Source organism: Myodes glareolus, chromosome 18, assembly GCF_982192425.1.
Source record: "Myodes glareolus chromosome 18, mMyoGla1.1, whole genome shotgun sequence".
Taxonomy (NCBI): domain Eukaryota; kingdom Metazoa; phylum Chordata; class Mammalia; order Rodentia; family Cricetidae; genus Myodes; species Myodes glareolus.
The window spans coordinates 9715142-9856717 of NC_142043.1; the positions used below are offsets into that span (position 1 = coordinate 9715142).

The 141576-nt window shown below is 46.0% G+C and overlaps 6 protein-coding genes across 7 annotated transcripts; all 6 read left to right on the top strand.

The window, feature by feature from the left end:
• The first annotated feature begins 8368 nt into the window (after window positions 1–8368).
• Window positions 8369–17161, top strand: LOC125407682 (trem-like transcript 4 protein). Its single transcript, XM_087897827.1, has 4 exons — window positions 8369–8687; window positions 8930–9256; window positions 14431–14530; window positions 16212–17161. The coding sequence occupies exons 1-4, from the start codon at window positions 8630–8632 to the stop codon at window positions 16336–16338; spliced, it is 612 nt and encodes a 203-aa protein (XP_087753953.1). The 5' UTR covers window positions 8369–8629; the 3' UTR covers window positions 16339–17161.
• Window positions 17162–22127: 4966 nt separating this feature from the next.
• LOC125407681 (trem-like transcript 4 protein) lies at window positions 22128–23426 on the top strand. The gene is made up of 3 exons (XM_087897879.1): window positions 22128–22428; window positions 22660–22989; window positions 23341–23426. Exons 1-3 carry the CDS (start codon window positions 22371–22373, stop codon window positions 23424–23426), a joined length of 474 nt encoding a protein of 157 aa, XP_087754005.1. The 5' UTR covers window positions 22128–22370.
• Window positions 23427–47293: 23867 nt separating this feature from the next.
• On the top strand, window positions 47294–64378 carry LOC125407683 (trem-like transcript 4 protein). Its single transcript, XM_087897914.1, has 4 exons — window positions 47294–47692; window positions 47938–48264; window positions 57674–57774; window positions 59441–64378. The coding sequence occupies exons 1-3, from the start codon at window positions 47635–47637 to the stop codon at window positions 57739–57741; spliced, it is 453 nt and encodes a 150-aa protein (XP_087754040.1). The 5' UTR covers window positions 47294–47634; the 3' UTR covers window positions 57742–57774; window positions 59441–64378.
• Window positions 64379–72700: 8322 nt separating this feature from the next.
• On the top strand, window positions 72701–80885 carry LOC148119072 (triggering receptor expressed on myeloid cells 1-like). The gene is made up of 4 exons (XM_087897828.1): window positions 72701–73010; window positions 73257–73583; window positions 76946–77045; window positions 78683–80885. Exons 1-4 carry the CDS (start codon window positions 72953–72955, stop codon window positions 78807–78809), a joined length of 612 nt encoding a protein of 203 aa, XP_087753954.1. The 5' UTR covers window positions 72701–72952; the 3' UTR covers window positions 78810–80885.
• Window positions 80886–80934: 49 nt separating this feature from the next.
• LOC125407679 (triggering receptor expressed on myeloid cells 1-like) lies at window positions 80935–97669 on the top strand. Of its 2 annotated transcripts, none has more exons than XM_087897915.1 (5): window positions 80935–84849; window positions 84954–85146; window positions 85389–85718; window positions 94754–95135; window positions 97277–97669. In XM_087897915.1, the coding sequence occupies exons 2-5, from the start codon at window positions 85089–85091 to the stop codon at window positions 97410–97412; spliced, it is 906 nt and encodes a 301-aa protein (XP_087754041.1). In that variant the 5' UTR covers window positions 80935–84849; window positions 84954–85088; the 3' UTR covers window positions 97413–97669. The 2 variants fall into 2 exon arrangements, with proteins under 2 accessions (XP_087754041.1, XP_087754042.1); XM_087897916.1 differs by having other exon boundaries at window positions 85073–85146.
• A 16094-nt stretch (window positions 97670–113763) lies between these two features.
• LOC125407578 (natural cytotoxicity triggering receptor 2-like) lies at window positions 113764–123746 on the top strand. The gene is made up of 4 exons (XM_085679241.2): window positions 113764–113996; window positions 119945–120074; window positions 120172–120365; window positions 121307–123746. The coding sequence occupies exons 1-4, from the start codon at window positions 113942–113944 to the stop codon at window positions 121312–121314; spliced, it is 387 nt and encodes a 128-aa protein (XP_085535367.2). The 5' UTR covers window positions 113764–113941; the 3' UTR covers window positions 121315–123746.
• The last annotated feature ends 17830 nt before the right edge of the window (window positions 123747–141576 follow it).

A 141576-nucleotide genomic window follows, 5' to 3' on the forward strand; every position in this document is an offset into this window, starting at 1 on the left:
GAGACAGAGCCCTCACTGGCCATCTCACCTCACCCAACGAAGCTTCCAGTACCAGGAATGGGTTACATCTAACTGTGTTGTTAGTCAAAGAGGCCCCATGGGAATACACAAACAACCCAGGCTGTTGCCAAGACTGTAGGTTGCTCTCCACAAACTGACAGCAAGGCCCTATTGCTGAAGACAACACCTACACAACTCATTGAACATGGAATTGTTTAGCTGGTGCCTACATAGAGCCTTCACCCCTATGTTTCAGCATCTTTAGTACAGGAAGACACTCTGCATACTATCAAACAGAAATGTAAACATGAAACCAGTCACAAACCCTTTATCTGCAACCGTGTACTGCAAGATAGGGCAATGGTGGCACAGAGATTGTGGGAATAACCGACCAATGGCTGGTTTGATTTAAAGCTCATTCTAGGAAGTGAAACCTGTACCAGACACCGCATAGGTGACCAAAAGCCTGAAACTAGGTAGGCCAAGGACCTGTGGTAAAGCCAAATGGTACTGGTAGAAAAAAAGAGAGAAATGTAGTGATAAAATGACTCCTGGTGGCATTCTGTTATACTCATTGATCAGTGCCTTATTCAGCCATCGTCAGAGAAGCTGCCTCCTGCAGCAATGGGAGCAAATGCAGAGAGCCACAGCCAGCGTTATGTGAAGAGTGAGACCTTGGAACACATAGCTCTAAGTGGGATGCCCATCAGAGCCCTCATCTCGGGGCTCAGGGTAGCCCATGGCAGAGGTGGCAGAAACAGGGCAAGATCCAGAGGGGATGGAAGATTCCAAGAAAACAGGACTCTCTAAATCAGCATGAGCAAAGCGCATATGAACTCACAGAGACTAAAGCAGCGTGCACAGGGCCTGCAGGGGTCTGCACAGATCCTCTGCAAATATATTATGGCTTCCAGTTTAATATTTATATGGGACTCCTGAGTGTTCAGACAAGTGGGTCTCTGAATCTTGTGCCTTCTCTGGGGCTCTTTTCCTTCTATTGGTGTGTCTTGTCCAACTTCGTTGTGATAGCTTTTGTTTTATATTTTATTTTGTCATATTTTTAAAAACAAATGATTTGCTTAATGAATTAATTAGTCAATGAGAACCTAGCCATTAGAGTAAAGGTTAACAACTGAACTGTCATTTACACCTGCTGGATGAGGGTCAATGAGCTTTGTCCAATGGAGTGACACTGGGTACAGCAACCACCCAAGGCAGGCCTCATGTTCACGAGTAGTTGACCAACATATCATGGACTACACAGTTTTGTGTGTGTGTGTGTTTGACTAGTTATAATTTGATGGGGTTTTTTTGTTTGTTTGATTGGTTGATGGGTTGGATGTTTTTTGCTTTGTTTTGTTTTGTGTGGGAAAAGGAAGCTCTTTCCACAGTCCTGTTCAGACACCAAAGAAGCAGGATATGATCCGCCCCACGGAAAAAGGTACTGAGCAATGTGACTAACTTATACTAGAATAATGTTAATATAAGTTATATGAGCTAAGACAAAGCCTGAGCTAATGGGCCAATCAGTTTTATAACTTATGTAGACTTCTGTGTGATTCTTTGGGACCTACGGGCTATGGGAACTGGGCAGGACAGAAACCCCAACAAGGAACCCACTCCTGATGTTACAGAATGGTGCCCATGTGGATACCTGCATCCACAGAGAGCCTGAGAAAGTTTGGGAAAGAATAGACTAAAGCATGTTTTCTTGGTAGCCAGAATTTCTCAGGTCTGTTCTGCTTGCTAGAGGCAAGCAAGCGCTCTCATCTAAGAGAGGCTTCCTGACTCAGCTTTAGCTGAAAAACTCTGCAGCTCTTTTAAGAGGTCCTGCCATGAACACTTAAATAGTGTTGATGAAAAGCTGACCACACACTTTTCGGTTTCCAGTCATAGCATGAAAACATGCTGGCTTACTGGGCCGTCCTGCCAGGGAAAACTCTGAATCTTTCAGGAAGGCAGTCTGACTATAGAGTATTTGAGTGTGGTTTGTGAGCAGACTGATGCAGCTTGCTTGCTGGCAGGAAACACCATAGAGTTGTGGTAATAAACATGTCTACAGCCGGTACCTCCGCCATCAATCTGAAATCTCAGAAAGCTAAGAAATGGGCTGTATCAGCTGTCAAAGCCATGGCTTTAATCCTATCCCTATTGCTTAGTAAATTAAAGACTCATGTGGTCAGAAAATGAGAGATATATAGTAAAGAGAGACTCAAAGACAAAGAAAACCTCTAAATGGTTTACATTGTGTTAAAATATATGCAGGCTTGAAAAAAAGGTTAGAGACCTTAAAATAAATGAGAGTAGCTGTGTGTGGTGGTACACACCTTTAATCCCAATGCTTGGGAAGCAGAGACAGACAGATCTCTGTGAGTTCAAGGTGTGTAGCACACACCTTTAATCCCAGCACTGGGGAGGCAGAGGCAAGTGGTGGATCTCTGTGAATTCAAGGACAGCCTGGTCTACAGAGGGAGTTCCAGGACAAAGAAACACAGAGAACCTGTCTCAAAAAACCAAAAGTTAAAAGTAAAAATAAAAGAAATAGAGTTTAAAATAAAGCCACATAAAGATGAAAAATACACAGAGAATCTTGATACTGTATGTTATTATGTTTTCTTTGAATTGTTTGAATGCTGAGGAAGGAGAAACAGCTGCTAAAAGATATTTGCTTATAAATACTGCGGAATTAATCCAAGATAGGTATTTTGAAAATACCTTGGCTCCAAAATTGAAGTCAAAAGGTATGTTACTTTGGAGAAGAGATTTTGCTTTTATTTACACAAAAAAATGAGAGGCTGTGGATTCATTCTGAGTTAAGAAAAATCAAGGAAGACCACCTGAGAAATCTCCGGTAGGAACAGATATCTGAGTTCTACATCCAAAACAGAGTCAAGACTTCTGTCTGAGAAGATCAAGACTCACAGGATACTCCAGTAAGGACTTGATCATAATTCTAAATTTTCTTAGGTCCCCAGAAGATTATCAGCACTCCCAATCAGCAGGAAGTAGCCTGGAAAACTACACTCACATTCCCAAAAAATAGACTGTGGATGTTCTTGCTTTCTTTAAATGGCAGGGGGGGGGGGGAATGGTGTGGGACAGTTCTATATTCTGTCAATTATATTTTAAATAAACACTGATTGGCTGGTAGCCAGATAGGAAGTAGAGGTGGGGCAATGAGAACAGGAATATTCTGGGAAGAAGGAAGCTATGTCCCCAATCCTGTCAAGACCACAGAATAAGCAGGATGTGACCTGCCCCACTGAAAGAGGTATTGAGCCATGTGGCTAACATATACTAGAATAATGGGCTAATATAAGTTATAAGAGCTAATACAAAGCCTGAGATAATGGGCCAATCAGTTTATAACCTAATGTAGACTCTCTGTGTGATTTTCTTTGGGAGCTTACTGGCTGTGGGAAGTGGGCAGGACATAAACCCCAACAAGCCACCCCTCCTGCTACATAAGGAATGCTGGGAAGAAGAAGGTCAGAGTCAAGATGCCATAGTTCTCCTGCCTGAGACGGATGCTGGTTAAACTCATGCCAGTAAGCCATAGTCAAATGGCAATAGACGTTAATGGAAATGGGTTAAATCAAGATGTGAGAGTTAGTCATTAAGAGTCTAGAACTAATGGCCAAGCAGTGTTTTATTTAATATAATTTCTGTGTGATTATTTCAGGGATTAAGCTAGCTTGGCAGGTTGGAACAAAGGGGCCCCGCACTCATACTACAGAGTGGCACCCAACGTGGTAAACTGAGTCCACATAAAAGCTGAGAGGGCTTGAAAAGGAATTCTAGACACAAATATAGAGTTTAACACAGTTTTTTGCTGTTTGCTGGCGGTGTGCCACAGAGAGATTTTCCTGACTCAGAAGGGGAAAAAAAGTTGTGCCATTTTAAAACAAGGCTTCCTGGGCCCTACCGCTGGTGCAAACTCTGGCTATGGAGCATTTGTGGGCCCGGATGTTTGTGTACCCACTTGGGGTCCGTAACAAAGTACCTGAGACCATGCCTGTGGCTTGGTGCTCCCTGCCTGGGCAGGCAGCCAAATCAGGTCTACTAGGCTTGGGCAGGTGGAAGAGCATGGTGGATTCCCACCACCATACAGAGAGATGTTTTCAGGCTGCACAGTGCTCTGTGTGGCAGATTTGGTTGTAACTCAGAAGCGTCTATGTGCTGCACACTCATTCTCGGGGTTTGACTGCTGAGTGTGGCTCCTGCCAGGCGGCCCTAGAGCTAGCAGAAATGGTATGTCCACCATTTTGAAATTGGAGAGAAGTGGAGCCAACATCCAGAGCATCTGCAACCAAGCTGCTTAGCTTTTAAAATCTCTTCAAGACAGAAGAGAATTAAAGACAATGCAATAGGACAGATTCAGACATAAAAGACCTCTAAATGGGTCATAGTGTTAGATAAAAATGGAGGCTTGGGAGAGAGAAGAAAAGGAGTATAGAAAGTCATAAAATAAAGTTAGTGCTTAAAAAGGGGTAAAGTCTTTAAAGAGACAGAGTGCAGATAGTCATAGATTTAAAAGATAAAGAAAAATAAGCCATGTAAAAATGAAAAATTCATAGAGAGTCTGGATTATGCATATTATTGCTTTTTCTTTGAATTTTTTGACTGTGAAGGAGCTAAGTACAGAAAAGCATTTCATTAAATGGGCTGCTAAGCTAAACCAATATGTATATTATAAAGATATCTTGACTTCACAATTTTGGCCTAAGAATATGATGCTTTGGAAAAGAGGTTCTTGTTTTGTTTTCACAGAGGATGAGACCCTGTGGATTGCTTCTAGACCAATATGGTATGATAGACCACGCCCTCCTGAAAGGTTCCCGTAAACACCCTCAAAAACTTACTTTGCTCAACTGCCAACTGAGATAAATCTAGCATACAGGATACACCATAAAAGACCTGATTAGCAGTGCCCCCATACAGCACAAAGCAGTTTGGAGAGAGAAAACTACATCCATATTCCCAAATATTGTTTACAAATGTTCTTTTACATTTAAAGGGGGATATGATATAGATATGAATAATTTGCATTGGTATGGATTTTGCTTTATTGATATAAATTTAAGGTCAATTTTGTTATATGTATATGTATTTTGGATCTAGATTAAGGTATTGTGATTGTGTAGTTCATTTAAAAAGTGTAATGTATAATTAAGAAATATAGATTAATAGATCATTTCTATAATAGTCAAGTTTGTAGTCATGTTAATTAGATTTTCTAGATGTGCATAGATATATTTCAGATAGGCATTCTTCACATCTTTCAAAGACTACAGAATATGGCATTTAAATTATTTTAATAATTTAGAGCTTTTCATGACAGTGAGACACGTCTGCTCCTGGCAGCACCAATCTACTTCAAGAGGAAGATGGGCATTGAAGAGGCTCCTTATGGAGTTTGATAGCCATTTGGGCAAGAAACTGCTCTTGCTTGGACTGTTGCATAAACTGGACACAGAGAACCTGCAGAGAGAGGACTGCTGAACTTGCCTAAAGGTGAGATGATCCTTTGGGGTTCCTGATTCCTGAAAGAGTCTGCAAGACATTCTACAGGACACAGAAAAAGGTGACTGAACTGTCTTTAAAATTTCCTGCTTCATGGAAATGTTTGCTGGATACTATGGTCCTGTAGGCTGAAGAAATGGTACAGAAAAATTTTGAGTGACTGTCCAGGAAGCGAGATGTCTCTATCATTTCTAGAGTTTTGGAAGTTGCTTATAATGCACTTCCTGTTTACTTAGGTAATATTATCTCCTTCTGGAGTTTTTGACAGAGTTGAAGAATTTATAGATATAGTTTTCCTCAGTTATGATAAAAAGATAAAGTAGACATAAATATTGTAACTGTAATTCTTGCTTGATAACTATTTTGCTATATGTAATTTACTATGTTAAAGTGAAAGCCTTTCTTTTTTGTTTAAACAGAAAAAGGGGAAAGGGTGTAGGAGGTCCTTCTGTTTATGTGTTGCTTTCATTGGATAATTAATAAAGAAACTCCTTGGCTTGATGGGGCAGAACATAGGTAGGCGGGGTAATCAGAACAGGAGTATTCTGGGAAAAAGGAAGCTCTTTCCACAGTCCTGTTCAGACACCAAAGAAGCAGGATTTGACCTGCCCCACTGAAAAAGGTACTGAGCTATGTGCTAATGGGCCTGAACTAATGGGCCAATCAGTTTTATAACTTATGTAGACTTCTCTATGATTCTTTGACTCTTCTTTGACTCTATGATTCTTCTCTATGACTTCTCTATGATCCCACTGGCTGTGGGAACTGGGCAGGACAGAAACCCCAACAAGCAGCCCACTCCTCATGTTACAAAGCCAGGGCACAGTCTAAGGCAAGAGATGTGTGATGCTGCCTGCAGGAGGCAGGAGATGGGTGACAGGGCTGTGGGTGCAGAGACAGCACAGGCTGATGCACCTTGGAACTTTGGGAAGGCTGCTCCATAAGGAGCTACACAGACAGAGGAGGACAGGTACAGGACCCAGCTAGTGGGTGTATAGAGGTTTTCAGTGAGAAAGAGGTTAAACAGGAGAGTGAGGGAGTGACTCTCCACACATGTGATCAGGCCAGGGGTTCTATAAGCCAGCAACCCATGAAAGCTGGTCCTCTAATGCCTGCTCACCTGGAAACTCACAGTAGGAGCACTGGGAACTGAGGAGTGGCTGTAGACACCCGTCTCCTCGGCTCCCATGGCCTGCATGGCTTCTGAGGCTCTTCTCTCAGAACCCCAGGCCAGTCTCTTCCTCCTTCCTCTTCCTGCCTTTCTTTCTGGTGCTCCAGAGGACCCAGAACCAAAGTAGGTGAGATGGCTGGGAGTGGTATACAGCAGAGGGGTCAGACAGGCCAGGGATGCACCTGCCTTGCAGAGCTAACTGTTGCTGAGCTAAGGGCCATAGAGACTGGAATCCCCTGCTCAAAGCTCACTGTTTTGGCCAGAAGAAAAAGGTAAATTAACTATGTGGCCATAGTTGTGCGTGCTCCAAATTGTTCGCAGCATAGCTGCAGATGCATGTCTGCTCTGCTTACAGTGATGCATGCTACCAGGTCTGCACTCAGCACCCTTGGACTTCTTACTCCATGCTGGGAGGGGTGAGGAGGAGATGTCACCTCAGCGAGCAGTTCAGCTGCTGAAAGCCACCTTTCCACGGCCCATGTTCCTCCTAGACACCTGCCTCGCCACTGACTGACACTGCTCTCTAAAGTCTTAGCACCCTGTGCCAGCTTGGTCAAAGGCTTCCCCTGCCTCTCAGACCTCCTCACACGGGGCCTGGGCTTCCTCACTGCATGTAGAGCCGCACACATCTGTTACTTTCCTCCCCAGAGTCCTTCTCAAGTCCTGTGCCATCTGGGTCACCCCTGGTCCCCTGCATCCAAGCTGCTACACAACATTGTCATTTAAAGGGGCTTCCCTGTTTCTATAGTATTTTAATTTGGTTTTTGTTGTTGTTGTTTATTTTGAGACAGGGTCTCATGTAGTCCAGACTGAACTTGCTGTGTAGCCATGGATGAACTTGCTGTGTAGCCATGGATGAACTTGACCTCACGCCCTCCAGCCTCCACCCTCCACCTTCTAAGGTCTAGGATTAGAGTCACACACCAGCATGTCTGTCTGGTTCTCTGCCTGCTTATCTGCTAACTATGAAAAGCTAGTGACTTTTTGTAGGTTGTGTAATAACAATTTTATTTATTTAAAGTTTTCGCGTATGTATAAGTCAGAGGAGAACTTTTGGGAGTTGGTTCTCTCCTTCTATCAAGTGGGTCACGGAGCTCAAACCTAGGTTATCGGTCTTGGTAGCAAGTGTCTCTGCCTGCTGAGCCATCTTGCTGTCCTGTGACAGTTATTTTTGAAATACATTTGAGGAGTACAGTCTTTCTAGTGACATTAGCAGTGACTGTGACATGTTGGGAAGCTGGGTATAAGGGGGTGACACAGGGCTGGGGCTCCCCTTTCTCTTCCCTCCTGAGCTCTCTCCGTTCATACCCAACTTTGCAGTCCCCAGTACTAGTCAGGACCCCCCTGATCTTCCATTCCTGAGAATGCATGTCCACCCCTTTCTCCCCATCCCCTCTAGTCCACATGGGACTTCCTGGTCCCCAGGTGAGCTAATCAGCAAAGTTCTGACCCCTGAGAGCAAGGCGGGCTTAGAGTTCTAGCCAGGTCTCCAAAGGGCCTCTGGTTCTGTCACCTGCCTTCAGTGGGAGGCAAACTTAGGTAGGAAACAGACGCTTGAGACTAAACAGGAAGAGAGGAACTTATGGGTGGTGCTGAATAGAAATGAACACGACTCTTACTTCCCTGTGGTTTCTTCCTGGACTTTCTCAGCTTTCCTCACCCCAGTCTTCTGAGGCAGGAGACTACACTATCTCTGTGAGCCTTTATCTAGTTCAGTTTAGAAGCCTCAACACCAAGCCTATGACTGGAGGATTCACAGGGCCACACAGGCCTTGCTCAGTTTCCCTCTTGTCCTCGGAGGTCCCTGCTTCCTCTGCAGTTCACCCTTCACTGGTTGTGGAGGCTGCTTGGACCCTGCCCTGACCTGGTCTCTTCTCCTCAGAGCATCCCTATCTCCTTCCCTGATTGCTCCCCTCCAGCTGGAGAAGAGGACCTATGACCTGGGAGGCCACATACCTGCTATCCCCCATCCTGCTGATGCTCCTGGCATCAGGTTAGTACAGGGGACAAGAATAGAAGGAACAAACCAGGGACAGGAGAGGGAAGGGGTTGCAAAATGGGGCTCTATTGGAAAGGTGGAACACATGGTGTGTTGTGGCCAGCGACTGGCTCTAAGATGCACCCTGAGCATAGACATAAAGAGGGTCCCTCCCTGAGAAGGGAGCCCCTCTCCTAGCCCTGCCGTGGAGTCCTGGGGTGGGAGCTCACTGACCTGGAGGGTGTGTGTTTTCTCAGGCTCCTGGACAGAGGGCACAGAGTTACTTCAAATGGTGGAGGACAAGATGGTTTTTGTGAAATGCCAATATGATCCCAGCCAACATGTCAATGTGAAAGTCTGGTGTCAGGAAATATCAGCAGGAACTTGCAAATTGATAGTGTCCAGTGTGAGCACAAACGTTCAGCGGCCAAATTTCTCCATCCAGGACCCTCCTGGATCTGACTTCTTCACTGTCACCATGACTGCACTCACGGTGAGAGACTCGGGTCGCTATTTCTGTGGGATCATTGAAAATGACAGAACAGTGGCTGTTCTCAGAAGGTTCCTCCTGGTGGTATCAAGAGGTGAGCTTCCCCCTACTATGTGGCTCTCAGCTTTCCTAATACCAGGCTCCAGAGTTGGAGAGAATTCTAGAAACTGTGTCTTCTAATAGCTGGGAGCTGGAACACAGAGAAGAGCCTCCCAAGGGCCACCCGCTAGTTCAGGACAGAGCCAACCCTAGAACACAGGTTTGCTGGACTCTGGGCAGGATTTATCAGTTACTCTTAACATTTCTGCTGTTGCTGCTGCTAGCAGAACTCTGTTTATTGAAGGATCTTATAATTCTATCCAGCTGTCAAAGCCACTCATTCCTGAACATCCCTTCCTGCAGTCCTACCAGCAACCTCTCCAGGGGTTCTCGCTCCATCATATGAGATAGATTTCAGAGCAAAAGGAGACAGAGAGGAGACAGCTAAACAGAGAGGCACAGGAGGTTTAGTGGGGAAGGCTGGGAGATGCGGTCCTTGTCCAGGATCTGCTCTTGATGACTGAGAACCTCTGAGCTCTGGGAAGTTGGCCCACAGGCTGCTGCTAGTGGCCTGAGTCTCCTGTGTATCTCGTGCAGAAGACTGCAGTGACGGAAGACTCTGAATCAGTCTTTCATGTTCATAGGCTCACAGTGTGAACAGCCCCTCCCAGGACTTTCCCTGCTGTAGAGCATGTCCAGCCCTTTGGTTATAGGGGGCATGGAGGTTATTTCAGGAAAGCTTTGAACCAGGCACACCCCATAGAGGGGTGGCATTAGGTGTGACCTTTACTTATTCAGACATAGTGGACACAGGCCTGGGGAGAAGGCACAGCACATAAAGTGCTTGCCCTGTGTGGTTCAATGTGGCAAAACCTAGAATCCTCAAGGAGAGAAGCCTCTGGCTACCCCTGTGAGGAATTATTTTATCTTAAGGTGGGAAGAACCATTCTAAAAGTGAGCGGCACCATTTTCTAAGCTTGGCATCCCAGAGTATAAAAGGGGAAGTGAGCTGAGCACATTCATTACTCGCTACTGTGTGAATGTGGATGCCCTGCAACCAGATACTTCCGGTTCCTGTTATCTTGAGTTTTTCCTGTGATGGACTGTACCCTGAACTGTCCTGCAGTCTTGCCTTCCTTGTTGTGACAGACTGTATGTGAACTGTCCTGCTGTCTGGAGTTCCTTGCTGTGATGGACTGTACCCTGAACTGTGTGCTGCAACAGACTCTGGATTAGGAAAGCAGCTAAACTTAATGAGACAGACTTAGGAACACAGAAGACAGTGGTGCTGGGGCGGGTGATTTTTACTTTGTGAGCCTGGCTCAAGAGACTTCAGAGGAGAAGAATGTCAATATGTGTCCTAGAGATCATTTTTGTCATGTTTTGGCGAAGAATGTGGTTGCTTTCTGCCCTTGTTGGAAAAATCTGCCTGAGGCTAAAATGAAGGGTTGTGGATTAATAGCTTTGGCAGAGGAGATCCCAGACAGCCTAGTGCTGGCAGTGCTGTTTGGGTGCCAGGGTCCACTCTTACACAGACCTACAATGAAAAGGACCAAGCTGAGCAAGGAAAACTACAAAATGTACAGTTTGAGGAGAAAGGTGACACCAGGAAAGGGAAACAGATTAAAGAAAAGCACTAAGTAGAATAAAGGGAATGGTGACCTCAGAGAGAGACTTCACCCAGTTAAGCTTCAAACTGGTGGAAAGGGATTAAGGAAAAGTGGGAAAGGACCAGGTGAAGTGGCCCATGCCTTTAATACCAGCACTCAAGAGACAGAGACAGGCAGACCTCTGAGTTCAAGGCCAGCCGGGTCCACAGAGTGAGTTCCAGGACAGCCAAGCTTAGGCAGTGAAGGAAAACATAAACTGATACAATATATAAATATTTGAACGGGGAGCCAGGTTCTAGCCCCAGCAAAGAACAGAACATGGCAGCTTTGGCCACGTGGTACTGGCTTTAGAGTCAAGGGTACAAGAAAGGGGTTATGGAATCTCCCTCTGCGAATAAGGAAAGCAATGGAGGCCAGATGTGTGTCAGGGGTGTCCTTGTATGGAAGCCTACAGAGGCCATTACATAAAGCTGTGCAAGTAAAGCCAGGTTTTTGTTGAAGAACCCAAGATATTGGAGACACCAGAGCCAGGGGAGAGGTAAACAAGGAGAGCCGCTAACAGGGAATGGAACCAGCCCAAGAAGGAAGTGTGTTACATCAACAAAGCTGAAAGGAGTTGGAGATCTGAAGAGAGTCATGACATCAGAGGTGCAGAATTTGGAGTTTGCCCAGAGAGTTTTTGGTCTAACTTTGTTTCAGTATTTCCTCACTCTGCTCCCTATCCTCCCCATTGGAATGGTAATGTATATTCTACGCCACTGTATGGTGGAAGCGTATGGTATACTTTTTATTTTTATCTTACAGGTTACAAGTTAAGATATTATCATGAGTCTCTGGAGAGATTTTGGATTTTTAAATGGATGAAAGATCAGTTGAACCTGTAGAAAATGAGATTTTTGAAGTTGAACTAAATGTGTTCCTCCATTGTGATACGGGTAGAAGCCTCTGGGGGACAGGGAGTGTGGTGGTCTGAAAGAAAATGTCCCCATAAGTTCACAGGGAGCGACACTCTTAGGAAGCATAGTCTTGCTTGACTAGATGTGGCCTTGTATAGAACTGCATTAGAGTGGACCCTGGCACCAAACAGCACTGCCAGCACTAGGCTGTCAGGGTCTCCTCTGCCAAAGCTGCTAATCCATAGCTCTTCACTTTAGCCTCAGGCAGACTTTTCAGACAAGGGCTGAAAGTAACTGCATTCTTCACCAAACATGACAAAAATGATCTCTAGGACACATACAGATATTCTTCTCCTCTGAAACCTCTTGATCCAGGCTCGCACAGTACAAATCGACCCCAACACCACTCTCTTCTGTGTTCCTAATAGTCTGGCTCATTAAGTTAATCTTAAAGTATTCAGCTGCTTTCCTAATCCAGAGTTTGGTGCAGCACACAGTTCAGAGTACAGTCCTTCACAGCAAGGAACTCAAGACAACACAAGACAGTTATGCAGGAGTGTATCACTGAAGGTGGGAGTTGAGGTCTTAAATGCTTAAACAAGCCTGTGTTGATCCCTCCCCCCTGTCTTCCTCTCCCCCCTCCGTCTCTCTCTTTCTTCCTACAGTTACAGATGTAGAACTCTCAGCTACCTCTCCAGCACCATGTCTGCCTACATACCTGTCATACCTCTCTAGGACCATATATACCTGCATTTCCCCATGATTTCCCCCATAGCAATAGTGGACAGAACCTCTGGACTATAAAATAGCCCCACTTAAATGTTCTCCTTTATAAGAGTGGTCATGGTGTCTCTTCAGAAAAATGGAAATCCTAAAGACAGATGATGTCAGAGTGTGGGACATGTTTGTGTGGGGAGTCCATGTAGTTCATGTCCTGCAGTACATGTAGGCCTGGGCAGATGGCTCAGCGGGGAAAGTGCTTGCCATGCGTGCATGAATCCTGTCCTGAGTTCTGTTCTCAGTACTCACCGCAAAAAGTCTACCGTGGTGGCCTGCATTAGTAATGGAGGTGAAGGCAGGTGGATCCCTGGGCCCTTGGCCAGCCAGTCTATACGAAGCAGTGAATTTCAAGGAAAAAATGAGAAACTCTGCCTCAAAAAAGTCAGGTATCCTGAAGAATGACACCTGAGGTTGACCCCTAGCCTCCACATGCATGTACACCCTTGCACACATGTGTATCCATATTCAAATGACAATGTATACACACAACACGGGGATTATTTACAAAATTTGACTTCCATGAACCTCATGTCACGTGACTCTTGCAGTTGAAAAACTAAACAAAACACAACACATCTGAGTTTTAGGAAGACCAGTTCTTACAGAGTGTAGGGCCCACAGGTCTACTCCTCTTCCCAGGGTTCACATTGAGGATATCTTGCAATTTTTGGAAAAACATCTTGTTCATTCCTAGGCTCACTCTGCTCACCCTGGTTGGTAACTACAGGGGAGTTGTTTGCTCCCTCTTGAGCCTGGTAATCCCCAACTACCTGGGGGATTTCCACTGTGCAGCAGTTAGGTATATAAGGCTTTCTGTAAGCTTGAATAAATGGCATTCTGCCTTCTCTCTTCACGAATGACTCCTGTCTCTCCTGTTCTTTAATCTCTAGCCCCTTGTCTGACTTGAGAACTGTGCCATAGCTCAGTGACTACAACACAGGTATGCTGACCTTTCAGGCTGCAGAGCACAAGCTGGGAGAGGGGAGAGGGAGCTGGGTCAGGTGAGGATGAGTTAGAGCCCAGGGTTTCTAGAAGCCTGGCTTTCTCCCAGAATCTTCATCTGAGGTCCAGTGCAGGAAAATGCTAAGTGGGGTCCTATCCATGAATTCCCCATGGGTAGCAGGGTTCAATAAAGGGTGATCAGTAGACATGGAACATAATTGGGTTCCATTTCCCAAATCTCTACTTAGAAATTGTCTCCTTAGAAAGCTCCTGATCTACTCTCCTCCTCCCAAGATGCCCTTGCCCCCCGCCATGGGCTTCTACACTGTATATCTCAGACCTTGCTGTGGGCATTAACCACCTGAACTCCTTATTTCATGCAGACCCCGGCTCAGCAAACCTGAAGTGACACTTGCTTATGAAGAACAAGTGTCCAGGCTCACTTCAGTAGGGAACAATGCACCTATACACCCCATATGGATTTCTGAATTCACCTAGGAAGAGCTGGTGCCTTGCTGGGCTCTACACCCCCAGTAGTAATAGAGGATGATCAAGGATGGCAGAGAAAAGAGAAGCAGGCCTCCCTTCCTAGAGCAGGGAGTCTGTGCCAAGACCAGGCTGAGGCTCACATGCAGTACAGCAGTAAGGACACCTTAGAGAGACGTGACTTACAGAGGCAGAGAGAGCTGTCAGGGGGAGAAGGGGGAGGTGCAGAGCTGGACAGCAGCAGAGGAGAAGGTTTCCACAGCTCAGACAGCCCGAGGAGTCTTTCCTTCACGCCTCTCCAGCCTCCTCCTTTGCTCCTTCCTCTCATCTGTCTCTGTCTCTGATTCAGGCTGGCTTCTTTGAGTTTTACTAAAAAAATCTTTGCCTCCTGAATAGCCATGTTCTTTTCCCTCCCCAACTCCACTCCTCTCTCCCTATTTAACTATCCATTTATTACCCATCCATCTATCATCGATCCATCCACTTATCCATACATTCTTGGTGTCTTCCTGCAGGTCATCCAATTACTACTGCCTCCTCCATGATTCCAACTTGGACAAGAACTGAAGCTCCGCCCTTTAATACCACAAAGGACCTGAGCACTGTCTTTGACAGGTGTGTGTGTGTGTGTGTGTGTGTGTGTGTGTGTGTGTATGTAACCATAACCCAGGTCAGCTGCTGTTGTTCCCTCTTCAGATCCTGAAGTCACATTCATCAATATTAAAAATTTTACCATTATGTTTTCAGGCTACTGGACTCCATGTTTAAATGTTTTTATCCCCAGCCCATGTGCTGAGAGGATATGGGGATAAAGATGGGCTTTGGTGGAGCAGGGGCAGACTCAAGTCCCCTCAGTCTGTGAAGAATTTCCCTGAGAGGTTAGAAGTGATGACTGACTGAGAAGAGGCACCCGTGCTCCCCAGCTGATCCCATCCTCCACAGCACAACCCGTCCTCCCTAGCTCATCCCATCCTCCCCAACTCACCTTCTACTTTCTTTCACACCTGGGTATCAAGAAGAGGGAAATGATGTCTTTAGTGGCTAATAGTCCCGCAAACCCATGAGTGGGATAGTGCAGTGAAATACTCTCAGTGAGCCTGGTTCTCGTGGCAGGCACATTGTGTGATTCCATGCAAGTTGGGAACCTCTGTAGTGTAGGGATACTGGACAGTCAGAGCTGGAAAGTGATCAAGACACAGGTTTCGTTTGGTTTGATAAGATCTCACTGTGTAGCCTTAGCTGACCTGGAAGTCTATGTTGATCAGGCTGACTGAAAACTCAACAGAGATCCATCCACCTGCCTCTGCTTCCCAAGAGTGGGATTAAAGGCATGCACCCTCATGCCTGACTAGCCCCACAACTCTTACAGTTTAAGTGAGGATTCCAATTTTTGCCTTTGCTCCATTTTGTTTTGTTTTACTTCCTTAATTTGTTTCTTTTTTGCTTGGGTTCAACATCGGTGTGAGAACCCAACTCTACGCTGATGGGGTGTCGATTTCTGCCATGATTCTCCACAGTTCTGCTGTTGTTTTTTGCAATGCTAAGAAGCGAGATGGGGGCCTTACCTGTGCTGTGTTGATGTTTTAACTCCAAGCTACATCTCCAGCTTCTGGTCTCAGGATCCTAGAGTAAGATTTTCAGGTTTCTAACCGGCATTTGTGTGAGTCAGCGTCCATCTCTATATTCCTTTTGTCCCTGTGTCCTACCATGTAGAGCACCGTGTCCGCACCTATCTGCCAGGTCAGGTGGAATCTCTCTCTCTCTCTCTCTCTCTTTGACTCTCTCTCTCTCTCTCTCTTTCTCTCTCTCTCTCTCTCTCTCTCTCTCGCTCGCCTGGGTGGGTCTCTTTCCTATGTCTACTGCTGTCTATCTGGAACTTGGAGAAGCATTTTGCCAAAATTATGACAACTCCGCAATGGGGTTTTCAGTAAGGTTGGATTCTTCTTGGTTTCTGGAAGGGGGAAAATGAAGACTAAGGTAGGACAACTGTCCCCAGAAGCAGGTGAGAATCGGGACAACAGGGAGATATGGACCTGACACCATTCCACACAGAAGGTCAAGATGCCCAGATGAACTCCTCTTCATGCATCTACTGGACCTGAACCCTAGACTCTCCTGCAAACACATTTTTAGCTGTTTATTTTAGGAAGAGATCATCTAAACTGCATCTAAACTTTTTCACAGGCTGAAGGAAAGTCAGGGAGAAGCTAAGTTAGAAAGATTGGATGGGGAAGAGTTTTCTAGATTGGGCAGTGTGGGTGGTCATTGATCAACCTTCAATCTCCTCTCTCCATAGGGTCTCCATATCCAACATGGTTGTTCTCATAGTCTTTGGACTCCTCAGTAAGACTCTTATCTTCACTGTCTTGTTTGCTGTCACATGGAGGTCATTTGGAGGACAGACAATGACGACACAGCGGTGACTTATGACTTTCAGCCATATCTATCTCACAGGAGGAGCTGGGGGTGGGTGGGGCTAAGGAGAGAATGTGACAGAATTGAACCTATAATCATGGCTGACATCTAAGGCCCAGAATGTCCCCTGCTGGCCCTGCCCTATCTCCACAGTCCATCCATCATCTTGGGTAAGCACTCTGTACCCTCAGAAGACAGGAACCAATGCCCAGCACCTCTGGCCATTCTGCCTGAATAGATGAGTTGGACTCAAATAAAGACAACACTATACTCCTTCCTGTCGGCTTTCACGTAAGTCGTGAGATTTAGGGGTGACCACTACTATTCCTGTCCCTGGTCCTTGCCTTAGGCAATGCATATCTAGCCACCTGGGCAGGCCCTTGCTTATGAAGCAGCCTGGTCTCCCAGCCTCTAGGGCCTTCCTCTCTGGGAATCAACCAACACTCAGATTTGTCTTCCTCTATGGTCCTCTGAACACTCCTAATCAAGGACCAAGAAGACAAGATCTCTTCTTGAGGATTATGCAACAGGGAAAGAGAAATCAAGTTAAGCTGGATGATGTTGTCTGGGAAACTCTTGGAGGCAGAGATGGCATCTGTAGGACGGGATCAGGACATGCACCAACATACTGTGTGCATTTTATCATCGAATCTTCAGTGCAACATATAACAGCCAAAGTGTGTGTGACCACAGGAGGCCACAGGAATCTCAGGGCACCACCTTCTGGTGGGAATGAAGTCTAGAGAGTTCCCTTGCTGAAGGGCTCGTCAGTTGAGATTCCCTACTTCCAGATATGCCCAGATTTATGTCAAGTCAATAAAAAACAATCAACACAGGGACCATGTTTTAGGTTTGTGTGCTCTCATCCTCTCTTTTTAAAATGTTTGTAGATTTATTTACTTTATTATGTGTAAGGTGCATTTATATACACTGTGTGCTTGTTTGGTGTCCCAGAAGATGGTGCCAGAGAGTGATGTGGGTTATTTGTACAGTGTATGAACATGTATTGCTTTGCTATGATTCATGCAATAAAAAGCTCAATAGCCAATAGCTAGGCAGGAGATATAAACAGAACTTCCAGGCAAATAGAAAAAGGAAGTGTGGTTGTTTGGGGTTTTGTTTTAACACTTTTGCTACTTGGGAATGTGCCACCTAGCTCCCAAATAATCACACAGAAGCTATTCTTACTTACAAATGCCAGATCTCAGCTTGGCATGTTCCGTTTCAGGTTTTCTTAAATCATGCCATATGTATCTTGCCTCTTGGCTTATACCATTTTCTATGTCTGTATATCGTTTCTTTCTCTCTTATTCTTTGTCTTACTGTGGTGCTGGGTGAGTGACCCCTTGCTTTGTCCTCTCCTCTTTTTCTCATTCTATTTATTTTCTCTGCCTGGCATTCCATCTATACCTTTCCTGACTATCTATTAAGATCTTTATTAGACCAAACTAGTGTTTTAGGCAGCTTCACAGAGTTAAACAAATGCAACATGAAAGAATGCAACACATCTTTGCATCATTTAAACAAACATTTCACAGCAAAAACACATCTTCAACTAATATTCCCCAAGAGAGGAGAGTTAGGCGCATGGTAGATGCTAAGGAAACACAGAGAGGAAACACAAGGTACAAGATGGAAGAGAAGTAATGCCACATTATAAAACAGAGTTTAATATCAATGAGTTAATTTAAGCTATAGAGCTAGTTGAGACAAGTGTAAGCTAAAAGCCAAGCTTTCATAATTTATAAGAAGTTCCCATGTCATTATTTGGGAGCTGACTGATAGAATAGAAAAAAACGTTCATCACAAGACAGGGTTTCAAATCCCCTGGCACTGGACTTGCAAAGGGTTGTAAGTCCCCTTGTGGATACTGGGAAGCAAAATCAGGTCCTCAGCCAGAGCAACTGTGCTCTAACCATTGAGACAACTCTCCAGCCCAGCAAAAGGAACCCTTTTCTCCTTTATGTTGAGGGTATCAAACCAACTCAGCTGTTGTCCGTGATAAGTAACTATTCTGCCACTGAGGGGACCCCAGCCCTTGCTTTATTTTTTTAATTTTATTTTCAATTATGTGCATCCAGAAGGCAGAGGTATCTATACCTGTGAGTGTGCAGGAGCCTGAGGAATCCAGAAGAGGGCGTTAGATCCTAGTGCTGGGGTGACAGACACAGGTTTTTTAAGATGAACTTGGATCCTCTGTAAGATCAGTAATCTTTCTTAACCATGGAACCATCTGTCCAGAACCCAGTACCTGAGTTTTGTGAATGTGTGGAGGAGTGTTTTGTTTGTTTTTGTTTTTGTTTCTTTGGTTTGGTTTGATTTGGTCTGAAGTTTTTTTCGGTTTCTTTGAAACAGAATCTCACTAAGTGACCCAAGCTGGCCTTAAATCCACAATACTCCTGCCTCAGCATATCTGGTAAGAGGATTACACCATCACAGCTTGTGGCCCCCATCTTAACTATGAGATTTTATTTTTAAATTGATGAGGCCCCCTTTAAGAACAAATAATCACTAAAGATGTCATACCTCCCTTCCTAGATCTGTTTGGAGAAAAGAGATAAACATTTTCAGTAAAAACCTAGAATTCTCAGGTAGCCAAGGATGACTTTGAACTTCAGATCCTCCCACCACTGCCTGAGTGTTACAATTGCAGGTGTGTGCCACCGTGCCAAGTTTATGTGGCCCTGGAGTTTGAACCCAGACACTTCCTGCATGCTAGGCAAGTCGTCTACCGATTGATCTATGTCTCCACTATGATTTTACATTGAATATTAATATCTCATATTTATTTAGCACTAAGCTTCTCCATACAGTATCTCAGGAATCCTCACAAGGACTTCACAAGGTAGGTGCGGTCTCTACCTGCAGTTTTGTGAATGACAGAGAGAAACTCGGAAGGCCTGAATGCTCACTGGTGTGTTCACGGGTGTGCTCCTCATGACTTTCACTACAGTGGTCTGTGTGAACTGGCTCAAAATGTTCACAGTAGTGTGGTTTCTTGGATTTGACATTCAGTTTGGTTTTGTTTGCTTCCTTGTTGCTATGGTAAAAGATGTAAATAAAAGGAATAATTGAAGAGACACAGGTTTTATTTTGGCTCATAGTTCCACAAGGGTGCAATCATCTCAGCAGGGAAGACACACTGGCAGGTGCAGGAGGCTGACTGATCACACTGCCTCTGCACCCAGGAAGTAGATAAGGAACACAAAGCGGGACCAAACTATACAACCTCCAAGCCTGACTCCAGTGACCCAGTTTCTCTGAAGAAACTCCAACCCGCAAAGGTTCCACAAGGATCCCAAATGTGGGCCGCCTGCCCCCATCACTGGCAGTCTTAGGATTCAGAGGAGCCGGGGAGCAGGGTCGCAGTGTGAGTGCAAAGGGTGTGAAGGGCCCTGGAGACTGTTTCTTAGGACAGGTCTATTAAAATGGCAGGGCCAGCTTATCGATCTGTGGGCACAGGGGAGAAGGGAAATGAAGTCAAGGGAGGAAGTCCTGCAGTGAAGGACTGGGCCCTCTGAGCATTCCAGGCAGATTAGCAGACAGGGCTGCTGGTCACATGATCCCTGAAAAGCCAGTTCTTTAGAGGAGGGAGGGGAGGATGGACAGGACACAGAAATGAGACTGACTTTATCACGATGTAGCTTTTGTCTCTATGGAGTTCGGTTAGGCCCAGTCTTGAATTGGGTAGGTAGAGACCACACTCCTGCCGTGCTCTCTGAGAGATGTCCAGGGTATGGGCAATTCTCCACTGTCCCTCATCTGGCTTGGGAACCCACACCCAAGCAGCACCACCAGCTGGGGACCAAGTGTGCAAACACGCTGGAGAGGGAATGTCTTACATCAAAACTACAATACCTGCTTATCCTGGGGTCCTCACGATGATGACTGGAGGTCATAGAACAACACTAGCAGGGTGTCGTATTTGAAACCTAAGACCCCGCTGAGAACAGAAAGGCTGGCTCAGACTGATGACCGGACCTCAGTGTCCTGGCAAAGCCCAGCTGTGCTTCCTGTTCCCCTACAGGAGCCTGACTGTTGACTTGTCTGTGGCCCCAGTGACCCCCTCACAGCCCCCTTTCCAGGTTCCCCACAAGGTGGGCACCCACAGCTCTTGTCTCAGCCTCCTGTCCTGGACCAGTGTGTTCCAGTCTCTCCTGCAGTCATGGCTCCTGTGCGGTTGCTCTCATGGCTTCTCTGCTTTCTCCCTCACCGTCTTTCAGAGAAGCCTCTCCCTTCTTCAGAGCACAGGAGGCCACACTCTCCATCCTGCCCTGAGGCTTCCACACCCACACGTCCTCCAGGTCTTGGAGCTACTGGCCACTTTGTGAGCTGCATGGAAAGGTAACCACTTCCTGAGGTAAGGGCCATTAGAGACTGGAATCCCCTGCACAAAGCTCACCCTTTTGGCCAGAAAGAGCAGGTGAAGTAACCCTGGGCCACAGTTGTGCACACTCAAGAACAGTTCACAGCATGGCTGCAGATGCATGCCTGCTCTGCTTACAGTGATGCAAGCTGCCAGGTCTGCACTCTGCATCCATGGACTTCTTACTCCATGCTGGGAGGGGTGAGGAGGAGATGTCACCTCAGCGAGCAGTTCAGCTGCTGAAGGCCACCTTCCCATGACCCACGTTCCTTCTAGAAATCCCGCCTCGCCACTGACTGACACTGCTCTCTAAAGTCTTAGCACCCTGTGCCAGCTTGGTCAAAGGCTTCCCCTGCCTCTCAGACCTCCTCACACGGGGCCTGGGCTTCCTCACTGCATGTCGAGCCACACACATCTGTCCCTTTCCTCCCCAGAGTCCTTCTCAAGTCCTGTGCCATCTGGGTCACCCCGTTTCCCATGCCATCCCAGCTGCTACACAACATTGTCATTTAAAGGGGCTTCCCTGCTTCTATAGTATTTTCATTCTTGGGTTTATTATTTTGAAACAGGGTCTCATGTAAGCTGGACTGAATTTGCTGTTTAGCCAAGGATGAACATGACCTCACACCCTCCAGCCTCCACCTCCCAAGGTCTTGGGTTAGAGTTACACACCAGCATGCCTGGTTCTCTGTTTGCTTATCTGATACTATGAACAGCCTGTAGCTAGTGACTTCTTGTAGATCATGTAATAACATTTTATTTATTTACTTTAAGTTTTCACATATGTAGAAGATAGAGTAGAACTTTTGGGAGTTGATTCTCTCCTTCTACCATGTGGGCCATGGAGCTCAAACCCAGGTTATCAGCCTTGGTAGCAAGTGTCCCTGCCTGCTGAGCCATCTCTAAACCTAGTCCTGTGACAGTTACTTTTGAAATGTGTTTGATGAGTACATTAGCAGTGACTGTGACATGTTGGGAAGCTGGGTTTATGGGGGTGACACGAGGCTGGTGTCCCCTTTTCCTTCCCTACTTCCGAGCTCTCTTCCTTCATACCCAGCTTTGCAGTCTCCACACTACGCAGGACCCCCTTGCTCTTCCATTCCTGAGGATGCATGTCCACCCCCTTCTTCTCATCCCCTCTAGGCCACATGGAACTTGCTGGCTCCCAGGTGGGCCTGTGGGCAAAATTCTGACCCCTGACAGCAAGGTGCCTTAGAGTTGTAGCCAGGTCTCTAAAGGGCCTCTGGTTCTGTCATCTGCCTTCAGTGGGAGCCATATGTGGGAAGAAAACACAAGCTGGAGAAGAAAGAGGAAGTGGGGGGTTGTGAGTGGTGCTGAGGAGAACTGAGCATATTCTTACTTCACTATGGTTCCTTCCTGGACTTTCTCAAAGTTTCTCACTCCGGTCTTTAAGGTAGGATATTGCAGCATCTCTGTGAGCCTTAATCTAGTTCAGTTCAGAAGCCTAGAACTAGAGCCTGTGAAGGAGGAGCCACAGGGCCGCACAGGCATTGTTCAGCTTCCCTCTTGTCCTCCAAGTTCCCGGCTTCCTCAGCAGTTCACCCTGCACTGGCTGTGGGGGCTGCCTGGACCCTGCCCTGACCTGGTCTCTTCTCCTCAGAGCATCCCTACCTCCTTCCCTGTTTGCTCCCCTACAGCTCGAGAAGAGGACCTATGGCCTGGGAGGCCACATACCTGCTATCCCCCATCCTGCTGGTGCTCCTGGCCTCAGGTTAGTACAGGGGACAAGGATAGAGGGAAGGAACCAGGGACAGGAGAGGGAAGGGGTTGGGAGGTGTGCAAAATGGGGCTCTATTGGAAAGGTGGAAAACATGGTGTGTTGTGGCCAGCGAATGGCTCTAAGCTGCATCCTGAGCATAGACACAAAGAGGGAGCCCCTCTCCTAGCCCTGCTGTGGAGACTGGGCGATTCTCTGATGAGAAGGGTGTGTGTGTTTTCCCAGGTTGTTGCGCAGAAGATGCAGAGTTATATCAAAAAGTGGAGGGCCAGACATTTTCTGTGAAATGCCAGTATGATCACAGCCAATACGTCAACATGATGAAGGTGTGGTGTCAGCAAACATCAGCAGAAAGTTGTAAAGTGTTAGTGTCCAGTCTCAGCACAAATTCTCGGTGGTCAAAATTCACCATCCGGGACCATCCTGCCTCTCGCTTCTTCACTGTCACCATGGTTGCACTCACAGTGGGAGACTCGGGTCTCTACTATTGTGGGATCCGTGACAATGGCGGAGCAATCGGTGTTCTCAGAACCATCCGCCTGGTGGTGTCAAGAGGTGAGCTTCCGCCTTCTATGTGTCTCTCAGCTTTCCTGATCAACAGGATCCAGAGTTGGAGAGGACTCTCATCACTTCTAATAGCTGAGAACTGGGGTACAGGGAAGACCCCCTCCTGGTAAGGCTCCCTGCTGGGTCAGGGTAGAGCCAACCCTAGAACCCAGGTTTGCTGACCTCTGGGCAGTATTTACCAGTTATTCTAAACACTTATTCTTCTTTTTCTTTTTCTTCTTCTCCTTCTCCTTCTCCTTCTCCTTCTTCTTCTTCTTTTCCTTCTCCTCCTCCTCCTCTTCCTCCTCCGCTGCTGCTAACACAACTCTGTTCATTGAAGGATCTTGTTCTTCCCTCCAGCTGTCACAGCTGCCCACGCCCAAACATTCCTTTCTGCAATCCCATCAGAAACCTTCTCTCCAGGGGTGGCAGGCTCCATCACATGAGAGAGACTTCAGAGCAAATGGAGAAGGCACTGAGAGATGTGGACCAAGAGGAGACAGCTACACAGAGAGGCATATGAGGCTTAGTGGGGAAGGCTGGGAGATGCGATCCTCAAGAAACTGCTCTTGATGACTGAGAACCTCTGAGCTCTGGGAAGGCGGCCCAGAGGCTGCTGTAGTGGCCTGAGTCTCCTGTGTATCTCGTGCAGAAGACTGCAGTGGCAGAAGGCTCTGAATCAGTCTTTCATGTTCTTAGGCTCACAGTGTGAACAGCTCCTCCCAGGGTTTTCCCTGCTGCAGAGCATGTCCAACCTTTTGGTTCAATGGGTGTCTGGAGGTTATTTCAGGAAAGCTTTGGCGCAGGCACACCCTATGGAGGCAGAGCATTAGGTGTGACCTTTATATGTTCAAACACAGTGGACACAGGCCTGGGGAGATGGGTCAGTCAGTAAAGTGCTTGCCCTGTGCGGTTCTAGTCGTTAATATGGCAGAACCTAGAATCACCAGGGAGACAGGCATCTGGCCTCAGATGTGAGGGACTATCAAAGCTTTAGCTGGGAAGACCCATTCTAAAAGTGAGAGGCACCATTCCCTAAGCTTGGGTCCTAGACTCAATATAAAAGGGGAAGTGCACCTGGAACATTCACTGGTTTCTACTGCCTGACTGTGGATGCCCTGCCATCAGCTGCTTTCAGCTCCTGTTGTCTTGAGTTCCCTGCTGTGATGACTGCACCCTGAACTGCTCTTGTTGTCTTTGTTGTTGTTGTTTTTATTGAGCAATACATTTTTCTCTGCTCCCCATTCTTCCTCTCTTATGCTCTTCATGCTCCCAATTTACTCAGGAGATCTTGTCTTTTTCTACTTCCCATGTAGATTATTAGATCTATCTATGTTTCTCTTAGCACCCTCATTGTTGTCTAGGTTCTGAGGGATTGTGAATTGTAGGTTGGATTTCTTTGTATGTCTAAAAGCAACTTATGAGTACGGAATATGATATTTATCCTTCTGGGTCTGGGTTACCTCACTCAAAATCATGTTTTCTAGATCCATCCTTTTGCCAGCAAATTTCAAGATGTCATCATTTTTTTTCTGCTGTGTAGTACTTCACTGTGTAAATGTACCACATTTTACTTATCCATTCTTCGGGCAAGGTACATCTAGGTAGTTTCCATGTTCTGGCTATGACAAACAATGCTTTTGTGAACATAGTTGAGCACATGTCCTTGTGGCACGATTGAGCATCCTTTGGATATATACCCAAAAGTGGTATTACTGGGTCTTGAGGAAGGTTGTTTCCTAATTTTTGAGAAATCGCCACACTGACATCCAGAGGGGTTGTACAGTTTGCATTGCCACCAGCACTGCAGGAGTGTTCCCTTTAACCCACATCCTCTCCAGCATAAGTTGTCATCGGTGTTTTTGATCTTGGCCTTTCTTACAGTTGTGAGATGGAATCTCAGAGTCGTTTTGATTTGCATTTCTCTGACGGCTAAGGATGTAGAGCATTTTCTTCAGTTTCTTTCAGCCATTTTAGATTCCTCTGTTGAGAGTTCTCTGTTTAGGTCTGTACCCCAATTTTTTATTGAACTATTTGTTCTTTTGATGACAAATTTCTTCAGTTCTTTGTATATTTTGGAGATCATCCCTCTGTCTTATGTGGGGTTGGTGAAGATATTTTCCCAGTCTGTAGGCTGCTGTTTTGTCTTGTGGACTCTGTCTTTTGCTTTACAGAAGCTTTTCAGTTTCAGGAGGTCTCATTTATTAATTGCTTCTCTCAGTGTCTGTGCTGCTGCGGTTATATTTAGGAAGTGATCTCCTGGACTATACTGTCCATACTACTACATGTACTACGGTACTACACTTGTTGTGCGGAGCCTGCCCTACAGGACCATTTGTGGGCCGATCAAGGGCCTGAAGATATAAACACCAAAGACACACATACAGAGACACAGGTCATCCTTGAAACAAGAATGCTCACTTTATTGTGTACCAGAACTGCTTATATAGGGATCCTTAACTGATAGCCATGCCCCAGCCAAACACACAAGAAACCACTCCCCTGCAAGAAACCGCTCCCCTGCCATCAGGAACTCCTGAGGGTCTCCTGCTCAGAGTAGCTACAAACACAGGAAAAACAAGTTGTTTTGCTCAGAGCAGCTGCAAGCATAACAAGTTGTTTACAGGAAATTCAGGGTCTGGGTTCACAACACCCAACACTGAGTCAATTCTTTCAAATGTACAGCCCACTTTTTCTTCTGGGAGGTTCAGTGTGGTTGGTTTTATGTTGAGGGCTTTGATCCATTTGGAATTGAGTTTTGAGCATGCTCAGAGATATGAATCTATTTTCATTCTTCTGTGTGTTGAAATCTCGTTATTCCAGCATCATTTGTTGAATATTCTTTATTTTTTTCAATTTAAATTTTTTGCCTCTTTGTCAAAAATCAGGTGTTTGGAGGTATCAGAATTGATATCCAGGTCTTTGATTCGGTTCCATTGTTCCTCCTGTCTGTTCTTATGTCAATATCAGGCTGTTTTCAGTACTGTAGCTCTGCAGTAGAGTTTGAAGTCAGAAATTGTGATGCCTCCAGAAGTTCCTTTATTGTACAGGATTGTGTTGGCTCTCCTGGGGTTTTTGCTTTTCCATATGAAGTTGAGTACTGTTCTTTAGAGATCTGTGAAAATTTTTGCTGGGATTTTGGTGGGCATTGCATTGAATCTGTAGATTGCTTTTGACAAGATTGCCATTTTTACTATGTTAATTCTACATACCCAAAAACATGGGAGATCTTTTCATTTTCTGGTGTCTTCTTTGATTTTTTTTATTCAAACACTTGAACTCTTTTCATACATGTTTCACTTGTTTGGTTAGAGTTATTCCAAGGTATTTTATGTTATTTGTTTCTATTGTGAAGGATAATGTTTCTCTAATTTCTTTCTCAGTCTATTTATCATCTGTGTACTGATGAGAGTTACTGATTTTTAGTTAATCTTTTATCCTGCTACATTACTGAAAGTATTTATGAGTTGTAAAAGTTCCTTAGTAGATTTTTTGGACGTCACTTATGTCAACTATCATTTCATCAGCAAATAGTGCCTTCATCTTTTCTGATTTGTATCCCCTTGATCTCCTTTTGTTGTCTTATTGCTCTAACTTGGACCTCACATACTATATTTAATAGATAAGGAGAGAGTGGACAACCTTCTCTTGTTCCCAATTTCAGTGGGATCACTTTGAGTTTCTCTCCATTTATTTTGATGTTGTCTGTTGACTTGTTGTATATTGTCTTTATTATGTTTAGGTATGTTCCTTTTATTCCTGCTCTCTCCTGTTAGTAGAGGGCTGCTTGTTAGTTTCTGACTGTTTAGCCCTGAAAATAACCACACAGAAACTGTATTATTTAAAATACTCTTGGCCAGTCAGCTTTAGCTTCTTATTGGCTAATTGTTACATATTAATTTAATCCATTTCTATTAATCTGTGTATTGCCACGTGGCAGTAGCTTACCTGCAAAGTTCTGGCATCTGTCTCCAGCAGGGCAATGTGGCTTCTCTCTAACTCTACCTTTCTTTCTTCTAACATTCAGTTTAGTTTTTCCTGCATACCTAAGTTCTGCCCTGCTATAGGTTCAAAGCAGTTTCTTTATTCATTAATGGTAATCACAGCATACAGAGGGAAATCCCACATCACCTCCCCTTTTCTGTTTAAATAAAAAGAAGGCTTCAACTTTAGCATAGTAAAATTACATATAACAAAACAGCTATCAAGCAAGAATTACAGTTACAATATTTATATCTATTTTATCTTTTATCATAGCTAAGGAAAACTATAACTATAAATTCTTCAACTCCATCAAAGACTCCAGAAGGATATACTATTACCTAAGTAAACAGTAAGTTCATTGTAAGCAACTTTCAAAACTCTAGAATTGACAGAGACATCTCACTACCTGGACAGTCACCCAAACTTCTTCTGTACCATTGGGGCATCCATCTTCAGTCTATGGGCCCATAGTATCTGCCAGACATTTTCATGAAGCAGGAAATTTCAAAGACAGGTCTGCCTACATTGACAGTTTGTCAATCACTTTCTTCTGTATCCTGCAGAATATCTGACAGACTTTTCCATGAAGCAGGAACCCTGAAGGATGACCTCACTTTAGGCAAGTTCAGCAGTCATTTCTCTGTGGATTTTGTATGTCCAGTTCACCAAGCAATCCAGGCAAGAGTAGTTTCTTGCTCAAATGGCTAGCCAACTATATAAGAAGCCTCTGATGCTCCAGTGACACAATCGGTAAGCACATGGTACTTATACAGCAGAAGCCTCTGGTGCTGATCTTTGTTGTCTGCACTTTTCTGTGAATCCCCACACCCAAAACAGGCGCGCACTTTCCCGAATCAGGTCCACGAGAACGAATAAATATCCTAAGGGTTGAACACACAGAGAGACAGGCTCATTTACCAAAGAGTAAATGGCCACTTTATTAAGCACAAGTCGGGTATATATACTAGGGGGCAAAAAGGGCAACAGCCCCCTCCCATCCGGAACAGGGGAAGAAGAAGTCAGGCCGGCTACACCCAGGGTCAGAGAGCAGCTGATCAGGGAACCTGCCTGCACAGGGAACCTTGCTTGCAGATGGTATTACCATAACAGAAGAGGGCGAGTTCTCTCTAAGCTACACCCTCAGGCTGGTGCAATGAGCAGAGAAACCAGGAAGTAGATGAAAAAACGACCCTGCATAGCACCTCCAGCAAAGGGGAAAAACCTGGGTACCAACAGATCTTCCTCTTGAAGTGATTGCTATCTCCTGTTAATTGAGTTTTCTTTGTCAGCGATGTTATTGTGTGTGTATGTGTGTGTGTTTCCCCTTCTTTGGGATTTGCTGCTGTGAAATCATAAATTGCCTGTGTTTTTGTCGATGTAGCCAACTTCCTTAGGTTGGAGTTTTCCTTCTAGTGCGTTGTGAAGGGCTGGGTTTGTGGCTAGGTATTAGTTAAATCTGGTTCTGTCATGGAATATCTTGTTTTGTCCTTCTATAGTGATTGAAAGTTTTGCTTGGTATAGTAGTCTAGGCTGGCATCCATGGTCTCTTAATGTCTGCATAACACTTGAGCAAGACCCTCTGGCTTTTATTTTTTTCTTTGAGAAGTCTGGTATAATTCTGATAGGTCTGTTTTATGTGTTACTTGACGCTTTTCCTTTGCAGCTCTTATATTCTTTCTTTATTCTGTATGTTTAGTGTTTAGATTTTTATGTGGCAAGGGACTTTTTTTGATTCTGTCTATTTGGTATTCTGTAAGCTTCTTGTATCTTCATAATGCATATCTTCCTTTAGGTTGGAAAGGTTTTCTTCTGTGATTTTGTTGAATACATTTTGTGTACTTTTGAGTTGGACTTCTCCTTCTTCTATAGCTATTATTCTTAGGTTTGGTGTTTTCATGGTGTTCCATATTTTCTGGATATTTTTTGTTAAGTTTTTGTTAGATTTAATGTTTTCTTTGACTGGTGAGTCTATTTCCTCTATTGTGTATCTTCAGAGCTTGAGAGTCTCTCTTCCATCTCTTGTATCCTGCTATTTGTGCTTTCATTTGTAGGTCCTGACCATTTCCTCATAATCTCCATTTCTATAATCCCTTCAATTTGTGCTTTCTTTTTGTCTCTATTTAAGTTTTCAAGTCTTGAATAGTTTCTTTCATCTGTTTTATTGCTTTTTTTCTTTTCTAAAGAGATTTTATTTTATTTCTTCCAATATTTTATTTGTCTTTCCCTCCATTCTTTGAGGGAATTTTTCATTTCCTCTTTAAGGGCTTCAAACATTCTCCTAAAGTTATTTTTTAGGTCACTTTCTTCTGCTTCATCTATATTTGGTGTTTTAAGTCTTGCTGTTGTAGGGCCACTAATTTTTATTGGTGTCGTGTTGTTCTTTGTGATGTTGCATGTGTTCTTACCTTGTCTACCCATCTTTTCCTCTGATTGGTGTAGCTAGTGCTGTCTGTGACCCTGGTGATCAATCTTCCAGGTGCCAGTAGATTCAATGCTTACAAGGTTGCTCCTTGTGGTGCAGTCAGGGTCATGGTTCCAGTCACCCCGTTAGTCACCCCGTGTTCCTGGAATCCATTCGGAGCTACAAGGTTTGCTCTACAATGTCAAGGGTCATTCAGGCCGGTTCCCTCAAAGATTCCTTGCTTGGTGTTCTTTCTTTTGAGCCTTTGAGCTGCTCTGGCCTCTGCCTACTTCTCTGGTTCCTGCCTACTCCCTCAGAGGTCCCAAACACACATCCAGACCCACAGAGGTCCTGGCTCAGGCCTACTTCCTCAGAGGTCCCTGACTCATGCCCAGCGCTGCAGAGGTCTCTGGTTCAGGCCTACTCTCTTAGCGATTGCTCTCTTGTACCTACTCTTGTGGAGGTCTCTGTCTCCGGCCTTTTCCGGTCTAGGTCGCTGGCTCAGTCCTGTTTCTGCAAATGTCCATGGTCTGGGTCCACTACTGGCCTGACCTTGGTGCTGCAAAGGTTTCTACAGTTTTTTTTTTTTTTTACTTTCCTTTTCTTTCTTTCTTTCTTTCTTTTTTTCTTTCTTTTTTTTTTTTTTTTTTTTTTTTGAAAAGTATTTCTTTCAGAGCTCAGCTGACATTTCAGGCTGCAGAGCACACGCTGTGAGAGGGGAGAGGGAACTGGATCAGGTGAGGATGCATTGGAGCCCAGGGTTTCTACAAGCCTGGCTTTCTCCCTGAATCTTAATCTGAGGTCCAGTGCAGGACAATGGCAAGTGGAGTTCTATCCATGATTTCCCTTGGGGAGAAGGGTTCAGTAAAGGGCAAGCAGTTGACATAGAACATAATTGGGTTCCATTTCCCAAATCTCTACTTAGAAGTTGTGTCCTTATGAAGCTCATAAATCTACTCTCTTCCACCCAAAATGATCGTGTTGGCTCCTTGGGCTTCTAAACTGTGTGTCTCAGACCTTGTTGTGGGCATGAACCACCTGAACTCCTTATTTCATGCAGACCCTGGCTCAGCAGATCTGACGTGATACCTAATTATGAGGAACAAGTGTCTAGGCTCACTTCAGTAGGGACCAATGTACTTACAAGTGCCCCTATGAATTTCTGAATTCACCAAGGAAGTGCTAGTGCCTTGCTGGGCTCTACACCCCCAGTAGGAATAGTGGATGATCAAGGATGGCAGAGAAAAGAGAAGCAGGGCCTCCCTTCCTAGAGCAGGGAGTCTGTGCCAAGCCCAGGCTGAGGCTCACATGCAGTACAGCAGTAAGGACACCTTAGAAAGACGTGACTTACAGAGGCAGAGAGAGCTGTCAGGGGGAGAAGGGGGAGGTGCAGAGCTGGCCAGCAGCAGAGGAGAAGGTTTCCACAGCTCAGACAGCCCGAGGAGTCTTTCCTTCACGCCTCTCCAGCCTCCTCCTTTTCTCCTTTCTCTCGTCTGTCTCTGTCTCTGCTTCAGGTTGGCTTCTTTGGATTTAGTAAAAGAAAACATTGCTTCATGAATAACCATGTTCTTTTCCCTTCTCAGACAAACTCCTCTGTACCTATTTAACTATCCATTTATTACCCATCCTTCTATCATCGATCTATCCACTTATCCATACATTCTCGGTGTCTTCCTGCAGATCATTCAAATACTACAGCCTCTGCCATGATTCCGACTTGGACAAGAACTGAAGCTCTGCCCTTTAATACCACAAAAGACCTGAGCACTGTCTTTGCCAGGTGTGTGTGTGTGTGTGTGTGTGTGTGTGTGTGTGTAACCATAAGCCAGGTCACCTGCTGTTGTTCCCTCTTCAGATCCTAAAGTCACATTCATCAATATGGAAAATGTTACCATTACATTTTCAGGCTATTGGGCTCCTTTCTCAAATGCTTTTGTCCCCAGCCCATGTGCTGAGAGGATATGGGGATGAAGATGAGGTTAAGTGGAGCAGGGGCAGACTCAAGTCCCCTCAGTCTGTGAAGAATTTCCCTGAGAGGTTAGAAGTGATGACTGACTGAGAAGAGACTCCGTGCTCCAAAGCTCATCCCGTCCTTCCCATATCATCCCGTCCTCCCCATCTCATCCTCCCCAGCTCATCCCGTGCTCCCCAGCTCATCCCGTGCTCTCCAGCTCACCCCATCCTCCCCAACTCACCTTCTACTTTCTTTCACTCCTGGGTACGAAGAGAAGGGAAATATGTCTTTAGTGGCTAATAGTCCCACCAACCCAGGAGTGGGATAGTGTAGTGAAATACTCTTAGTGACCCTGGGTTCTCATGGCAGGCAATTTGTGTGATTTCATGCAAGTCGGGAACCTCTGTAGTGTAGGGATACTGGACAATCAGAGCTGGAAAGTGTTCAAGCCACGGGTTTGCTTTGGTTTGCTTTGATAAGATCTCACAGTGTAGCCTTGGCTGACCTGGAACTCTATGTTGATCAGGCTGACTGCAAACTCAACAGAGATCCATCCACCTGCCTCTGCTTCACAAGTGCTGGGAATAAAGGCATGCACCCTCATGCCTGACCAGCCCCACAACTCCTGCAATTTTGGAGATGGCTCCAGTTTTTGCCTTTGCTTTTCTTTTGTTTTTGCTTTGCTTTATTTCCTTAATTTGTTTCTTTTTTCCTTGGGTTCAACACTGGTGAGAGAACCCAACTCTACACTGATGGGGTGTCAATTTCTGCCATAATTCTCAGCAGTTCTGGTGTTGTTTTTAGCAATGCTGAGGATAGAAATGGGGGCCTTACCCATGCTGTGTAGATATTTTAACTCCAAGCTATATCTCCACCCACTGGTCTCAGGATCCTAGAGTAAGATTTTCAGGTTTCTAACAGGCATTTGTGTGAGTCAACTTCTACCTCTATATTCCTTTTGTCCCTGTGTCCTACCATGTAGAGCACCGTGCCCCCACCTATCTGCCCAGGTCAGGTGAGCGCTCTCTCTCTCTCTCTCTCTCTCTCTCTCTCTCTCTCTCTCTCTCTCTCTCCTGGGTGGGCCCCTTTCCTATGTCTACTGCTGTCCACGTGGAGAACTGTTTTGCTAAAATCATGACAACACTGCAATGGGGTTTTTAGTAAGGTTGGATTCTTCTTGGTTTCTGGATAGGAAAATGAAGGCTAAGGTAGGACAACTGTCCCCAGAAGCAGGTGAGAATGGGGACAATAGGGAGCAGGTTCCCTAGATATGAGCCTGATGCCATTCCACACAGAAGGGCAAGATGCCCGGGTGAACTCCTCGTTATGCATCTCTTGGACCTGACCCCTAGACTCTTCTGCAACCATATTTTTAATTGTTATTTAAGGAAGAGATCATCTAAACTGCCTCTAAACTTTCCCACAGGCTGAAAGAAAGTCAGGGAGGAGCTAAGTTAGAAAGATTGGATGGGGAAGAGTTTTCTAGACTCAGCAGTGTGGGTGGTCATTGGCCAACCTTCAATCTCATCTCTCCACAGGGTCTCCATTTCCAACATGGTTGTTCTCATGGTCTGTGGACTCCTCAGTAAGACCCTTATCTTCACTGTCTTGTTTGCTGTCACATGGAGGTCATTTGGAGGACAGACAATGACAACACAACTGTGACATGAATTTCAGCTGTGTCTATCTCACAGGAGGAGCTGGAGGTGGGTGGAGCTAAGGAGGAACTGTGACAGAATTGAGTCTGTAATCATGGGTGACATCTAAGTCTCAGAATGTCCCCCGCTGGCCCTGCCCTTTCTCCACAGTCCATCCATCATCTTGGGTATGCACTCTGTAACCTCAGAAGACAGGAACCAATGCCCAGCACCTCTGGCCATTCTGCCTGAATTGATGAGTTGGACTCAAAAAAAAAAAAATTACCGCTGTGCTCCTCCCTGTCACCTTTCATGGGAGTCATGAGATTACGAGTGACCGCTGCTATTCCAGCCCCTTGTCCTTGCCTTAGGCAGCACAAATCTAGCCACCTAAGCAGGCCCTTACTTATGAAGCAGCCTGCTCTCCCAGCAACTAGGGTCTTCCTCTCTGGAAATCAGGCACTCAGATTGGTCTTCCTCTGTGGTCCTCTGAGCACTCCCAACCATGGACCTAGAAGACAAGATCCCTTCTTGAGGATTATGCAACTGGGAAAGAGAAATCAAGTTAAGCTGGATGCTGTTGTCTGGGAAACTCTCGGAGGCAGAGATGGCATTCGTAAGATGAGATCAGTAAATGCATCAACATACATCAACATACTGTGTTTATTTTATCATTGAATGTTCAGTGCCACCCATGACAGCCAGGGTGTGTGACCAGAGGAGGCCACAGGAATCACAGGGCACCACCTTCTGGTGGCATGAAATCTAGAGAGTCCCCCTACTGAAGGGCTCCTCAGTTGAGATCTCTACTCCCAGATATGCCCAGGTTTATGTCAAGTTGATAAAAACCAACCAACAGAGGGTTGGTGTGCTTTCATCTTATCGTTTTAAAAATTTTGTAGATTTATTTACTTTATTATGTGTAAGGTTTATGTATATATACTATGTGCATGTTTGGTACCCCTGAAGATGGTGCCAGAGAGTGATGTGAGTTATTTGTACACTCTGTGAAAGTGTATTGCTTTGCTATGATTCATGTAATAAAAAGATCAATAGCCAATAGCTAGGCAGGAGGTATAGACAGAACTTCCAGGCATATAGAAAAAGGAAGTGTGGTTGTTTGGGGTTTTGTGTTTGGGTTTTTTTGTTTTTTACACTTTTGCTCTTTGCGAACGTGTCACCTAGCTCCCAAATAATCACACAGAAGTTTATTCTTACTTATGAATGCCAGACCTCAGCTTGGCACGTTCCTTTCTAGGTTTTCTTAAATCATGTTCTTGGCTTTTACCATTTTCTATGTCTGTATATCGTTTCTTTCTCTCTTATTCTTTGTCTTGCTGTGGTGCTGGGTGAGTGACCCCTTGCTTTGCCCTCTCCTCTTTTTCCCATTCCTTCTTTTTCTCTTTTTCTCCTTATATTTATTCTCTCTGCCTGGCATTCCCGCCTATACCTTTCCTGACTAGCTATTAAGATCTTTATTAGACCAAACTAGTGTTTTAGGCAGCTTCACAGAGTTAAACAAATGCAACATAAAAGAATGCAGCACATGTTCGCATCATTTAAACAAATGTTTCACAGCATAAACAAATGCAACACATCTTCAACTAATATTCCACAAGAGAGGAGAGTTGAGGCACATGAAAGATGCTAAGGAGACACAGAGAGAAAACACAAGGTACAAGATGGAAGAGAAGTAATGCCACATTATAAAACAGAGATTAATACTAATGAATTAATTTAAGGTGACCAAGTTCCACCATCTTTAATGAGATATTCCCTGCCTTGTTCCCCAGTGTTAACGCTGTTACGTGGGTGACTTTGCCACCATCTTAACTGAGGTCAGGTGTCTTCACTGTCATTTTAACTGAGAGCCAGGTCAGGTGACCAAGTCCCACCATCTTTACTGAAGTATACCCTGCCTGGTCCCCTGGTTTACTGATGTTTTTGTCTCTAATTTCTCTCATCGACTCTGTTGCATGTGTGTTTTATGCAGTGGCATGTCTTTGGTAGGGTTCACCAAGAGCATCTACTTCATCCAATTCCTGTTCACCCTGTGTATGTGTGTGTGTTCAAGCATGTAACTTAAATGCACCTGTGTTTACTGTTAAATGTAATTGTTAGTTCATTGCATCTCATTTCAGGTTACAAAAACAATAAGTCTCATGTTTTAAACTGGTATGTATTTTTAAATCTCTTACAAAAATACTTTATATTTAATCCAACCCTGCTCTACCTGATAAGTTGAGAGCCAGTACAGTCAAGCTTGGATCCAGCTCTCCAGGCAGATTCTGTACTGTAGTTATAACTCATCTATAAACAGCCCTCAACGGCTCGGAGATCTTGAGAATATGGCATTTAAACATTTAATTATTAAAAACCTTTCATTAAACAAGGAGACAGTTTGGCTTCTAACAGCCCTCTACTTCCTCCAAAGAAGACAGAAGACAAATGGGCACAGAACAACGTCCATCCGCAATTCGTTGCAACTGCCAAGTGTGAGCACTTGGAAAACCTGCCTTTCTTCTAAACTAAAGACCACTAGACAGTGGACAGAATTGCTGTAATCGACAGCCTAGCTTCTCAGGTCAAGGTAGGCTTGTCTTCCTACAGATATCTTAACCTACAGGATCGTCTGGAGCCTGACAGGCCCTGCGGTAAACAGCAAAAAGCAAATATAACCTTCAGTAACCATGGATGACCCTGAGGGCTCTAGGTGCCAACCAAGTAAGTTCTCTGTTGCTTTTATCAGTAACTCAAGCATAATTGCTTCCTTCCTAAAGATTTCTAATTTAGTTTGACAGCTGAGAGGTTTTGTCAGTTTAAAAGAATAGCCTCACCAAACAAATTTCAGTAAATTACAAATACAAGACCTGCAAGTTATAAAGATGTGACAAATACAAGTTATCAAATTTCTCTCTCATGCTGCCTTCCATAGTCTTAAAAACACTTTTCATTGTGCAAAAAATATCTGTCACAGTCATTCTGACATAAATATGCCACTGTTTATACAATGTATATGTCTAAAATTTCTGTTTTCACAAACCCAAAAATTTCTTGTGAGTTCCAGGGAGTCGAATTGAAGGATTCACCTTAAACAGGTCAGATACACCTCCCCTCAACTGCCTGGTCTTAAAAAAATTTTTTTAAACTTAACTTTGTCCTCTGTTCTGCCAATACCTTAAACAGGTGTAAGAGACACCTTTTTCTCTTACCACAAGAGACATTTCCATACCACAAACACTGAATAAGAGCAGAGAGACTAGCTATGCCAGGATGTGACCATTTCCCAGCCTTCTCAGGTTCCCCCCAAAGATAACACAGGAAGCAGAAAGCAGTCGTGAGAATCTGCCACTCCAATTCCTTTAACCTGTGATGCCTAACCTTCTGCCTTTTTAATATAAAAAAAAGAGATGGGAATGCAAGGATCTGTCCTGCCCCTTTAAGAAACAATTCCCACCTACTCCCTCCTCCATCTGCTGATATAGACAGATCTTCCTTCCTGCTTGCAGCCTGAGTCTCTTCCTTTTTCTGACACTCCCCCGAAGAGGCAGCTTCTGCCTCTTTCCATTCTCCCCACTTCTCCCCTTCCTCCCTCTTTGTCTCTCTCTGTGTGTCTCTCTCTGTGTTCCTTTCTGTTCTTCTCCCTTTACCCTCCTCATGAGCCCCATTTTTACCAATTGCTTGAAGAGGTGAGTGTCTAAACTCCTGGCTGGACACCCTTGCTCTTCTAGGTCCTAGCCCCCAGGGCACATCTCGTGCCTCTCCCCCACACACCACAGCCCTAACTACTGGAAAGCAACATCCTCCACCCCCATTTGCCCCCGCAACTGTCCCATACCACATTAGTAACCACCAGAGCCACAAGCCCCACCTGACTGGCTGGAGAAAGAGATGGGTAGATGACAGTGTAAGAACACATTCAACAACATAAAGAGCATTATGGCACCACCAGAGCCTAGTGGTCCTACAACAGCACGACTTGAACATCCATGACACAGAAGATAACAACCTTAAAAATAACTTTATGAAGATGACAAAGGTCCTTAAAAAAGAAATAAAAAATTCCCTTAAAGAAATAGAGGAAAAGAAAAAATGGAAGAAATCAATAAGCTCCTTAAAGAAAGTCAAGAAAAGAAATCATCAAGCAGGTGAAGGAAACAGTTCTAAACTTGAGCATTAAAATAGAGGCAAGAAAGAAAATACAAACCAAGGGAAGTGAAAAATCTGGGTAAGTGAACAGGAAGTACAGATGCAAGTGTAACCAACAGAATACAAGATATGGGAGAGAGAATATCAGGCATTGAAGATACAATACAGGAAACAGATTCATCAGTCAAAGAAAATGTCAAAACCAGTAAATTCTTAACACAAAACATCCAGGAAATCTGGGACACTATGAAAAGGCCAAACCTAAAAATAATAGAAATTGAAGAAGAAGAACTCCTGTTAAAGACACAGAAAATATATTCAACAAAATCATAGAAGAAAACTTTCTCAACCAAAAGAAGGATATCCTCCCTATGAAGGTACAAAAAGCTTCCAGAGCACTGAATAGAATCAGCAACAACATTAAAAAACGTCCCTGTGTCACATAATAATCAAAACACTAAACTGTTGGACTGGTTTGCCAGACAGAAACTTAACAGAGAAATAAGGGAACAAACAAATGTTAAGAGTCAAATAAGATCTTCACCAACCCCTCATCAGACAAAGGTCTGATCTCCAGAATATACAAAGAACTCAAGAAACTAGACACTAAAACTCTAATTAACCCAATTAAAAAATGGGGTACTGATCTGAACAGAGAATTCACAACAGATGAACTTCGAATGGCCAGAAGACACTTAAGGTCATGCTCAACCTCCTTAGCGATCAGGGAAATGCAAATCAAAACCACTTTGAGATACCATCTTACACCTGTCAGAATAGCTAAAGTCAAAAACACCAATGATAGCCTATGCTGGAGAGGATGTGGAATGAGGGGAACACTCATCCGCTGTTGGTGGGAATGCAAACTTGTGCAGCCACTGTGGAAATCAGTGTGGCGGTTTCTCAGGAAACTGGGAGTCAATCTCCCTCAGGACCCAGCAATTCCTCTCCTGGGAATATACCCTAGAGATTCCCGAACATACTACAAAAGCGTTTGTTCAACTATGTTCATAGCAGCACTATTTGTAATAGCCAGAACCTGGAAACAGCCTAGGTGCCCCTCAATAGAAGAATGGTTAAAGAAGGTGTGGAACATATACACATTAGAGTTTTACTCAGCGGTAAAAAATAATGACATCTTGAATTTTGCATGCAAATGGATGGACATAGAAAACGCTTTACTGAGTGAGGTAAGCCAGACCCAAAAAGAGGAACACGGTATGTATTCACTCATAAGTGGATTCTAACCATAATTAAAGGTCTTTGAGCCTATTATTCGTGATCCTAGAGAAGCTAAATAAGAAGACGAACCTGATGAAGATTATTTAGCTATCCGCCAGGAGGTAGGAAATAGTCAAGAGTCCCAGGTAACCTTGGGTGCATGGTGGGGGGGTGGGAGGGTTGTTGGAAGGGGAGAGGGTTAGAGAGAAGGGAGTAGGGGAGGAATGGAGAAAGCTTGGTTGACCGGGATGGGGGGAAGGGAGGAAGGATGAATATGGGATCAGGGAAGAATATATTTCAACTAAGGGAGTCATTTTAGGGTTTACAGGAAACTTGATTATATATGGGATCCCAGGTCCAAGGAGAGATCCCCAGATTGTTCTCCGGACAGAGGAGAGGGTGCCTGAACCGGCCTTGGCCCATAACCATACTGATGAATATTTTGCTTATCACCATAGATCCTTCATCTGGCGTTGGATGGCGATACAGACGGAGACCCACATTGGAGCACCGGACTGAGCCCCCCAAGATCCAAATGAGGAGCAGAAGGACAAAGAAAATGACGAAGGACTGCGAGGGATGCTATCACCCACCGATACAAGGGGTCGGATCTAATGAGAGTTTACCAAGGCCAGTTGGACTGCGACTGAACGAGCACGTGATCCAACCAGATTCTCTGAATGTGGCCGGATTCTCTGAATGTGGCTGGCCTGGAGTCTTTCTGAGAAGCCATTGACAATGACACTGGGACTAGTTTCCTCTGCATATACTGGATTTTTGGGATCCAGTCTGTTTGGATACTCACCTTCCTGGACCTGGAGGGAGGGGGGAGGAACTTGAACTTCCCACAGGGCAGGAAATCCTGACTGCCCTTAGGGACAAAGAGGGAGGAGGAGAGGGAGGGGGGAGTGGGAGGGTGTTGGGAAGAGGGGCGTAAATGGGAACTTTTATAATTTAATAAAATTACTTTCAAAAAAAAGAGTCAAATAGACTTAACAGACATCCATACAACATTTTACACAAACACGAAAGCATATACCTTTTTCTCAGCACCTCATAGAAACTTCTCAAAACTTGACCACATGCTTTGTAACAAAGCAAACTCAACAGATACAAAAAATAGCAACAAAGTCCTGTATCTTATCAGATCACCATGGCTTAAAGCTAGAATTCAACAACACAAACTGCAGAAAGTCAACAAACTCATGGAAACTGGACAATGCTCAACTGAATCACCACTGAATCACAGAAGAAATAAGGAAAGAAATTAAAAACTTTGTAGAAATCAATGAAAAGGAATGCATAACATACCCAAACTTATGGGATGCTATGAAAGCAGTGCTAAGAGAAATGTTCATAACACTAGGTACCTACATAAAAAAAAAGTGGAGGAATCTCACACTGGCAACTTAACAACACACATGTAAGCTCTAGAACAAAAAGAAGCAAATTCACCCAGGAGGAGCAGATGAGAGGAAAGAATAAAATTGAGGGCTAAAATCAATAAAATAGGAAAAAAGAGTATTACAAAGAAACAAAGAGTTGACTCTTCGAGAAAATCAACAAGTTTGACAAACCTTTATCCAAACTAACCAAAAGGCAATATCTAAATTTATCAAATCAGAAATGAAGAAGGGGACATGACAACAGACACTGAGGAAATCAGAGAATTATTTTAGGTCATACTTTGAAAACCTGTAGTGCCCAAAATGTAAAAGAAATATACAATTTTCTGGATAGGTACCACATACCAACATTAAATCGAGACCACATAGACAATTTAAATAGACATGTAACCCCTAAGGAAATAGAAGCAGTCATCAAAAGTTTCCAACCCAAAAAGCCCAGAGCCAGGTGATTTCAGTGAAGGATTATATGAGAACTTAAAAGAAAACCTAATGTTTCTTCCACACAGTAGAAACAGAAGGGACATCGCCAAATTCTTTAACAAGACAACAGTTTCCCTGATACCCAAACCACAAAAAGAAGCAACTAACAAAGAGAATTACACAATAGCCTCCCTCATGAACATTGATGCAAAAATACTCAGTAAAATCAAATATTCAGCAAATCGAATACAAGAACCAAAAATAAATAAATAAATAAACGTAGGCTTCATCCCAGAGATGCAGGAATGGTTCTACATACAAAAATCTGTCAATATACTCCAACATATAAACAAACTGAAAAAACGTATATAATCATCTATTAGATGCTGAAAAAGTCTTGGACAAAATTCGACACCTCTTTATGAAAACGTTCTTGGCGAGGTCAGGAACATATGTAGCGTACAAAAACATAATAAAGGCAATTCACAACAAATCAACAGACAACATCAAACTCAGTGGAGATAAACTCAAAGCAATTTCACTAAAATCAGAACAAGACAAGAGTCCACTCTCTCCATACCTATTCAACATAGTACTCAAAGTTCTAGCTAGAGTAATAAAACAGCAAAGGGGATTAAGGGGACACAAATTGGAAAAGAACAAGTCAGACTTTTACTATTAGCACATAATATAATAGTATACATAAGTGATCCCAAAAATCCTTTCAGGGAACTTCTACAGCTGACAAACAACTTCAGTAATATGGCAGGATACAAGATTAACTAAAAAGAATCAGTAGCTCTCCTGTATAACAAATGATACATGAACTGAGAAAGAAATCAGAAAAACATCAACCTTTACAATAGCTGTAGATAACATAAAATACAACCAAACAAGTGAAAGAATTTTAAGTCTTTGAAGAAAGAAATTGAAAAAGATACCAGAAAATGGAAAGATTGCCCATGCTTTCAATAGGTAGGATCAACATAGTAAAAGTAGCAATCTTACCAAAGCAATCTACAAAATCAATGCAACCACCATCAATATCTCAACACCATTATTTACAGAACTCAAAAGCACAATACTCAACTTCATACGAAAAAAAAAAAAGACAGGATAGCCAAAACAATCCTGTACAACAAAGGAACATCTGGAGGCACCACCATCCCTGATTTCAAGCTTTAGTACAGAGCTATATAATAAAAACAACTTGATATTGGCATAAAAACAGACACATTGATCAAAGGAATCAAACTGAAGACACACACCTATGAACACCGGATTTTTGACAAAATTCTATAATGGAAAAAAGAAAGCATCTTCAACAAATGCTGCTGGCATAACTGAATGTTGGCATGTAGAGAATGCACATAGATCCGTATCTATTGCCATGTACAAAACTCAATTGCAAATGCATCAAAGACCTCAACACGAATCAGTTACATCGAAGCCGATAGAAGAGAAAGTGGGAAGTAGCCTTGAACACATTGGCATAGAAGACCACTTCCTAAATATAACACCAGTAGCACAGACCCTGAGAGCAACAATTAATAAATGGGACCTCCTGAAACTGGGAAACTTTTGTAAAGCAAAGGACAAGGTCAATAAGACAAAACGGTAACCCACAAAATGGGGAAAGGTCTTCACCAACCCCATATCTGACAGAAGACTGATCTCCAAAATATATAAAGAACTCAAAAAAACTAGACATCAAACTACCAAATTTCCATTTTTTTAAAAAAAAAGGGTACAAATTTAAACAGAGAATTCTCAACAAAAAAATCTCAAATGAGAGTAGAGTGAGTGCATGGAACCTCCTGCTCCTGCTGCAGGGCCTCTTTGTTCCACAGGACCTTGCCTCCCCAAAGCCTGCCCTATTGTCTGTGAGGTCCTTGGCCCAGGAACAGTTCCTGCATCTGCACTGAGGCTTTCCACCCAGAGGGTGAGTGTCTGCCACCAGGCTGAAGGTCCCCCAGAAGAACGTGCATGGCAACTCCTGCTCCTTCTGCAGGGGCTTCCTTGTTCCACATGACCCTGCTCTGTTCCCAAGTTCGCCCTTTTGTCTGCGGGGTCCTTGGACTACCAGGAGTTCCTGTGCTGAGGAGATCAATCCAGATGGGTGAGTGTGTGCCATCCTGGACACAGTCCGAGAAGGGAGCACAGGGCCCCTCCAGCTCCTGTTGCAGGGGCTTCTTTGTTCCACATGACTCTGCCTCACCCGAGCCTGCCCTATTGACTGAGAGATCCTTGGCCCAGGAACAGTTCCTGTGCCCATGTTGGGCATCATTTGTAAGAGGAAGGAGCAGGCTGCGTTCTGCCTGGATCCCAGCTAGCTTTACCCCCGAAATAATTACACAGAAACTTTATTCATTTAAACACTGCCTGGCCCATTAGTTTCAGCCTCTAATTGACTAATTCTCACATCCTGCTTTAACCCATATTTAGTAATCTGTGTAACACCATGAGGTGGTGGCTTACAAGGAAAGATCCTAACCTGCATCTGACTCGGAGAGGAGAGTCATGGCGACTGCCTCACTGCCTTCTTCCTCCCAGCATTCTGTTCTGTTTACTCCGACTACCCAATTTTCTGTCCTATCAAAGGGCCAAAGCAGTTTCTTTATTAACCAATGAGAGTACACATAGACAGATGATCCTCCTAGATCAATGGAAGAATGCAGTCTGCTGCCTTGTCTGCTCACAGGCCTGTGCTTAGTTAGCTTTCTTACACAGTGCAGTACCCCATGCCCAGGGAATGGTGTCTCCCACAGTGGACGGGCGCTTCTATATCAGCTAACAACAAGACAATTCCCCAGAGACATATCCGCAGGCCCCTCTGATCAGGGTGATTCTTCAACTGAGGCACTTTCTCTGGAGACTCCAGGCTGTGTCAAGTTGACATTTGAAGCTATCTGTCAAATTTCTTGCTCTTACCTTGTCTCCTCCCCTTCTAGGCTCACACATGGACGGTGCAGCTCTATGCTGGTGGCTGCATCAGTTCCTTTTCAGTTGCTGTGATAAACACCATTGTTGGGGACTGCCTGGTCCTAGGCTTTCCCTTGGGCCCTGAAGTATGGAAAAGGAATTGGTTTCTAGTCTAACACCAGGAACATGGAGAGCAATGCCAGTAATAGCCTGGGACCAGGGACTTGGAGAAGCTGTGGTTTCAGACCCTGAGAACCCAACTCTTCCCCTCAAGGAGCTGTGGTTATCAGTCTCAAGGTCCATGTGCTCTGTCTGTGATGCACCTCCGATTTCTGTGTTCCTTTTTCTGCAACAACACCTGATTAGCCTCCTGCTGACTCCATCCCAGGGCATGGGAGCTCTGTGCTGACCGCTCCCATTTCCCCTCTGCAAACCATGTACAAAATGTTGTACTTCTTAATAATTCACAGGGCATAAGTTATCAGCTTAAGCAAGATCTCCTGGTCCCAGCTTTCCTATCTTCTTTGTTTTTATCAATCCTTGTCCACCTACCCTGGATTCTACATTGCAATCTGCTGGTCCAGGTCACACCATGACCAGGGCAACTTACAAAAGAAGGGTTTATTTGGACTTAGGGTTCTAGAGGGTTGAGTCCACTGACAAAGAAGCATGGCAGCCTGCAGCAGGCAACAACAGGATGCTCCAAGCTCACATTTTGGTTCATAAGCAGGGACCAGAAAGAGTGAACTCATAGTCAAGTAAGGCTTTAGACCCTCAAAACCCACTCCCTGTGACAAACTTCCTCCAACAAGGCCACACCTCCTAAAATCAGCACTCCCAGCTGGGTACCTAGTGTTCAAATGCCTGAGGCTATGGGGTACATATTATTCAAACCACACCAGTGGCTTTGAGACCTGCTTGTGAATAGTTAAGGTACATGGTAAGACAGTGATACTGAAATTAAGGCCTGAGTTCAAATCCCCAGTGTGGCCCTTCATCTCCATGTGACCACAGTGAGTCACTGTCCCTCTCTGATGCTGTGTCCTCTTCTGGACAGGAGGATGGTAAAGGCTGAAGCCCCTGTATTCCACCTCCTATGGCAAAGGCATGTGCGTGTTGATTCATGAGCTCAACAGTTAGAGAAGCAGGGCAACGGAAAAATGAAGCCAGACAGGTCTGACCTCACTTTGACAGTGACTGAGGGAAGCAAAGGCGTTGTGTAGTTGTACACACATTAGACACACGCAGGGGCAAACACTATGGTGCAGGAGGTGAGAGAGGCTTGCATCTTTCAGGAAGCAGGACTTGTGTATCCTGCAAGCTCAGGATGCTGTAGTTGTGGTTTTTTACTCTTCACTCTTTTTACTCTCTCCGGGGGTTGGGGGGGGGCACCACCTGTCTCCCAGATGACCGCATGGAGTCTTATTCTTTCTTCTTCTTTCCCAGCCTTAGTTTGGCTTCATTTTGGCCAGTTTTTTGGGGGTTTTGTTGTTGTTGTTGTTGTTTGTTTTTTTTTGGATTCTGCAGAACTACAGTTTTTTTTAAATTTACTTATTTATAAGAATTTCCACTTCCTCCCCTCCTCCCAATACCCTCCCATTCCCCCCACTCCCTCTCGTCCCCCCTCTCCAGTCCTAAGAGCAGTCAGGGTTTCCTGTCCTGTGGGAAGTTCAAGTTCCTCCCCCCTCCCTCCAGGTCTAGGAAGGTGAGCATCCAAACAGACTATGATCCCAAAAAGCCAGTATATGCAGACGAAAGAAGACCCAGTGCTATTGTCAATGGCTTCTCAGTCAGCCCCCATGTCAGTCACATTCAGAGAATCCGGTTTGATCACATGCTCGTTCGGTCCCAGTCCAGCTGGCCTTGGTGAGCTCTCATTAGATCAGTCCCCTTGTATCAGTGGGTGAACGCACCCCTCGCGATCCTGACTTCCTTTTTCATGTTCTCCCTCCTTCTACTCCTCATTTGGACCTTGGGGGCTCAGGCCAGTGCTCCATTGTGGGTCTCCGTCTCTATCTCCATCCATCGTCAGATGAAAGTTCCCTCTGATCCTGCCTTCCTTGCTCACGTTCTCCCTCCTTCTGCTTCTCATTTGGACCTAGGGAGTTAAGTCCAGTGTTCCAATGTGTGTCTCTGTCTCTATCTCCATTCATCGCCAGATGACGGTTCTATGGTGATATGAAAAATATTCATCAGTATGGTTATGGGCCAAGGCCAGTTCAGGAACCCTCTCTCTGCTGCCCAGGGAAAAATCTGGGGACCTCTCCTTGGGCCTGGGAACCCCTCCAGAATCAAGTCTCCTGCAAACCCTAAAATGGCTCCCTTAGTTGAGATATATACTTCCCTGCTCCCATATCCATCCATCTTCCCTCCCCCCATCCCATTCCCCCAAGCCATCCCCAATCCTCCCCCCTCCCTTCTCTTTAACCATCTCCCCTTACTTCCACCCTCCCTACCCCCCATGCACCCAAGTTTGCCTGGTAATCTTGTCTACTTCCAATATCCAGGAGGATAACTATATGATTTTCTTCATGTTCACCTTCTTATTTAGCTTCTCTAGGATCACGAATTATAGGCTCAAAGACCTTTAATTATGGCTAGAATCCACTTATGAGTGAGTACATACCATATTCCTCTTCTTGGGTCTGGGTTACTTCACTAAGTAAAGCGTTTTCTATTTCCATCCATTTGCATGCAAAATTCAAGATGTCATTGTTTTTATTTACCGCTGAGTAAAACTCTAATGCGTATATGTTCCACACCTTCTTTAACCATTCTTCTATTGAGGGGCACCTAGGTTGTTTACAGGTTCTGGCTATTACAAATAGTGCAGCTATGAACATAGTTGAACAAATACTTTTGTACTATGATAGGGTATCTCTTGGGACAAGGCTGTTCACTCTCTCCATACCTCTTCAATACAGTGCTTGAAGTTCTAGCAATAGCAATAAGACAACATAAGGGGATCAAGGGGATTTGAATTGGAAAGGATGAAGTTAAACTTTCTTTATTTGCAGATGATATGATAGTGTACATAAGCGACCCCAAAAACTCTACCAAAGAACTCCTACAGCTGATAAACACCTTTAGTAATGTGGCAGGATACAAGATCAACTCCAAAAAATCAGTTGCCCTCCTATACATAAAGGATAAAGAAGCAGAGAGGGAAATCAGAGAAACATCACCTTTCAGGATAGCCACAAATAGCATAAAATATCCTGGGGTAATTCTAACCAAGGAAGTGAAAGATCTATTTGACAAGAACTTTAAGTCTTTGAAGAAGGAAATTGAGGAGAATACCAGAAAATGGAAAGATCTCCCTTGCTCTTGGATCGGGAGGATCAACATAGTAAAAATGGCAATTCTACCAAAAGCAATCTATAGATTCAATGCAATCCCCCTCAAAATCCCATCAAACTTCTTCACAGACCTTGGCCAGCTTTTCTTAACTTAAATTATCCCATCTACCATTCGCCTCAGGGATTTTACCTTCCTCTATTTCTGTATATCTTTTCTTTACTTCTTACTCCAAGGCTGGCTGTGTAGCTGGGTGGCTGGCCCCTGATGTCCTCCTTTTCTTTTCTCGTGCTTTGATCTTCTCTTTCTCTCAGAAGGATGCCCCAGAAAGAGCTTCACAGACAGAAGGGGCCAGGGACAGGACACAGCTAGCGGGTGAGTGGAATTATCACTGAAAGAGAGGTTAAACAGGAGAGTGAGGGAGTGACTCCCCACTCATGGGATGAGGCCGGGGTTTCTGTAAGCCAGCAACACATGACAGCTGGTCCTCTAATGCCTGCTCACTTGGAAACTCACGGTAGGAGCACTGGGAACTGAGGAGTGGCTGGAGACACCCGTCTCCTCAGCTCCCATGGCCTGCATGGCTTCTGAGGCTGGGGCTCCCCTTTCCCTTCTCTCTTTCTAAGCTCTCTCTCTTCACACCCAGTTTTGCAGACCCCAGTACTAAACAGGACCCCCCCCCTGCTTCTCCATTGCTGAAAATGCATATCCACCCAATTCTCCTCATCCCCTCTAGTCCACATGGAACTTCCTGGTTACCAGGTGGGCTAATCAGCAAAGTTCTGACCCCTGAGAGCAAGGTGGCCTAAGAGTTCTAGTCAGGTCTCCAAAGGGCCTCTGGTTCTGTCACCTGCCTTCAATGGGAGCCAGATGTGGATAGAAAACAGAAACTTGAGACTAATGAGGAAGAGGGGTAATTGTGGGTGGTGCTGAGGAGAAATGAGACATTCTTACTTTACTTTGGTTCCCTCCAGGGCATTCTCAGCATTTCTACCCTGGCTTTTAAGGCAGGAGACTACACTATCTCTGTGCCCCTTTATGTAGTTCAGTACAGAAGCCTCGACACAAAGCCTGTGCTTCGAGGAGCCACAGGACCGCACAGGCCTTGCTCAGCTTCCCTCTTGTCCTGCGAGGTCCTAAGCAGTTCACCCTGCACTGGCTGTGGGGGCTGCCTGGACCCTGCCCTTCCCTGGTATCCTCACTTCAGAGCATCCCTACCTCCTTCCCTGCTTGCTTCTCTCCAGCTGGAGAAGAGGACCTATGGCCTGGGAGGCCACATACCTGCTATCCCCCATCCTGCTGGTGCTCCTGGTCTCAGGTGAGGACAGGGGACAAGGATAGAGGGAAGGAACCAGGGAGAGGAGAGGGAAGGGGCTGGGAAGTGTGCAAAATGGGGCTCTATGGTTGGGAAAGCAGAACACAGAATATTGTGTCCAGTAACTGGCCTAAGCCACACCCTGAGCATAGACATTTAAAGGTCAGTCCCTTAGGAGGGAGCCCATCTCCTAGCCCTGTTGTGGAGACTGGGGGACTCTCTGATCGGAAGGGTGTGTGTTTTCCCAGTCTTTGGCGCAGAGGACGCAGAGTTATATCAAAAAGTGGAGGGCCAGACATTTTCTGTGAAATGCCGGTATGATCACAGCCAACAAGTCAACGAGAAGGTATGGTGTCAGCAAACATCAACAGAAGATTGTAAAGTGTTAGAGTCCAGTCTCATCACAGAAGCTCAGTGGCCAAATTTCTCCATCCGGGACTATCCTGGCTCTCACTTCTTCACTGTCAACATAATTGCACTCACAGTGAGAGACTCGGGTCTCTATTTCTGTGGGATTTTTGAAAATCACAGAAGAATGGCTATTATCAGAAGGTTCCGCCTGGTGGTGTCAAGAGGTGAGCTTCCCCCTTCTATGTGTCTCTCAGCTTTCCTGATCAACAGGATCCAGAGTTGGAGAGGACTCTAGAAACTGTGCTTCTAATAGCTGGGAACTGGGGTACAAGGAAGAACTCCACAGGGTCATCTGTTGGTTCAGGGCAGAGCCAAACCTAGAACCCAGGTTTGCTGATCTCTGGGCAGTATTTACCAGTTATTCTAAACACTGCTGCTGCTGCTGCTGCTAACATAACTCTGTTCATTGAAGGATCTTGTTCTTCCCTCCAGCTGTCACAGCTGCCCACTCCCAAACATCCCTTCCTGCAATCCCATCAGAAACCTTCTCTCTGGGGGTGGCAGGCTCCATCACATGAGAGAGACCTCAGAGCAAATGGAGAAGGCACTGAGAGATGTGGATCAAGAGGAGACAGCTAAACAGAGAGGCATATGAGGTTTAGTGGGGAAGGCTGGGAGATGCGGCCCTCGTCCAGGATCTGCTCTTGATGACTGAGAACCTCTGAGCTCTGGGAAGTTGGCCCACAGGCTGCCGCTAGTGGCCTGAGTCTCCTGTGTATCTCGTGCAATGCATTATTGAGCAATACATTTTTCTCTGCTCCCCTTCCTTCCTCTCCCCTCCCTTTCTATCCTCTCCCATGGTCCCCATGCTCCCAATTTACTCAGGAGATCTTGTCTTTTTCTACTTCCCATGTAGATTAGTAGATCTATCTATGTTTCTCTTAGGGTCATCATTGTTGTCTAGGTTCTCTGGGATTGTGATTTGTAGGTTGGTTTTCTTTGTATGTCTAAAAGCCACTTATGAGTACGGAATATGATATTTATCCTTCTGGGTCTGGGTTACCTCACTCAAAATGATATTTTCTAGATCCATCCAGTTGCCTTCAAATTTCAAGATGTTATTACTTTTTTTGCTGTGTAGTACTTCATTGTGTAAATGTACCACATTTTCCATATCCATTCTTTGGTTGAGGGGCATTTAGGTTGTTTCCAGGTTCTGGCTATGACAAACAATGCTGCTTTGAACATAGTTGAGTATCTGTCCTTGCGACATGATTGAGCATCCTCTGGATATAAACCCAAAAGTGGTATTACTGGGTCTTGAGGAAGGCTGTTTCCTAATTTTCTGGGAAATTGCCACACTAACATCCAAAAGGGTTGTACCAGCTTGCATTCCCACCAGCAATACAGAAGTGTTCCCTCTTCCCAACAACCTCTCCAGCATAAGTGTTTTTGATCTTGGCCATTCTTACAGGTATAAGATGGAATCTTGGAGTCATTTTGATTTGCATTTCTCTGATGACTAAGGATGTTGAGCATTTTCTTCAGTGTCTTTCAGCCATTTTAGATTCCTCTGTTGAGAGTTCTCTGTTTAGGTCTGTACCCCATTTTTTATTGAACTGTTTGTTCTTTTGATGACAAATTTCTTGAGTTCTTTGTATATTTTGGAGATCAGCCTTCTGTCTTATGTAGGGTTGGTGAAAATATTTTCCCAGTTTGTAGGTTGCCGTTTTGTCTTGTGGACTGTGTCCTTTGATTTACAGGAGCTTTTCAGTTTCAGGAGGTAACATTTATTATTGTTTATCTCGGTGTCTTGCTGCTGGGGTTATATTTAGGAAGTGATCTCCTGGGCTGTACCATCTGTACCACTACGTGTACTACGGTACTACACCTGTACTGAGCCAATTGCACTACAGGACCATTCGTGAGCCTGACAAGGGCCTGGTGATTTAAACACCATAGACAGACAGAGAAATAAGTCATCCTTGAAACAAGAGTGCCCCTTTATTATGCACCAGAGCTGTTTATATACAAATCCTTAACTGATAGCCACGCCCCAGCCAAACACACAAGAAACCACTCCTCTGCCATCAGGAACTCCTGAGGGTCTCCTGCTCAGAGTAGCTACAAACACAGGAAAAACAAGTTGTTTTGCTCAGAACAGCTGCAAGCATAACAAGTTGTTTACAGGAAATTCAGGGTCTGGGTTCACAACCCCCACCACTGAGCCAGTTCTTTCAAATGTACAGCCCACTTTTTCTTCTGTGAGGTTCAGTGTGGTTGGTTTTATGTTGAGGGCTTTGATCCATTTGGAATTGAGTTTTGAGCATGCTCAGAGATATGAATCTATTTTCATTCTTCTGTGTGTTGAAATCTCGTCATTCCAGCATCATTTGTTGAATATTCTTTATTTTTTTCAATTTAAATTTTTTGCCTCTTTGTCAAAAATCAGGTGTTTGGAGGTATCAGAATTGATATCCAGGTCTTTGATTCAGTTCCATTGGTCCTCCTGTCTGTTCTTATGTCAATATCAGGCTGTTTTCAGTACTGTAGCTCTGCAGTAGAGTTTGAAGTCAGAGATTGTGATGCCTCCAGAAGTTCCTTTATTGTACAGGATTGTTTTGACTGTCCTGGGATTTTTGCCCTTCCATATGAAGTTGAGTACCATTCTTTCGAAGTCTGTGTAGAATTTTGCTGGGATTTTGCTGGGCATTGCATTGAATCTGTAGATTGCTTTTGACAAGATTGCCATTTTTACTATGTTAATTCTACCTACCCAAGAACATGGGAGATCTTTCCATTTTCTTGTGTCTTCTTTGATTTTTTTTTCTCCAAAGACTTGAACTGTTTTCATCAAATTTTTCACTTGTTTGGTTAGAGTTACTTCAAGATATTTTATGTTATTTGTTTCTATTGTAAAGAATGATGTTTCTCTAATTACTATCAGCCTATTTATCATCTGTGTAAAGGAGCTACTGATTTTTTTAATTAATCTTTTATCCTGCTACATTACTGAAAGAGTTTATGAGTTGTAAAAGTTCCTTGGTAGATTTTTTTTGGGTTGTCACTTATGTAAACTATCATTCCATCAACAAATAATGAGAGTTTGACTTCTTTTTTCTGATTTGTATCCCTTTGATCTCTTCTTTGTCTTATTGCTCTAAGTAGGACCTTGAGTACTATATTCAATAGATAAGGAGAAAGTGGACAACCTTCTCTTGTTCCCAATTTCAGTGGGATCGCTTTGAGTTTCTCTCCATTTATTTTGATGTTGTCTGTTGGCTTGCTATATATTATCTATATTATGTTTAGTATGTACCTTGTATTCCTGCTCTCTCCTGTTGGTGGAGGGCTGCTTGTTGGTTTCCAGATGCTTAGCCCTGAAAATAACCACACAGAAACTGTATTATTTAAAACACTGCTTGGTCAATCAGCTCTAGCTTCTTATTGGCTAACTGTTACATATTAATTTAATCCATTTCTATTAATCTGTGTATTGCCACATGACAGTGGCTTACTGACAAAATTTTGGCATCTGTCTCCGGCAGGGTTACATGGCTTTTCTCTAACTCTGCCTTTCTTTCTCCCAGCATTCAGTTTAGTTTTCCCCGCCTACCTAAGTTCTGCCCTGCTATAGGTTCAAAGCAGTTTCTTTATTCATTAATGGTAACCACAACATACAGAGGGAAATCCCACATCACCCCCCTTTTTCTGTTTAAATAAAAAAGGAAGGCTTCAGCTTAAGCATAGTAAAATTACTATATATCAAAACAGCTATCAAGCAAGAATTACAGCTACAATATTTATGTCTATTTTATCTTTTATCATAACTAAGGAAAACTATAACTATAAATTCAACTCCATCAAGACTCCAGAATGATATATTACCTAATATACCTAATATTACCTAAGCAAACAATAAGTTTATTGTAAGCAACTTTCAAAATTCTAGAATCGACAGAGACATCTTGCTACCTGGACAGTTACCCAAAGTTCTTCTGAACCATTGGGACATCCATCTTCAGTCTACAGGCCCATAGTATCCGGCCGACTTTTTCATGAAGCAGAAAATTTAAAGACAGGTCTACCTATATTGGCAGTTTGTTAATCACTTTCTTCTGTATCCTGCAGAGTGTCTGGCAGACTTTTTCATGAAGCAGGAACCCTGAAGGATTGTCTCACTTTAGGCAAGTTCAGCAGTCATTTCTCTGTGGGTCCTGTATGTCCAGTTCACCAAGCAGTTCAGGCAAGAGTAGTTTCTTGCTCAAATGGCTAGCCAACTATATAAGAAGCCCCTGATGCTCCACTGGCACAATCGGTAAGCACATGGTACTTATACAGCAGAAGCCTCTGGTGCTGATCTTCCTCTTAAAGTGATTGGTGCTGCTAGCAGCAGATGTGTCTCATTGTCATGAGAAGTCTTAAGTTCTTTAACATGTCAAATGCCATATTCTGTGGTTTTTGAAAGGTTTGAAGACGGCCTATCCATGTGAATTACATCTCTGAACATCTAGAAACCTAACTCACATGACTACAGAATTGACTATTACAGATGACTATCTATTACGTTACATTTTTAAATGAGCTGCACAAACACAATACCTTAATCAAGACCAGAAATATATATATACACACTATAACAAAACTGACCTTAAATTTGTATCAATAAGCCAAGATCCATACCCATGCAAATCTCTATAGCCCTCTCCAAGATCTTTAGCATGAAGGGATGTTGTATTTTGTCTAAAGCTTTTCCAGCATCTAATGGAATGACCGTGTGGTTTTTATTTTTCAGTTTGTTTATATGGTGAATTACGTTGACAGATTATCATATGTTTAACCATTGCTACATCTCTGTGATGAAGCCGACTTGATCATGGTGGATGATGTTTCTGATGTGTTCTTGGATTCGATTTGCCAGTATTTTATTGAGTATTTTTGCATCAATGTTCATGAGGGAGACTGATCTATAATTCTCTTTCTTAGTAATGTTGTAATGTGGTTCAGATATCAGGGTAATTGTAGCCTCATAAAAAGAGTTTGGCAGTGTACCTTCTGTTTCTATTGTGTTGAACAATTTGAGAAGTATTGATATTTGTTCTTTGAAAATCTTGTAGAATTCTGAGCTGAAACCCTCTGGTCCTGGCCCTTTTTTGGCTGGGAGATTTTGATGACTGTTTCTATGTCTTAAGCAGCCATGGATCCATTTAATTTGCTTATCTGGTCTTGATTTAATTTTGGTAAGTGATATTTATCCAGAAAGTTGTCCATTTCCTTTAAGTTTTCCAATTTTGTGGGCTACAGGTTTTTTGAAACATGACCTAATGATTCTCTGTAATTCCTCTGTGTCTGTTATGCCCTCTTTTCATTTCTGATTATGTTAATTTGAATATTCTCTCTCTGCCTTTTGGTTAGTTTGGATAAAGGTATGTCTATTTTTTTGATTATCTCGAAGAACCAACTCTTTGTCTCATTGTTTCTTTGTATTGTTTTCTTTGTTTCTATTTTGTTGATTTCAGCTCTCAATTTGATTATCTCCTGTCATCTAATCCTCCTGGGTGAGTTTGCTTCTCTTTGTTCTAATGTTCTGTTAATTCACTACTGTGGGATTTTTTTCTAGCTTCTTTATGTAGGCATTTAATGCTATGAACTTACATCTTAACACTGCTTTCATTGTGTCCTATAAATTTGGGTATGTTGTGTGGCCATTCTCATTGAATTTTAGGAAATCTTTAATTTCTCCCTTTATTTCTTCCTTGACCCATTGATGCTTCAGGTGAGCATTATTTAATTTCCATGTGTTTCTGTGCTTTCTGGCATTAGTGTTGCTGTTGAATTCTAATTTTAAGCCATGGTGGTCTGATAAGATACATTGGGCTATTAGGTTTGCTTTGTTATCTTAGTTTGTGGTCAGTTTTTGAGAAAGTTTCTTGAGGTGCTGAGAAGAAAGTATATTCTTTTATGTTTGGAATGAATGTTCTATAGATTTCGGTTAAGTCCATTAGAGTCATAACATCTGTTACTCTCCTTATTTCTCTGTTAATTTTTTTGTCTGACAGACCTTTCTGGTGGTGAGAGTGGAGTGGTAAAGTCTCCCACTATTAGTATGTGGGGTTTAATGTGTGATTTAAGCTTTAGAAGTGTTTCTTTTACATATGAAGGGGCCCCTGTATTCCAGGCATAGATGTTCAGTATTAATATTTCTTTTTGATGGATTTTTCCTATGACTAATATAAAATGTCCTTCTTCATCTCCTTTGATTGATTTTAGTTTGAAGTCTATTTTGTTAGATATTAGGATAACTACACCAGCTTGTTTCTTTTTAGGTCTATTTGATTGAAATTTTTTTTCAAACCCTTTACTCTGAGATGTCTGTCTTTAAGGTTGAGGTGTTTTTCTTCTATGCAGCAGAAGGATGGATTCTGTTTTCAGATCCAATCTGTTAGCCTGTGTCTTTTTATAGGTGAATTGTGTCCATATATATTAAGAGATATTAATGACCAGTGATTGCTATCTCCTGTTAATTTAGTGTTCATTGTTAGTGATGCTATTATGTGTATTTTTCCCTTCTTTGACATTTGCTGCTTTGAGATCATCAATTGTCTGTGTTTTTGTTGATGTAGCCAACTTCCTTGGGTTGGAGTTTTCCTTCTAGTGCTTTCTGTAGGACTGGGTTTGTGACTAAGTATTGGTAAAATCTGGTTCTATCATGAAATATCTTGTTTTGTCCTTCTATGGTGATTGGAAGTTTTGCTGGGTATAGTAGTCTGGGCTGGCCATGGTGTCTTAATGTCTGCATAACACTTGACCAAGACCTTCTGGCTTTTTATTTTTTTCTTTGAGAAGTCTGGTATAATTCTGATAGGTCTGTCTTTATATGTTACTTGGCCTTTTTCCTTTGCAGTTCTTAATATTCTTTCTTTATTCTATGTTTAGTGTTTTGATTTTTATGTGGCAAGGGGAGTTTTTTGATTGAGTCTATTTAGTATTCTGTAAACTTCTTTTATATGTATATGCATATCTTTCTCTAGGTTGGAAAGGTTTTCTTCTATGATTTTGTTGAATACATTTTCTGTACTTTTGAGTTGGACTTCTTCTTCTATACCTATTATTGTTAGGTTTGCAGTTTTCATGGGTCCCGTATTTCTTGGATATTTTTTGTTAAGCTTTTATTAGATTTAATGTTTTCTTTGACTGGTGAGTCTATTTCCTCTATTGTATCTTCAGAGCTTGAGAGTCTCTCTTCCATCTCTTGTATTCTGCTGTTTATGCTTTCATTTGTAGGTCCTGACCATTTTCTCATAATTTCCATTTCTATAATCCCTTCAATTTGTGATTTATTTTGTCTCTACTTAAGCTTTCAAGTCTTGAATAGTTTCTTTCATCTGTTTGACTGTTTTTTTTCTTTTCTAAAGAGATTTTATTTTATTTCTTCCAATTTTTTATTTGTCTTTCCCTCCATTCTTTGAGGGAATTTTTCATTTCCTCTTTAAGGGTCTCAAACATTCTCCTAAAGTTATTTTTGAGGTCACTTTCTTCTGCTTCATCTATATTTGGTGGTTTAAGTCTTGCTGTTGTAGGCTCACTAGTTTTTATTGATGTTGCATTGTTCTTTGTGATGTTGCATGTGTTGTTACCTTGTCTACCCATCTTTTCCTCTGATTGGTGTAGTTGGTGCTGTCTGTGACCCTGGTGATCAATCTTCCAGGTGCCAGTAGATTCAATGCTCACAAGGTTGCTCCTTGTGGTCCAGTCAGGGTCATGGTTCCAGTCACCCCGTTAGTCACTCCGTGTTCCTGGAAGTCATGCAGAGCTACAGGGTTTGCTCTACAATGCCAGGGGTCATTCAGGTCTGTTCCCTCAGAGATTGCTTGTTTGGGGCTCTTTCTGCTGAGCCTTTGACCTGCTCTGGCAGAGGTCTCTGGTTCCTGCCTACTCCCTCAGAGGTCCCAGACTCACATCCAGACCCACAGAGCTCCTGGCTCATGCCTACTTCCTCAGAGATCCCAGACTCACACCTTGACCTGCAAAGGTCTCTGGTTCCTGCCTACTCCCTTAGCTATTGCTCCCTTGTACCACCTCCTGTGGAGTTTGCTGTCTCAGGCCTGCTCCAGCCTAGGTCACAGGCTCAGTCCTGTTTCTGTAAATACCCCTGGTCTGGGTCCACTACTGGCCTGGCCTTGGTGCTGCAAATGCTTCTCAGGTTTTTTAGGAAAAGCACTTCTTCCAGAGCTCAGCTGACATTTCAGGCTGCAGAGCACAAGCTGTGGGAGGGGAGAAGGAGCTGGGTCAGGAGGATGCATTGGAGCCCAGGGTTTCTAGAAGCCTGGATTTCTCCCAGAATCTTCATCTGAGGTCCAGTGCAGGACAATGGTAAGTGGGGGTGCTATCCATGAATTTCCATTGGGTAACAGGGTTCAGTAAAGGGCAAGAAGTAGACTTGGAGCATAATTGCTTTCCATTTCCCAAATCTCTACTTAGAAGTCATGTTCATCAGAATCTCCTGCAACCTACTCTCCTCATCCCAAGATGCCCTTGGTGACCGCCATGGGGTTCTAAACTGTTTATCTCAGATCTTGCTGTGGGCATGAACCACCTGAACTCCTTATTTCATGCAGACCCTGGTTCAACTGACCAGAAGTGACACTTTCTTGTGGGGAACAAGTGTCTAGGCTTACTTAAGTACTGACTTATACACCCCCTATGGATTTCTGAATTTACTGAGGAACAGCTGTAACATGAAGGGACCTGCTTGTTGGGATTTCTGTCCTGCCCAGTACCCCACAGCCAGAAAGCCCCAAAGAAAATCACACAGAGATCTCCATAAGTTATAAAACTGATGGGCCCAATAGCTGAGTCTTTCTATTTGCTCTTGTAGCTTATATTAACCCATTATCCTTATCTACGTTAGCCACATGGCTCCATACCTTTCACAGCCAGGCAGATTACATCCTGCCTCTTTGGTGGTCTGCACAGGAGTGCGGAGAGAGCTTCCTTCCTTCCCAGAATACTCCTGTCCTCTTCACCACACCTCTACTTCCTGTCTGGTTGACATGTCTGTACTTCCTGACTGGCCAATCAGCTTTTATTTAAAATATGATTGAGAGAATACATACAATTCTCCTGCACCAAATAGCTGATACCTTGCTGGGCTCTACACCCCCAGTAGTAATAGTGGATGATCAAGGATGGCAGAGAAAAGAGAAACAGGCCTCCCTTCCTAGAGCATGGAGTCTATGCCAAGCCCAGACTGCGGCTCACATGCAGTACAGCAGTAAGGACAACTTAGAGAGACGTGACTTACAGAGGCAGAGAGAGCTGTCAGGGGGAGAAGGGGGAGGTGCAGAGCTGGCCAGCAGCAGAGGAGAAGGTTTCCACAGCTCAGACAGCCCGAGGAGTCTTTCCTCCACGCCTCTCCAGCCTCCTCCTTTTCTCCTTCCTCTCATCTGTCTCCGTCTCTGCTTCGGGCTGGTTTCTTTAGATTTTACTAGAAAAATCTTTGCCTCTTGAATAGCCATATTCTTTTCCCTCCCCAGCTCCACTCCTCTCTACCTATTTAACTATCCATTTATTACCCATCCATCTATCATTGATCCATCCACTTATCCATACATTCTTGGAGTCTTCCTGCAGGTCATTCAAATACTACTGCCTCTGCCATGATTCCAACTTGGACAAGAACCAAAGCTCCCCCCATTTAATACCACAAAGGAACTGAGCACCGGCTTCTCCAGGTGTGTGTGTGTGTGTGTGTGTGTAACCATAACCCAGGTCAGCTGCTGTTGTTCCCTCTTCAGATCCTGAAGTCACATTCATCAATATGGAAAATGTTACCAATATGTTTTCAGGCTACTGGGCTCCATATTCAAATGTTTTTGTCCCCAGCCCATGTGCTGAGAGGATATGGGGATGAAGATGGGGTTAGGTGGAGCAGGGGCAGACTCAAATCCCCTCAGTCTGTGAAGAATTTCCCTGGGAGGTTAGAAGTGATGACTGACTGAGAAGAGGGTGCCGTGCTCCCCATCGTATCCTTCCAAGCTCATCCCGTGCTCCCCATATCATTGTATCCTCCCCAGTTCAGCCCATCCTCCCCAACTTACCTTCTACTTTCTTTAACAAATGGGTACTAAGAGAAGGGAAATGATGTCTTTAGTGGCTAATAGTCCAGCCAACCCAGAAGTGGGATAGTGCAGTGAAATACTCTCAGTGAGCCTGGTTCTCACGGCAGGCACATTGTGTAACTTCATGCAAGTAAGGAACCTCTGTAGTATAGGGATACTGGCAGTCAGAGCTGGAAAGTGATCAAGACACAGGTTTGGTTTGGTTTGATTTGGTTAGGTTTGATAAGATCTCACTGTGTTGCTTTAGCTGACCTGGAAGTCTATGTTAATCAGGCTGACTGCAAACTCAAGAGAGATCCATCCACCTGCCTTTGCTTCCCAAGAGTGGGAATAAAGGCATGTACCCTCATGCCTGAGTAGCCTCACAACTCCTGCAATTTTGGAATGAATCCAGTTGTTGCCTTTGCTTTTGTTTTGCTTTGCTTTACTTCCTTAATTTGTTTTCTTTTTTGCTTGGGTTCAACACTGGTGGGAGAACTCAACGCTACACTGATGGGGTGTCAATTTCTGCCATAATTCTCAGCAGTTCTGGTGTTGTTTTTATCAGTGCTGAGGATGGAAAAGGGGGGCTTAACCTTGCTGTGTAGGTATTTTACCGCCGAGTTACATCTCCAGCTGCTGGTCTCAGGATCCTAGAGTAAGATTTTCAGGTTTCTAACCGGCATTTGTGTGAGTCAGCGTCCATCTCTATATTCCTTTTGTCCCTGTGTAGAGCACCTTGTCCCCACCTATCTGCCCAGGTCAGGCAGAGCTCTCTCTCTCTCTCTCTCTCTCTCTCTCTCTCTCTCTCTCTCTCTCTCTCTCTCTTTTCTCCTGGGTGGGTATCTTTCTTATGTCTACTAGAACTTGAAGAACCATTTTTGCTAAAATCATGACAACTCCGCAGTGGGGTTTTCAGTAAGGTTGGATTCTTCTTGGTTTCTGGATGGGGACAATGAAGACTAAGGTAGGACAACTGTCCCCAGAAGGAGATGAGAATGGGGACAGCAGGGGTCAGGTTACCTAGATATGGACCTGACGCCACTCCACACAGAAGGCCAAGATGCCCAGATGAACTCATCCTTATGCAACTCCTGAACCTGAACCCTAGACTCTCCTGCAAACACATTTCTAACTGGTTATTTTAGGAAGAGATCATCTAAACTGCATCTAAATTTTCCCACTTGCTGAAGGAAAGCTGCAGGGAGGACCTAAGTTGGAAAGATTGGATGGGGAGGAGTTTCCTATACTCAGCAGTGTGGGTGGTCATTGATCAACCTTCAATCTCTTCTCTCCACAGGTTCTCCATTTCCAACATGGTTGTTTTCATAGTCTGTGGACTCCTCATTAAGACTCTTATCTTCACTGTCTTCTTTGCTGTCACATGGAGGTCATTTGGAGGACAGACAATGACGACACAACGGTGACTTATGACTTTCAGCCATGTCTATCTCACAGGAGGAGCTGGAGGTGGGTGAGGCTAAGGAGAGACTGTGACAGAATTGAGCCTGTAATCATGGGTGACATCTAAGTCTCAGAATGTCCCCTGCTGGCCCTGCCCTTTTTCACAGTCCACGATCTTCTTGGGTATGTGCTCTGTACCCTCAGAAGACAGGAACCAATGCCCAGCACCTCTGGCCATTCTGCCTGAATAGATGAGTTGGACTCAAATAAGACATCCCTGTGCTCCTCCCTGTAACCTTTCATGGGAGACATGAGATTTAGGGGTGACCGCTGCTATTCCAGCCCCTTGTCCTTGCCTTAAGGAGTGCAAATCTAGCCACCTGGGCAGGCCCTTGCTTATGAAGCAGCCTGCTCTCCCAGCATCTAGGGCCTTCCTCTCTGGGAATCAACACTCAGATTTGTCTTCCTCTGTGGTCCTCTGAACACTCCCAACCATCTTGACCAAGATGACAAGATCCCTTCTTGAGGATTATGGAACTGGGAGAGAGAAATCAAGTTAAGCTGAATGCTGTTGTCTGGGAAACTCTTGGAGGAGGAGATGGCGTCCGGACGATGGGATCAGGACATGCACCAACATGCTGTGTGCATTTTATCATTGAATCTTCAGTGCCACGCATGACAGCCAGTGTGTGTGTGTGACCACATGAGGCCACAGGAATAGCAGGCCACCACCTCCTGGTGGGAATGAGGTCTAGAGAGTCCCCTACTGAAGGGCTCCTCAGTTGAGATTCCCTACTCCCAGATATTCCCAGATTTATGTCAAGTTAGTAAAAACCAACATACACAGGGACCAAACTTTTGGTTTCTGTGCTCTCATCCTCTCTTTTTAAAATGTTTGTAGATTTATTTGCTTTATTATGCATAAGGTGCATTTATATACATTATGTGCATGTTTGGTACCCCTGAAGATGGTGCCAGAGAGTGATGTGGGTTATTTGTACACTCTGTGAATGTGTATTGCTTTGCTATGATTCATGTAATAAAAAGCTCAATACCCAATAGCTAGGCAGGAGGTATAAACAGAACTGCCAGGAATTAGAAAAAGGAAGTGTGGTTGTTTGGGGTTTTGTTTCTTGGGTTTTTTTTTTTTACACTTTTGCTCTTTGGGGACCTACTGTCAAGCTCCAAAATACTCACAAGGTAGTTTATTCTTACTTATGAATACCAGAACTTAGCTTGCCATGCTTCTTGGCAGGTTTTCTTAAATCATACCATATATATTTTGTCTCTGGGCTTTTACCATTTTCTATGTCTGTATATCATTTCTTTCTCTCTTATTCTTTGTCTTACTGTGGTGCTGGGTGAGTGACCCCTTGCTTTGTTTTTTCTTCTTTTTCTCCTTCTATTTATTCTCTCTGTCTGGCATTCCCGCCTGTACCTTTCCTGACTAGCTATTAAGATCTTTATTAGACCAAACTAGTGTTTTAGACAGCTTCACAGAGTTAAACAAATGCAACATAAAAGAATGCAACACATCTTTGCATCATTAAAACAAATATTTCACAGTATAAACAAATGCAACACATCTTCAACTTATATTCCACAAGAGAGGAGAATTGAGTTGTATGGAAGATGTTAAGGAGACACAGAGAGAAAACACAAGGTACAATATGGAAGAGAAGTAATGCCACATTATAAAACGTAGATTAATATCAATGAGTTCATTTAAGCTATAAGAGCTATTTGAGACAAGTATAAACTAAAAGCCAAGTTTTCAGAATTAATAAGAAGTTCCCATGTCATTATTTGGGAGCTGACTGACAGAACAGCTGGCACTGGACTTGCAGAGAGTTGTAAGTCCCCTTGGGGATGCTGGAAACCAAAATCAGGTCCTCAGCCAGAGCAACAGTGCTCTAACCACTGAGCCAACTCTCCAGCCCAGCAACATGAACCCTTTTCTCCTTCATGTTGAGGGTATGAAACAAACTCAGGTGTTGTCTATGATAAGGAAATATTCTGCCTCTGAGGGCACCCCAACCCTTGTTTTATTTTCAATTTTATTTTCAATTATGTGCATCCAGAAGACAGAGGAATCTATGCCTGTGAGTGCAGGAGCCTGAGGAATCCAGAAGAGGGCACTGGGTCCTGGAGCTGGGGGACAGACACGAGTTCTTGAGATGAACTTGAGTCCTCTGTGAGATCAGTTCTCTCTTAACCATATAACCATCTCTTCAGAACCCAATATCTGGGTTGTATCAGGGCAGGGTTGTTTGGTTTGTTGGTCTAATACTTGTGTTTTATTGGGGGGGGTTGTTTTGGTTATTCTTGTTTTTGTTTGGTTGTTTGGTTGGTTTGGTTTGAGGTTTTTTTTGTTTTTTGTTTTTGTTTTTTTTTTTTTTTTTGGTTATTTTGAGAAAGGATCTCACTATGTGGCCCAAGCTGGCCTTAAAACCACAATACTCCTGCCTCAGCATACCCTGTGTGGGGATTACACAATCTCAGCTTGTGGCCTCCCTCTCTTAACAGCTAGATTTTATTTTTAAAATGATGAGATCCCCTTTAAGAACAAATAATCACTAAAGATGTCATACCTCCCTTACTAGATCTGTATGGAGAAAAGAGATTGGCATTTTAAGTAAAAAACTAGAATTTTCATGTAGCCAAGGATGACTTTGAACTTCAGATCCTCCCACTTCCTGAATGTGCAATTGCAGGTGTGTGCCACCATGCCAAGTTTATGTGGCCCTGGAGTTTGAACCCAGACACTTCCTGCATGCTAGGCAAGTCGTCTACCGATTGATCTATGTCTCCACTATGATTTTACATTGAATATTAATATCTCATATTTATTGAGCACCAAACTTTTCCCTACAGTATCTCATGAATCCTCACAAGGATTTTGCAAGGTAGGTGCTGTCTCTACCTGCAGTTTTGTGGATGACAGAGAGAAACTCAGAAGGCCTGAGTGCTCACGGGTGTGCTCACAGGTGTGCTCACAGGTGTGCTCACAGGTGTGCTCACAGGTGTGCTCACAGGAGTGCTCACAGGTGTGCTCACAGTTGTGCTCACAGTGTGCTCACAGGTGTGCTCCTCCTGTGTGAACTGGCTCAAAATGTTTTCAGTCACAGTAGCATGGTTACCTGGAATTGACATTCTGTTTGGGTTTGGTTTCCTCCTTGATGCTATGGTAAAAGATACAAAAAAAAAAATGAATTTAAGGGGACACAGGGTTTGTTTAGGCTCATAGTTCCAGAAGGGTGCAATCATCTCAACAGGAAAGACACATTGGCAGGTGCATGAGGCTGAAGGTCACACTGTATCCACATCCAAGAAGCAGGTAAGGAACACAAGGTGGGACCCAACTATAAAACCTCCAAGCCTGACTCCAGTAACCCAGTTTCTCTGAAGAAACTCCAACCCGCAAAGATTCCTCAAGGATCCCAAATGTGAATCGTCTGTGCCCATCACAGACAGTCCCAGGATGAAGAGAAACTGGGGAGCAGGGTCTCCGGAGGCAGGGGCCCTCCAAGCATTCCTGTCAGATTAGAAGAGTGGGCTGCCTGTCACATGATCCCTGAAAAGCCCATTCTTTTAAGGGGGAGGGGATGATGGACAGGACAAGAAATGTGACTGACTTTATCATGATGTGCGTTTTGGCTTTATGGAGTTGGGTTAGGCCCAATATTAAAATATTGTTTAAAATATTCTAAATGTTATATTTATTTCACAAGTAATTACTGAACATATGCATATCAATCCTTCAAACTAGCATTTCAAGTGTTGGTCGAAAGGTACAGTTTTATTTAGACAGATGGATGTGGTCCTGTGGCTTCCTACCCACTGTGACCCTAGCTCTGTTGATATGACGCCCTCTGCTGGCCTCTATGGGCATCTACAGTCTCATGCACATCCCCACACACAACTGCACACATACGTACATATAAACAAAAAGTAAATATAAACTTTCATATATATTCATATCACTCCAGGAATGGCTGACATTAATTCTGAATTCAAGTGCTCAAAGAGGCCTCTGGATCTAAAAGTCCAGTCCTGCTTTCCCACCAGGACTCCTTGAGCACCCACCTGATGTCCTTGAGATGGCCTTCTTTTGTCCATTCCTTTGCCCTTTCTCTGTCACTCTGCTGCAGGGAGGGGGACATTGCAGTAAACTTAGAGGCAAATGATCTCACAAGGTCCAATTGCCTACTCAAGTCCCCACTCCCTAACAGATGGATTGACAGCGCCCTTTGTGGTTTAAACGGGAATTACACACAGCCTCACCAAACCTAAAACTAACACCAAGCTCCTTGTTTTTTGTCAGTTGTTTTTTGGTGTGTGTGTGTGTGTGTGTGTGTGTGTGTGTGTGTGTGTGTGTGTGTGTGCCTGCATGTCTGCCTGCCTGCCTGCCTGCCTGTCTGTCTGTCTGTCTGTCTTTCTGTTTTGTTATTGTTCTGAGACAGATTCTCATGTAGCCCATGCTGGTCTCAAATTAGTTATGCATCCAAGGCTGCTGTTTCTGCCTCCACCTCCCAAGTGGTGAGACTGTAAACCTGCACTGCCCTGCCAGGTTAAATTCATGGCTTCCTGCGTGCTCGGCAGACACTCTGCTGACTGCACCCTCCCCCACTTCTGTAAATCACATCCTTTTTAAAAATTAAATTGATAATATTAAAAATAAAAAAAGACTCGAGTCTTTCTTCTACTTAGGTTTACATCTCTGGGGTCTTCAAGTGGCCCAGTGGATTATGTGAAGATGAGCCCAACCCCAGTCCTGGGTCCCCTCTGCCCCATCCTCCCACTGTCCCCTCTGAGAATCCCCCTCCTCAGGACACTCCCCAGTGCCCTCACCTTTTCCAGGATCACTACCTACACATCTCTGCTGGGAATGAATCTATGTGTACCCTCTGCTCTCACTCCCCAATGCTCACAAATTCCCAGGGTGGAAGCATGATGCTGACCCACAGACAGCCTGGCCATGACGTCTCTGGTCACCCCTGGGATCGCTGACCCACCAGAGAGCCTGACTATGGAGTCTCTGATCACCCCTAGAACCAGTGAGCCTTGGGGTGCATGATCAGACCTCATAGTTCCTGGCTTTCATAGTTCAGTTCTAGAGGCGGGCAGGCTGGGGCCTGCAAAAAGGAGGCAGCAGGAAGAGAGGACATGAGAAGGCCAGGGGCTTGACCACAGTTTCCCTGGCCTAGAAGTGCCTCCCCTAGTGGAATCCAGCACAGGGTAGCTGGGCACAAGAGAGAGCAAACACCTTCTGCAGAGGCTGGGACCTGAGCGGTACAGGAGGAGCCCTCCCGGACAGACCGATGGCCGCAGCTGAGGATCCCAAGCCCTCCACAGTCCCTTCAGTTCTCTCTCCACCTGTCCCCCGGGCTCCCCCAGCAGCTGCAGGAAAAGGGACTCATGGCCAGGAGGTGTCCACTCTCCCTTCTGCTGCTGCTATTGCTGATGTTCCAAGGTGAGGAGGAGACAAGGGAACTATTATGTGTGTGGTGGGGGGTACGGCTGCCAGAGGCCTGGTGTGCAGCAAATGCTATGCACGCCCTTGACCTTGTTCTCCAGGTCACACTCAGAGAGGCCAGTAGTTCAAAGAGTGGCAGGGCAGACATCCTCTGTGACTCCTGGTGCCCACTCACGAGCAGAACAGACATTCTATGTGACTCCCGGTTCCCACCCATGATCAGGGTAGATGTTCTCTGAACTCTTGATACCCACCCATGAGCAAGGCAGACATTATATGTGACTCCCGGTACCCACCCATGAGCAAGGCCTGTAGGAGGAGAAGTTGGTGACAGGAGAGATCAGCTTTTATAGACATCAGGTTAATCAGCAGCTCCAGCCCCCAATGACCCCTGTGCTGGCTTCTTTGTTGTAACCAATACAGTGTGTGAAGGAGGAGGGCTCCATGCGCTACTGGTCACCATACACCATGGTTCTGGCAGCTCTAAAACCCTGACCTCCAAATTCAGTGTGGTGGTTTCTCTGGGTGGGCCCCATTCCATAGCCTCCGGGGAAGGTTCTTTGCTTCCGTTTGGCTGCTTCATCATATACTCACTGTCGGGGTGTGCCTGGAGTGCTGGACCTAGTGTCACATGGAGAGGGAGCTTCTCCAACAGAAAACAGGGGTGGGGGCAAGAGGGGGCCTCAGTCACTATGGAGGCAGCAATCTTGATGTCTTGAGCCCCGTAGGGCCATTGTGAACTACCTTTGTCTTCACTGATGGGGGTTTGAGGACGTGCTGGAGGAGAGGTGACAGTGAGCTGCTGCCTTCTGCCTGCTGACTCTTCCATGACTCCACTGTCTCCTTTTCTATTCCCACAGCCCATCCCCAAGAGGGGGCATCTACCTGGAGGGAGCGTTGTGAGGTCACCCATCAGGTAACCTCAGTGCTTCTGTCTGCCAATGGAAGCTGCGGCCAGGTGGGGACCTGGTCCTGACTCTCTCCTGTCCTGCTTCCTCAGGTCCCAGGAGACTTACCTCACAACAGTGGTAGTGCTGACATTCCTTCTGGCGTCTGTGGTGTTGGTGATGGTCTATGGCTGTTGGAAGAAGCAGCACATGGGAAGTAAGTACGGTCACCCCTGGAAACCATGGTCAAGATCTGTGTCCTACTCTGAGGATTGTGACACTGAGTCTTAGGCTGGGGAATATACCTCTGCCTGTGCAACTTAATGATGGTCAGTGACATCCAGGGAGGACGAGGGTGTCCAGGCATGGGTGGTCCCACATGTACCTTATGGATATAGAGAAACAATACAGAGGCCAGAGAGGGTTAAAGGTCACCCAGGGGCATTGGGGCACTGGCAGCAGGGCATGGCCTTTCTTCATCTCTCCCCATGTGTTGTAGGCTATAGCTTGGGCAGCGACTTTGCTAAACCCTGGATACATCTTCCTGAAGGTCCAGAGTCACTGTGGAAGCCTGCTTGGTCTAAGATAACTCAGTGATCTGGAGAGCTGATGCCAATGGACTCAGAGGCCAGAGAGGACCGAAGCCCAGACAATGGCCCTGGGGCAGGAGCACAGTACAGCTGCCTTCCTTTCACCCAGGGCCACCATGTCCTTCCTCAGCTTCTCTCTGTTCCCTGCAGACGTCTCCATATGTCTGGAGACAAGAGCCAGACTCATGAGCCCTCGGGCAGCCGGTGTCTGTAGAATCCTGTTCTGGATGAGAAGGGACAGACACAAAGACCTGGGATCACAGAGGAACTGGTACCAGGAGGTCCCAGAGCTGACCAGGACCCTGTGTCTTCTGATGTGTCCTGACTGTGGCTGCTGGTCCCCTCTGTCCTGGAAGCATGAAGTTTACAGATGTCACTTGGTTCCTGCCTGCCAGCCTCTCTCAGGTCAGCAAGAGACCAGTTACAGCCTTTCCCAAGATGGCTGCAAGGCTGTGCTCCCTGCCTCCAGTTGCTTCTTCCATGCTACAGTGATGAGTTCATGCAGAAGATTGAGTATACAGACTACACCTTGGGGTATCTGGAACCCTATCTTGAGGTCCCCTCCTTCAGGGACTGTGCTGGCCTCAGAGCAAAGCAAGGTCGCTTCTGAGGAAAGACCACATGAAGTTGCCATGCTTAAAACAGCAGAGGATGAGGGACTTAGCTTTGGAGAATTGACACCAGATCCTAGGCTAGAAAGATGGGCAGACACATGGACACAAAGACGCAGGTACACACCACACATACAACACACACGTAAACACAGGCACACACATACAAAAGGAGACATGGAGAGAGATCTCCTTCTGGCCATCAAAACCCTGCTAGGAGTAACCTTAGCTGAGCAACAGGACCATTTCTCCAGACAGGAGTGGAGACAACAGAGCCCAAGGATCGAATTTGCATCCTCTACCCAGCTCAGACTGGGCCTATACTATCAAAATCATTGGTCCAGAATGAGCAAGGAGAGCTGAGGGTTGTGGGCTATGGATTGTGTAGGGTTTAGGGGTTATGGGCTGTGGGCTGTGGGCTGAGCTGTCACCCTACTAGTGGTGCACACTAGGCCATAGTGGCTTGAAAGGTCCCTGAACTACACCCTCAGCTCTGAGTCAGGGTCTGCTAATGGGACAGCAAACATCACAGTCAGGAGGGTGACACAGCTGGGGCCTGGGTCACAGTCCAGGACGGCTTTAAGGAGAGAGGAGGAACCATTGGTGTAAACGTGGGGACAGAAGGGAATAACTTCCAGTAGAGCGTGAGAGAGGGGGACTCAGGCTGAGCAGCTGACAAATGAAGAACTAGAAGGAAGGACAGACAGACACATCCACACCGACACACAAGCAAACTGTGTGGTCACCACATTAGTGGGAAATTGGGGCGATTGACTCAGACCACCCCCAGAGTTCCACCTCCATTTCTGTCCCTGCACCTTCATTGGCCCTGACAGTCCTGTTTCACGGACAGCAGATGGACAGACAGTCAGGCAGCAATCCCTGTGTAACCCTGGTCAAGCCACTAACACTATGAGGCCTCGGTTTACCCTGTCTTATGAAAGGGGACAATAATTCCTACCTCTAAAGAGTGTTTGGGGGGATTCAATGAAATGATGTAAACACAGTGCAACCCTGAGAGCGTCTCCTGACTACTTTCCTGATGTTCATTCCTGTTCCACTGTTCATTTGGAACTGAGTTTTGCTTCAGTGTCTGCTCAGCTGCTGTGACTAAAAGACTCTGACGAGGGGCTGGAAAGATGGACCCGTGGTTAACATGCTTATTACTCCTGCAAGGACCCAGGTTCAGTTTTCAGCACCCACACCGGGCAGCTCATAGCTGCCTGTAACTCCAGTTCCAGGGAATCTGATGCCCTGGCCTCCTCGGGCATATGGTGCATATGAACTATTACAGATACACACAAATACACCCAATCAAAAAATCTTTAAAAAAACAATAAAACTCAAACACTCTGGCCAAAAACAATCTAGGCAGTAAAGGACATATGTGCCATATGCTTCCCTGCCACAGTCTGTCCTTGAAGGAAGTCAGGACAGGAACTCAGGCAGGGACTGAAGCAGAGACCATGGAGGAATGCAGTCTGCTGCCTTGTCTGCTCACAGGCCTGTGCTTAGTTAGCTTTCTTACACAGCGCAGGACCCCTTGCCCAGGGAATGGTGTCTCCCACAGTGGACTGACGCTCCTATTTCAGCTAACAACAAGACAATTTCCCAGAGACATATCCGCAGGCCCCTCTGATCAGGGTGATTCTTCAACTGAGGCACCTTCTCTGGAGACTCTAGGCTGTGTCAAGTTGACATTTGAAGCTATCTGTCAAATTTCTTGCTCTTACCTTGTCTCCTCCCCTTCTAGGCTCACACATGGACGGTGCAGCTCTGTGCTGGTGGCTGCATCCATTCTTTTTCAGTTGCTGTGATAAACACCATTGTTGGGAACTGCCTGGTCCTAGGCTTTCCCTTGGGCCCTGAAGTATGGGGAAGGAATTGGTTTCTTGTCTAAAATCAGGAACATGCAGGGCAATGCCAGTAATAGCCTGGGGCCAGGGCCTTGGAGAAGCTGTGGTTTCAGACCCTAGGAGCCCAACTCTTCCCCACTAGGGGCTGTGGTTATCAGTCTCAAGGTCCATGTGCTCTGTCTGTGATGCACCTGCAATTTCTGTGTTCCTTTCCTACAACAATGCCTGATTAGCCTCCTGCTGACTCCATCCCAGTGCATGGTAACTCTGTGCTGACCACTCCCATTTCCCCTCTGCAAACCGTGTACAATAATTCACAGGACATAAGTTATCTTCTTATGCACGATCTCCTGGTCCCAGCTCTCCTATTTTCTATCTCTCTCTCATTCCTGGCCCACTGTCTCAGGAACCTCTACTGCAATCTTCTGGTCCAGGTCACACCATGACCAGTGCAACGTATAAAAGGAAGGGTTTATTTGTACTTAGGGTTCTAGAGGGTTGAGTCCACTGACAAAGAAGCATGGCAGCCTGCAGCAGGATGCTCCAAGATCACATTTGGTCCACAAGCAGGAAGCAGAAAGTGTGAACTCAGAGTAAGCCTTTGACCCTCAAAACCCATTCCCTCTGACAAACTTCCTCCAACAAGGCCACACCTCCTAAAATCAGCACTCCCAGCTGGGTACCAAGTGTTCAAATGCCTGAGGCTATAGGGGACATCTTATTAAACCACAACAGTGGCCTTGAGACCTGCTTGTGAATAGTTAATGTACTTGGTAAGGCAGTGGTACCGAAATCAAGCCCTGAGTTCAAATCCCCAGTGTGGCCCTTCATCTCCCTGTGACCACAGTGAGTCACTGTCCCTCTGCTGGACAGGAGGATGGTGAAGGCTGAAGCCCCTGTATTCCACCTTCTATGGTAAAGGCACATGCATGTTGGAACATGAGCTCAACTCAACAGTTGGAGAGGCAGGGCAGCAGAGAAAGGAAGCCAGACAGTTCTGACCTCACTTTGACAGTGACTGAGGGAAGCAAAGGCATTGTGTAGTTGCACACACAATAGACACAGGCAGGGGCAGACGCTATGGTGCAGGAGGTGGGACAGGCTTGCATCTTTCAGGAAGCAGGGCATGGAGATCCTGCAAGCTCAGGATGCTGTGGTTGGTGGTTTTGTACTCTTCACTCCTTTACTCTCTCCGGGGGGAGGGGGGCACCACCTGGCTCCCAGATGATCACATGGAGTCTTATTCTTTCTTCTTCATTCCTAGCCTTACTTTGGCTTCATTTTGGCCAGCTTTTCTTAACTTAAATTATCCCATCTACCATTTGCCTCAGGGCTTTTACCTTCCTCTATTTCTGTTTATCTTTTGTTTCCTTCTTACTCCAAGGCTGGCTGTGTAGCTGGGTGGCTGACCCCTGATGTCCTCCTTTTCTTTTCCGTACCTCGATCTTCTCTCTCCAGATTTCTCTTCCTATTTATTTTCTCTGCCTAACAACCCCAACTATCCTTTCTCCTGCCTGATTGTTCAGCTCTTTATCAGACCAACTGGTTGTTTTAGACAGGCAAAATAACACGGCTTCATGGAGTCAATGCGACATAAAAGAATGCCACGCACCTTTGCCTCATTAAACAAATGTTCCACAGCATTAACAGATGAAATACAGATTAAAATAATATTCCACAACACGAAGCTTGGTCAGGATGCATGGAGGGGTTTGCTATGTGAAGCCAGGAGGACAGGCTGGAGGAAGAAGATGTGTGATGCCTTCAGGAGGGAGGGGATGGGTGACACCTGCAGGGGGCTTTAGGGGTGCGGGTAAGAAGACAGCTCAGGCTGATGCACCTTCAGAAGGCTGCCCCAGAGAGAGCTTCACAGACAGAAGGGGCCAGGGACAGGACACAGCTAGCGGGTGAGTGGAATTATCACTGAGAGAGAGGTTAAACAGGAGAGTGAGGGAGTGACTCCCCACACATGACATCAGGCCGGGGGTTCTATAAGCCAGCAAAACATGAGAGCTGGTACTCTAATGCCTGCTCACTTGGGAACTCCATGGTAGGAGCACTGGGAACTGAGGAGTGGCTGTAGACACCCGTCTCCTCAGCTCCCATGGCCTGCATGGCTTCTGAGGCTCTTCTCTCAGAACCCCAGGCCAGTCTCTTCCTCTGTCCTCTCCTTTCTGGTGTTCTTTCTGGTGTTCAGGGGACTCAGAACCAAAGAAGATGGGGGCTGGAGGTGGTATACAGCAGGAGTGCCAGACAGGTCAGGAATGCACCTGCCTTGGAGAGATAACCACTTCCTAAGCCAAGTACGGTAGAGACTGGAATCCCCTGCACAAAGCTCACTGTTTTGATCAGAAGGAGCAGGTGAAGTAACCCTAGACCACAGTTGTGTGCGCTCCAAACTGTTCACTGCCTGGCTGCAGATGCATGCCTGCTCTGTTTACAGTGATGCAAGCTGCCAGGTCTGCACTCAGCATCCTTGGACTTCTTACTCCATGCTGGGAGGGGTGAGGAGGAGATGTCACCTCAGCGAGCAGTTCAGCTGCTGAAAGCCACCTTCCCATGGCCCACGTTCCTCCTAGACACCCTGCCTCACCACTGACTGACACTGCTCTCTAAAGTCTTAGCACCCTGTGCCAGCTTGGTCAAAGGCTTCCCCTGCCTCTCAGACCTCCTCACACGGGGTCTGGGCTTCCTCACTGCATGTAGAGCCGCACACATCTGTTACTTTCCTCCCCAGAGTCCTTCTCAAGTCCTGTGTTATCTGGGTCACCCCTGGTCCCCTGGCACCCCAGCTGCTACACAACATTGTCATTTAAAGGAGCTTCCCTGTTCCTATAGTATTTTAATTTTTTGTTTTGTTGTTTATTTTGAGACAGAGTCTCATGTAGTCCAGAGTGAACTGTTATGTAGCCAAGGATGAACTTGACCACACCACCAGCCTCCACCTCCCAAGGTCTAGGATTAGCGTCACACACCAGCATGCCTGGTTCTCTGCTTGCTCATCTGCTGACTATGAACAGCCTATAGCTAGTGACTTCTTGGAGCTCATGTAATAACGGTTTATTTATTTACTTTAAAGTTATCACGTATGTAGAAGTCAGAGAAGAACTTTTGAGAGTTGATTCTCTCCTTCTATCATGTGGGCCATGGAGCTCAAACACAGGTTATCAGTCTTGGTAGCAAGTGTCCCTGCCTGCTGAGCCATCTTGCTGTCCTGAGACAGTTATTTTTGAAATATGTTTGATGAGTACAGTGTTTCAAGTGACATTAGTAGTGACTGTGACATGTTGGGAAGCTGGGAATAATGGGGTGACACAGGGTTGGAGCTCCCCTTTCCCTTCCCTCCTTCTGAGCTCTCTCCGTTCATACCCAGCTTTGAAGTCCCCAGTACTAATCAGAACCCCCTTGCTCTTCCATTCCTGAGAATGCATGTCCACCCCCTTCTCCTCATCCCCTCTAGTCCACATGGAACTTCCTGGTTCCCAAGTGAGCTAATCAGCAAAGTTCTGACCCCTGAGAGCAAGGAGGACTTACAGTTCTAGCCAGGTCTCCAAAGGGCCTCTGGTTCTGTCACCTGCCTTCAGTGGGAGCCAGATTTGGGTAGAAAACACAAACTTGAGACTAAAGAGGAAGTGGGGGAATTGTGGGCGTATTAAGGAGAAATGAGCAAGACTCTTACTTCACTATGGTTTCCTCCTGGGCTTTCTCAGCTTTCCTCACCCCGGTCTTCTGAGGCAGGAGACTACAACATCTCTGTGAGCCTTTATCTAGTTTAGAAGCCTAGAACCAGAGCCTGTGCTGGGGGAGCCACAGGGCCACACAGACCTTGCTCAGCTTCCTTCTTGTCCTCAGTGTTCCAACTTCCTCAGCAGTTCACACTGCACAGGCTGTGGGGGCTGCCTGGACCCTGCCCTGACCTGGTCTCCTCTCCTCAGAGCATCCCTACCTCCTTCCCTGCTTGCTCCCCTCCAGCTTGAGAAGAGGACCTATGGCCTGGGAGGCCACATACCTGCTATCCCCCATCCTGCTGGTGCTCCTGGCCTCAGGTGAGGACAGGGGACAAGGATAGAGGGAAGGAACCAGGGACAGGAGAGGGAAGGGGCTGGGAGGTGTGCAAAATGGGGCTCTATGGTTGGGAAGGCAGAGTACAGAATATTGTGTCCAGCAACTGGCATAAGCCACACCCTGAGTATAGACACAAAGAGGTCAGTCCCTGAGGAGAAAGCCCAACTCCTAGCCCTGTTGTGGAGGCTGAGAGGACTCTCTAACCTGAAGGGTGTGTGTTTTCTCAGGCTCCTGGGCACAGGATGCAGAGTTACTTCCAGCAGTGGAAGGCCAGACAATATTTGTGAAATGCCAGTATAATAGCAGCCAACACTCCAAGGAGAAGATTTGGTGTCAGAAAACATCAACAGAAAGTTGTAAATCATTAGTGTCCAGTCTCAGCACAGATAAACAGTGGCCAAAATTCTTCATCCGGGAATATCCAAAGTCTCACTTCTTCACTGTCACCATGACTACACTCACGGTGAGAGACTCGGGTCTCTATGTCTGTGGGATCTCTGGAAATAGCAGAGAAATCATTATCCTCAAAAGCATCTACCTGGCAGTGTCAAAAGGTGAGCATCCCCCTTCTATGTGACTCTCAACCTTCCTGAGTCACCAGGATCCAGAGTTGGAGAGGACTCTAGAAACTGTGTCCTCTAGTAGCTGGGCAATGGGGCTTGAGTTCCTTGCTGTGAGGGACGGTACCCTGAGCTGTGTCCTACAACAGACTCTGGACTAGGAAAGCAGCTGAATGGTTTAGACTGGACTCAATGAACCATACTATTAGGGAGAGTGGTGCTGGGATGATTTGTACTGTGTGGGCCTGGATCAAGAGACTTCAGAGGAGAGGTATATTAGTGTGTGGCCTAGAGATCATTTTTGTGATATTTTGTTGAAAATTGGTTGCTTTTTGCTCTTTTCTAAAAGAAAATCTGCCTGAGGCTAAAATAGAGAGCTATGGATTAACAGTTTTGGCAGGGGATTTTCAGACAGTCTAGTGCTAACAGTGCTGTTTGGGTGCCAGTGTCCACACTGTTGCAGATCTGTACTGAACAGGAGCAAACTGAGCAGGGAAAAATACTAAATGTACAGTCTGAGGAGAGAGGAGACACCAGGAAAGGGAAACAGATTAAAGAAAAGCCTGACTCTAAGTAGAATAAAGACCCCACCCAGCTAAGATTCCAATTTGTGAAAAGGGATTAAAGAAAAGTGGACAAGGACTGGTTAAGATGGCCCACACCTTTAATCCCAGCACTCAGGAGGCAGAGAGGTAGATGTCTGAGTTCAAGGCCAGCCCAGAATGCAGAGGAAGCTCCAAGACAGCTAGGCTTAGGCAGTGAAGAAAAACATGAAGCTCGTGTGTGTGTGTGTGTGTGTGTGTGTGTGTGTGTGTGTGTGTGTGTGTGTAATATAGGAGGAACAAGACCCAGCAACCAGCAGTACTTGGCAGCTTTGGCCACGTGGTTCTGGCTTTAGAGTCAAGGGTACAAGAAAGGGTTGTGGAATCTCCCTCTGCGAATAAGAAAAGCCACCAAGGCCAGATGTGTGGCAGGGAGGTCCTTGTACGGAAGCCTACAGAGGCCATTACATAAAGCTGTGCAAGTTAAGTCCGGTCTTTGAGAACCCAAGGTATTCAAGACAGGGAAGAGGTAAACAAGGAGAGCCGCTAACAGGGAGTGGCCCAGGAAAGAAGTGTGTTACATCAACAAAGCTGAAAGGAGGTGGAGATCTAAAGAGAGCCGTGACATCAGAGGTGCAGAATTTGGAGTTTGTCCAGAGAGTTTTTGATCTATCTTTTCCCCAGTATTTTCTCACTATGCTCCTGTCCTCACTCATACGTTGCTGTATGTTGGAAGTATATAATATACTCTTTATTTTTATCTCACAGTGGTCACAGTTAAGAGTTGTCATGACTGTCTGTAAATATTTTGGACTTTGGACTTTTAAACTGATAAAAAAAAATCAGTTGATAATGATATATTATAAGGCTTTTGAAATTGGACTGACTGCATTTCTGCATTATGGTATGGCTACAAGCCTCTGGGGGCCAGGGAGTGGAATGTGGTGGTTTTAAAAAAAAAAAGGCCCCCATAGGCTCATAGGGAGTGATACTCTTAGGAAGCGTAGAGTTGGTAGAGTAGATGTGGCCATTTTGGAGGAAGTGTGTCACTGAGGGTGGGTACTGAGGTTTCAGATGCTTAAGCAAAACTTGTGTGACTGTCCCCTCTCCCGTTCTCTGTCCCCATCCCTGCCTGTCTCTCTCTTTCTTCTTGTTGCCTGAGAAGTCAGATATAGAACCCTCAGCTACCTCTCTAACACTATATATACATGCATTTCCCTATGATTCCCCCATAGCAATAATGAACAGAACCTCTAGACTGTAAAATAGCCCGACTTAAAGGTTCTCCTTTATAAGAGTGGTCATGGTGTCTCTTCAGAGCAAGGGAATCCTATAGACAGATGATGTCAGAGTGTGGGACATGTTCGTGTAGGGAGACCATGTAGTTCATGTCCTGCAGTACATGTAGGCTGGGCAGATGGCTCAGCGGGGAAAGTGCTTGCCATGCGTGCATGAATCCTGTCCTGAGTTCTCTTCTCAGTACTCATCGCAAAAAGCCTACCGTGGTGACCTGCATTAGTAATGGAGGTGAAGGCAGGTGGATCCCTGGGCCCTTGGCCAGCCAGTCTACACGGAGCAGTGAATTTCAAGGAAAAAGTGAGAAGCTCTGCCAAAAAAGTCAGGTATCCTGAAGAATGGCACCAGAGATTGACTCCTAGCCTCCACACACATGTACACCCTTGCACACATGAGTATCCATATTCACATAACAACACATAACAAGACATGGGGATCCTTTACAAAGTTTGACTTCCATGAACCACGTGTCATGTGACTGTACGGTAAAAAAAGAAAACAAGACCAAATCATGTCAGTTTTAGGCAAACCAGTTCTTCCAGAGCTCAGCTGAGAGGGGAGAGGGAGCTGGATCAGGTGCGGATGCATTGGAGCCCAGGGTTTCTAAAAGCCTGGCTTTCTCCTTGAATCTTCATCTGAGGTCCAGTGCAGAACAATGGTAAGTGGGGTGCTATCCATGAATTCCCTTGGGTAGCAGGGTTCAGGAAACGGCAAACAGTAGACGTGGAACATAATTGGGTTCCATTTCCCAAGTCTCTACTTAGAAGTTGTCTCCTTAGGAAGTTGTTACACTCTACACTTCTCCTCCCAAGATGCCCTTGGTTCCCTCCCTATGGGCTTCTACACTGTGTACCTCAGACCTTGCTGTGGACATGAACCACCGGAACTCCTTATGTCATGCAGACCCTGGCTCAGCAGACCTAAAGTGACACTTGCTTATGAGGAACAAGTGTCTAGGCTCACTCAGTGGGGACCAATGCACTTGTACACCCCATATGAATTTCTGAATACACCTAGGAAGAGCTGGTGCCTTGATGGGCTCTACACCCCCAGTAGGAATAGTGGGTGAACAAGGATGGCAGAGAAAAGAGAAGCAGGCCTCCCTTCCTAGAGCAGGGAGTCTGTGCCCAGCCCAGGCTGAGGCTCACATGCAGTGCAGCAGTAAGGACACCTTAGAGAGGTGACTTACAGAGGCAGAGAGAGCTGTCAGGGGGAGAAGGGGGAGGTGCAGAGCTGGCCAGCAGCAGAGGAGAAGGTTTCCACAGCTCAGACAGCCCGAGGAGTCTTTCCTTCACACCTCTGCGGCCCTCCTCCTTTTCTCCTTTCTCTTGTCTGTCTCTGTCTCTGCTTCAGGCTGACTTCTTAGGATTTTACTAGAAAAATCCTTGCTTCTTGTATAGCCATGTTATTTCCCTCCCCAACTCCACTCCTCTCTACCTATTTAACTATCCATTTATTACCCATCCATCTATCATCGATCCATCCACTTATCCATACATTCTCGGTGTCTTCCTGTAGGTCATCCAACTACTACTGCCTCTGCCATGATTCCAACTTGGACAAGAACCAAAGCTCCCCCGTTTAATACCACAAAGGACCTGAGTACTGTCTTTGCCAGGTGTGTGTGTGTGTAACCATAACCCAAATCAGCTGCTGTTGTTCCCTCTTCAGATCCTTTTCTGGCTACTGGGTTTCTTGTTTGAATACTTTAGTCTCCAGCCCATGTGCTGAGAGGATATGGGGATGAAGATGGGGTTAGGTGGAGCAGGGGCAGACTCAATTCCCCTCAGTCTGTGAAGAATTTCCCTGAGAGGTTAGAAGTGATGACCTACTGGGAAGAGGCTCCCGTCCTCCCTAGCTCACCCCATCCTCCCTAGCTCACCTTCTACTTTCTGTCACACCTGGGTATTAAGAGAAGGGAAGTGGTGTCTTTAATGGCTAATAATCCCGCCAACCCAGGAGTGGGATAGTGTAGTGAAATACTCTCAGTGAGCCTGGGTTCTCATGGCAGGCACATTGTGTGACGTCATGCAAGTCGGGAACCTCTGTAGTGCAGGGATACTGGACAGTCAGAGCTGGAAAGTGATCAAACCAAAGGTTTCATTTGGTTTAGTTTGGTTTGGTTTGATAAGATTTCACTGTGTAGCCTTGGCTGACCTGGAACTCTAGGTTGATCAGGCTGACTGCAAACTCAACAGAGATCCTTCCACTTGCCTCTGTTTCCCAAGAGTGGGAATAAAGACATGCTCCCTCATACCTGACCAGCCCCACAACTCTTCCAATTTTGGAGATGATTCTAATTTTTGCATTTCCTTTCATTTTGCTTTGCTTTGCTTTGTTTCTTTAATTTGTTTTCTTTTCTACTTGCGTTCAACACTGGTGTGAGAACCCAACTCTACATTGATGGGGTGTCGATTTCTGCAATGATTCTCCACAGTCTGCTGTTGTTCTTTCTAATGCTAAGAAGGGATATGGGGACCTTACCCATGCTGTGTAGATGTTTTAACTCCAAGCTACATCTGCAGCTGCTGGTCTCAGGATCCTAGAGTAAGATTTTCAGGTTTCTAACCGGCATTTGTGTGAGTCAGCAGCCATCTCTATATTCCTTTTGTCCCTGTGTCCTACCATACAGAGCGCCGTGTCCCCACCTATCTGCCCAGGTCAGGTGGAATCTCTCTCTCTCTGTCTCTCTCTGTCTCTCTCTGTCTCTCTCTGTCTCTCTCTCTCTGTCTCTTTGTCTCTCTCTCTCTCTCTCTCTCTCTCTCTCTCTCTCTCTCTCTCTCTCTCTCTCTCTGTGGACCCCTTTCCTGTGTCTATTGCTGTCTATCTGTAACTTGGAGAAGCATTTTGCTAAAATCATGACAACTCCGCAGTGGGGTTTTCAGTAAGGTTGGATTCTTCTTGGTTTCTGGATGAAGACTAAGGTAGGACAACTGTCCCCAGAAGGAGATGAGAATGGGGACAGCAGGGGTCAGGTTACCTAGATATGGACCTGACGCCATTCCACACAGAAAGTCAAGATACCCAGGTGAACTCCTCCTTATGCATCTACTGGACCTGAACACTAGACTCTCCTGCAAACACATTTCTAATTGGTTATTTAAGGAAGAGATCATCTAAACTGCATCTAAACTTTCTCACAGGTTGAAGAAAAGTCAGGAAGGACCTCAGTTGGAAAGACTGGATGGGGAGGAGTTTCCCAGACTCAGCAGTGTGGGTGGTCATTGATCAACCTTCAGTCTCCTCTCTCCACAGGTTCTCCATATCCAGCATTGTTGTTCTCATAGTCTGTGGACTCCTCATTAAGACCCTTATCTTCACTGTCTTGTTTGCTGTCACATGGAGGTCATTTGGAGGACAGACAACGACGACACAACGGTGACTTATGACTTTCAGCCCTGTCTATCTCACAGGAGGAGCTGGAGGTGGGTGGGGCTAAGGAGGAACTGTGACAGAATTGAATCTGTAATCATGGGTGACATCTAAGGCCCAGAATGTCCCCTGCAGGCCCTGCCTTTCTCCACAGTCCACCCATCATCTTGGGAATGCGCTCTGTACCCTGAGAAGACAGGAACCAATGCCCAGCACCTCTGGCCATTCTGCCTGAATAGATGAGTTGGACTCAAATAAGACATCCCTGTGCTCCTCCCTGTCACCTTTCATGGGAGACATGAGATTTAGGGGTGACCGCTGCTATTCCTGCCCCTTGTCCTTGCCTTAGAGAGCGCAAATCAAGCCACCTGGGCAGGCCCTTGCTTATGAAGCAGCCTGCTCTCCCAGCCTCTAGGGCCTTCCTCTCTGGGAATCAACACTCAGATTTGTCTTCCTCTGTGGTCCTCTGAACACTCCCAACCAAAGACCAAGAAGACAAGATCCCTTCTTGAGGATTATGGAACTGGGAGAGAGAAATCAAGTTAGTTGGATGCTGTTGTCTGAAAAACTCTTGGAGGAGGAGATGGCATCTGTAGGATGGGATCAGGACATGCACCAACATGCTGTGTGCATTTTATCATCGAATCGTCAGTGCCACGCATGACATCCAGTGTGTGTGTGACCACAGGAGGCCACAAGAATAGCAGGCCTCCACCTTCTGGTGGGAATGAAGTCTAGAGAGTTCCCTTGCTGAAGGGCTCCTCAGTTGAGATTCCCTATTTTCAGATATGCCCAGGTTTATGTCAAGTTGATAAAAATCAATCAACACAGGGACCAAATTTTTGGTTCGTGTGCTCTCATTCTCTCTTTTTAAAATTTTTGTAGATTTATTTACTTTATTATGGGTAAGGTGCTTTTATATACACTGTGTGCATGTTTGGTACCCCTAAAGATGGTGCCAGAGAGTGATGTGGATTATTTGTACAGTGTATGAACATGCATTGCTTTGCTATGATTCATGTAATAAAAAGCTCAATTCCAATAGGTAGGCAGGAGATATAAACAGAACTTCCAGGCAAATAGAAAAAGAAAGTGTGATTGTTTGGGGGTTTGTTTTGTATTTTTTATTTACACTTTTGTTCCTTGGGAACCTGACCCCTAGCTCCCAAATAATCACACAGAAGCTATTGTTACATAAAAATGCCAGATCTCAGCATGGCATGTTCTGTTCCAGGTTTTCTTAAATCATGCCATATGTATCTTGACTCTGGGCTTACCATTTTCTATGTCTGTATATCATTTCTTTCTCTCTTATTCTTTGTCTTACTGTGGTGCTGGGTGAGTGACCCCTTGCTTTGTCCTCTCCTCTTTTTCTCATTCCTTCTTTTTCTTTTTCTCCTTCTATTTATTCTCTCTGCTTCGCATTCCCATCTGTACCTTTCCTGACTAGCTATTAAGATCTTTATTAGACAAAACTAGTGTTTTAGGCAGCTTCACAGAGTTAAACAAATGCAACATAAAAGAATGCAATGCATCTTTGCATCATTTAAGCAAATATTTCACAGTATGAACAAATGCAACATATCTTCAATTAATATTCCACAGGAGAGGAGAGTTGAGGTGTATGGAAGATGCTAAGGAGAAACAGAGATTAAACACAGGGTGAAAGATGGAAGAGAAATAATGCCACATTATAAAACAGAGATTAATATCAATGAGTTAATTTAAGCTATAAGAACTAGTTGAGACAAGTGTAAGCTAAAAGCCAAGCTTCCATAATTTATAAGAAGTCCCCATGTCATTATTTGGGAGCTATCTGACAGAACAGAAAAAAGCTCATCACAAGACAGGGCTTCAAATTCCCTGGCACTGGACTTGCAAAGGGTTGTAAGTCCCCTTGTGGATGCTGGGAACCAAAATCAGGTCCTCAGCCAGAGCAACAGTGCTCTAACCACTGAGTCAACTCTCCAGCCCAGCAAAAGGAACCCTTTTCTCCTTCATGTTGAGGGTATCAAACCAACTCAGCTGTTGTCCATGATAAGTAACTATTCTGCCACTGAGGGGACCCCAGCCCTTGTTTTCTTTTTTTAATTTTATTTTAAATCATGTGCATCCAGAAGGCAGAGGTATCTATGCCTGTGAGTGTGCAGGAGCCTGAGGAATCCAGAAGAGGGCGTTAGATCCTGGTGCTGGGTTGCTGCTAATTGGTTTTTGAGATGAACTTGGGTCCTCCGTAAGAATCGTACTCTCTCTTAACCATGGAACCATCTCTCCAGAACCCAATACCTGGGTTTTGTGTGTATGGGGGCGGGGGAGGGGGTTGTTGTTATAGTTTTTGTTGTTTTTGTTTGTTTGTTTGGTTTTTTTGAGACAGGATCTCACTATGCGGCCCAAGCTGGCCTTAAACCCACAATACTCCTGCCTCAGCATATCTGGTATGGGGATTACACCATCACAGCTTGTGGCCCCCATCTTAACTATGAGATTTTATTTTTAAATTGATGAGGTCCCCTTTAAGAACAAATAATCACTAAAGATGTCATACCTCCCTTCCTAGATCTGTTTGGAGAAAAGAGATAAACATTTTCAGTAAAAACCTAGAATTCTCAGGTAGCCAAGGATGACTTTGAACTTCAGATCCTCCCACCACCTCCTGAGTGCTACAATTGCAGGTGTGTGCCACCGTGCCAAGTTTATGTGACCCTGGAGTTTGTAACCAGCACTTCCTGCATACTAGGTAAGTTGTCTACCGATTGATCTATGTCTCCACTATGATTTTACATTGAATATTAATATCTCATATTTATTGAGCACCAAACTTCTCCATACAGTATCTCACAAATCCTCTCAAGGACTTTGCAAGGTAGGTGCTGTCTCTACCTGCAGTTTTGTAAATGACATAGAGAAACTCAGAAGGCCTGAGTGCTCACGGCTGTGCTCACAGGTGTGCTCACAGGTGTGCTCACAGGAGTGCTCACAGGTGTGCTCACAGGTGTGCTAATAGGTGTGCTGTCAGGTGTGCTCACAGGTGTGCTCACAGGTCTGCTCATGGTTGTGCTCACAGGTGTGCTGATATGTGTGCTGAGAGTTGTGCTCATAGGAGTGCTCATGGGTGTGCTAATGAATGTGCTCACGGGTGTGCTCACAGTTGTGCTCACATGAATGCTCATAGTGTGCTCACAGGTGTGTTCACGGGTGTGCTCCTCATGGCTCTCACTATAGTGGCCTGTGTGTGTCACAGTAGCATGGTTTCTTTGGTTTGCCATTTGTTTGGGTTTTGTTTACTTCCTTGTTGCTATGGTAAAAGATGCTAACAAAACAATTTAAGGGTTTATTTTGACTCATAGTTCCAGAAGGGTACAATCATCTCAGCAGGGAAGACACATTGGCAGGTGCAGGAGGCTGGCTAGTCACACTGCCTCTGCACCCAGGAAGCAGAAAAGGAACACAAAGTGGGACCCAACTATACAACCTCCAAGCCTGACTCCAGTGACCCAGTTTCTCTGAAGAAACTCCAACCCACAAAGGTTCCACAAGGGTCCCAAATGTGGGCCGCCTGCCCCCATCACTGGCAGTCCCAGGATCCAGAGGAGCCGGGGAGCAGGGTCTCGGTGTGAGTGCAAAGGGTGTGAAGGGCCCTGGAGACTGTTTCTTAGGACAGGTCTATTAAAATGGCAGGGCCAGCTTATCTATCTGTGGGCACAGGGGAGAAGGAAAATGAAGTCAAGGAAGGAAGTGCTGCAGTGGAGGACTGGGCCCTCTGAGCATTCCAGTCAGATTAGCAGACTGTGTTGCTGGTCACATGATCCCTGAAAAGCCAGTTCTTTAGAGGAGGGAGGGGAGGAAGGACAGGACACAGAAATGAGACTGACTTTATCACGATGTAGCTTTTGTCTCTATGGAGTTCGATTAGGCCCAGTCTTGAATTGGGTAGGTAGAGACCACACTCCTGCCGTGCTCTCTGAGAGATGTCCAGGGTATGGGCAATTCTCCACTGTCCCTCATCTGGCTTGGGAACCCACACCCAAGCAGTACCACCAGCTGGGGACCAAGTGTGCAAACACGCTGGAGAGGGAATGTCTCACATCAAAACTATAATACCTGCTTATCCTGGGGTCCTCACCATGGATAACTGGAGGTCATAGAACAACACTAACAGGGTGTCGTATTTGAACACCTAAGACCCCGCTGAGAACAGAAAGACTGGCTCAGACTGATGACCGGACCTCAGTGTCCTGGCAGAGCCTGGCCGTGCTTCCTGTTCCCCTACAGGAGCCTGACTGTTGACTTGTCTGTGGTCCCAGTGACCCCCTCACGGCCCCCTTTCCAGGTTCCCCACAAGGTGGTCACCCACAGCTCTTGTCTCAGCCTCCTGTCCTGGACCAGTGTGTTCCAGTCCCTCCTGCAGTCATCGCTTCTGTGTGGTTGCTCTCATGGCTTCTCTGCTTTCTCCCCCACCGTCGTTCAGAGAAGCCTCTCTTCTTCAGAGCACAGGAGACCACACTCTCCATCCTGCCCTGAGGCTTCCACACCCACACATTCTCCAGGCCTCAGAGCTACTGGCCACTTTGTGAGCTGCATGGAGAGGTAACCACTTCCTGAGGTAAGGGCCATAGAGACTGGGCACCCCTGTACAAAGCTCACCCTCTTGGTCAGAAGGAGCAGGTGAAGTAACCCTGGGCCACAGTTGTGCCCTCTGCATGGCTGCAGATGCATGCCTGCTCTGCTCTCAGTGATGCATGCTGCCAAGTCTGCACTCAGCATCCTTGGACTTCTTACTCCATGCTGGGAGGGGTGAGGAGGAGATGTCACCTCAGCGAGCAGTTCAGCTGCTGAAAGCCACCTTCCCATGGCCCACGTTCCTCCTAGACACCCCGCCTCGCCACTGACTGACACTGCTCTCTAAAGTCTTAGCACCCTGTGCCAGGTTGGTCAAAGGCTTCCCCTGCCTCTCAGACCTCCTCACACGGGGTCTGGGCTTCCTCACTGCATGTAGAGCCGCACACATCTGTCCCTTTCCTCCCCAGAGTCTTTCTCAAGTCCTGTGCCATCTGGGTCACCCCTGGTCCCCTGGCACCCCAGCTGCTACACAACATTGTTATTTAAAGGAGCTTCCCTGTTCCTATAGTATTTTAATTTTTTGTTTTGTTGTTTATTTTGAGACAGGGTCTCATGTAGTCCAGACTGAACATGTTGTATAACCAGGGATGAACTTGACCTCACAACCACCAGTCTCCACCTCCCAAGGTCTAGGATTGGCATCACACACCAGCATGCCTGGTTCTCTGCTTGCTCATCTGCTGACTATGAACAGCCTGTAGCTAGTGATTTCTTGGAGCTCATGTAATAACATTTTATTTATTTACTTTAAGTTTTCACGCATGTAGAAGTCAGAGAAGACCTTTTGGAAGTTGATTCTCTCCTTCTGCCATGTGGGCCATGGAGATCAAACCAAGGTTATCAGTCTTGGTAGCAAGTGTCCCTGCCTGCTGAGCCGTCTTGCTGTCCTGTGACAGTTATTTTTGAAATATGCTTGATGAGTACAGTCTTTCAAGTGACATTAGTAGTGACTGTGACATGTTGGGAAGCTGGGTATATGGGGGTAACACGAGGCTGGGGCTCCCCTTTCCCCTCCTCCTTTCTGAGCTCTCTCCATTCATACCCAGATTTGGGGTTTCCCACACTAATCAGGACCCCCTTGCTCTTCCATTCCTGAGAATGCATGTCCACCCCCTTCTCCTCATCCCCTCTAGTCCACATGGAACTTCCTGGTTCCCAGGTGGGCCAATCAGGAAAGATCTGACCTCTGAGAGTAAGGTTGGTTTAGAGTTCTAGCCCGGTCTCTAAAGGGTCTCTGGTTCTGTCACCTGCCTTCAGTGGGAGCCAGATGTGGGTAGAAAACAGAAACTTGAGGCTAAAGAGGAAGTGGGGGGAATTGTGGGCATGTTGAGGAGAAATGAGCAAAACTCTTAACTTCACTATAGTTTCTTCCTGGGTTTCATCAGCATTTCTCACCCTGGTCTTCTGAGGCAGGAGACTACAACATCTCTGTGAGTCTTTATCTAGTTCAGTACAGAAGCCTTGAACCAGAGCCTGTGCTGGAGGAGCCACAGGGCCACACAGGCTTTGCTCAGCTTCCATCTTGTCCTCCAAGGTCCCGACTTCCTCAGCAGTTCACACTACACTGGCTGTGGGGGCTGCCTGGACCCTGCCCTGACCTGGTCTCCTCTCCTCAGAGCATCCCTGTCTCCTTCCCTGCTTGCTCCCCTACAGCTCGAAAAGAGGACCTATGGCCTGGGAGGCCACATACCTGCTATCCTCCATCCTGCTGGTGCTCCTGGCCTCAGGTTAGTACAGGGGACAAGGATAGAGGGAAGGAACCAGGGACAGGAGAGGGAAGGGGTTGCAAAATGAGTTCCTGTGGCTGAGAAGGCAGAACACGTGGAGTATTGTAGTGAGCTGCCGGCTCTAAGACATATTCTGAGAATAGACACAAAGAGGGTCACTGCCTGAGAAGGGAGCTCCTCTCCTAGCCTTGCTGGAGAGACTAGGGGACTCTCTGACCTGAAGGGTGTGTGTGTGTTCCCAGGCTTTGGGGCAGAGAATACAGAGTTATTTCAAACAGTGGAGGGCCAGACATTTTCTGTGGAATGCCGGTATTCTCACAGCCAACAAGTCAACTTGATGAAGGTGTGGTGTCAGCAAACATCAACAGAACGTTGTAAACTGTTAGTGTCCAGTCTCAGCACAGATACCTGGCGGCCAAAATTCTCCATCCGGGACTATCCTGGCTCTCACTTCTTCACTGTCAACATGACTGCACTCACAGTGAGAGACTCGGGTCGCTATTATTGTGGGTTCTTGGACAATCTCGGAATAATCGGTGTTCTCAGAAGGTTCCACCTGGTGGTGTCAAGAGGTGAGCTTCCCCCTTCTATGTGGCTCTCAGCTTTCCTGATAATCAGGCTCCAGAGTTGGAGAGGACTCTCATCACTTCTAATAGCTGATAACTGGGGTACAGGGAAGAACTCCCCAAGGCCACCTGTTGGTTCAGGGCAGAGCCAAGCCTAGAACCCAGGTTTGCTGGTCTCTGGGTAGTATTTACCAGTTATTCTAAACACTGCTGCTGCTGCTAACATAACTCTGTTCATTGAAGGATCTTGTTCTTCCCTCCAGCTGTCACAGCTGCCCACTCCCAAACATCCCTCCCTGCAATCCCATCAGAAACCTTCTCTCCAGGGATGGCAGGCTCCATCACATGAGAGAGACGTGAGGGCAAATGGAGAAGGCACTGAGAATGTGGACCAAGAGGAGACAGCTAAACAGAGAGGCATATGAGGCTTAGAGGGAAGGCTGGGAGATGCGGTCCTCGTCCAGGATCTGCTCTTGATGACTGAGAACCTCTGAGCTCTGGGAAGTTGGCCCAGAGGCTGCTGTAGTGGCCTGAGTCTCCTGTGTATCTCGTGCAATGCATTATTGAGCAATACACATTTCTCTGCTCCCCTTCCTTCCTCTCCCCTCCCTTTCTATCCTCTCCCATGGTCCCCCTGCTCCCAATTTACTCAGGAGATCTTGTCTTTTTCTATTTCCCATGTACATTAGTAGATCTATCTATGTTTCTCTTAGTGCCCTCATTGTTGTCTAGGTTCTCTGGGATTGTGAATTGTAGGCTAGTTTTCTTTGTATGTCTAAAAGCCATTTATGAGTACGGACATATAATATTTATCCTTCTGGGTCTGGGTTACCTCACTCAAAATGTTGTTTCTAGATCCGTCCATTAGCCTGCAAATTTCAAGATGTCATTATTTTTTTCTGCTGTGTAGTACTTCACTGTGTTTATTTACCACATTTTCCTTATCCATTCTTCAGTTGAGGGGCACTTAGGTTGTTTCCAGGTTCTGCCTATAACAATGCTGCTGTGAACATAGTTGAGCACATGTCCTGTAACATGAGGGGCTGGGCCTGCTTGTTGGGGCTCTTGTCCTGCCCTGTCCCCCAGCTATTTAGTCCCAGAGAAAAATCACATTTAAATCTCTGTAAGTTATAATACTGATTGGCCCATTAGGTCAGGCTACTTATTAGCTAACTCTTACATCTTGATTTCCCTATTTTTTTGATCTATTTTAGCCATGTGGCTCAGTACCTTTTTCAGTGGGGCAGTTGACATCCTGCTGCTTCAGTGTCTGGGCAGAAGTCCTTCCTCCTTCCCAGAATTTTCCTGCTCTCCTTGCATCATTTTCACTTCCTCTCTGGTTTTCCCGCCTACACCTCCTGCCTGGCCAATCAGCGTTTATTTAAAACATGATTGACAGAATACAGACACCAAAGACACACAGACAGAGACATGGGTCATCCTTGAAACAAGAATGCCCACTTTATTGTGTACCAGAGCTGCTTATATAGGGATCCTTAACTGATAGCCACGCCCTAGCCAAACCCACGAGAAACCACTCCCCTGCAAGAAACTGCTCCCCTGCCATCAGGAACTCCTGAGGGGCTCCTGCTCAGTGTAGCTACAAACACAGGAAAAACAAGTTGTTTTGCTCAGAGCAGCTGCAAGCATAACAAGTTGTTTACAGGAAATTCAGGGTCTGGGTTCACAGCCCCCAACACTGAGCCAATTCTTTCAAATGTACAGCCCACTTTTTCTTCTGTGAGGTTCAGTGTGGTTTGATTTTATGTTGAGGGCTTTGATCCATTTGGAATTGAGTTTTGAGCATGCTGATAGATATGGATCTATCTTCATTCTTCTGTGTGTTGAAATCTCGTTATTCCAGCATCATTTGTTGAATATGCTTTACTTTTTCCTTTTTATATTTTTTGTGGCTTTGTCAAAACTCAGATGTTTGTAGGTCTGTGGATTGATATCTGGGTCTTCTATTCAGTTCCATTGGTCCTCCTGTCCTTCTTATGCCAATACTAGGCTGTTTTCAGTACTGTAGCTCTGCAGTAGAGTTTGAAGTCAGAGATTGTGATGCCTCCAGAAGTTCCTTTATTGTACAGGATTGTGTTGGCTATCCTGGGGTTTTTGCTTTTCCATATGAAGTTGAGTACCATTCTTTTGAAGTCTGTGAAGAATTTTGCTGGGATTTTGATGGGCATTGCATTGAATCTGTAGATTGCTTTTGACAAGATAGCTATTTTTACTATGTTAACACTACATACCCAAGAACATGGGAGATCTTTCCATTTTCTAGCGTCTTTTCGATTTTTTTATTCAAACACTTGAACTCTTTTCATACATGTTTTTCACTCGTCTTCTTAGAGTTGCTCCCAGGTATTTTATGTTATTTGTTTCTATTGTGAAGGATAATGTTTCTCTGATTTCTTTCTCAGCCCCTTTATCATCTGTGTACTGATGAGAACTACTGATTTTTAGTTAATCTTGTGTCCTGCTACATTACTGAAAGCGTTTATGAGTTGTAAAAGTTCCTTGGTAGATTTTTTTGGAGATCACTTATGTAAACTATCATTTCTTCAGCAAATAGTGAGAGTTTGACTTATTTTCTGATTTGATTCCCCTTGATCTCCTTTTGTTGTCTTATTGCTCTAACTTGGACCTCACATACTATATTTAATAGATAAGGAGAGAGTGGACAACCTTCTCTTGTTCCCGATTTCAGTGGAATAACTTTGAGTTTCTCTCCATTTATTTTGATGTTGTCTGTTGGCTTGTTGTATATTGTCTTTATTATGTTTAGGTAATTTCCTTGTATCCCTACTCTTCCCTGTCAGTAGAGGCTGCTTGTTGGTTTCCAGCTGCTTAGCCCTGAAAATAACCACACAGAAACTGTATTATTTAAAACACTGCTTGGCCCATCAGCTTTACCTTCTTATTGGCCAATGGTTGCATATTAATTTAATCCATTTCTATTAATTTGTGTATTGCCATGTGGCAGTAGCTTACCTCCTAAATTCTGGCATCTGTCTCCAGCAGGGCTACGTGGCTTCTCTCTAACTCTGCTTTTCTTTCTCTTAGCATTCAGTTTAGTTTTCCCCGCATACCTAAGTTCCACCCTGCTATAGGTTCAAAGCAGTTTCTTTATTCATTAATGGTAATCACAGCATACAGAGGGAAATCCCACATCACCTCCTTTTTTTCTGTTTAAATAAAAAAGAAGGCTTCAAATTTAGCATAGTAAAATTACATATAACAAAACAGCTATCATGCAAGAATTACAGCTACCATATTTATATCTATTTTATCTTTTATCATAACTAAGGAAAACTATAACTATAAATTCTTCAACTCCATCAAGACTCCAGAACAATATATTACCTAAGCAAACAATAAGTTCATTGTAAGCAACTTTCAAAACTCTAAAATCGACAGACATCTCGCTACCTGGACAGTCACCCAAAGTTCTTTTGTACCATTGGGGCATCCATCTTCAGCCTACTGGCCCATAGTATCCGGCAGACTTTTTCATGAAGCAGAAAATTTCAAAGACAGGTCTGTCTATATTGGCAGTTTGTTACACTTTCTTCTGTATCCTGCAGAATGTCCTGCAGACTTTTTCATGAAACAGGAACCCTGAAGGATGGTCTCACTTTAAGCAAGTTCAGCAGTCATTTCTCTGTGGATTCTATATGTCCAGTTCACCAAGCAATCCAGGCAAGAGTAGTTTCTTGCTCAAATGGCTAACCAACTCTATAAGAAGCCTGTTTTATGCCAATCATCCTCTTGAAGTGATTGGTACTGCCAGTAGCAGATATGTCTCATTGTCATAAAAAGTCCTAAGTTCTTTAACATTTTAAATGCTATATTCTGTAGTCTTTGAAAGGTTTGAAGACGGCCTATCCATTTGAATTACATCTCTGTACATCTAGAAACATAACTAACATGACTCCAAAATTGACTACTACAGATGACATCTATTACATTACATTTTTAAATGAGCTACACAAACACAATACCTTAATCAAGAGCATAAATATATATACACACTATAAAAAAATTGACCTTAAATTTGTATCAATAAACCAAGATCCATACTCATCATGCAAATCTCTGTAGCACTCTCCAAGATCTACAACATCATGAAGGGATGTTGAATTTTCTCTAAAGCTTTTTCAGCATCTAATGGGATGATTATGTGGTTTTTATTTTTCAGTTTGTTTATATGATGAATTACATTGACAGATTATCATATGTTTAATTATTATTGCATCTCTGGGATGAAGCTGACTTGATGATTGTGGATGATGTTTCTGATGTGTTCTTGGATTTGATTTGCCAGTATTTTATTGAGTATTTTTGCATCAATGTTCATGAGGGAGATTGATCTATAATTCTCTTTTTTAGTAATGTCTTTATGTGGTTCAGGTACCAGGATAATTGTAGCCTCATAAAAAGAGTTTGGCAATGTTCCTTCTGTTTCTCTTGTGTGGAACAATTTGTTCTTTGAAAATCTTAGAATTCTGAGCTGAAGCCCTCTGGTCCTGGCCTTTTTTTGGTTGGGAGATTTTGATGACTGTTACTATTTCTTTAGCAGTCATAGGTCCATTTAATTTGCTTATCTGGTCTTGATTAATTTTGGTAAGTGCTATTTATCCAGAAAGTTTTCAATTTCCTTTAAATTTTCCAATTTTGTGGGCTACAGGTTTTTGAAACGTGACCTAATGACTCTCTGTATTTCCTTTGTGTCTGTTGCTCTGCCACCTTTTCATTTCTGATTTTGGTTAGTTTGGACAAAGGACTTGTTGATTTTCTCCAAGAACCAACTCGTTGTCTCATGGATTCTTTGTATTGTTTTCTTTGTTTCTATTTTGTTGATTTCAGCTCTCACTTTGACTATTCCCTATCATCTAGTCCTCCTGGGTGAGTTTGCTTCTTTTTGTTCTAAAGTTCTGTTAATTCACTAGTGTGCGATTTTTTTTCCAGCTTCTTTTTGTAGGCATTTAATGCTATGAACTTTCATCTTAACACTGCTTTCATTATGTCCTATAAATTTGGGTATGTTGTATGGCCATTTCATTGAATTTTATGAAATCTTTCATTTCTCCCTTTATTTCTTCCTTGGCCCATTGATGTTTCAGAGTAGCATTGTTTAATTTCCATGTGTTTGTGTGCTTTCTGGAATTAGTGGTGTTAATTTGAAGCCATGGTTATCTGATAAGATACATTGGGTTATTCCAAATTTTTGTATCTGTTGAGGTTTGCTTTGTTACCTTAGTATGTGGTCAGTTTTTGAGAAGTGCTGAGGAGAGGATATATTCTTTTATGTTTGGAAAGAATGTTCTACAGATCTTGGTTAAGTTCATTAGAGTCATAACATGTAACATGAGGGGCCCTGCTTGTTGGGGTATTTGTCCCATCCAGTTCCCCACAGCCACAAGTCCCAGACAAATTCAACCACACAGAGATCTCTATAAGCTATAAAGTTGATTGGCCCATTAGGTCAGGCTACTTATTAGTTCTTATGACTTATCTTAACCCATTATTCTGATCTATTTTAGCCATGTGGCTCAGTACCTTTTTCAGTGGGGCAGATCACATCCTGCTGCTTTGGTGATCTGGGCAGGAGTGGGAGGAATCAGCTTTCTCCTTCCCAGAATTCTCCTATTCTCATTGCATCATTTCTACTTCCTTTCTGGTTTTCCCTCCTACACCTCCTTCCTGGCCAATCAGCATTTATGTAAAACATTATTGACAGAACACAAACAATTCTCCCGCACCAATAACATCTTTTAGTTTCCTTATTTCTCTGTCAATTTTTTGTCTGACAGACCTTTCTGATGCTGAGAGTGGAGAATTGAAGAATCCCACTATTAGTGTGTGAGGTTTAATGTGTGATTTAAGCTTTAGAAGTGTTTCTTTCACATATAAGGGTGCCCTTGTATTCAGGGCATAGATGTTCAGCATTGATATTTCGTTTTGATCGATTTCTCCTGTGACTAATATAAAATGTCCTTCTTTGTCTTTTTGATTGATTTTAGTTTGAAGTCTATTTTGTTAGATATTGGGATAGCTACACCTTTCTTTCTAGGTCCACTTAATTGAAAATTTTTTTTTCAACCCTTTACTCTGAGGCAATGTCTGTCTTTAAGGCTGAGGTGTGTTTCTTGTATGCAGCAGAAGGATGGGTTACATTTTCAGATCCAATCTGTCAGCCTGGGTCTTTTCATAGGTGAATTGAGTCCATTTACATCAAGGGATATTAATGACCAGTGATTGCTATCTCCTGTTAATTTAGTTTTCTTTGTCAGCGATGTTATTCTACGTGTGCTTTCACTTCTTTGGGATTTGCTGCTGTGAAATCATAAATTGCCTGTGTTTTTGTTGATGTAGCCAACTTCCTTAGGTGAAGTTTTCCTTCTAGTGCTTTGTGTAGGGCTGGGTTTGTGGCTAGGTATTGGTTAAATCTGGTTCTGTCATGGAATATCTTGTTTTGTCCTTCTATAGTGATTGAAAGTTTTGCTTGGTATAGTAGTCTGGGCTGGCATCCATGGTCTCTTAATGTCTGCATAACACTTGAGCAAGACCTTCTGGCTTTTATTTTTTCTTTGAGAAGTCTGGTATAATTCTGATAGGTCTGTCTTTATATGCTACTTGACCTTTTTCCTTTGCAGCTCTTATTATTCTTTCTTTATTCTGGATGTTTAGTGTTTTGATCTTTATGTGGCAAGGGGACTTTTTTTGATTTCACCTATTTGGTGTTCTGTAAGCTTCTTGTATCTTCATATGCATATCTTCCTTATGTTGGAAAGGTTTTCTTCTGTGATTTTGTTGAATACATTTTCTGTAGTTTTGAGTTGGACCTCTCCTTCTTCTATAGCTATTATTGTTAGGTTTGGTGTTTTCATGGTGTCCCATATTTCCTGGATATTTTTTGTTAAGTTTTTGTTAGATTTAATGTTTTCTTTGACTGGTGAGTCTATTTCCTCTATTGTATCTTCAGAGCTTGAGAGTCTCTCGTCCATCTCTTGTATCCAGCTATTTATGCTTTCATTTGTAGTTCCTGACCATTTTCTCATAATCTCCATTTCTATAATCCCTTCGATTTGTGCTTTCTTTTTGTCTCTATTTAAGTTTTCAAGTCTTAAATAGTTTCTTTCTTCTGTTTGATTGCTTTTCTTTTCTTTTCTAAAGAAATTTTATTTCTTCCAATTTTTTATTTGTCTTTCCCTCCATTCTTTGAGGGATTTTTTTCATTTTCTCTTTAAGGGCCTCAAACATTCTCCTAAAGTTATTTTTGAGGTCACTTTCTTCTGCTTCATCTATATTTGGTGTTTTAAGTCTTGCTGTTGTAGGGTCACTAGTTTTTATTGGTGTCGTGTTGTTCTTTGTGATGTTGCATGTGTTCTTACCTTGTCTGCCCATCTTTCCCTCTGATTGGTGTAGCTAGTGCTGTCTGTGACCCTGGTGATCAATCTTCCAGGTGCCAGTAGAGTCAATGCTCACAAGGTTGCTCATCGTGGTGTAGTCAGGGTCAAGATTCCAGTCACCCCGTTAGTCACTCTGTGTTCCTGGAGGTCACTTGGCGCTCCGGGAGTTTGCTCTACAATGCCAGGGGTCATTCAGGCCTGTTCCTCCAGAGATTGCTTGTTTGGGGCTCTTTCTGCTGAGCCTTGGACCTGCTCTGGCAGAGGTCTCTGGTTCCTACATACTCCCTCAGAGGTCCCAGACTCACATCCAGACCCACAGAGGTCTCTGGTTACAGCCTACTCCCTTAGCTATTGCCACCTTGTACCTACTCCTGTGGAGTTTGCTGTCTCAGGCCTGATCTGGCCAACGTCGCTTGCTCAGTCCAGTTTCTGTAAATGTCCCTGATTCGGGTTCACTCCTTGCCTGACCTTGGTCCTGCAAAGGTTTCTCCAGTTTTTTTGTTTTGTTTTGTTGTTTTGTTTTTCTTTTCTTTCTTTCTTTCTTTTTCTTCTCTCTCTCTTTTTTTTTTTTTTTGAAAAGCATTTCTTCCAGAGCTCAGCTGACATTTCAGGCTGCAGAGCACAAGCTGTGGGAGGGGAGAGGGAGCTGGGTCAGGAGGATGCACTGGAGCCCAGGGTTTCTAGAAGCCTGGCTTTCTCCCTGAATCTTCATCTGAGGTCCAGTCCAGGACAATGGTCATTGGGGTTCTATCCATGAATTCCCTTTGGATAGTAAGGTTAAGTAAAGGGCAATCCGTAGACATGGAACATAAGTGGGTTCCATTTCCCAAATCTCTGCTTAGAAGTTGTCTCCTTAGGAAGTTCCTGCAATCTACTCTCCTCCTCCCAAGATGCCCTTGGTGCCCCCCCAAATGGGCTTCTAAACTGTGTATTCTAAACTGTGTATTCTAAACCTGTGGTCATGAACCACCTGAACTCCTTGTTTCATGCAGACCCTGGCTCAGCAAACCTGAAGTGACACTTGCTTATGAGGAACAAGTGTCCAGGCTCACTTCAGTAGGGACCAATGCACTTACAAGTCCCCCTATGGATTTCTGAATACACCTAGGAAGAGCTGGTGCCTTGCTGGGCTCTACACCGTCAGTAGCAATAGAGGATGATCAAGGATGGCAGAGAAAAGAGAAGCAGGCCTCCCTTCCTAGAGCAGGGAGTCTGTGCCCAGCCCAGGCTGAGGCTCACATGCAGTACAGCAGTAAGGACACCTTAGAGAGACGTGACTTACAGAGGCAGAGAGAGCTGTAAGGGGGAGAAGGGGGAGGTGCAGAGCTGGCCAGCAGCAGAGGAGAAGGTTTCCGCAGCTCAGACAGCCCAAGGAGTCTTTCCTTCACGCCTCTCCAGCCTCCTCCTTTGCTCCTTCCACTCATCTGTCTCTGTCTCTGCTTCAGGCTGACTTCTTTGGATTTTAGTAAAAACATCCTTGCTTCTTAAATAGCCATGTTCTTTTCCCTCCCCAGTTCACTTCTCTTCTCCTGCTCATCTATCCATCCATCCGTCTGTCCATCCATCCATCTTCTGTCCATTACATGTCTGTCCATTTATCTCTCTACACCATGTGTCTTCTCGCAGATTCTTCAGATGCGTCCACTTCTGACATCATAACTACTATACACCCAATTGAAGTTCCCACTCTGATAGCCACAAAATACCTGCGCAGAGACAGGACTATGACCCCATCCGCAGCTGCTGTCTCTTCTGACATCATAACTACTATACGCCCAACTGAAGTTCCCACCCTGATAACCAAAAAATACCTGCGCAGAGACAGGACTTTTACCCCATTCACAGCTGCTGTCTCTTCTTACATCATAAGTACTATACTCCCAACTGAAGTTCCCATCCTGATAACCACAAAATACCTGCCCAGAAACAGGACTATGACCCCATCCATAACTGCTGTCTCTTCTCCTGACCCTGGAGTCACCTACACAAATGTGACAAATGTTCCCAGGTATGTTTTCTGGGTTCCTGGTTTGGACACCCTTTATCTCCTGGTCCATGTGCTGAGAGGATGAGGAATGAAGCTGTGGTGGGCTGGAGCAGGAGCGGACAAGTCTGTGCAGAAATTCCCAGGGAGGGAAGAGGTGGAGGCTAAGGAGGAGGAGGCTCCCGTCTGTGACAAGTGTGGGAAGGTAACAGCATATGATGAAGCCTTTCTTCATAGCCAGGCTATGGGACTGAAAGAAAGGGGTCCCTTTATCCCTTTGAGGATATATGAATGGATAGATGACGGACGTGTATGGAGGGATGGTGGAATAGATGGCAGACACTGGAATAAATGGTTGGATGAATTGATTGACACTGTCTTACTAGGCCTGCTTACTTCATGTTCATGGTTATTTCATTCTGCATCACATGTAGTTTAATAATAATATTGTACTCTTAGTGCTGGAGATGGAACCCAAGGCCTCATGCATCCTTAGCCCATGCTCTGACTTGCACACGCAGCCCCAGTAGGAACATTTTAAAATGCTGGACTCAGGTTGGCCAGCCTGCAGTAGCACTGCCTCATGCATGTGCCATGAATCATCCACAAACTATAATATTCAGACGATGCCCCATACATGTGACCATATGCAGAGTGGCATAAAAGCTCATGAAAACTGTACAGAGATAAATGATTTAAACATAAGAGATTATCCAGCCAGCAGTGGTATACACCTTTAATCTAAGTACTTGAGAGGCAGGTGGATCTCTTGAGTTCAAGTTCAGCCTGGTCTACAGAGCAAGTTCCAGGACAGTCAGAACTACACAAAGAAACCCTGTCTCAAAAAACAAAAATAAATAAACAAAAATGGACTGGAGAGATGGCTCAGCAGTTAGGAGAACTTGCTGCCCTTACAGAAGACCAGGTTCAGTGCTGAGTGCTCTTGTCAGCCAACTCACAGGCGCTTATACAACCAGTTCCAAGAAATCTGCCTCCCTCTTCTGGCCTCTGTGGTCACTGCACTCACATGCACAAAGCTGCACACACATACCATTACGTACACAGGAATAAAAATAAAGATACAACTTTTAAGAATTCAAAGCAATGTCAATGACTAATAACAGACAAATATTGTGCTTTTCTGGCTGATGGGAAATTGTACATTCAATGAAATTACAATGGTGGAAACTAGGTACTGATTTTGGAGGGCAATCTTAGCAGGGAAGATGATGTCAGGTGAATAATTAGAATTAGTGCCATGCTAAGGTGTGATAACCATGAATAACGACTAGACAAGACTATGAGGAAGCACCTTAGATTAGCTTGGATGAAGGAAACAATTTATTCCTCTAATTTAGGATTTGGATGAAGGTAGATCCTGAGACACACTGATTTGCAATAGTGACGTAAAGAGGGGCATGTATGTCAAGTCAGTGAGTTCAAACGTTGCCTGCTGCTGAAGTTTGGATCTGATGGATTGTGCAAAAGTCCAAGTATTAAAGGCTTGCTCACCAAGTGGAATCTGGAAAGTAGCAGAAATTTCGAAGACTCTGTGTACTCAGTGTGGCCTCTGTATGACTTATTGTCACCTACTATTTTTGTCCCTGTGTCCTACCATGTAGAGCACCATGTCCTCACCAACTGGCCCATCTGCCCAGGTCAGGCAGAGGTCTCTCTCTCTCTCTCTCTGTCTCTCTCTCTCCTGGATGGGCCTCTTTCTTATGTCTACTGCTGTCTACCTGGAACTTAGAGTTCGTTTTGCTAAAATCATGACAACTCTGCAGTGGGGTGTTCAGTAAGGTTGGATTCTTCTTGGTTTCTGAATGGGGACAATGAAGACTAAGGTAGGACACTGTCCCCAGAAACAGGTGAGAATGGGGACAACAGGGGTCAGGTTCCCTAGATGTGGATCTGACGCCACTCCACACAGAAGTCCAAGATGCCTGAATGAACTCCTGATTATGCATCTCCGGAACCTGAACCCTAGACCCTCCTGCAAACACATTTCTAACTGGTTATTTAAGAAAGAGATCATCTAAACTGCATCTAAACTTTCCCACAGGCTGAAGGGAGGATCTAAGTTGGACAGATTGGATGGGGAAGAATTCCATAGACTTGGCAGCTTGGGGAGTCATTGATCAACCTTCAATCTCTTCTCTCTGCAGGGTCTCCATATCCAGCATTGTTGTTCCTGTGGTCTGTGGACTCCTCAATAAGACCCTTATCTTCACTGTCTTGTTTGTTGTCACATGGAGGTCATTTGGAGGACAGACCATGAAGTCACACAACAGTGGCCTTTGATTTTAAGCCATGTCCTTTTCAGAAGAACTGGGGGTGAGGGAGGGGCTAAGGAGGGACTGTGACATGAAGTGAGCCTGTAATCATGGATGACATCTAAGATCAGAATTCCCCTGCTGGCCCTGCCCACTCCCCTCAGTCCATCTATCATCTTGAGTATGTACTCTGTACCCTGAGAAAAGGAATAACGGTGCCTAGCACCCCCTGGCTATTCCACCTGAAAGGATGAATTAGCCTGAAATAAAGAAAGAGTCCCGTGCTCCTCCTTGTCACCTTTTGTGGGAGTCGTGAGGTTTAGGGATGACTACTGCTATTCCCTCCCATTGTCCTTCCCTTGGATGGTGCAACTCTAGCCACCAGGGCAGGGCCCTACTTATGATGTTCTCCTGTCCTCTAGGGCCTTCCTCTCTGGGAATCAGGCATGTAGGTTTGTCTTCCTCTGTGGTCCTCTGAACACTCCCAACCATGGACCAAGAAGAAAAGATCCTGTCTTAAGGATTATGGAACTGGGAGAAAGAAATCAAGTTATGCTGGATGTCGTTGTCTGGGAAACTCTTGGAAGAGGAGATGGCGTCCGGAGGATGGGATCAGTACATGCATCAACATGCCATGTGTGTTTTTCTCATTGACTCCTCAGGGCAGCCTGTGAAGGTTGAGGTGTATGTGACCATAGGGAGACCATAGGAATAGCAGGCCGCCACCTCCTGGTGGGAATGAGGCTACAGAGTTCCCTTGTAGAAGGGCTCCAAAGTCAGGGAGATGGAGAGCCAGGGCTCTGCTTTCAGCTGAATGTCCTCCTTCTGGACTGAGACAGGGCAGGCATGGTGGGAGGCAGGACCCCATCCCAGGCTGGGGAGGCTGTCCCCAGTGTGCCTCTACCTCCCTCTCACCTCTAGATCTCCTTCCAGGTGCCCTGTGGCCCCAGTGCTGATTCTGGGACACACAGGCATTTTCTTGTTTTCTATCTCCTTGGGTGAGGAAAGGATGGAAGTTAGCTCATCCTACTTCAACAATGCCTGGGACCAACTTCATCCTAAGCTTCCCGAGAGCAAACACATCTCACCACATAGCATCCAGCTCACTTGATCGCAGTCAGAGGCTGAGAAGTGGCGGTTCCACACATCTCAGGTCGGGAAAACACATTCCTGGCAGGGAGACTTTCCCCGACTCCCGTGAAGAGATCCCAAGTCTTAAAGCATGCTTCTATCACAGAAGGACGTTTCCCTGTGAACATGGCTCTCTGTATAATCCCTCCCTGGGCAGCACTGACGAGGTACAGGGCATTACCAATCCTACAGTCTCGTCTGTTCAGAGAGGCCTCAATGGAATTCACTTTATCTTGATGCTCTGGCTCGAGTCTTGGAGGATTGATCCAGAAGTCAATCATCTCAGGAGGTTTGTTTTCTGTCTAAAAAGCCAAGCAGGATGCTGTGGTCCAGTCAAGGCAAAGGCGGTGCAGTGCTTGTCACGGAAGCTTGAGGAACAGAGTTCCACCCACAGAAACCACGTGAAAAGTTGGTTAGGGTGCAGCAGGCATTAAACCTACATCTTGAGAGGCAGATATAGGTAGTTTCCTAGGTGTTGTTGGTCAGACACCTAGTGTGCTTACCAAGTTCCAGGCTAATCAGAGACTCTGGAAAAAAAAAAGCAGATGGCTTGAAGAATGACATCCAAAGTTGAGCTCCGGACTCCACAAGCACTTTCACAGAACTGCCTGCACGTGCGTTCGTTAGAACACAGGGAAATTGAAGAAGACACCAGAGACACCTCCTGTGCACATAGATTGGTAGAATTCGCGTGGTGAGCACAGCCATTTTACCAAAATCAATCTATATATTGAATGCAGTCCCTGTCAAAAGTCCAGTGTAGCCCATCACACAAATTGAATAAACAGTCATATGGAAGCGTGAAAGACCCTGATTAGCTGAAACAATCCTAAACGATAAAAACACAGCCAGAGGTATAACCATTGCTAAGAGCAAGCTATACTACAGAGCCATAGTACTAAAAACAGCATGGTGCTCGCATAAGGAACTAGATATAAGTCCACACACATATCGCCACCTGGGTTTTGACAAAGATGCCACAAACATACATTCAAGAAAAGACAGCATCTTTAACAAATGGTGTTGGGGAAACTGGTTATCTACAGGTAGAAGAATGAAATCTGATTCTTCTCTCACTCTGCACACATGCAAACCAGTTCCAAACAGATCAAACATCTTGATATTGAATCCAAAACTCTGAAACTTTCTATATGAAAGCATAGGGTGAACACTACAGGATATAGACTCAGGTAAGAAATTTCTGGATAGGAAAACTGTTGGGGTAATTTTTTGTGCACTGGGATTTGCCTCACTTGCCTAAAACACCTTCAACTGGTTCAATAAAGAGCTGAGCATTCGATAGCTAGACAAGAAAGAATAGATGGGAATCTGGGCAGAGATAGGAACTCTGGGAAGAATCTGAGGCATGTGAGTTCGCCAGACAGTCACAGAGGAAGTCAGACATATAGTATTGAGGAGAGGAAATGAGCCATGTGGCTGAATGTGGATTAATATAAAAATGGTTAATTTAAGTTTTAGGAGCTAGTTGGGAACAAGCCGAGGCTAAGGCCAACATTTCAAATTAATAAAAAGTCTTGTGTTGTTACTTGGGAGTTTGATGTCCAAAGAAAGATCCTCTGAAGAAAACAGGGCCAATAAACAGCATGGGGAGCCTTGTGGAGTGAAAGAGCTCCTTAGCAGAGAAGGAAACTATTGACTGAAGAGACAGCCTACAGAATGGGAAGCAGTCAATGCCAGCTATGCATTGTCTTGGGATTCTGGCTCCAATATACAGAGAACTACGAAGGTAACAAACAACCCAACTCAAAAGTGGGAAGTAGAATTAAATAGCGAGTTCTCCACAGAAGCGTAAATGGCTACAAAATATTTTTAAGATTTTTGTTACCTTCTTTTTTAACTTTTATTGATTCTTTGTGAATTTCACATCATGCACCTCAATCCCACTCATCTCCCCATTCCTCCATATCCACCCTCTGCTCTTGCAACTTCACTCTCAAAAGAAAGCAAAACACAACAACAACAACAAAAAGATTTGAAAAACTCTCACCTTGGAAGCTGCAGTGTGCCGTGGTGTGTCACCCAGCCTGCGCTTTGGCTCAGACAGCTTTGCTTGCCCAAGTTCATTGCAGTGAGTCTGCTCCCAGGCCTCTGGCTTCTGCTACACTATTAATACTGGATCCTCACTGGAACTCCTCTCAGATAGCCTGTTGTTGCCCTTTGCCATGCCTTGGTTCTGCAGGAGTAGCCCCTCACACACCACAGCAGTTCATGGATGGGTTAGATGTTGGCGGTGGGCCAACACAAAGCCCTGGAACTTGGACTGGGTAGAAGCTTTGTCAGCTGGTCCCCCCACCCCTGCACCTGTGCCCCCAGGACCAGCTCCTGTGTTTTGCCCAGGTGAGAGGTGGGGCCAGCTCTCCTGCATTCATGCCTTTGAGGCTGGCTCACCCACACCCACACCACCACAGCCAGCTCTCCTGTGCTGCCCAGGTGAGGTACAACCTCCTACCTACCCTACTGCATGCTGCAGTCAGCAAGGGGTGGGGTCATCTTTCCTGCTCTCAGGGACCAGCTCTCCAGTGGCCACAGGTAGTGAGAGGTGGGTTGGGGGCATTTTTCTGACCCACCACACACAGCCAATGAGGTTCAAGCCTGCTCTCATGTCTTCCAGGTAGCTTTTCCACACTGCCCAGGAGAGGGGTGGGGCCAGCTCTGTGCAGTCCTAGGACATCTACATAGCCCCAGTAGGCAGCCCAGACCAGAGATATCAGCGTGGCCTTTGGTGGTAACAGGGGCCACAGACATCGACCCAGACCCATGCTGCTATAGTGACATGGACCTAGACATGGCCCTCAGCGGCAGCATGAGCAGAGCCATCACTATGTCCTCAGATGGCAGTGCATGCTCCTCCATCAGACTATTCCTCAACACCCTCGTGTCTCCAGTTCTGCCTGTCTTTGGTGCACAAACACTTCCCCTTCTCTTTCTCTCCAGCTCTCTACCACATTCTTGCTCATCATAGTGGCTCTCACCTTGCCTGTGCCATGAGGCTGCAGGCAGGTTCCTCTCCAGTGTCTCATGTCCACCCGTGCCATGTGGTGGTGGGCAAGAGGCCCCAAGATTTTATTTTTGTTTTCAATTATACATATGTATTATCTGTGTGTCAGTATGTTTTATTTTCAATGATGCATATGTGTTATCTGTGTGTCAGTATGTTTTATTTTCAATAATGCATATGTGTTATCTATGTGTCAGTATGTGCACTGAGTGCAGTGTCCACGGAGACCACAAGAGGGCATGGCATCCCCTGGAGCTAGAGTTACAAGCAATTGTGAGCTACCCAGTGTATGCTAGAAACTGAACTCAGTTCTCTGTAAGAGCAGTAAGTGTTCTTAACCACTGAGCCACCTCTTCAGCCCACTGCAACACATTTTTACAGTGTTCAAAATCAGTAGCTACCAGGAAAATGCAAATGGATTTCTTCTTGGCTCAGTCACAAGAGCAAAGATTAAGAAAGTAAATGTAGGTAAATGTATGGGGAAAGAGGAACTTTCATTGGCTATGGAGAGTGTCAACTGCAGTGGTTACTGTGAGAACTAGTGTGGTGTCTCAAAAGGCTAGAAATGCATGTGCCATGTGGCCCAGCTATGCCATTCCTGGCCATAGACCCACACCATGCTGCTAAACTACAGAGACTCGGGCTCGTCACTCATCGCTGCTCCCTTTACAGCGCTAGGACACAGACACAGCCTGGAAGTCAGTCCCCTGATGGGCGGTAGTAAGTAGTGGGGACTACATACAATGGAACTTCATTGTTACAGAGGAGAATTAAAGTGTTAAATTTTCAGGTAGATGGGTGGAACTGGAAAAATTAATGCCAGGTGAGGTAACCCAGGCCCAGAGAGACAAACACTGCATGCTCTCTCATAGGTGGAGCCCACTGTCAATTCTTTTGAATTGTATGTTCAACTTGAAAGATCTGTATAAGCCAGGAAGTTAGCAGCCTGGGGGTGAGGGGGAATAGGCTGTGGGAGAGGGGACAGTAGAACACAGGCTACAGAGGGAGAGAGGAGGTAACAGGAGGTTAGGTGAGGAAGGAAATAGGAGTGGGGGAAGTATAACTAACACTAAGGATATTTGAAAAGTAAGTATTGAAGCCTACTATTTTATAAAAGTATGCACATACACACATACACACACATACACACAAAAGAGTTTAAATGGAGTCAGCCTACATGGGGGGGGTATTGCTCCTCCTAGGATGTAAAATAAAAATCTCAGTGCCAGGTATAGAATACTCCCCTTAGGTTGTGCGTTTAGCAGGGTTCCAGAACAATGAGACAGCTTCAGAACTAACACAAGCTAAGGTCATTGTCCCAAGTGCCCACCAGAGCTTGGTGGTAAGGGCCTGCTGCTGAAGGTTCAGGTGCTTTGCTCACAGGACTTGGAGAAATCAAGCAAGTACTTACCTGGAAGTGTCCTCCTTGCTGGCCAGCTGCCATAGTCCTGGAGAGTGCTATCAGGTTCTGGGGAAGCATAAGGCACATTCATCAACAGTATTGCTCATCTCTGAACCCTGCAAGCCACAATAACAACTGGCCTGATAAGACAGGCCCATTGATGCAGTAATGGCATGAATGTTATGGCAGTAACAACCACTTTCTTACTGGATTTCATGCCCACTCCTCCTAGGGAAATTCATGCCTGGTTCTGTAAATCTGGCCAAAAACCCACAGCTGAGGGCTCATAAGCTCTAGGAGTGGATCTACTGCTCTTTCTATGTTTAGTGGACTTAGTATCAAACTGCCTTTGAATATGCATCCTGTACCCAGGAGCCAGGGTTCACCAGAGAACCTTTGCAGAGATAAGTAAATGTCTGTGAAGCCCTCAGGCATAAACGTCACATCTATATTCCTCTCCCTTCCCCAAAGCTCAGGAAGCATCGTGAAAGAAAGAGAAGAAATTATAGGATCTGAAGTCAGAAGCAGAGCAGTGCCTTCTGGGTAGGGTGTGACTTTTGCATTAGTGAACTCAGCAGCTGTGGTTGCCTGCACAAAACCTGAACCAGATCAGGCTGGTCAACATTCTAGCCTGGATGGGAACCACTTCTCTTCTTACACCAGGGGAATTCTGAGATTGAAATCGCATGATCGTGCTTGGTAAGAGGAGCCTTTACCCACTGAGCCATCTCAATGGTCCTGTTTTGGTTTTCAGACAGAATCTTCTGTATCTAGGCCTGGCCTCAAACTTCCTGTATATCTGGGGGTGGTCTTGAACTTTTTATTTATCTCTTTACTGTGTATATGTGTGAATGACTTGAGTATGCTATAGCATGTGTGTGGAGGTCAGAGGACTGTTAAGTTGGGAGTGTAGACCTCAGCCCCTGGCATCTATCCCAGCCCCCAGGTCTGAGAGTTGTATTGGTCTGGACTCCAAATCGTAGCATGCCAGGTCCTGACCCCTTCCTAGGGGGATCAAGACCACTCCCACAGAATAGTTAAGTGAACTTCCAAAAGAGGATCACGTGGTCCCTTTCCGTTCCTCTGGTGGTCGCGTTTGAGGCCTCCCAGTTCCCCCTCGGAGCCACGCAAGTGCACAGGACTCCCATTAAACCTGAATATTTCTTAATTTGGCTTGTTTTGATATGGCTTGATTGGGAATTTGTGTTGGCAGAGAGCTCATGTTAGGAAAAATTCCTAACATCTTGGAGGTCCCACCGAGATAGGGCAGCCTTTCCGCGTGGGCCTAGGCCATGTGTGAAAGCCCCCTTGTCTACGAACTGAGCTCTCCACACCATGCTTAAACCGGTTCTTGGGCTATGGTGGCTGCGTCTTGGTGAGTCCCTTTTTCTTGTCTATGCTTTGAGTTTTGGGGGAACCCATTCATCTTCTTTTTGTCATTTATCAGACTCTTGTTGAAGTCACTAGCTCATCCCAAGAGTCTGAACTCAGCAGCAGCCAAACTGGCAAAACCAGGCTTGGCTGAGGTGGGCTTTGTTTGCTTTGTGACTCCAAACATTCAATTTCCACAGCCCCGTTAGGCATAAGAGCTATTTTAGGGGAGTCACTTTAAGAGACTTGGGCCACTTGGTTGGGCATAGACCTTAAAATGGGCACTTGCAGTTCAAAACCAGATCCTCTGCCTCCCCTGGGATGCCTCATACAAAATCTTTTTAAATTGGGCCTATCCTAAATCAATCAGTCCCAAACAGCTACATCTAAGTTCCCAATGCACTAAGATTTGGCCTCAACCGTCCTCCTGGACCTTAAAATTTTGCCGCAGTAAAGACAAATGGACAGCGCTTACATATGTCCATGGTTTTGGGGGCTCTGCGCTCTCACCCCCCTCATCCCCTTGGTAGTCAGTGTCTCACAGCATCATGCAGCCAGAGGCACTGGCCCCTCCCCGACTCCCTCAAGCCCACACTACCCAACCCCCTACTTTGGTTCAAGGTCAACTTCCACCTACCCACCTTCCCCTCCTCCTCCCCTCCTACCTCATCTCCATACCCTCAGACCCCCTCTGCACACTGGGCTAACCCCTCCCAATCCTCCCCATGTTCCCTTTTCTCTTCCACATCTCTCTCAGATAGAGAAGCGGCCAGGTTCCTTCTCTACTAATCCTTTTGCTTACCCATTTTATTTCTCAGGCAGCACCAGATATTAGGAAAGAGTTAAGAAAGGTTGAGAGGGCCCCCAAACCCCTATACAAGAATTGGTGAAAATGGCCTTTAAAGTTTTAATGCCAAGGAGCTGAGTCTTCCCAACAGACAAAGCTACAACAATCTACAGGCCCAGGCCTTAGCAGCTGCCCTAAGGTGGCAGGAAGGGGAACAAGGAAAGCCAACCACAAGGCTCTACCCTGATAGAGCCCGCCCAGCCTAAGTCAATCTCACAGGCAAGCTGTTTCAAGTGTGGCCTAAATGGTCACGGGGCACGATAGTGCACTACACCTGCTCCGAGGTTATTTCCTATCTGTCAGCGACCTGAACACTGGAAACCACAATGCCCCCGTGCAGGCTTGTCCTCTATGCCAAGCCACGGAGGTCCGGCCTCACCAACATGGGCAAGTGAAACTGTGCCAGCCTTCGAACTTCTCAGCCTTGCAGAGGATTGATGCTGCCTTGACTTGGTTTATCCTGTAATCCTATCCGAGCCTAGGGTAAAGCTGCAGGTAGCAGGTAAGTCCATTACTTTTATTCTCCCTTGGACCTTAGGTTCTCCTCACCAGTTTCAGTTATGGGGGTAGATGGAACCCATTCCTCCCCACTTAAAACTTTGCCACTGCCCTGCATTCTTGCAGGACAATTTTTCTCTCATTCTTTCTTAGTGATACCTGCTTGCCCAGCACCTTTACTGGGTCAAGATATCCTTAGCCACTTCCCCAAAGCTTTGTTCTGCTTTTTGGGACCCCTTTTTCACCCCACCCATCTCCAAGATCGTATTTTACAGGTTCGTTCCTCCTGCCAGCTGTGGGTTGAGGCCAATCCACAAGGGTCTCTCCATATACATCAGTCTCTACAACTTCACAAACACCAACCATGTGAAGATTGGCAAGCTAATTTCACTCATATGCCTACTCATAAAAAACTCCGTTATCTCTTAAACACTTGGGGACACTTTTACAGGATGGATAGAAGTGTTTCTGGTCTCCAGGGAAACAGCAGATGTGGTGGCTCAGGTACTCCTGGACCACATCCTTCCTCAGTTTGGTGTCTCAGGAACCATCCAGACAGACAATGGCCAGCCTTCACTTCCAGGGTCATGGAGCTCGTGTCAGAAGCTCTCAGCATCTCCTGGAAATTCCACACCCCCTACCATTCACAATTCTCGGGAAAGGTGAAGAGGGCTGATGGACTCATCAAACAAGAGCTAACCAAGCTCTCCGTTGAACTCAGGTTATCTTGGCCCTCCCTTCTCCCCATTGCCTTTACTTGCCTCAGGGCCACCCCATGTTCCTCTATAGGCCTGAGCCCTTTTGAGTTGCTTTATGGCAGGCCCTCTCTACTTAACCATCACCTCCCAGTCCAAACTCCTCCACTGGCGGGGTACCTACTCTACCTTTCCCTTGTAAGGTCCCTTCTCTGCTCACACTCTGACAGTTGTCTCCCTGCCACCACCCCAGAGTACCCTAGTGTCCCTAAACCTGCCCCGCTCTCCCCAGAGGACAAAGTACTCCTCAAACAATTAACTCCTAGGTCTCTCAAACCTCGATGGACAGGACCTCACATGGTAATCCTCACCACCCCCTCAGCTGCCAAACTTCTGGGACACCCATGCTGGTACCATCTCTCCAGACTCATATGGGCATCTACTCAGGACACTTGATCTGTCCAGCAGACAGGACCTTCCACCCTCCATTTTTCCAGGATGCCACAATGAAGGGCCTACCTGCTCCTCATCTTGGCACACTCAACTTTGGTGATAACAATATTTTCTTCCTAGACACTTGCCTTCTCCCTTCCCCAAGGAACAGATACCTGGTGTCTCCGGGATGACAGTACATGGGATGCCTTTCTAGCCACACCTCTTGCTGAGTGTGAACCCACCAACACCTAGCTCTCCCCTTCCCCACGTCGCCCTATACCTGCAGGAAGTAGCCAGACTTGAGTCAATGCCCCTTTTTCCTAGAGAGTCCAAATTGTAGGTCACAATTATCACTTCAATTTCCCGTCATCCCTATATCCAAGGAGTCTGAAATGTTAAGTTGGGAGCATAGACCCCAGCCCCTGGCGTCTTTCTCAGCACCCAGGCCTGAGAGTTGTATTGGTCTGGACTCCAAATCCCAGCATGCCAGGTAGGAGTTAGGACCACTCCCACAGAGTATTTAAGTGAACTCCCAAAAGAGAATCACGTGGTCTTTTTCCTTTCCTCCTGGTGGTCCCGTTCATGGCCTCTCGGTTTCCCCTCAGGGCCACCTGGATGTTTTTTAATTTGATTTGTTTTGATTTGACTTGATTGGGAATTTGTGCCAGCAGAGAGCTCGCGCTAGTAAAATTCCTAACAAGATAACTTTCAGGAGTCGGTTCTCCACCATGTGGGTCCTGGGGGTTGAAGGTCATCAGTCCTGTTGGCAAGTACCTTTACCTGCTGACCCACCTTGCTAGCCCAACATGAACTTCTAATCTCCTGATTCTACCTCCTGAGTGCTGGGATCATGAGGGTGGAGCAAAGAGTGCTGTGGGTCAAACTGAGTACTTTGTATGTATGGTAGGTGGGCCACCTCCGTAGCAGGCATTCTTTTGGTCCACTAACCAGCTCCCAAATCATGACATGAAATCTTATTATTAGTCATGAATGCTTGACTTATGCTGGCTTCTTGCTAACTCTTATATCTTAATTTAACCTGCTTGCCTCAGGACTCTTACCTTTCTTTCCTTCTGTATGCTCTACATTATGTCTGCTTGACTGACCCTGGGCATCTTCCTCTCTTTCTCCCTCTTTTTCTCCATCCTTCTCTCCTTTCTTCTCTCTCCCCACTGCCTAGATTCCTCCTCCTACTTATTCTCTCTGCCTACCAGCTCCGCCTATCCCTCTACTGCCGCTATTGGCTGTTCAGCTTTTTAATAGATAATCAGGTGACTTAGGCAGGCAAAGCAAAACCAATGTAACACATCTTTACATCATTAAAAAATGCAGCAGAGCAAATGCAGCACACCGCTACATAGTTAAAGGATATTCTGCAGCCACCTTCCCTAACTCCTCGAAATGGACTCTGACTCATCTCGCCACACTATCCTTCTAGAAGGATGGAATCAATATGCTTACCCAGCAGCACATGCAATTATCTTTACCTAAAACCTTCCCTGCCTCCATTTTCATTATTTTGTTTCCATAATGTTGAGAATACTAATTTTGCATTTATATTAATAATTTCCATCTTGACAAATCTTATTAACATTGCTAAGATGTATTTCTTCTGGGATAATTGCCTTCTCCTAGCCATAACTCCTCTTTCTACTGAAATATTCATTTTGTTGTATTGCTTAAAAGAATTGTTTTTACATGAAGTCTAATAACCTTAATCTTCCAAACAAGGAAGAAATGTTTAGTCATAATTGTGATGCTTTTAAAATGTATGCATTATATGTTTATAATGTCCAACTTTTAATCTATGTACAGTGTGAGCTATCATTTATACCTGTATGGCTGTTGGCCCCAATAAGTAGAAAGTTCTAGAGCTAGGGTCATAGCTATCTAGAAGACCACCAGCTTGGTCTCCTGTCCAGGAGTGGCACCACCCACATTGGGCCACCCCACATCAATTATTAGTCAAGAAAATGTACCACAGACATGCCCACAGGCCAGTCCAGTAGGAATAATCCCTCAGTTGAGATTCCCTCACTCCGATATAGGTCTATGTTTGTGTCATGTTGACAAAACCACCAGCATGGGGATCGAGAAAATGTAATAACTTTTTGACTTGTGTGCTCCCATGCTCTCATCTCCTCTCCTTAAAATTTTCTGTAGATTTATTGCTTTATTATGAGTAAAAGTGTGTGTGTGTGTGTGTGTGTGTGTGTGTGTGTGAGAGAGAGAGAGAGAGAGAGAGAGAGAGAGAGAGAGAGAGAATGCACACACTATGTGCATGCCTGGTGTCTTCAAGGATAGTACCAGAGAGTGTTGTGATATATTTGTACACTAATGCTGTGATTAGTATAACAAACTGAATGACCAGTAACGAGTCAGGAGATATAAACAGGACTTCAGGCGGAGAAAGGAAAAAAGGAGGAGGGATTTAGGCACACAGGAGATGCCAGGAGACACAGAAGAAACAGGAGGTGAAGAATGTTAGAGAGGTAGCGGCACACGATAGAACACACATTAACATAAGTGGGTTAAGTTAAAAAGCTAGTTGAGACAAGCCCAAGCTAAAAGGCAAGCTTTCATAATTAATAAGAAGTCTCTGTGTCATTATTTGGGAGCTGGCTGGTTGACAGAAAAAGATTCATTACAAGAGAAAGCTTTCAGATCCCTGGAGCTGGAGCTGCAGACAGCTGAAAGCTACTATGTGGATGCCAGGAACCAAAATCAGGTCCTCTGCAAGATCACCAAGTGCTCTTAACCAACCACTGAACCAACTCTCCAGCCAAGGAAATGATTTCTTTTTTTCTCTCATGTTGCGGGGTGTCAAAGCAGCAAAGGTGTTGTGTGATGGATAAATGCTCCACCTCTGAGGGGCACCCCAACCCTTGTTTTATTTTCAATTTTATTTTCAATTATGTGCATCCAGAAGGCAGAGGTATATACACTTGTGAGTGTGCAGGAGCCTGAGGAATCCAGAAGGGGGCACTGGGTCCTGGAGCTGGGCTGACAGACACAGGTTTTGAGCTGAGCAAAGAGCGAGACTGTGCTGCAGGAGCTGCACTCTCCCTTAGCCCTTCAACCACATCTGGGTGCTTTGTTTATTTGTTTGTTTTAATGTTGGTTTGTGTGTGTGTTTGTTTTGGTTTTTTGTTTGGTTAGTTTGTTGGTTGGTTTGGTTGGTTTTTGTTGTTGTTGTTTGGTTTTTTTGAAACAGAATCTCACTATGTGGCCCAATCCTATAAACTATAAACCTATAAGCTATAAACCCACAATCCTCCTGCCTGCCCAATGTGGGAATTGCACCATCACAGCTTGTGGCCCCCTCTCTTGATACCTAGTTTTTATTTTTATACTGATCCCCTTTAAGAACAAATAAACATGGAAGACATGATACCTCCCATAATAGTTCTATGAAGAAAAGAAATAGACATTTTAAGTAAAAAACTAGAATTCTCATGTAGCCAAGGATAATTTTGAATTTCAAATCCTCCCATCACCTCCTGAGTGCTACAATTACAGGTGTGTGCCACCATGCCAAGTTTATGTGGCCCTGGAGTTTGAATCCGGCATTTCCTGCATGCTAGGAAAGTAGTCTACCAATTGATCTATGTCTCAACTATGATTTTACATTGAATATTAATATCTCATAGTTATTGAGCACCAAGCTTCTCCATACAGTATCTCTCGAATCCTCACAAGGACTTTGCAAGGTAGGTGCTGTCTCTACCTGCAGTTTTGTGGATGACAGAGAGAAACTCAGAAGGCCTGAGTGCTCACAGGAGTGCTAATAGGTGTGCTGACAGGTGTGCTAATAGGTGTGCTGACAGGTGTGCTCACAGGAGTATTCACAGGAGTACTCACAGGTGTGCTCACAGGAGTACTCACAGGTGTGCTCACAGGTGTGCTCACAGGAGTGCTCACAGGTGTGCTAACAGGAGTGCACACAGGTGTGCTCACAGGAGTGCTCACGGGTATGTTCACAAGAGTGCTCACAGGTATGTTAACAGGAGTGCTCACAGGTGTGCTCACAGGAGTGCTCACAGGTATGTTCACAGGAGTGCTCACGGCTGTGCTCCTCATGGCTCTCACTATAGTGGCCTGTGTGAACTGATTCAAAATGGTTTGAGCGACGCTAGGATGGTATCTTGGGTTTGACATTCTATTTTGGTTTGGTTTGCTTCCCTGTGGGTATGGGAAAAGATGCTAACAAAAGCAATTTAAGGAAGACAAGGTATATTTTGGCTCACAGTTTCAGAAGGGTGCAATCATCTCAACAGGGAAGACACGCTGGCAGGTACAGGAGACAGACAGGTCACATTGTATCTGCACCCAGGAAGCAGATAAGGAACACAAAGTGGGAGCCAACTATACAACCTCCAAGCCTGACTCCAGTGACCCAGTTTCTCTGAAGAAACTCCAACCCGCAAAGATTCCACAAGGGTCCCAATGTGGGTCGCCTGCCCCGTCCATTGGCCATTGTGCGCTGGCAGTTCCAGGATGCAGAGGAGCCGGGGAGCAGGGTCTCGGGCAGGAGTGTGAGGGTAGCAGGCATGAACGACCCTGGAGACTGTAAGGACAGGTCGTTCATTGGAATGGCGAGACTGTCTTCTATAGCTGGAGTCCCGAGGGAGAGGAGAAATGAGGAGAAGGGAAGACGTGCAGCAGTGAGGGCAGGAGCTCTCCAAGCATACCAATCAGATTAGCACGCTGTCAATCACATGATTTCTGAAAAGCCAGTTTAGGGGGACGGGGTGACACGCCACACAGAAGCCTGACTGACTTTATCACGATGTGGCTTTTGCCTCTATGGGGTTGGATTAGGCCCAGACTTTAATTGACTAGGGAGAAACCCCACTCCTGCCATGCTCTCTGAGAGATTTCCAGGGTATGGGCAATTCTCTACAATCCCTCATCTGGCTTGGGAACCCACACCCAAGCAGCACCACCAGCTGGGGACCAAGTGTGCAAACACGCAAGAAAGAGAATGTCTCACATCAAAACTGCAGTACCTGCCTATCCTGGGGTCCTCACGATGATGACTGGAGGTCATAGAACAACACTAACAGGGTGTCGTATTTGAACACCTAAGACCCCGCTGAGGACAGAAAGGCTGGCTCAGACTGATGGCCGGGCCTCAGTGTCCTGGCAGAGCCCAGCTGTGCTTTCTGCACCCCCCCCACCATTAGCCTGACTGTTGACTTGTCTGTGGCCCCAGTGATCCCCTCACAGCCCTCTTTCCAGGTTCCCCACAAGGTGGGCACCCACAGCTCTTGTCTCAGCCTGCTGTCCTGGACCAGTGTGTTCCAGTCTCTCCTGCAGCCATCGCTCCTGTGTGGTTGTTCTCATGGCCTCTCTGCTTTCTCCCTCACCGTCTTTCAGAGAAGCCTCTCACTTCTTCAGAGCACAGGAGACCACACTCTCCATCCTGCCCTGAGGCTTCCACACCCACACATCCTCCAGGCCTCGGAGCTACTGGCCACTTTGTGACCATTTTTTTTTTCTTCCTCTACCCCATGAAAATTTAAAATATTGTTTAACATATTCTAAATATCAATTATTGCACAAGCAATTTCTGAATATTTGCACATCAATCCTTCAGACTAGCATTTCAGGTGTTGGTCGAAAGATACAGTTTCATTTAGACAGATGGATGTGGTCCTGTGGCTACCTACTCCCTGTGACCCTAGCTCTGGCGATCTGACGCCCTCTTCTGGCCTCTTTGGGCACCAACAGTCACATGCACATCCCCATACACATATGCATACATACATATAAACAAAAAGTAGATATAAACGTTAATAAATATTTCTAACCAATCCAGGAATGGCTGACATTAATTCTGAATTCAAGTGCTCAAAGAGGCCTCTGGATCTAAAGGTCCAGTCCTGCTTTCCCACCAGGGCTCCCTGAGTGCCCACCTGATGTCCTTGAGATGACCTTCTTTTGTCCATCCCTTTGCCCTTTCTCTGTCATCCCTGCTGCAGGGAGGGGGACATTGCAGTAAACTTAGAGGCAAATGATCTCACAAGGTCCAATTACCTACTCAAGTCCCCACTCCCTAACAGATGGATTGACAGCGCCCTTTGTGGTTTAAACGGGAATTACATACAGCCTCACCAAACCTTCTAAAACTAACACCTAGCTCCCTGTTTTTTGTCAGTTGTTGTTTGGGGGTGGGTGTCTGTCTGTCTGTCTTTCTGTTTTGTTGTTGTTCTGAGACAGATTCTCAAGTAGCCCATGCTGGTCTCAAACTAGTTATGTATCCAAGGCTGTTGTTTCTGCCTCCCCCTCCCAAGTGCTGAGACTGTAAACCTGCACTGCCCTGCCAGGTTAAACCCATGGCTTCCTGCGTGCTAGGCAGACACTCTGCTGACTTCACCCTCCCCTGCTTCTGTAAATCAAACCCTTTTTAAAAATTAAATTGTTAATTAAAAAAAAGACTCGAGTCTTTCTTCTACTTAGGTTTATGTCTCTAGTGTCTTCGGGTGGCAGAGTGTATTATGTGAAGATGACCCCAACCCTAGTCCTGGGTCCCCTCTGCCCCATCCTCCCACTGTCCCCTCTGAGAACCCCACTCCCCAATGCCCTCACTTTTCCAGGATCACTGTCTACACATCTCTGCTGGGAATAAATCTCTGTGTACCCTCTCCTCTCACTTCCCAACGCTCACAAACTTCCCAGGGTGGAAGCATGATGCTGACCCACAGACAACCTGGCCATGACGTCTCTGGTCACCCCTGGGATCGCTGACCCACCCGAGAGCCTTACTATGGAGTCTCTGATCACCCCTAGAACCAGTGAGCCTTGGGGTGCATGATCAGACCTCATAGTTCCTGGCTTTCATAGTTCAGTTCTAGAGGTGGGCAGGCTGGGGCCTGCAAAAAGGAGGCAGCAGGAAGAGAGGACATGAGAAGGCCAGGGGCTTGACCACAGTTTCCCCTGACCTAGAAGCTCCTCCCCTAGTGGAATCCAGCACAGGGTAGCTGGGCACAAGAGAGAGCAAACACCTTCTGCAGAGGCTGGGACCTGAGCGGTACAGGAGGAGCCCTCCCGGACAGACCGATGGTCACAGCTGAGGCTCCCAAGCCTTTCACAGTCCCTTCAGTTCTCTCTCCACCTGTCACCCGGGCTCCCCCAGCAGCTGCAGGAAAAGGGACTCATGGCCAGGAGGTGTCCACTCTCCCTTCTGCTGCTGTTATTGCTGATGTTCCAAGGTGAGGAGGAGACAAGGGAACTATTATGTGTGTGGTGGGGGGTACTGCTGGTGTGCAGCAAATGCTATGCACGCCCTTGACCTTGTTCTCCAGGTCACACTCAGAGATGCCAGTAGTTCAAATAGTGGCAGGGAAGACATTCTCTGTGACTCCTGGTGCCCACCCATGAGCAGAAATGACATTCTCTCAGCTCCCAGTGCCCACCCATGATCAGGGTAGACGTTCTCTGAACTCTTGGTACCCACCCATGAGCAAGGCAGACATTCTATGTGACTCCCGGTACCCACCCATGAGCAAGGCCTTTAGAAGGAAAAGTTGGTGACAGAAGAGATCAGCTTTTATAGACATCAGGTTAATCAGCAGCTCCAGCCCCTAATGATCCCTGTGCTGGCTTCTTTGTTGTAACCAATACAGTGTGTGAAGGAGGACTCCATGCGCTGCTGGTCACCATACACCATGGTTCTGGCAGCTCTACCAAACTGACCTCCAAATACAGCGTGGTGGTTTCTCTGGGTGGGCCCCTTTCATACCCTCCGGGGAAGGCTCTTTGCTTCCATTTGGCTGCTTTCAAGTCTCAGCCCCCTGGGAAGGCTGCTGGGAACCCGACTCACAGAGTTGCACACACTCAGCCACCTCAGCAGTCCATGACTTACAAGCCTGCAGCCAGTGGCTGCTCATAGATGCTCAGACAGACAGACAGACAGACAGACAGCTGACCATGCTGAGCAGTCTGAGTCACGCGGAGCCTGGTCCTCTTTAGTACATCTCACAGAGAGCAGATCCTGCATTATGTGTGCTCACAAGAATCTCTCGCCTAGGACATCCTGTGGTAGCGTGGGCTTATTGGTATGAGGGTGGGGTCTGTCTGCTTCTCCTGGTCCAGAAGATGGTCAATGAGCTAGAACCCCCAAAGTCAGGAGGGTCTTCTGATCAGAAAAAAATCAAGGGGAAGGTAATATTTTATTACATTAACTTGTGTGCATGTGCACACATTTAGAAACATGTCACGGCACATGTGTGGAGGTCAGGGGACAACTTGTAAGGGTCAGCTCTCCACTGCCACCATGCAGAATGAGGGACTGAATTCAGGTCATCAAGAACACTGCAGCATGTACCAGCTAACACATCCTGTTGGCCTTGGAGAAAGGGTAGATTTTGTTTTGTTTTGTTTTGAGACAGGGTCTCACTCACAGTGAGGCCCTGGTTGTCCTGGAACTCCCTTTGTAGACCATGTTGGTCTTGACCTCACAGAGATCTGCCTGCCTCTGCCTCTCAAGAGTGGCTTTAAAGTGTGTGCCACCACACCTAGAGTAAAATAATTCCTTGTAGTGTAAGAATTGTTGGAAATTCACATTTCAATGCCTACTGGCTAAGTTTAGTGGATCACAACTGTGCCTACTCATCCTCACATTGTGACTCTTTTCATACACACACACAGACATACACGGGTGCAGACACACACACACACACACAGAGAGAGAGAGAGAGAGACAGACAGACAGACGTGCACACACACACACACACATAGACAGAAGTGCACACACACACAGAGGCACACACAGATGCAGACACACGCCCACAAACACAGACACACAGACACACGCACACACAGAGACACACGCAGATACACAGACAGATGCACACATACACACACACACAGATCCACACACACACATCCATAGGGGGAGAAATTGAGAGACCAGGTATAGTAACACAGGCCTGTAATCCCAGCACTCAGCAAGTTTCGGAAGCAGAGGGATAAGAGTTCAAAGCCAGCCTGGGCTGCATGAAACCCTGTCTCAAAATAGGAAATACATGCACAAATGCTTAACAGATTTCTATTTTAGTATCTTAGTCTAATATGTCAGTTTACCTAAGATAAGAAATATTAGTGGGTCTGGAGACATGGATCAGCAATTAATATCACTGGCTGTTCTTCCAGAGGACCCAGGTTCAATTTCCAGCACCCACATGGCAGCTCACAGCTGTCTGTAACTCCAGTACCAGGAGATCTTCACACCAATACACATAAAATAAATTTAAATAAAGTATTTTTAAAAAGGAATGATTAGTGACCCATAACTCCCAGGAGATAATGTACAAAGAAAGTGTATACATTTTTTTAAAGTAATAGTGAAGAGAATTGCCACCAAGCCTGGCAAACTGACCCAAGATCTATGTGGTAGGAGGAGAGAACTGACTCCACAGGTTGTCCTTTGACCTCCACAAATACTGGGGGGGGGGCTCCAACACACACACACACACACACACACATACACACACAATTAAAAATTAATAAATGCAATATAAAGCCATTTAAAATTTTTAAAGAAAATAGGTTTCTTATAGCTATGCTGATAGAAATAGGAGCTTTTAAACAATTTCAAAAGCTTAATATTTTTATAAACAAAGTATTTGGTATATCTTTGCTATACCCAGATCTCAGAGTCCCCCCAAAACCACCACAGAGTCCAAAGTCATTTGCAAAAGAAAAGAGCCTTTATTCAAACTGAAGTCTGGACCCTTCATGTGCCCGACACAATAGTACCACTGGAGAGCTCCAGGCCCAGGCAGAGTAGGGTCTATTACAGTAGAGGACAGGGGTGAGAGGAGATCCCTGATTGACTAACATGTGTCAGGGGTGTCCTAGAGAAAGAGAGTAGGTATGTGCTGGGCTAAGGCATCTGATGTGTAGCGGCATTTCACTTGTGTTTTATAAATAAAACTTGCCTAAGGATCAGAGAGTAAAAAGCCCCACTGATCAGTCTTACAGACCAGGCAGTGGCAACACACACCTTTAATCCTAGTAGCCACACTAGTTGCCATAGAAACTGGGCAGTGCGTGCCTTTAATCCCAGTGGTGCACACCTTTAATCCCAGCCCTAGAGAGGATTATAAAATGGGAGGAAACAGCTCTCGGGCACAGTCTCATTCTGAGATTCCTGGAGACAGGCTTGCCATTTCAAACTGAGGTCGAGGAAAGAGTAAATGACTGGCTGCCTTGCTTTTTGGGTCTTCAGGTTGAACCCCAATATCTGGCTCTGTGTTTTTATTAATCTTGCTTCACTGGTGATCCTGTCTACAGACATTGGAACGTTAGGCATTTCCTTTGGAATGTTAGGTATTTTCCCCTTGAAGGCCGATGGTCCCGTTCCTGGGTGGTGCCTGGATGGTCTCAGCTTGTGGTCTTTGCTGGAATGAAATTCAGGCCTACTCTATGACTGGCTGCATGTCAGCCTGTCATGGCAGCTGTACAGCCAAGCTGCCCTGGGTGCCACAATCTTCAAAATGTACCTTTGATTACCTGTAGTAACTTTTAAAACTTTTGTCTTTTAGCCAGATATGGAGCTGTGGGTCTATAATCCCAGTGCTCAGGAATGGAAGACCTCGGGATTTTGAATTCTATACCTGAGTAGGCTACATAGTGAAGCACGGCTAGTCTGAGCTATATGAGATCATATTTCACAAAAACAGTGTCTAGAAATACACCCCAGTAGTGGGTATCTGCCTAGCATGCACAAGGTCACTATCTAAAAAAGAAATTGTGGGCTTTTGAACTATGCTGCCCTCTCCCATGTTCTAGGGTCTTTCTCTTTCTTAATAAAATGTCTGCTTCTCTCCCATTAAGAAATGGAAACTAGGGGCTGGAGAGACGGCTCAGCTGTTGAGAGCACTGGATGCCCCTGCGGAGGATCTGGTCTGTTCTCAGAAACCACACAGCAGCTTGCAACCATCTGTAACCCCAGTTCCAGAGCATCCACTCCCGTTTCTGACCCCTGGGGGCACTGCAGACGTGTGGTGCACCTGTGTACCCTGTACCCTTACACATAAGACAGAAATAAGAACATCTTTTAAGAAGAAAGCTTAGAAAGCTTTAGCTAAATTTAAATTATTTTTCATAGGAAAATTAGACTCTGGGTCCAAGGATTTACGTTTATCATCGTTTGATAGAAGCAAATTTCAAAATGTCCTACGGCACTCTGAATGATTACGAGAGTAAGTTCTGCACAGATGCAGTGCCCAGACAAGCAATTTGCTCGGTTGAGAGTCATCGGTCACCAAGTTCCTCTGTCTGCTCTGAGCTTCTCACATTCATACCTTAGATTTGATTCACATGGACAGCATGTCACGTCCTTCTGTGGTGATCTGAAAGAAAATGGTCCCCAAAGGGAGTGGCACTACTAGGTGTGACTTTGTTGGAGTAGGAATGGCCTTGTTGGAGGAAGTGCATCACAGTGGGGTGGAGGGTGAGGTTTCCTATGCTCAGGATTCCACCCAGTGTGACTGTCAGTTGACTTCCTGAAGCCTCCTGGTAAGGATACAGCCAGCACCACATCTGCCTGCATGCTGTCATGCTCCCCATCATGATGATAATGGACTGAACCTCTAAAGTTGTAAGCGAGACACCTCAATTAAATGTTTTCTTTATAAGAGTTGTGGTCATGGTGTCTACTCACACCCACAGTAAACCCTAACTCAGACACCTTTCTTGCTTCAAAACATGAATAGAGCTATTCTGAGACCCTGTCAGAAAAAAATATAAAAACAAAACAAAAACCAAACTAACAACAACAGCCAAACCCCACTATGGCAAAGCTGCACCACAGGCAGGGATGGTGCATCTCACATCTCCAAGACACGGCTCCCTGTTTGCAGTCCCATTAGTTGTTGAGCAGAACAGACCTTTGCACTTGGACTTGGGTTTGTAAGAGACAGTGTTGACAACTCATTTCTCTGTGAACACATAAGAGAGTGGATTCAGCGTTCATGTTTTCTTACCTATGTGCAGGGGTGTGTGGGGGTGTTCACATGGCACGTGGATACACATATATGTCCATGTTTGTGGAAGCCAGATAGCAGAATTCCCCAAAAGCCATCCACATTGTGTTTGTTTGTTTGTTTTGTTGCTTGAGATGAGGTCTCCCTCTGGGACCTGAGGCTCCCTGCTTAAGCTAAGCTGCCTGGCCCCTATTGTGAGCGTCAGAGAGCCTCCTGCCTCTGCTTCCCCAGGCCAGGGATTACAAGTGCCTGCCACCACACCTACTGGATATGGTTGGTCCCTCAGGTGATAGCCACCATCCCCCCCCAACATCTCTCAGTGGCCTGGAACTTGCCAAGTAGGCTAATCTGACTGACCAATGAGTCCCAGGGGTCCATCTACCTCTGCCTCTCCAACACTGGGATTGTAAGCACCAGACAAGAATCTTAACTTTTTTTTTTTACATGGTGTGGTGGTTTGAATAAAAATGGCCCCCATAGACTCATAGGCGTTATTTGAAGGGATTAGGACATGTGGCCTTGTTGGAGTAGATGTGGTATTTTTGGAGGAAATGTCTCACTGGGGATGGGCTTTGAGGTTTCAAATGCTCAACCCAGGCCCAGTGTCTCTCTCTTCCTGCTGTTTGCTAACCAAGATATAGGTCACAAGCAGGAGTCAGAGAGAGAGCTAACTGGAATGATGTGGACTACCTCAGAGCCACCCCAGTGACACAGCTCCTCCAACAAAGCCACACCTCCTAATCCTTCCCAAACAGCTCCATCAATGGGGGACTAAACATTCAAATATGTGAACCTATGGAGGCCAGTCTCATTCAAACCACCACACTGCCTTAGTGTTCCACCAGGGGCTGACTTCCCCACAGTCCAGGAGAATGAGGATAGGGGCAGATGTGAGAGGTGAACTTCTAACAGCCTGGGGTATAAAGGAATTCTGGGTAGGAGACAAGAAGTCTGAACTTCGGTTAATGTTCCTGGCCCAGAGCCACATCAAGTGACCCACAAGGATATTCTGTGTGATGTCATGAACACTACAACTTCAGCTTTCCCAAGTTCCAGCCCTGTTTTCCCCTCTGAGTCCATGGGTCCTGCACTCAGTCTGGCTCCTTTCCTGCTGTGGGAGCAGACAGCTATCCCACCCACTAACCCAGGTCCCTTCTCTTCCCTTACAGCATCTGCATCCTCACAGGCAGCCTGGGTTCCACACAACCTCATCTTCCCACAGATACAGAGCTTTGAGCCCCAGAACGGAGGAGCCAGTGCAGCCCCCATAACTCTGGCTACTGCTGCCGTCTCTACGGGGTGAGTTCCAAGCAGGACCTAATCCACACACACCTGTGATGGGGCTGCAGACAAGGCCGCCACTCAGCCATGTCTTGTATTCCTCTTGTGTCTCCAGGCTGAAGAACTCCACCCGGGACTCTGATCCTGCTGCCCTCAACACCTTGGTCTCTATGTTCTGTGGACTCCTGCTCATCAAGATCCTGATGCTGGTATATTTGCTCCCCAGGTGGGACTTGGACTGGGAGCAAATGGAGCAGAGAACATGTTCTGTCATGGTGGCTCAGAACAGGAATCTACCAGAGAGCAGAGGTGAGAAAAAATGTTGATAGCCTTTTAAGTCTGAGGCCATGCACCTTGCATCCTCCTGCAGACCTCTTGCCTGCCTTAGTCTTTGAAATCAGACTAGCAGGCAGGCATTTCCTCCACGCTTCTGTCCCCTGCTCCCACCCTTCACCACAACCAGAAAACCCCTCCATCACCCACCTCTACAGAAACTCTCAAGCCCAGGGACTACCTACAGCTATCTCCCAAGTTCTGAGTGAGAGAGTAGTAGTCACAGGAGGAAATGAGTCACCAGCTTGGGGACAGAGGACATGTAGAGAAATGTACACAGGGTTGGGTAAAAGGCATGGGGTCAACTCCGGAAAGTGGAGAGAGTCATGGCAAGCCAGGAGCAGCATTGCTGAGGGCACAGCTGTGGGGAGAAAGGGCACACCTGTGGGGAGAAAGAGTATACCTGTGGGGAGAAAAAGTACACCTGTGGGGAGAAAGGGTACACCTGTGGGGAGAAAGAGTATACCTGTGGGGAGAAAGAGTACACCTGTGGGAAGAAAGGGTACACCTGTGGGGAGAAAGGGTACACCTGTGGGGAGAAAGGGTACACCTGTGGGGAGAAAGAGTATACCTGTGGGGAGAAAGAGTATACCTGTGGGGAGAAAGAGTACACCTGTGGGGAGAAAGGGTACACCTGTGGGGAGAAAGAGTACACCTGTGGGGAGAAAGGGTACACCTGTGGGGAGAAAGGGTACACCTGTGGGGAGAAAGAGTACACCTGTGGGGAGAAAGGGAACACCTGTGGGGAGAAAGAGTACACCTGTGTGGAGAAAGGGCACACATGTGAGGAGAAAGGGAACACCTGTAGGGAGAAAGGGTACACATGTGAGGAGAAAGGGAACACCTGTGAGGAGAAAGGAAACACCTGCGTTCACCAAGAATGGTATGACTGACCATTTATTTTTTCTTCATCTCAGGGCCTTGAGAAAGCCATGTGGGCTGCACAGGAGTTTCCTGGAGGCATCTAACTCAGTCCAGGTCACAAGTCCCAAGATTGGTGGCCTGTCTTCAGGGCTCCCAGAACCTCCTCCCTGACCTCTAAGCAGCATAATTCTTCAATAAAAGGCCAGAACTTGGTCCAGAGTCCAGGGCTATACTGCTCAACACAGACCTGAGCCTCCCTAATATTATGTTATCAAGCACAGCCTGTGCCCCCTGTGTCAAGTTCAGTCAACCATCCTCAATAATCAAAAATAAAAGAAAGAAAGGAAACTTAATAGTGAAAAGCAGAAAGAAATAGATTTATTTCTTGTGACCACATTGGGAAGAGGGACAAAGAGATCCCTAACTCCCCCAGGTTCGTCTTTGAGGTCCTCAAGTAAGATTAAAGCTTAAGTAGAGGCTAAAGATATGCACAGCTAAGCAGCCCTGGCCATGTGTGTTCCTGCCCCCCTTCCCTCCCACCCCTCTCATCCTTGTCACCAAACTACATGGCCGCAGGCTCTAGACCCTTCTGTTGCCCTCCCTTCTGTGTCTTGGCACAGTCGCCCAGCTCCCAGGGTCCTTCCCAGCTCTCCACTCCCATGAGGCTGTTACATCTTTTTCTCTCCGATACATAGCCCTTCCCTAGACCTTCCAGATAGAGCCTCTGGTTTCGCCATCTTTTCTCTCCTTATTCCCTTTCAGTTTTCATTCATCTCAGGGGGCTGTTTTTGTTTGTGGGCACATGAGTGTAGGTGGCTGCAGAGACCAGAAGAGGGCATCGGATCCCCTAAAGCGGGCATTGTGATCAGTTGTGAGCTGCCGTATGGGTACCGAGGACCAAATGTCAGTCCTCTGCAAGAGCAGCAAGTGCTCTTAACCGCTGAGCCATCTCTCTGAACCCTTTGTGTTTAGGAGATGGGGTCTCATGTAGCCCAGGCTGGCTTCCACCCTGCTATGTAACTGAGGCTTATCTTGATCATCCTGCCCTGCTGGGACTACAGCTGTGATCCATGCCAAGCTTTCAATGGTGCCTTATGAATCAAGTCTTCAGACCCCACCCCAGCTTTCCCAGACGCGTGTTCACAATGTCTGTGGCTCACCTTCCATTCCTCAGAATGTTCCATTTTACAGAATGTCTGTTTGGTTTGGGCGTGCCATCTTTTCTTTGGCAATATTAAAATGTTAACTCCTTTTGTTTTGTTTCTGAGGCAGGGCTTCCTGTTGCTCAGACTGGACCTGAGCACCTGACAAAGGCAATATTGACCTTGAACTGATCTTCCTGCCTCCACTTCTGGAGCTGCAGTGACAGCTTGTGCTATGAACCTGGGTCTAAGTGTTTGCTCTTAAACTGATTTTTAAGCTTTGCTTAAAGTATATTCTTTTTCCTCTGCCTGCTTGCTTGTCTTTTGTTTTCTCCTCCCATCTGTCTCTTTCTTCAGAGCTTTCTGGAAACTCCTGCAGAATTTCAACAGGTCACAAAGGGAAGGCAAACCATGTGTGCTGTGGGCTCTAGGCTGCCCAGGCAGGAGATGGCTCCATTCTCTCTCCTTGACAGCTCAGAGAAGGCTCTGTGAAGGGAGGGTCTGTCAGATTCAGGATTCTAGAGACTAGAAGTGGCTCTCATACCCAGGATCTGTCCTTGCTGCCTCAGTAGTGTGTGGGACACTGAGGGAGCTGCCTCTGGGGGGATTCTCTGAAAGACTCACCTCAAATTTTCCAAAGAGAGGCAAGTGGGAGAAAGAGACAGGGTGCAGGCCCCCTGACCTGCTGTTAGCCCCAGGAACTAAACTCCAGAAGACCAGCTGAATCATGAAACAGGCTTGTTCTATGCCATCCAACCCCATGTCAGTGCTACCTTTGGAGGCACTGGGGGCCTTCTCTCTCTCTCTCTCTCTCTCTCTCTCTCTCTCTCTCTCTCTCTCTTTCTCTCTCTCTCTCTCAGCCTTCAGGGGTTCCAATGCCAAAATCACCTGCTTCCTAGTCCTCCTGTCCTCCCCAGCTCCTTCCGGTCTGTGGAGTCACCCGATTGTTAGCCAACTTCCACCCATGAGCTGAGCACCCCTCAGCCTTTAGGAGCACCCCTCAGCCTTTAGGAGTGAGGTCTTTACCTCATCCCCGTGCTCCCTGCTTCACTCTCCCGTGCTGTGGGACAGTGATCTTGTACCCTGTAGAGATTTATCAGCTGTATTGCTTTAATAAAACCCTGATTGGCCAGTAGTCAGGCAGGAAGTATAGGTGGGGCAACGAGAACAGGAAACTTCTGAAAAGAGAAAAGAGTCAGTCTACAGTCTTCACCCAGACACAGAGGAAACAAGATAAAAATGTCTCGCTGATAAAAGGTACCAAGCCATGCGGCTGGCATATAGAAAAGTTATGGGTTAATGTAGGATATAGAGTTAATAAAAAGCTTGAGCTAATAGGCCAACCAGTTTATGATTAATGTGTTTCTTTGTGTGTTTCTTTGGGACTGAACAGTTATGGGACCGGGCGGGACAGAAACCTCTGTCAACAATCCCCCAAGCCCTGGGCCTCTGCATCTTTTCAGTAGGAGTGCGGAAGGGCATCACAGTTACCTCAGAACATCCCCCACCGGGAGCCCTCACCAAAGGCCAAAGAAGAGGATCCCAGACCAGCACTCAATCCTGAGAAGCACTGATATAGGAAGTCCGTCTGTATATGTGTTGCTTTTATTGGTTAATGAATAAAGGAGCTGGCTTGGCCTATGAAATGGCAGAGTAGAACAAGGTGGGGAGAACGAAACTGAATGTTGGGAGAAAGAAGGCAGAGTCAGGAGAAACCAACACCATGGACAGACACACCGGAATCTTGCCAGTGAGGCACAGCCACGTGGTGATACACAGATGAATAGGAATGGGTAAATTCAAAATGTAAGAATTAGCTAGAAATATGCATAAGCTAATAAGTCAAGCAGTAATTTAATTGATACAGTTTTCTGAGTAATTATTTCGGGGTTCTGGGCAGCCGGGAATGAACAAGCAGCCTCCCACTCCAAGGCATCTCTGTCTTCCTTCTGCCCAAAGGTCAGGGATGGGACTGAGGTCCCCATAGCAGCCTGTTGACACTTTTTCCACATTCTCTCTGCTCACCAACACAGTTACCAGAGTCACATCTTAGGCAGACACTGAATTCCTGAGGCTAGTCCCATTTCTATTAATTGTAGTTTACAGTTATCATGGCTATAATGAAACACCATGGCCAAAAACAACCCGGAAGAAAAGGGATGATTTGGCTTATGCTTCCGCAATGTAGTCCATCATCAAAGGGGGTCAGGGCAGGAGATCCACAGGGATTCTGAAAGCAGGAGCTGATGCGGAGGATGTGGAGGGTGCTGCTTACTGGCTTGCTTCCCATGGCTGGTTCAGCCTTCTTTATTATAGAACCCAGAACCACAGCTATCTCTGATTAAGAAATACCCTACAGGTTTAAACACAGGGGGCTCCTCAGTTGAGGCTCCCTCCTCTCTGATAGGTTATATCTTGGCATGATTACACCTTTTGTGTTCTCTGCTGAGACACAGACGACCTCTTTAGACACAGACGACCTCTGGGAGAGGAACTGAGGAACTGGTGTCTACGGCTGTTCCTGGAGGCTGTTATAGCAGACGTTCAGAGAAAGCCCCTTTGAAGTCCCCAGCTTTTAGCCAGCGTTGGGAGTAGCTTATCCTCACCCTCATTCACATCAACAACCCAAGTCATCTGAGGCTGGACAGTGATAGGTGACCGTATCCAACTGGTACAGGCACACAGTGGCTCAGAGGCTGGGGAAGGCCTGTTCCCTGCATGCGGCCCTTGTGCATCCACAAGGCGTGAATGTGAGCTCAGGCCAGGAGCGAGTCTTGAGAAATGTACATGCACACATACATACGTAGACAGATAGATAAATATAGACGGCATCGACTTGGGCACGCTTGTTTTCTATGTAGCAAGTAGTTCTTTCTTTAGAGACGCCTAATGAATTATTTAAGGACAAAATGTCAGAATATCTGCAATTTATTTTAAAATACCTCTGCATTAAAAAAAATGGAAGGAGTTAAAAATACAGAAGTGAGAAGAGCACCTGGTCTCTGAGCTCAGGTGACAAAGTCCCCGCATCCTGCTCTTCTACGCTAATTAGACAGGTGACCTGCATCAGGGGATATTACAGAAAAGTGCCCTCAGAGTCTGCAACAGATTAGAAGGTACTACCTCCCCAGCTGTCCCCACAGCAGGACACCCTCCCTCCTCTCTCCTTTCTCCCTCCTTTCCTCCCTCCCCACTCCTCTCTCTCTCTCTCTCTCTCTCTCTCTCTCTCTCTCTAGATAGAGAGATTCCGTCTATAAGTTCTGTGACTCTAGAAACCCCTGACTAATACAGGGAGGGTGCATGTTTGTGTACATGCAGGAACACATGTATATGCACATGTGAGTGTGCACAAGGAGGCCAGAAGCCAAGCCATAGTGTTCTTACTCTGGAGCCATCCACCTTGGTTCTTCTCTCTTTCCTTTTTTGCATGTGTATGCATGTCTGCATATATGTTTGAATGTATATGTGTGCATATGTGCAGACAAGTGTGCATGCGTGCATGTGTACATGTGAATGTGGAAATCCAAAATCAACATTGGAGGCCTTCCTCAATCATCCTCCACTTTATTCATTGAGGCAGGGGCTTTTGATTGAACCTAGACCTCACCAATTCTGCTGTCTAGCTAGGCAGCTTGCCCTAAAGAGCCCCTGTCTCCACCTCCTCAGAAGGGGATTATAAGTATACTTCATCATGCATGGCTTTTCATGTGGATGCTGGGGATTGAACTCAGGTCCTCACACTTGCATAACAAGCCCTTTACCTGAGCCATCTCCCCCATTCCTTTTCAGAGGAAAAACAATGCATACATATGTCAAAAGATACCACAGAAGATGTTTTTAAATTAGTAGTAATTATGATACACAAAGATGACTATCCAAAATGCAAAGGGGACTTTGAAATTGATAAGTAAGAGGTGACAACTGAATGGAAGAAGGAGAACAATGGAAGCTGCCACCCAAAGAGACGTACACAGAAAGGTAACATATGAAAGGTGAGATCAACTTCATCAATAAATGGGAGCTGCAGATTAAAAACAACAATGAGCAGATCGTTTTGTATCCATCAAGTTAATAACAATATAAAAGCCAGGCAGCGATGGTGGTTGTGAGAAAATTCAGTCGCGAAAGCTGAAGGAATTCATGCATCCTTAGGAAATCAATTTAGCCAGATTTATCAAACTATTACATGTACATCCCCTTCCTGGTAACAATTCCACTTCTGGTAACTACGAAGGAGGATAAATGATGTGTGTACCAAGAGACAGACATAAAAAGCTGTCGCTACAGCCCAAAGTCATGCTGCTGTCTAGGGGCCATGTTGCCACTGGCGGTGTCCTGCACTGCCGCCTGAGGCCACAGTGATGCTTGGGTCTCTGCTTCCACCAAGGACCATGTCTGGGTGTGTGGTTCTACTGCAGCTGAGGTCTGTGCTGACCACCGAAGGCCCTGCGGGTGTCCGTGGTCTGTGGTGGAGCCTGAAGCCTTGTTGACATCCGGGAGCTGTGCTGACACCAAGGGCTATGGATGTGGGTTGCCTGAGCTGCCACCTGAGGTCAGATGCAGCAGCAGAGGGCTGTGTTGATGTCTGTGGACTCCACTGTCACTGGAGACCACACTGAGGTCAGTGGTACATACTGACCCTGGAGATCATGTAGAAGTCCATGATTCGTGCTCCTGATGGTTGTAAAGGGCAAGGAAGTGACTTTTGTTGTGGTATTGATGACTGCAGGCTCACAGTTGAGAAAGAGGGACTTAGGCTTCTGTGGCAGCCCCTATACCCACCCCCTGAAAAAGTAACACCCTAGATGGAAAGCTGTGAAAAAGAACTCTTAAAATTGTGGTAAAGATGCTGAAGTGTAGCTCTCCACAACTGATGGCTTCTGGTGGCTTCTGGTGGGGATGCAGGTGAGGATTTTCCCTAAGGGACTCGTCACCAGGAGTTTGACCACGCACAAAAGACAAGATCAACTTTATCACTAAATGGGAGATGCAAATTAAAAACAACATTGAGTGGATCAGTTTGTACCCATCAAATTAATAACAATTTAAGATTGGCTGTTCCCAGCAGTGATAGTGGTTGTGAGAAAATTCAGTCTCAAAAGCTGTTGGTTGACCATGGGCAAAACAAATTAGACTTATTTTTTGTCTTTCTTTCTTCCTTCCTTCCTCCCTTTCTTTCCTCCTTTCTTTCTTTCTCTTATTTTCTTCTTATTTTGGGGGGATCCCAAAGGTGGGGGTGGATCTGGGAGTACTAGGAATTAAGGGTGCTCAGAGTTCATGATGTGAAGTTCTCAAAATCAATAAAAATAGTATGGGAAAAAGAAGATGTTTGTTATGGCTTTGTAGACAGCGGTCATGCTTAGAAACCAATCAAATGGACACAAATGGAGGAGGAACTGATAAATGAGGCCACATCTACATCACAGGGTGCCATGTGGAGGTGTGTGCACTACAGATGTGGATTCGCAGGGTGTCACGCGGTTCTGTGTCCACTAGCAGGCATGCAGTCACAGTTGTCATATGGATCTATGTGCACTAGCAGGCACGCATTGCATCACCAGGACATAATTGATTTTCAGAAAAACATATATTGCATGTCCGTAAAACTGAAGATGAAAGTCAGACAGTGGTGGCGCACGCCTTTCATCCCAGCACTCAGGAGGCAGAGACAGGTGGATCTCTGTGAGTTCAAAGCCAGCCTGGTCTACATAGTGAGTTCCAGGACAACCACAGCTACATAGAGAAACCCTGTCTCAAGGAAAAAAATAAAAGTAAACACTGTGTCTACAGACATTGTGGCTGTGTGAACAGACGCCGCGGTCTTAGTGACTTCTCCCATTCCTGTGGCAAAACATGCGGCAAAGGTAATTTTACGGGACAGGGGGTTACTCTGACTCATACTTGCAGGGCCTGGTCCGTCCCAGGCGAGAAGACGTGACAGCAGGAGGTGAGGCAGCTTCTCCCCACATCAGTCAGGAAGTAGAGAGAGATGAATGCTGGTGCCCGCTTGCCTTCTCCCTCTTAAGAAGTCCAAGACCCAGGCCATCAGATGGTGCTGCATGGTACCGCCTGGTGCCACACTCAGGACAGTCTTCCCCGCTCAGTTCAGCTTTTCTGTAAACGTCCCCACAGACATGTGCAGGAGCGTGACTTGTGGGTTATTCTAAGTCCAGTAGAGCTGACAGTGAAGATCAATTACCGCAAACACGTCAAAGACTCACATCAGGAGGACACCAAGTGTGCGTGTGTATGTATATGTGTGTGTGTGGTGTGTGTGAGTGTGTGTATACATACATGTATGTGTGAGGTGTGTGTGTGACTGTGTGTGAATGTATGTGGAGTGTGTGTGTGTGCATGGTGTGAGTATGTGTGAGGTGTGTGTGGTATGTGTATGTAACATCAACCACACACATGCACACACATATGTATCAATTTATTAAGGGGTGCAATGGAGAAACAGACTCACGGATACAGGACAAGGTATAACCAGTTTCAGAGTCCTTTCGTTTTGCCCAAGGGAGCTAGGAACTGACCACACGCTACTTCACATCACGGATACAGGATAAGGTATAACCAGTTTCAGAGTCCTTTCGTTTTGCCCAAGGGAGCTAGGAACTGACCACATGCTACTTCACATCACCTGACCTGGTCTTCACCACCCAAGAGAGCACAGGACATCTCTCTCTCTCTTCTTAAGTGGTCATGTCAGCAGACAAGAAGTCAAGCCCTAAAGCTGGTATCCCACGGCTATTGGTGGAATGGGTTCCCACACCGTGTGTGTGTGTGTGTGTGTGTGTGTGGTATGTGAGGTGTGTGTGTGTGTGTGTGGTGTGTGAGGTGTGTGTGTGTGTGTGTGGTGTGAGGTGTGCGTGTGTGTGTGTGTGGTATGTGAGGTGTGTGTGTGTGTGTGTGGTGTGTGAGGTGTGTGTGTGTGTGTGTGTGGTGTGTGAGGTATGTGTGTGTGTGTGGTGTGTGAGGTGTGTGTGTGTGTGTGTGTGTGTGTGAGGTGTGTGTGTGTGTGTGGTGTTTGGTGTGTGAGGTGTGTGTGCAAGTACAGGTGTGTGTGTGTGTGTGTGTGTGTGTGTGTGGTGTGTGAGGTGTATGTGTGAGTGCTTGTGTGAGGTCATGTGAATGTGAGTGTCATGTGAGTGTATGTGTGAGTGTGTGTGTAAGCATGTGTGTGCACTCTACAAGTTAAAACAAGAGTTACAAAAGAGGCCTTTGTGTTTTAGTCCTCATTTTATACATTATGTGAAAGTTTTACAATGCTCCATTTTGGCTCTAAAACAGCTCTCAAAAGACCATGTGTGGAGGCTTTGCACCCTTAGGAAGTGGAAGAACCTTTAAGAGGTAGAAATCGGGCCTATGAGATGTTCAGCAGGTAAAGGTGCTGGCTAGCGAGTTCAACCTGAGTTAGACCCCCAGGACCCACATGGCAGAAGGAGACTACAGACTTCCCCAGCTGTTCTCTGACCACCTGTTCATACTCATAAATAAACACACATGCCAAAATGAAAAAAAAATAAAGTTTTAAGAAGTGGCGCTTGGGAGGTGGGGCCTTTTGAAGGTTCGTCTGCATTGCTAACATGGCTGGTTTGGGGTCACATATTACACTGTGAGTCTACTGGGTTTCCAGAGAAGCACAACTGAGATGGGACGTCCCATCCAGCCACACACACTGAGTGTCTCATTCCATAAGCTCAAGTCCAGAGCCACCACCACTCCTTCCCAGCTGTCTCAAGGTGACCAAGCCCCTCCTCCACCTTTCTTCCTCCATGTCATACTGTTGAAAAGACAGGCCTAAAGCAATAGGACTAAGGGAGATCTCTGGAACCACAAACTCTCCCCTTTCTGAGCTAATCACCTCAGGGAATTTGTCATCATGGTGGAGAGCAAGCACAGGTTACAGAAAGAAGAAAGGAAGCAAGGCCATTACAGGTGCACACCTACAAGCCAAGGACTAGGCAGGCTGGGGCAGAAGGATGACAAGTTTGAGGCCAGCCTGAGTTGCATGGCGTGTCATCTCCAAAACAGACCAAGAGAATGGTAAAGATGCCTTCAATGCAGCTTAAGCCGTGGGAAATGTGGATGTGAGAAGAGGCAGCAGCCGTGCCCCTGGGCAGCGTAGAAGGGGGTTGTGCTGTCCTGACCAGAGCTCTTGTGACAGAGTACTTCCCGTCGTCTCTCGGGAGCTATAGCTTCTCTGTGTTGAGTCTTCACTGGTTCCTTGATACTTTAGTCCCATGTATGTTCTGATGTCCGTCAGCCCTCAAGCTTAACCCAACTCTCTAAAGCCCCCTCTGTGTCTTCAACTCGCCATTCGCCAACCACCCCAGCAACTGAGCTCAGAGTCTCACAAAAGCCTGGGCACCAATGTTTGAAGAGAGGGGATGGGTGTGGCTGTGAAGGGTATCGGTAGGGGCAATTGTGCTGGTGTACACGTTTAATTCCAGCACTCAGTAGGCAAAGGCAGGCAGATCTCTGTGAGTTTGAGGCTAGCCTGGTCTACAAAGCAAGTTCCAGGAGAGTCAGGACTATATAGTGAAACCCTGCCTCAGAAAACAAAACCAGAGTAAAGGTTGCAGTAAGGTTATCATCGTCTCTGTGATGGCAAAACAGCTGTGAAGGGAACCTGGGACCCCAGTGCACTGTCTTCGAACTGTCTGTGCGCTTGTAATTATTTAAAGTTTAAAGGTCAGGGTTGGCGATACGGCTCAGTGGGTAACGGCACTTGCCTCAGGCCTGACAACCTGGGTTCCATCCCCAGGACCCACATGGTGGAAGCAGAGAACTGACTCCCACAGATTGTCCTCTGACCTCCACATGCATATTGTGGTATGTGTGCATAAATAAACAAATGCGATAAATGGCTTTTAAAACTCAAGTTTGTATGGAGAAGTGGGGGCAATCTGGCTTGTTTCTTTTGGACTATTAGACAGCTGCTATGAGCCGTTATTTATGGGCTTTTATGTGGGCACAAATTCTTATTTTTCTGGCAGACACGTAAACAACCTCGAGGGATCATTTTGCCTGTATTCTCCTCTCTTGCTCTGAACCAGATGGCTGAGTCTCGTGACTCCTCTGAGAGCCCAATGGATGGGTGGGTCACTTGGAGCAGAGGCATTCCAGAGGCAGGGACAGGCAGGTCTCTGAGAAATCGAGGACAGCCTGGTCTATATATGGATTTCCAGGCCAACCAGGACTACGCAGTGAGAACTATCCTTAAAAGAAAAAAGTTTATTGGAGGTAACAACCCTGGTGTTAGGTGGGCTAAGACATAGCTCTAGGGTGTTCCGCACCCTGATCGCCACAGAATTTTCACATCCCTTGCCTAACAATGGTAATGTCATCCGTGCCCACTAGGAAGCAGCAGAGGACGGAGAATGGTTCCAGGCTCTGAGCTGGCGCTGACACCAAGCAGGGATCTATCTCTGCACCTTGCAGTTAAAAGAAAAGGGAGGTTGGCTCATCTGCTCCCTGCCACCGAGGTTGCAGAAGCGTCCCCATCCCCCACCCATCCTTTTACCCAAGCACCTTGTTTGTCAGAACTTCTGGGATAAAGTTACCCCGGAAGCCCAAATCTCTGTCAGTTACTCTGATGCCAAACACCTGGCACCTGGCAGAAACCCATAAACCTGTCCCTGCGCCCCCTGTCGCCCTGGAACAGCTCTGCATCTGGTATGGACTTCTGGGTAGTGTCCCTCCTGGCTGCTAGGGGGCGGTGTGAGACCACCTGGCGGCTTCCAGCATCCAGTCTGAAACCTGTACTTCAAAAAGCCTGGATGTCACCTTCTTACAGAGTGTGCACATGCACACAAATGCGCGCGCGCGCGCGAACACACACACACACACACACACACACACACACACACACACACAGCTGTTTTGCAGTCCGGAACAGTCCCAGGATAAGGCAGGCAGGAGTTATGGGGTATAAACACTAGACACCCTCAGAAATAGGCGTTCTAGGAACCTCACCAGTCAGATTCTGAGGCTGACCTATTTTTTTTTTTTTTTTTTTTTTTTAGAGATCCTATCTGCTGTCCAGTTCCAGACAATTTTTCAAACTTGTATTGTCGGGAGTGGAGGACATCAACTGGCCTACATGTTCAATAGTCTATAGTTGAAACAGGACAATTTAAAACTCATAACCCTGAAAAACCAAGATAACTTAGTTAAATCCCCTTGGTCTTTGTGGACCGTTTTTAAAGAACATAAATCAAATGATGCCATTCCTTCCCACCTGACTCATGGTCCAAGGACCCCCAGTAGGGCCTACAAAACTCCACACCATCATCTGGGCCCAGCTGACCGGCTGTTGACCTCTGCCCCACCCATCTCCCTGATCCAGATCAGACCCCTCCCACATGTGACTCTGCATTTGAGGTCCTCTCTGCCAACCACACTGTCCCTCCAGAAGTCTGCCTGGTCCGTCCCTTATTTCATAAAGGCCTCCTTCTCCCCCATGCGGTCCTGGGCAAGCACTGTCTCTTTCCAGCAGGAACATGCTCTACCTGGAGCCACATACTTGTGTTTCCTGACTGCTGTCTTTCTACCCAGGGAAAGTATAAGCATCCCCACCCACAACCCTATCATTACATCGCTGGACATTTGGAAGAAATTCACCATCTGTGGAATGAATGCATGACCTAGCAAATGTGGACACACAGGCGTTCTACTGGTGTGGGTCCTTTGGGCATTTAATTCAATATGTACTGGGGTGCACCTAGCTGTACCCACTGTGCAGAATGCTGCATCGTGTCTTATTGTCCGGTGAGTGGAGAAGGAATTTGATGCAGGACCAGGCACAGATGGAAGGGAAAGGTGCCATCCAGCCCAGGACGCCTTCTTCCCTTCTCGCTGCCAGTGGACATCACGCCAACCAAGAACACAGCTCCTGGTCACCACGGAGGTGTTTCCAAGACAGGGTGACCCTTCCACCCATTCACTTTTCTGGACTTACATCTCCCAGTGTAGGAAAGTGGAGGCTCCCACCCCCACTTTCCTCTGGCACATGGGAGCAAGAGTAGCCTGGAAATTTCCTGTCTGCTCTAGTTCCGGGACAGCCTGGGTTTGGAGGACATCACCCCCACCAGGATCACCCAGCTGGGCACAGGGAAGCACCCTAAGAGCAAGTCCTTCCCTGGTACCCCACAGGGAGCAGAGAGATGGGGGAGGTGACAGTAGCCAAGTCACTGGGAGGAGCATGATGTGCCCAGGCTGTGGTAGAGGCCTGAGGCAAACGGATGGCAAAGGGCAACCCTCTCCAGAATGCTTCACTGAGATCCCCTCAGGGACACCCCTCTCCCACTCCAGAGCCCAGTTTTGTGCCCAGAAGTAACAAGTGTGAAATTGCATGAGTGAGGGCTTAAATACTCAGGGAGAGGCTGGATGCATGGTTTTCACGATTTACACAGAAAAGCATTTAGACAGGAAGGAAGGTTTAAACTGAGCATGAGGGGTGGCGCATGCATTTAATCCCAACACTTGGGAAACAGGCAGACAGATTACTGTGAGTTCAAGGCTAGCCTGGTCTATATAGTACATTCCAACATAGCCAGGCCTACATAGTAAGACCCTGGAGGGAGAAGGAGGGGTTGGAGAGAGAGAGAGAGAGAGAGAGAGAGAGAGAGAGAGAGAGAGAGAGAGAGAGAGACAAAGAGATGTTCTGGGTGCAGGAAGCTCAGGGTTGAAGAGGCTTAAACCCCCTTCTTACAGTCTACAGGGAACTTTTCTCTCCTCCCCCCTTTCTTCCCTTCCTACCTCTCTCTCTCCCTCCCTCCCTCTCCCCTCCCTCCCCGCAGTCTCCAGGGACTGTCTCTCACATCCACTCCCCTTTCCTCCTTGATTTATGCGGCAGAGTGGAACGACCTTCCCTGACCTCATTTTCATGTCGGTGCGAGCACACCCGGAGCCCTCACCGCACATTCCAGAGGAAGAAGCTCGCGACACACTCACACATGCACACTCTCGGTCATGGTGCACACCCGAGACTCGGGTTTCTGGACCCTCCCCGGGGCCTCGAGTTCTCTCCAGCTCTAGCATCACTATGGACCTGGGCTGTAGCCGCTCAAAGAATAGAAACTCATTAGCATTTTGCTTTGAATATCATTTGCATTTTATTCCTCTTCTGTCAAAACGCTCAGAACCCTTCCCCAGTCATCTCTTCTTTTCTACTGCTTAATAGTTCTGGGCCCCCATCTCCAGCCTTTCCCTAGGGGCCCCACCCTTGCCGTCTGTTCCTCCACTCCATCCACCCTCGGGTGGCCACCGCCCCCATCAAAAGGGCTGATGTATAGAGCTCTCACAAGTCCCTGGCTCTGCCCTAAATGATGCTATTATAAAGCCTTTCATCCACTGAGCAAAGCGCTACGCGAGAGCCCTTTGAGCGAGGAGGAAACTGAGTCACAAAGGTATTACAGGTATTAGAACTAAAATTCAGGATCAACGAACTTAAATCCCAGAAAACAGGTCGTCAAAGTCAAAAAGTTTGCCACTTGACTGCCCGGCCTCGTGCAAGGTCAAATCTTAAGGCAACCGCAGTAGAAGGTCTATTTGCCCGCAAGTAACAAAGTCATCCTCTGGCCCGCCACGACCCCTCCCCCAGCCCAGCCGCTGTGGGTGAGGGGACCAAAGCCCATTCCCAGCTCCCCCTTGTAATCCGACTGGCCCCAGTCCTGACCCCTTTCCCAATCGCAGGATCGGCGGGTCCCGTCGCCTTGCTCACGGGGTCGTCTGTCCGCACTGGCTAGTTAAGAAAAATAAACACCGTTCCAAACCAAGGCCATTCCTTTCAAGCCGAGCCCCCGCCGCCTGCCAGAGAAATGCAAACAGCAGGGGGAACGGCCGGAGTCCGCCCCGGCCCCCGCGCGTGAGCTGCGGGTGGGAGGGCCAGGCCGGGTAACCTGAGCCTCCGCGCCGGCTCCCGGCGAGCTGCCCTCCGCCTGCCCCTTCGCCCCTGACCCTGACGGCGACGCACCCACACTCTGTGCCCCCCTAACACACACACACACACACACACACACACACACACACACACACACACACACACACACACGGGACCAGGGCCAGCACAACTAGACGTCCAGAGTTGTCCTCTTCTCCCAGAGCGTTCAGCATGAGGGATCCCCCATCACCATGGCCATCCGAGAGGCTACATGACCGCGCAGCCCCCAGTGCTCACCAGCTGTCAGTATTAGGAGTCATTAAACCCCAAAGAGGGAAGGGCACGTTGGGGAGGTGACAGGAAGCCTAATAGGTCAAGGTTGGGGACTGTTTCTACACGTATTCACGCATCATCCCGCAATTGGAAAAGACATCAAGGGGGAGCGGGAAAAACCTGGCACAGCCTGACCACAGTGGGCCCGACAAGGGCAAAAGGTTAGCATCTAACCGGGAGGGGGTATGCAACCAGACTCGCAGCCAGGTTCGCTCTGAGCGTCATTTGATCAAGATTTTTAAAAACGTAGGAATCAAAGGGGAAGATGTTCCCAGGCGGAACTCTGCTGGGAGGAAGGAAACATAGCCACCGAGGACGTGACAGCGCCACCCTCGCTTGTATCGTTTTTGCAATGGTTCTAGAGAGGCCAGTAGCTGCACGTGCCGTTGAAAATCTGAAATCTTGGCAAGATGAAGTCACCTACTCCAGGAGTCGCTGCGCTGAGTGACCTAGCGATCTCCTTCTCCTGACGCACCCTGGGATTCCCCCACAATTCCATTCCCCTAAGGGCTACTACCGTCGGAGTTCTGCGGAGCCTCGAGGCCTAGCGAATTGGAGAGGGTCGGCGGTGCGCCCGCATCCTTCGAATTTCTTCTCAGAGAAGGTGGGCCGAACTGACCTAGAGATTGGGTGTAAAGCTTCGCCTCACTTCCGTTCTCCAGATTCTGCACCTGATGTCTGACCATCCATCCTAAGTACCTCTCCCATCAGGGACTTTCTCTTCTCCCAGTTCCAGAGACGTCGTGCGCGCACAGGCGCGCACACGCATTCCTGAACATTTTGAGCTCACTCCCTGGTGATCTGTGCACCTGCGTTACTAAGGGGCGCGTCTGGCTGGCTGTGTAACTCGGACTTCTCGGTAGGACCGACCCTTGACTCCCCGGTATTCTCTGGACCTGAACACCAGTACTCGTTAAGTGTGCGGGCAGCCCGCTTGCGGGCACACACCTTTCCCTCACAGAAGTGTCCAGCGTTTTAGAGATCCCCTTCTTTGCACTTTGGTTAAGAGAACAGATGTGAGCCCGGGAGAATTTTTTTCCTAAGTTTTTAGGGAGTTTCTCTACTAGTGTAGTAAAGGGGCAAGCAGACATTTCTTCCAGAGTCCGGGGTCACTCCAGCTTCCTGAGCCGATTCCTTTCGCCCCTGAGGCCGAGCAAGTCCACCAGAAAGAATCTATTCATTTCGGATCAAAAGCGCCACTTTGGACGCGGACAATAAATCTGTACCCCTCAAGTCCTCCCGACCGCTGCTACTCCTGAACCCTGCGGTGTAGACGCCCTTTAAAAGAGCCCCTGGTGGGATCAGATTTGAAACTCCACCTTGGGGTTCCGGGTCCAGCAGCGTTTGACCGGTCAGACCCTCGATGCTTCTCCTCCAAGTCCGGTTTCCCTTCCGTCACCCAACCCCCTGCCCTAGCGCTCAATCCCCGAGAGAGGACGCGGCTGACAGTTAAATTGCAATGTAGGCCGAGCTGGGGGTTGAAAAGGGACCGCGTGTCTTTAACCGGCCGCGCAGACAAAGCATCTATCCTCCAAGCAAGAGAAGCTGGGCGCAGCCTCGCACAGACCTGTCAGCGTGTCTCCCGCGCTTGGGAGAGAGTTTGCGAAGTCATAATTATATCTCTTAACCTGTCTTGCTCTCTGTAGAAGAAGGTCCCATTATATTGAAATGAGATTATTAGCCATCAAATACTTTCTTTCTCAGGAGTTTTTTTTTCTTTTTTTTTAAATTCAAATACCTTAACGACTTGGCAATTGCATTTTCATCAGATTTAGTTGGCGCCCCAGCCCGGTGCGGGAGCCAGGGCAGGAAATCAGCTGGGTGGGGAGCGAAGAGGGGGTCGCAGAAAAAAGCAACTCCTCTGAACATCCTTTCTCACTTCTACTCCACCGGGTGGAGACATCTGGGCCCAGGGAGAGGACAGTGAGATAAGAGAAATTGTGCAGACGGGAATGTCTTCCATCTCACCCCAGCCCTCCAGCTCCAATCATTTCTTTGCAAACGGATTGGGATTTTCGGTCGGGGCGGATCTAGATGCCGCCAGGACACAGATCAGGCAGCGGAAATTTGATGGCTGGCAGAATAGGAGAGGGGTCTAGGGCACCAGGTGAGGACTAAGGCTGGAACTGGCTGCCCTGGGCTTGGCTGTTCAGTTGGAGGCTGGCTCAACGGTCCAGCCAGTTTCCCCGTGGATGGAATTTCAGTGTGTAATAAAGAAGCTTTTCCCGCTACGCCCAAGGTCTGTCTGGGTTTAGCAAAGATTGTGAGCCCCTTGAGGGAAAAGCCCATCTTGTTTCCAGACCCTGGAAGTCGTGTGCCTTACTGCCAGCAGAGCGGACCTCCCCTCCCTGGGCTGGGGGCCTGCAGGAGGACAACCAGGAGAGGTGGAAGATTTTTCCAGACGGTAATTGTAAAGCCCCGGTTTGGGGGGCTGGGAAGAGAGAACCAGGCTCTTGTTTTTCTTGGCTGCAACCCGGACCCACCCAAAGAAAACTTAGGGGGCAAGACAGCCACCAACCCTACCTCCCCCTCCACTCCACACTCAGTACTTCTGCCTTCCAGTCCAAATGGCACTGGACTATTTTCTCCACACCGGTCCTCAAGAAGGAGAGCTTAGGGACTGACATCTGGCTTCCGGGCCAGATTAAGAAATTCTGGGTCTTTGAGCAGCACCCCCTGATCTCTGAACCTTGCGCCTTTCTGTGCCGGTTCTCTTAATTTCTGACATCATTTTCCTGTAATGAAAAGTCATAGGTCAGGCACGATCATCTGGAATATTCTAGAGAGGGTGAATCAATCCTCTCTTCCTGTCTCTGCAGGAGGAGGGAGTGCTCACCAATTGTGGCTTTAAAAGCTTTCAGATACACAAGCGCTCTCGCTCTTGCGCTCTCTCTCTCTCTCTCTCTCTCTCTCTCTCTCTCTCTCTCTCCTCAGCCCTGGTGTGTGTGTGTGTGTGTGTGTGTGTGTGTGTGTGTGTGTGTGTGTACATGTATGTCTGTGCATTTGTACAGTGGCTGGGGAGGACAAAGAACACTGGATGTTCCGGAGCTGGAGCTAGAGTTCTGAGCTACCACGTGGGTGCTGGGAATTGAACCATGGTCTTCTGGAAGAGTAGCCAGTTCTCTGAATTATGGATCTACACACAGCAAGAAGTAAAGCCTACAGTGGTGGGGTCTTGTGTTCTCCCAGGGCCTGGGCTGACAGACGCTGGCACTGCCTGAGAACTCTGCTCTGAAAGTTGTACAGGACAGAGGAGAAGGGGCTGTGGCTGTTGATTTAATTATCTAAGAAAGGGGAATAGGGTTCTGTGGAAAGTTTTTAGAACAATGATACTGAACTTGACAGAACGTCTCCGTAGGGCACACATAATTCCCATCCCTAAGTCAGGCTCTTTCAGCCACAGTAATTTCAAAAAGGGGAACCTCTACGGGAACCTCTACATTCTCTACACTAGCTAGCCAGTCCCCCTGCCCCCAGTAACTGCTCTAAATTCTATAGATGGAAAAGCAAAACAAATACAAGAGATGCCCCTGTACCAGAGAGGGAAGACAAATTATGGGGCCAACATGAGGGTGCTTGCTGCTGAGACTGAACCCCTAAGTGCCACCCCAGGACCTAGATGGTCGGAAGGACAAAACCAGCTCCTGCAAGTCGTCCTCTGACTTCCACATACTCTCCAGAGCACATACACACATGCATAATCACAGACATGCGTGGGTACACATGCGCATACATGCACAAACCTACACACGACATAAATATGAAAGGCAAAACATGGGACTAGGGCTGGAGAAGTGACTCCACAGCTAAGCACACCTGCAGCTTTTGCTAAGGACCCAGGTTCAGTTCCCAGCACCCACACTGGGCAGCTCACAACTCCCTTTAACTCCAGTTCCAGGGGATCTGGTGCCCTCTTATGGCGTCTGCTGGCACCTGCACAGGTACGTTGCACGTATGTAGAAGTATGTACACACACATACACATAAAAATTAAATCATTTACAACTTTAAAACTATGCAAAATAAAAGGTTTGAACCATTTCCAAAGCTATGCAGTGGTACCGGATGTGTACTGAGCACCTTCATGGGTTGGGTGCTCATTGTAAACAGTCTCCATTACACAAGAAGCTTTAACACAGAAGAAATTCATATGAAGAGAAGGTTCAGCAGTTAAAACTGTTTGCTGTCCTTCCAAAAAATCTTGAGTTTGCTTCTAAGAACCTTTGTCTGAGTGGCTCACAACTACCTGAACACATACATACACATAATTAAAAGTAAAACAAGAGCTAGTTCCAGGACAGGCTCTAAAGCTACAGAGAAACCCCTGTCTCGAAGAAAAAAAAAAGTAAAACACATCTTGACCATCTTGAAAAAATATTTCAGAATGTAGGTCAGCCACTAAGACACAAGCCTGGAACCCCAGTACGTGAGTGTCAAAGGCAGAGGGTTTCGAGCTTAAGCCCGCCTGGGCTCCATAGAGAAACCTTGTCTCCAAAACCAGATTTCAACTGTGAAATGAGGGGCACAAACATTCAAATAAGAACAAGTGAATTAAGGTGGAAACAGGTAAAAAGATTTTTAAAAATTCGTTTATTTTTTTTATTTTTTGTGTATGGATTTTTACATGTATATCTGTGTACCATGCTTAGTGCCTGAAGATGCCAGAAGGCATTGGATCCCCTGGAACTGGAGTTACAGACAGTTGGGAACCACCATGTGGATGCTGGGAACTGAACCAGGGTCCTCTTTCAAGAGTAGAAGTGTTCTTAACCACTAAGCAATCTCTCTAAGATGAGAAAAAAAAATGCTATAAGCTTGTGACCATGATTCCACATATCTGTGAAGAATCTAAAAGTCCCCAAACTGCATGTAACTTTTAACTTAATAAAGATTGCTTAATTTCAAACAGGAAAGATATGGGGCTGGAAGGGTGACTCAGTGGTTAAGAACCCTGACTGCTTTTTTAAAGAACCAGGGTCTGATTCCTAGCCCCCACATAGAGGCTCATAACTTTTTATAACACCAGTTCCAGGGGATCCTTCGCCCACTTCTGATCTCTGCAATTACTGCATTTGCACGGTGCACAGGCATGCATGCAGGCTAAACACATGTGCACACAATAATAATAAATTTTAAAAGAAAAAATGAAGGGTGGGTGGTGCTGGGGTTATCCTCATCCAGCCTATAACCACGGTTTAGAAAATGCAAAGTTCAGACTGGTGCATGGTTCGCTGCAAGTGTGGGAACTCGAGTTTGGATCCCCAGCACCCATGTAAATCCATCCACAGTAGCATGTCCATGTGGCCCAGTGAGCCTGCAGCGAGATGGGAGGAGATGGGAGGTGGGGACAGGAGACTCTCCCGAGCTCAGGAGCTAGCCTGGACTACAGGTGGGGAACAACAGCTCAGGGGCCAGCCTGGACTACACAATGGTGAACAACAAGAGACCCTGTCTCAATGTGGAAAGTGAAAACTGATAAGCAAGGTTGTCCTCTGACCTCAATACACATGAAATGAAGCATGTTAATACCTGTACACAATGCAGTTTAAACAGATCGAAACTCGCCAAAGGCTTAAGAGTTAAATCATTAAATGTATCCAATGGAACTGGACTTTTGCAATTAGGTTGGCCAAAATAAGCCAGACTCAAAAGACAAATACATCATGCTCTCATATGTAAAGTATCTGCATGTATGTATGTATATACAGACATATACATATACAGTATATACAGACATATATACATACATACATACATACATATGGGGGGAGAGTATCAGAAGTTCAAGACCATCCTCAGCTACATAGCAAATTCAAGGGTGCCTGGACTGCATTAAGCCCTGTCCCAAAACAGATGAGGAAGAGTAAAAGGAGGGGGCGGGTGAAAGGAACAAAACAAAGAAGGAAGGAGGGAGGGGGAGAAAATAAACACTTAAAGCTTTTACACTGCAATGGTAAAACAGC

Coding starts and splice junctions, on each gene's coding strand:
- LOC125407682 (XM_087897827.1), top strand. CDS start 8,630: ATGACCTGGGAGGCCACATACCTGCTATCCCCCATCCTGCTGATGCTC. Junction 8,688..8,929: donor GCTGATGCTCCTGGCATCAG/GTTAGTACAGGG, acceptor GTGTTTTCTCAG/GCTCCTGGACAGAGGGCACA. Junction 9,257..14,430: donor CCTCCTGGTGGTATCAAGAG/GTGAGCTTCCCC, acceptor GTCTTCCTGCAG/GTCATCCAATTACTACTGCC.
- LOC125407681 (XM_087897879.1), top strand. CDS start 22,371: ATGGCCTGGGAGGCCACATACCTGCTATCCCCCATCCTGCTGGTGCTC. Junction 22,429..22,659: donor GCTGGTGCTCCTGGCCTCAG/GTTAGTACAGGG, acceptor GTGTTTTCCCAG/GTTGTTGCGCAGAAGATGCA. Junction 22,990..23,340: donor CCGCCTGGTGGTGTCAAGAG/GTGAGCTTCCGC, acceptor TCTTCCCTCCAG/CTGTCACAGCTGCCCACGCC.
- LOC125407683 (XM_087897914.1), top strand. CDS start 47,635: ATGGCCTGGGAGGCCACATACCTGCTATCCCCCATCCTGCTGGTGCTC. Junction 47,693..47,937: donor GCTGGTGCTCCTGGTCTCAG/GTGAGGACAGGG, acceptor GTGTTTTCCCAG/TCTTTGGCGCAGAGGACGCA. Junction 48,265..57,673: donor CCGCCTGGTGGTGTCAAGAG/GTGAGCTTCCCC, acceptor GTCTTCCTGCAG/GTCATTCAAATACTACTGCC.
- LOC148119072 (XM_087897828.1), top strand. CDS start 72,953: ATGGCCTGGGAGGCCACATACCTGCTATCCCCCATCCTGCTGGTGCTC. Junction 73,011..73,256: donor GCTGGTGCTCCTGGCCTCAG/GTGAGGACAGGG, acceptor GTGTTTTCTCAG/GCTCCTGGGCACAGGATGCA. Junction 73,584..76,945: donor CTACCTGGCAGTGTCAAAAG/GTGAGCATCCCC, acceptor GTCTTCCTGTAG/GTCATCCAACTACTACTGCC.
- LOC125407679 (XM_087897915.1), top strand. CDS start 85,089: ATGGCCTGGGAGGCCACATACCTGCTATCCTCCATCCTGCTGGTGCTC. Junction 85,147..85,388: donor GCTGGTGCTCCTGGCCTCAG/GTTAGTACAGGG, acceptor GTGTGTTCCCAG/GCTTTGGGGCAGAGAATACA. Junction 95,136..97,276: donor AATGTGACAAATGTTCCCAG/GTATGTTTTCTG, acceptor TTCTCTCTGCAG/GGTCTCCATATCCAGCATTG.
- LOC125407578 (XM_085679241.2), top strand. CDS start 113,942: ATGGCCAGGAGGTGTCCACTCTCCCTTCTGCTGCTGTTATTGCTGATG. Junction 113,997..119,944: donor GTTATTGCTGATGTTCCAAG/GTGAGGAGGAGA, acceptor CTTCCCTTACAG/CATCTGCATCCTCACAGGCA. Junction 120,075..120,171: donor ACTGCTGCCGTCTCTACGGG/GTGAGTTCCAAG, acceptor TTGTGTCTCCAG/GCTGAAGAACTCCACCCGGG.